The sequence below is a fragment of the Pteropus medius genome, unplaced genomic scaffold (assembly GCF_902729225.1).
Source record: "Pteropus medius unplaced genomic scaffold, Ma_sr-lr_union100, whole genome shotgun sequence".
NCBI classification, from domain to species: domain Eukaryota; kingdom Metazoa; phylum Chordata; class Mammalia; order Chiroptera; family Pteropodidae; genus Pteropus; species Pteropus medius.
Window position 1 is genome coordinate 6,886,994 of NW_024354500.1, and position 144,179 is coordinate 7,031,172.

The 144,179-nt window shown below is 36.9% G+C and overlaps 1 protein-coding gene and 1 long non-coding RNA gene across 6 annotated transcripts; both read left to right on the top strand.

Moving 5' to 3' along the window:
* The first annotated feature begins 8,349 nt into the window (after positions 1-8,349).
* MAP3K7 (mitogen-activated protein kinase kinase kinase 7) lies at positions 8,350-69,421 on the top strand. Of its 5 annotated transcripts, none has more exons than XM_039853289.1 (18): positions 8,353-8,638; positions 11,385-11,639; positions 19,737-19,847; positions 22,497-22,562; positions 23,049-23,094; positions 24,147-24,285; positions 31,372-31,496; positions 33,722-33,850; positions 35,604-35,734; positions 37,286-37,367; positions 39,148-39,278; positions 39,934-40,063; positions 42,707-42,787; positions 48,431-48,495; positions 59,106-59,211; positions 63,806-63,867; positions 64,535-64,650; positions 66,429-69,421. In XM_039853289.1, exons 5-18 carry the CDS (start codon positions 23,061-23,063, stop codon positions 66,607-66,609), a joined length of 1,512 nt encoding a protein of 503 aa, XP_039709223.1. In that variant the 5' UTR covers positions 8,353-8,638; positions 11,385-11,639; positions 19,737-19,847; positions 22,497-22,562; positions 23,049-23,060; the 3' UTR covers positions 66,610-69,421. The 5 variants fall into 5 exon arrangements, with proteins under 5 accessions (XP_039709220.1, XP_039709221.1, XP_039709219.1 ...); XM_039853290.1 differs by having other exon boundaries at positions 11,388-11,639; XM_039853285.1 differs by lacking the exon at positions 11,385-11,639 and having other exon boundaries at positions 8,352-8,638; positions 66,429-67,392.
* A 20,267-nt stretch (positions 69,422-89,688) lies between these two features.
* Positions 89,689-94,845, top strand: LOC120595003 (uncharacterized). Its single transcript, XR_005650755.1, has 3 exons — positions 89,689-89,698; positions 93,188-93,193; positions 94,603-94,845. It is a non-coding gene; the product is annotated as an uncharacterized LOC120595003 (long non-coding RNA).
* The last annotated feature ends 49,334 nt before the right edge of the window (positions 94,846-144,179 follow it).

The window sequence follows — 144,179 nt, forward strand, 5'->3', positions numbered from 1 at the left end:
TATCAGAATGGGTTTAATAATCCATACTAAAATTGTCTTCTGCACTTTAGTAGGAGATTCCATTAAGGAATAGTTGTCATGATTCACTTCCTGAATATCTTCTAATACTTCTAATATGTCTTCAAATATCTAAGCACCGAACACTAAATAATGATTTCCCAAACTTATCAAATGTGATAGAACAAGTGAATATTGAAGATCAAACTACAATACCATTTGGGGATGATTTTCCTATTTCCCTTAACGTTCTGAATGCCTCTGGGCATAACTGAAAGACCCTGTTACTTTTCCTATTCCACGTGTTAAAGTTTAAGGGTGTTACATAATTGAATTGATTAACAATTTTTACAAGATTAATTAGCATCCCAACAGAAATTTAACAGGACTTTTCATTAATACCTTAATCTCGATAGTACCAATTTTCCTCTTGGAACACTTTGAATTCCCAGAGATGGCTTCTAAATACAGATCCTCTATTTACTTAATGGAGCTTTGCGCCGCCACAAAGAGTAGCTCTGTGGGGTGCTGGGGAACTGAGAGGAGGACGTGAAATGGGCTGCTTACGAATAAGAATGCAAAGTAGGCCCTCTCAGCCTTGCAGGTTTCAAGCACTACATATTCCTTACCCTGATTGCAACTTAAGCAGAGTGGAGTGGTTTGTTTGTTGAAATAATGAATAGTAGATGGCATCCATTTTAGTGGAAAGTTTTAATTTGTGATTCCCTGAAGCTGTGTGAAATGAAATACCCTTATTTATTCCCATAAAAGAAGCCAAATTGCTTCTGGAATTTATTCTGAGAAAGACCATCTACGAACACTGATTTGACATATTAGTCTTTGAAATAAAATATTTAATGAATGTGCTTTTGTAGTGAAAAGCACTATTTCTATTAAGATCATTTATTTCTGAAATATGTTCTTAACTGTTTAAGTTTCTGCTTTTAAAAACTGATGCAGAGTACATCACGATATTTAAGCTTGCTTCAGAAATTCAGAAAATAAAAATCTGTACACTCTGATTTTACAACTATTTTTGTTAAAATATCAGTTATTTCTGATAGCAATCCTTAGTGCCACAATAACATCTTATTATTACATTTCAATGAACAAAATTCAAATGGATTAAATATCAGTGAGTAGTTAGAAAGAAGAACTAAAGTTCATCCTTACAAAACATAGAAAGAGAAGTGTCTATCTTAAAAATTAGTGATTTTAAAGTTAGAGTTGGATTTAAACTGACTGGGAGAAGAAAGCATTTTCAAAACTATCAAATACTTAAGAAAATTCCATGATAGATCATTGGCATGCTACTTCTGTATCAATTTAGCTACTTATTAAATCTTCCTTCAATGATATTATAGAAAATATTTGGTTAACCCATTTCTTATTCCTGAAATAAATTAAACAGCATTTACTTTAAAATGTAGATACTCACGTTATAGAAAAATCATTGTCTACTTCATTTCAGGTGCTGTTCTAAATCTTGAGAAGACAGTAGTGAACACAATGCTTATGATCTGTCCCAGGGGAACTAACATTCTATGGACAAGAGTAGAAAGATAGAAAATAAACAAGGCAGCAAGTAATTAAAGAAGATAATGTCAGATAGGTAGAGACCTAAGTAATAAGATAGAGATATCGATGGGAAATTTGGTAAATTGCAAATCAAAGTTGGGAACACCTGACCTGCAGACCACTAGTACATAGGAATGTAATCTAACACATGTAAAAATATGCCTCCTCTTAGTCTTTTATGGGGATCAGGGCAAGAGTATAAATGGAGGCTCACATATTATATGTCTAAATATTTATAATTTCTAACTCAAGATAACAAACTGGTAAAGGAAATGTATCCTATCCTCCTACCTTGACAATATTACCTTCACCAGGATATGGTGGTATGAGCAAAGCGAGCCTTCAGCTCCTGACCCATGCCCCTCTCCTCCTACTCTGGACTCAATTCTATACTGCAAGGAACCTTACACACCCACATTTGGACATCCCGACCTACCCATCTGAGCCCATTTCTGCCAAAGTGATATCCCTTGGCTAGCCTCATGACCCAAATCCAATGGACACTGTTCAGTTTTTCTCATATTTAACTTCTCGAGAGAATTCAACACTGAAACATCCTTTTATCTTGGTTTTCATGCATAATTTTTAGTTTTCCACAAATTTCTGCCTACTTGATAATTATTCTTAAAAGCCTCTCAGGTATCTCCAGTTCAACATGTCTAAAACTGATTTCTTTATTCTTTTCCCACCGACCTTGTTCCAGTTTTCTCAGTATCTGTAAATAGCACCCTTTCGATCTGTTTTACAAGTAAAAAATCTGGGAATTGTCTTTTAGATTGTCCTTTCCTTTATCTCCTTCTCTCAATCAGTAATCCCACCAATGCTATTCCCTCAGAATCTCGCAAATCTATTCATTTATCTATAAGCCCTATGGCCACTATCTAGCTCATACCACTGTTATTTCTTGTCTTCACTACTGCAACAGCTTCCTAACTTGGTATTTCTCAAAATTTTCATGTCATGGCACATGTAAAAAATTAGGATATTGTAAGAAACGCTGGGATCAACTGGAAAGAATTTGGAAGTATCTATTTAGGGCTTAGTAAAAAAAAACACCATTGCTTTCCCACACTATGCAATTACAAAAAAGAAATATGTAGTATTAATATTAAACATTGAATTTGTATACAGATCAAATATATTTTTCAAAATTTTAATAGGAATTTTTAAAAGCTTTCCTTTATAAATATAAATTTTTAATGTAAGATTTTACACTTGGAATTCCTGATCAAGGCTTTCAGGATAATCTTTTTCAAATTCTTGATAGTCATCATTAAAGAGAACTTTGTTCATTAAAGGAAATGAAAAAAAAATTCTTAAATATCTTTACAATCATTTAAAAGTCTACAACAGTTGATATCATATTAAAGACTCTAACAATTCTTCCTCTTCTTTAAATGGCAAATATGAAGTTCAAATTTCTTGTGATAATATAAATAAGTGGATTTTGAAACTAGTTGAATTTTTTCATGCCAAGTATTTAAAAAAACAATGATGAATACTTTATCAGCAGGACACATGGATAGCATTAATGTGGCTGCCTTGCAGCTAGCATGGTTGGACGGGGATAAGGAAGAACATTAGCTGCAAACAGACATATCAGCTATATATGTCAGAGTATGCCTTGAAGCTGCACCTACCAAAAGACTCTATTCAGCCTTAATAGACCTACTCTTACCAGCTACTCAAACCTTTCCAGCAACTTGATGGGCTGTGAAAGACCTAGGATGAAGATGTGTAGAGTAGAAAATATGGAATAAACTCAAGTATCAAAGAAATGCATGAATTTGGGGGGCTGCTATCCAGCAGTGTCACTGAATTGCTCAAGGGTTAGCTATCTTATGTATGACTGCAGTTTTAAAAACAATACAACAGGAAACTATTTCTGAACTTCTTGGAAAGAATATTTGATCAGGATGGGCTAGTTTGATTCGGGGACAGGGAGTAAAGATAGCACTTTCTAGGTATAGAGCTTAACCTGAATAGACTTATGAACATTTGTTGGTTGCATACCCAGCAAACATTCCCTGCTTTACTCCTCCTAAATTTTCATTTTTCTTCTGGTTAGCAGCTGTTCCTTCTCCAAGCCAATGCTTCAGTGAGTTCTGCATCAAAGCTAAACAAGATATTTGCAACCTCAAACCTCCTGTCCTCCATTCTTCACCCAAGGTACAGTCTCCAATGTCTTTTGAAAAAGAAAGATCCCTGATCTTCTGAGATGGCTAACAACCAAGAGATGCTCTCTGTCATTGTACTGGAAAGTCAATGACATATGAAAACATCATATGAAAAATGAAACTTCATTCTAAGTGGGGACGATATCACCTCCAAAGGGATAAAAATTGGAGAGGAAAAAAAATCTTACTTTTTATGTGTAAATCAGAAATATGCGCACAGTACATAAACTGTGGTACTGTGTATTAAAACTTTGGGGGCACAAAGAAATAGTCTCTTTTTCAAATTTATTTGATCATATTTTCATGTGTACAGTACATTGATTAGACATTTATATAGTTTATGAAATGATGCCCCTGATTACTCTATCTTCCTTCTGGCTCTACACATAGCCATGACATTACTGCTGACTACATTCCCTATGCTGTACTCCCCATCCCTGTGACCATCTCTCTATTAATTTGTACTTCTTTAACCCTTCATCCCTTTCTCCCAGTTCCCCAACTCCTTTCCTCTCTGACAGTCACCAGGTTGTCCTCTGTATTTGTGAGTCTATTGTTGATTAGTTTGTTCTTTTTGTTCCTTAGGTTCCACAGATAAGTGAAATTGTATGGTATTTATCTTACTCTTATTTCATTCAGCATAATAACCTCTAGGTCCATCCATGTCATTGCAAATGGTAGGATTTCATTTTAAGAAATAGTCTTATAAAACTCTTTCAGGGGGCAATAATAAGAAAAAAATGAGAAACACTGTTCTAGAGTAATGGCAAAAGGCAAAAGGCAATAATGAAAACTCATTATTGATGCTATCATTAATTGATGCTAACACCTGAAGACTGTTCTAGCTCTTGACTTTCCACTTAACTAAGCCAATAAATCCCTTTTATTGTTTAAGCCATTTTGTGTTGAATTACCTGTTACTTGTAACAAAAGTCATGCTAACTGATAAACTATGGAACTCTATTTGATGTATTATGTATCTGCGAATGCAATAGAACACTACTGAAGTAGAACCATTTTAGTCTGTTTCTTCTAAGCCTCCTGGAAAATAGATGCCAGATACCCTCATATCCAAAATGAGCCAAGTAAAATGAGAATCCCATTTAGAACATGCAAAGAGACGGTGGGAAATAAATATTGAAACTCTTTTTGGCTCTCATCTTCTGGATAGTGCAAAAGGGTTAAAAATGAAGACAATGTTGAAGGTTAGAGAGGAGTTATTAGGTAACTGACATGAGGGTGGGTGGAGAGAGTACTCAAACTGGGAGGGACTTCAAGGAGAATACTTAAATAGTTTGATACACATCTCTGGAAATTTGTGGAAACATGACAGATTGGAGACTGAAGTTGACATGAAATTGTGAGGCCCAAGCTTCCATCTTTAACTCATAAGAACTAAAGGGGATGCAAAGTCAAAATTGAGGTGAACTAAGGTGGGTTCGGCTCCCCACCCTCTTTCCTCCGTATTACAGTTGACCCTTGAACAACACGGGGTGCTAGTGGTACTGACTCACTACGCAATTGAAAATCCACACATAACGTTTGACTCCCCAAAATCTTAATTGCCATTGATATCCAGTATCCCTCACAAACACCAAAATCTGTTGATGCTCAAGATCCCTTTATAATATGGCATAGATCAATGTATAAAGTGGACCCACAGATTTCAAACCCATGATGTTCAGGGTCAGCTGTACTTAGGATTCTTTGATTACAAGTGACAAAAATACAACTTCAATCATAAATGAAAAATGGGAATTTACCAGCTCATATAATCAAGTCACAAAATGGGAGAGGTAGACTGGACCTTGGATGGAGACATGAACACTGCTAGGATTTTATTATCAGAACTTAGTGAAAAGGTGTTAAGCAGACCACCCTTCCCTCCGCCCCCTCCCAACCCCCCGCAAAAAAAAAAGTGGTCTGCAAGCAAATGACATGAATTGATTTTCAACTAGTATCAATGTCAGGAGCCCAAATCAGTGGATAAAATACAGAAGGAGAAGTATTGGGGTAGATATTCAAAATCATGTAGGAAATTCACTTTGAAAGGCATCAAACAAAAATAGGTATGTGTACATATGGTTAGATGGACTGATGGACAGATGTATGATAAAGCAAGCATAGTAAAACGTTAATGGTAGAATCTTGATGGTAAATATATGTTTTCACTGTGAAATTCTTTCAACTTTTCTGTTTGAAATTCTTTATAACAAAGTCTTGGGGAGAAAAAAATCAAGCACTATGGTTATTCTAGTGATTAGTCCCTCGTCAGCAGAATTCTAGTCCTAAAATGAAGATATAAAAAAACAGATCTTACATTCCAGGGAAAGGGAGGACTGGTAAACACTATTCATTCATCCAGAACATATAACAAATATTTCTTGATTTCCCACTTGGTAGCATCCACTGTATTAAGATCAAGGTGTTAAAGAGAAATCAGATACAATTGGTAGAGTGAGAGCACAAAGTTAAGTGGTGATCGTTCTAGTTTGATATTCGAGTAGAGAAACGACAGGTAAAATGGCTATCCCATTGACTTAATCTGCTTCAATTTGGTTATTAAGCATCATTTTACATGTGGAAATAAAGCCCTGATTTATCACTTGGACAACTAAGTAGATGATAGGATCCTTCATGGAAATAAAAAATGCACACTGAACAAATTAGTGGGGAGTGATAACTTTCAAATTTGCTTTTGGAATTTTGAAATGTAGGTGTGTTTATGTTACATCTAAATAGAAATGCCCAATAGGTCCAGAATTTAGGGAAAATTTGAGCACTGGGAAGAGATTGGAAGTCATCATCATAAAAGTGGTATAGGTAGTCATGATCCTGGGTAAAATCATCCAAAGGGTGTATAATAGGAAAAATTTTTTTTAATTCGTTTATCCATCCATCAAGTGCAAACTACAAATTAGAAATGACAGAATGTTTTCTGGGAGTTCCTAACTTGATTGCCATATTCAATAACCTGTTCACAGTCCCGAATGTGTTTAACTTAACTTCTGTACAGCATTTATTTGGTTGTCTACTCCTTAATTGGAAAGCTCTCCTCCAGTGATATTCAGATCACCATTTCTCTCACTATCTACCTCTCTGTTCCTTTTTGGTCTGGTACTGAGACTTAAAATTTGACATTCTCAGGGTTTCATCCTTGGTCCTTAAACTTTCATCTCTAACTCCAATTTTCCTAGTTAGGCATCAGGTCAAACTGACCAAATAAAGTTTAGCAGCTATTTTATAACTAAAAATCATGTTGATAGCACAACACGCGTACTACAAACTTCCGTGGAAATACATTGACCTAGGTTCTACTAGCTTGTGAGGATCATAATTATTTTTGACAAGGAGAAAATTCTGAGACGGTCTAAATTAAAGCGACCAGAGAGTAAGAGAAACAACTCTTCATTAATGGCTGCTAGCAAGCTAACAAGACTGCTCAAATTCCTGTTGGAACTTTAGATTAATTTCCAAGTGGCTATTTACGGATTATTTTACCCAGGCACCATCTAACTCCAGGACCCTCCGCTTGTTTACACGTGGACTTCCCTTACTGCCGTCCACCACCAATACACAGGAGCAAACATTTCTTTATGTGGACCTATCTCAGAGCTGGCTCCGCTTCACCTTCTCCCACCCCTTGGCCTATAGCTAATGTAAATTCTTTAGGATGACCTCTTTCTTCCCCCCTACTTGATGTATAAAAAACGCTCGCAAAATGCTGGGACGATGGACATACTGTCTTTCCTACCTAGCCATACTTCTGGTGGTTTAGACTTCATGCCCCAAGACCAGCCTTCTTTTTGGCTATTTTGGCTCAATAAAACCTTACTTAAAAAAAAAAAAAAAAGACTTTAATTACGGAAGTTAATCACTCTATATGTACTATTATACCTAACTTCAGATGAACACAACGAATTATGTCAAATTACAAGGATCTGCCTTACCTAATATTAACTGATGTTCCTGAGACTCGGCCTATATATTATTATTCAGGTTCGCTCCGTATTATTTTCTTTAGAATCTCTTACAGAGTCAGGGACTGGCTCAAAGTAACAGTAACAAAGGCTTTCCATATACCACATTGAAGGAAACATATTTTCCAAGGCTTCTTAAAGAAACAGTTCAGCTTAGCTTAGGGTGTGAAACTAAAAAGTAAGCTTCATCACAAAATCTCAGTCCAACACTACTCCGGCCGTCTGCAGGTCTCTGAGAGAAAAGGGATTGGGTCCCTAACATTGTTCACGAAGCGCAGTTGAAGCCATAGCTTTTATTTTTCCCGCTAGTTCCTAAAGAACCAACCGCTCTGAAATTCCGTCATGCTCCGCGCTACTTCCGTTTGCGCATTTTAATTACGTCAGAGCGTCAGGTCTCGCGGTATCATCTTATTGCTGCGGTCCTTTAACAAAGATCTCGCGAAATTTGTTCTACAGATCCACGCTAGCCTCTTACCCTCCCCCACCCCACCGTCAAAACTGTCCTCCTTTTTTCTGTCTGTTACAAAATTCTCCCCTCCCCTTCCTTGAGCTCGCAGCCCTCCTGTTTCCGATTTCAGGCCGGAACCGGAAGTCTAGTGGGCAGGGCCCGGCGGCGGAAAACGCAGCGGAGCTGGAGTGGGGACTCGGCTCTGGCCGCTCCCCCTGTCCACTCCAGGGATCGCGGTGGCTCCAGGCTGAAAGCCGGTCCGGAGACGGGTGGGCGCGGCCTCCCCCGGAGTGTCCGGGAGGCAACCTCCCCGGGCCCCCCGGGCTCCGCGAGGGATCATGTCTACAGCCTCCGCCGCTTCCTCCTCCTCTTCGTCTTCTGCCGGTGACATGATCGAAGCCCCCTCCCAAGTCCTCAACTTTGAAGAGATCGACTACAAGGAGATCGAAGTGGAAGAGGTGAGCGAGGCCCGGCACTCAGGCGCCGGCCCCTGCCGGTCCCGCCTGTGCCTGGTTCCGATTCTTAAGGCGCCTCTGCAGTCCCTTGATTTGTGGAGCCCCGCAGGGTTAACCAAGGAGCCTCACAGAGACGGAGTGTAGTAGGGACTCTTCGCGTTCAGCTGCTGGGGTAGCTCTCTTTTTTTTTCTCATTTCGGCACTCTTGAGTTTGGATTTGATACTCTGGTGTCTGGATTTGGGTCATCTCAAACAAGAGGATTAACTGGTGAGACATTGTGGTCCCCAGTTCTCTTATTTGTAAGTAAATTCATCCAAGACCGTGTCCGTTTTGGAGTTTCAGTTCACTAAGACGTGGTGTTCTTAAGGGCCAAGGATTGTACTATTATGTTCCACATTTGGCTCTGCCTGGCACGTAGTACTCAGTAAATGCTTGATAAATTAACAGCTTCGTGTCTAACAAAGTGTTTCCCGAAGAATCGAATAGTTTGTTTCGCCGATTCCATAGAGCAGTAATCGTATTGTTAAATGTTCTGCCTTCGGTTGGACTAATTCAGATGAATTTCAGCAGTAGTAATATAGACTGATCTACGATGAAAAATAGCATTCTGAAGAGATAACTAATGATTTCGGTGACAACTAGAATGTAACACCAGACTAGAAATCGCTGTTAGAAAATCTGAATCTATTCTTTATTCTGTAGTAATTTATTATAAGGAAGGTAATAATGTGCTTTTAGTACATTGATTCTTTTCAAATTTACAGAGTATATTGGTTCTAAGGACCATAACATTTAGAAAAGTAAGAACTGTGTATATATTTTTTAAAGATACACTTCGGAAAGTGTTAAAACTTAGATTGAAAATAGTACCTATCAGTTGCCATTTACTTATCAATTTTAGAATTTATTAAGTACTTTGCCTTATGCCACGAATGTACGTCCTATATTACAGACCCTCGGTTATCTCTACTTTAAAAATCCAAAATATTTTTAGGTAGTGGCAAGCCAAAGGTAGTGAGATAATTATCATTTAACAAATAAGTATTTTTCTATGCATGTTTTGGAAGACTAATTGATTACTTAATCTTTTTGTTATATCTCATAAAGTAACCTTACAGATCACTGGGAACAACCTTATTTTACAAAATAACGTTAGTGGGAGCACAAGGCCTTTGGAAATAGACGAATGACCGGGTTTATCAGCTGTGCCACTTAATAGCTGTGTAATTTGAAGTAAATTTTCTAACCCCTTTGAGCTTTAGTTTCCTTAACTGTAAAGTAGGGGTAATTTTTATTTCATTTTGTGTGTATAATAGATCCTATTAGGCAGTATATGCAAAACACCCAACACAGTGCCTGACACATTACTAGGAAACTTGAGTTCCAGAGAGGAACAGTGACCTGCTTTAAGGTCACATGGCTAAAAGAAGGACCTGTATTTTGAAAAGAGGGGGGAATTTTTTTTTGTCTATGTGTTTTTGTTTTTTCTATTGAGGCTATGATAAATTCCTTTTTCAGAGGGGGATAGTTGATCCAGCTTTCATGGCTAACATTCTTTCTTTTTTAAGAATAAAAATTCAGTGAGTCAGTATAAAAGAATTGCAGTTTTTAAATAAGCATTTACGTCTACTCTGGCAAACTGTCATACTTGTAGACTACAGATTGTTTTATAATAATAACTTGTACTTCATGGTCTACCAGATGGCTTTCACTGACTTACATCATTTGATCCTAACAACCTTAGTTTTTGCACACTGCTTTCTAAAGCATTTTGCATTCTTGAAAGAATGAAAGTTACAAAGGAGACATTTTTCATTTTTCAGCTCTTCCCCCAAAGCCATTTAGCTCCTAATTAGGTTTTTATATTTCCAAAGACCCTTCTTCAGTTTAAATAATATTTCAACCTTTCTTTGGTATATTTAGGACATTCCTGAGAATTAGATTTTTGTTTTTAAATGAAAATTTCTAATGTTAGGCAGTCATTTAGTTTTGTGGATTTCATTGTTTTTTAACACCCAGTTTGTTTGCATTTTAAAGATTGAATTTGGACCTTTCTCATTTTGAAGCCATTACATGATTTCCATCATATTCTTCCCTTGCATGTATTAAAACAGTGTTATATGATCCAGAGTGCCCATGGGCACTCTATTGCTCAACTTAGATTCTGCTTCTTGTTTAAAATCATGAACAAGGGAACAAAGAAAGGTGACCAGAAACAAAAAGTATTTATATCGTTTTTAATATTTTATATGTTACAAGGATATTACCTATAAATATAGAAAATCATATTCTATATTTATGAAATAACAGTGTAATTGTATTGGTATTATATCAATTCATTGAGAAACTATGTAAAAAAAATACTCCAACTACAAGTCAGATATGCAGTCATTTAGTAGATGCATATAGTTAAGGTATCACTTCTATTATTCTTCATAGTACTTACCAGTAACCAAAATTGTGTGTCCCCCAGCAAAATGAAAGGTTCCTTATTTACACTTGTAACTCCAATGCCTACCACCTAGAAGATTGTGAATATTTGTTGAATGAGTAAATGAAGTTATCACAGCATAATCAAGAGAATATATTGCCCTTCTGGTTCTATAATATCACATGTGATAAAACCAGAGGTTAAGCTCAATTAGTGATTTGGCTAAGGCAGCATTTATACTAGAAGTGAAATCTGATTCTCTTTCCAGATGTTGATTCTGTAACACTCCAGTATACCTAGTAAATACCTTTGTTTAGCAGGTTTAAAAGAAGCTGTAAAGCAGCAGTCCCCAACCTTTTTGGCACCAGGAACCTGTGAGAATCTTATGCCTGATGATCTGAGGTGGAGCTGAGGTGGTGATGTTAGCCCTGGGAATGAAGCTTGGTTCTCTCACCTGCCACTCACCTCCTGCTGTGCAGCCCAGTTCCTAACAGGCCAAGGAGCAGTACCAGTCCACGGCCCAGGGGTTGGGGACCCCTGCTGTAAAGGGTCAGGTGCTGTGTGTAAACCAGGTATTGTGGTCCTTTACTAAGATACAAAAAAGACCTTATTTGTCTTGGTTGCTTTTTAAAAGGGAGACTCACAGTGTTGACCTCAAGGATAGCATGTGAACAATGCACATATAATCATTGCAGTATATCTTTGTTCTTAAGTCTTATTATAGAGACACACAAAGGCTTTGTTTTAGAGAGAAATAGAGAAAGAACTTTGGCAGTGATGTATATTTTGTAGTTTTAGGTTATAAGTGTATGCGCAGCTGACAATAGAGAAAAACCTAATTTATAATTGCCTGAATTAAACTGAGTCTATAAATTTATTAGTATTAAAATGAATATCCAGAATTATTAATAAACTCTTCTATGTGAAATTTAGTGATCACTGGTTTCAGTAGATCAGAATTTTTTTATCACAGTGAAAGGGTAGCCACAGCAATAACTTTCATATTGTGCACGTGTAGCTTAAGAGATACAAACATATTTGAAAGAAAAGCCTATTAAATGGGTTGGATGTCTTATGGCAGGATTTAAAAGACTGCATGAAAAATTCAAAAGAAAGTTCGAATAATCAAAGCTTTACTTTTGTGTTATCAGGGCTGTCTTGTCAGCATATGGCAGTTCCACTCTGCCACAGCATATTAATAGATATCGAAGTTCTGAAATAGTTGGAGTCTCCAAGTTCTAACTAATAAATGTATGATCTATGCTTGTTCTGTCATGTTCCAAATTTCTAGCCAAAGCAATGGCAGTGTAGCCAGAGTCCATTCACATAGTCCACAGAACAGGGCCAAACCAAACTGAGAGCTATAGTCATTGAACTAAAAATAACATGAATTGAGGACAATTAAGAAGAATTATTTCATAGGAAATTAAAAGCGTAAAGGCATACATACTTTTCCATTTAGTTTAGTTTAGGGTTTTGTTTTGTTTTGTTTTGTTTTAATAACCTTGCTTAGATGAAGAAACAGAGTATTCCATCTTAGGGAAATTAGTTTTTAAGAGTTACTTTTTATACACACAAACACACCAAATTGTGGTTTTGATTTTTGTGCCTTTCAATGCCAATTACATGGATATATTCTACACACCATGTTTCATATTTTTATTATGCTTTTATTAAGAAATTAAATTTAAATCTGCTTTATATGAGATTAAAGTTCTAGACTTAAAACCAAAAGAACTAAATCATGGGGGGAAAGATGTACATTTTAGGGGAATTAACCTAAGAACATTTTAATTTAGAAAACATAACTTTAGAAGGAAATATTTCTAAATCGACTATCCCTTTAAAACCAAAGTCCTCTTTGCATTCCTCTGTTCTTCTATTTTTACAGATGAGAGATTGTGAAAAATATCTGAAATATTTATTTCTAGGTTCACCATTTTAGATGGATGTGTGTGATGGAGGAGATACTTGTAATTTGGATGTGTGCCCTTTTTTACACTCTTGGTGAAAATTGATCTTTGGAGAAAGCTGTCATTCAAAATAATTGTTAATGTGGCCAAGAAACTTATTTTATTCAGATAAAAATGCAATCCAAAAAGCATTTTTGATTTATGAACTAGAATTAGAAATTTGATAGTAAGTAAAAAGTGACTTCCTTTCAGTGTTTTGTAATTTGAATATTAAGTTTTTCACTGTTTACCTCAGTTGTCAGTGTGTGTCAATTTGCCTTCTGTGCCACCCGTTTCTACTGATTGATCTACAGTGTGTCAAGAGAAACTTTGGATTGCTCACAAGAATTCTTCTCCTTTCTTTCTGCCCAAGATTGCATCTCAATTTTCTGGAAAACATCCGTAAATAATATCAACAGCAGGGGAGAACTTTCTGGTGTGTGTAATAGCTTCCACCGAAGTATCATATCTCACAGTTAATTATATTTTTAATATAACCTAATACAGTCATTCTCTAACATTAGAATCACCTGAAGGGCTTATTAAAACAGAGGGCCATACCCTCAAACTCGGTAACTCTGGGTTGGAACCTGAGAATTTACATTTCTCACAAATTTCCGGGTGATGCTGATGCTTCTGACCCAGAAACCACACTTTAAGAGCCATTGGCATAATGCTTTTGTTGGTTTTATATCTGCTTTGTACTTGAAACTCTTTTCTTGGCTCCTTGTGACTTTCCTGGTTTGCGTGCTACCTTATGAACTGGTTCTTTCTCCCCTGGCTGTGTTCAAAATGAAGTACTTCAAAGCTCAGTTCTGGGACCCCAGTATTTACATATTGTTTTTTGGTGATCTCACCCAATTGATTGACTTGAAATACCACTTAAAAGCTGATGACTCTCCCAAGTTTTTATCTCCTTCCTGTCTTCTCTCTGACTCATGTTTCTACTTTCTTGATATCTCCACCTAGATTTCTAATAGGCATCTTAAACTTTGTATGACTAAAACAGACCTGTTAATTAAAAAAAAAAATCTGCTTGCTCCATTCTTTCTTATCCTTCATTAAACTGTTGCCTAATCTAGATGTTATCCTTTATTCATCTTTTTCCCTCTCCATCCATTCTGCCTGTGTGCAGACTGTCAACACGGTCTTTTGACTCTACGTGTAAACCATATCAGATTTGTCTGTTTTTCTTTACTATCATTTTTACTATTACTGGTCCTCACAGCTATTCCTTCTTGTTTGGGCTGCTATAATAGCCCTCCTGCCTGGTCTCTATATACTCTAGCTTCTCTACAGTCAATTCTTCACGTAAGAGTGAGAGTGATTTTTTTAGTGTAAAATCATATCACATCTTTCCTCCTTGAATCGCTCCAATTGACTTCCCATTGCACTTAGACTGAAATTCAAACTCCTTTTTATGGTGCAGATTGCCATTCAGGATCCAGACTCTGCCTGTCTTTCCAGCCTCATCTTGCTTCAGTCTTCACTTCTCCCATTATCCATCACCTACACTGAACACTATTTCTCTAGGTCATCACTACAATGTCATCTTTCTCAGGGAGGCCTTGCAGGACTACCCTGTTTAAAATTGGGTTGGGGGAGTGAATACACGTGTACATGCACACACATACACACAATTATGCTTTTTTCTTAGCACATTTATCATTTTCTAAAATATATCTTTTTCTTATATATCTTGTTTCCTCTTTGTCTTCCTCTATGAGAATATAAGCAGTTAAGAACAAGGAGTTGGGTTTGTTTATTCACTTCTATATCTTGAGCACCTAGGATCGCGACTAGCCTATAGATGGGGTTGAATATTATTGAATAGGGAATGAAGTGTGCCCCCGCCCCGCCCCAGCCTGCTTAGGGCCTTTACAACAGTTATTTCTTCTTTCGTTTGTTCCTTGTGTCATTCAAATATCAAGTTAGTAACCTCAGATAGCCTTCCTATACTATCTCAACTGAACTTTCCACTAGTCTCTTTATGATATCATCCTATTTCTTTATTTTCTACCTGGCATTTTTTTACAATCTGATATTTTTCGTATTTCTCTTTTTGGCTATTGACTGTCTTCATCTCCTCTCCCCTTAATTGAAAGCACGTTCCATATAGATCAGGAATTTTGTCTTATTTATTGCTATATCTCTGGTATCCCAACTGCTATATCTCTGAATGTAGCAGACATTCAAGAAATATTGGTTTAAGGAGTAAACAGATGAGGTTTATTGTTCTCTTGGCGTAAGCCTCATTTTTATCTCTTAAAAGCATGAGACCTTACCCCATTTCTCCCTGAGACCTTACCCCATTTCTCCCTGCTTGCCAACTAGGCCTTCCCCTATGGCTTTTATTGATCCTCTCAGACTCAGCTGAGCTCTGCATTCTCCCTGTATTTGAGATGTCTGCCATCTCGCATCCTCTAATATAGATTCCAACACTGTGCCCTACAACAACCTCCTTCCTACAATCAGGAGACTCTTTAATTTTCAATTACTGTGCTTTTCTCTTGGCAGGATTTTTCTGTATCACTTCCATGTCCTATTGGGGCCGAGAGAACCTGAGTAAAGGTCTCCCTCTGTATATCTTCCTTGCCACCCTTATTCCTTTGTAGCTTCCCTGTTGGCAAAGCGTATTCTTTGAGACTGCCTCCTTCTGGAGATTTCAGTGAGGAGTGGGGGGACACGTCCTTTCGTCCCTCTGATCCCTCCCTAAGCCTGTCCCAGAAGCGGAAGGGGTGGTTCTTTAGCCACCATCATGTACTCTTATAGTCAGCTGGTGTTTAAAAATTGTTTAAGTACTATTGTCATGTCTTGAATTTCTTCTCTACCTCACTTTCATCCTATGAAGGTACAGGGGTCAATTCTTTATATCTTTTTTCTTTTTACTCTTAATATCTCTTCATTTATGCCGTTTGAAAAAGTGAGAATTTTTTTTTTGATGCTACACTGTGGCGGTTTATGAGAAATATTTACTTGGGCATTTAGATGACCAGAATATTTTTCATATATATTTGGTCTTTGTCCAAGGTTATTTGTTCACAGCACCCCAAACCCTCTGAATTTCCTAAGTGATGAGAACAATAAGGATGTCTTCGTGTGTCTTTTGTTACGGTGATGCAGTTCCTTTTGGACCACTCCTGAAGATGGGGGCTGGTTGCCTGGAGAAACAATCATCTGATTAGAAGATTCATTTCCACCTCCCTGACTTCCAGGGAGTGTAGACGGGATAAAGGCTGAATCAATAGACAGTGATTTAATCCATGCTTGTGTAATGAAGCCTCTATAAACACCCAAAGGACAAGGTTTAGAGAGCTTCCAGATTTGTGAATACATGGAGATTGAAGGAGAGTGTTGCAGAAATTGGACATGGGAGCTTTGTGCCCTTTCTGCATACCTTGCCTATGCATCTTTTCCATCTGGCTGTTCCTGAGTTATATTCTTTTATAATAAACTGGAAATCTAATAAGTAAAATATTTGTCTGAGTTCTGCTCTAGCAAATTAATTGAACCCAAGGAGGGGGTCATTGGAACCTCTGAACTACAGGTAGTTAGTCAGAAGCACAGGTGACAATGTGGACCTGTGACTGGCAGCTGAAGTTGAGGTGGGGGGCATTCTTGTAGAATTGAGCCCTTAACATATGAGATCTGATGCTAACTCCAGGTAGGTAGTACCAGAACTGAGTTGAATCATAGGACACCCAGTTGGTATCTGAGAATTGCTTGATTGTGTGGAGTAATCTCCTCACATACATACATTGGAATTGGTGATCAGGGTCATTAGGTATACAGTTTAAATTTTTTAAACATTGACTATGTGCTTTTAACCTCATTCCTTTGAATTCAAAGCAGTTATTTTTCCTGCCATGTAATTCAGTTTATGTATACAACTCTGGGCATCTTGGACTTTTTTAATTATTATTTTTAGATTTATTGTTTCACAGTATGTGTAAAATAACTAATGGCCATAATGCGGAGGCTTCTTAAGGTTATGGGTTCTCATCTTACATGAATATGCCTGTTTCATATTTCAGTGTTCCAAAAAATTGCTTTATTAAGCATAAGAAAGTTTATCATGTCTTTATTTGCCCATATTTTGTTCCCATGGTTTTAAGATGAAAGCTCAGAGTCAGCCATCATCTCAGCACTAGGTGGCACTTGTGCATCATAATTAGCCATACAAACCTAAAACAGTTTTTGTGCCTGATACACCAATATGATGTTGGAGTCCTTGTGTGAACATTCCTAAGACTAGGAAAATGAAACAGGAGACCTACTAAGTACAAGTTGCTTTGATGTATTTGTAAATCCATGGTTGAAGAATATAGTAAATTATTTCATAGTCATTATTTCTTAGTAATATCAGTAAGTAGTCCAGTCTCCATTTATATCTTCTTACCCTAATGTTGCCATAAAGTTGAAATTTGTTTTAGGACCCGTTTGCTATTCACCATGGTTAATTGTGATAGAAATTAGTAGTGCATCTCCTTACACTGATTCATCCCCAACTCTAAGCACTTATTGTTCTTTTGTAGTATTTAAGGAAATGCCTGGTTTTGACTTATAAAACCCTGTAGATACTCGCTGAGGAAAATGTAAGCATCACCCTCTTACTGTTGAGAAAATGGAAGCTCAGGGATGTTAACCTGCCCAGCAATAATAGCTAATAGGTAGAAAGAACATATATTCAAACTCAAGTTCATTGGGTTCTAGAGCCTGGACGTGCTCCTTCCAGTATTGTAATAGTGCCAGGTTTAGCCAATGCCCAATTATGTTAAAGCAACTGGATGACAAGTGCAAATGACCCATGTTGATTTCTTTCTCTTATGAGAGATATGGAGGAGAGCAAGAGCCTAAACAGCAGAAGGACCCTGAGTACCCTGGGCTAGGGAAGGGAAAATGGAAAGTCACCAGAGATGTTGGCCTGCTTTTGCCTAGAGGCAGCCCAGGTTTCTTTAGGCCAATGATACACAGAGGCTGAATAGAGTGAATTGGTCATTACCTATTCTGGGCTTCAAATCCTGGACCATGTGATCTTGGGCAACTTGCAACCCTGTGACTTGGTTTACTTATTTTTAAAATTAAGGAAGATTATATATATTAATGCATGAAAACACATAGACTAGTACCTGGCAAATGGTAAACAATAAATCTTAACAATCTGGGTAGTTTTACACATTCAGCAACATGAGAAATGTCTATAATTACCTTAGCTACAGCTAGCTTTGTTATAGAAGAGTTTTGTGCCCTGAAATTTGTTCATGTAATTTTGTCTAAAGATTCCTTCTCCAAAGAAAAATATAACTGCCACTTTCTGAGACATAATACAGATACAGGTGTACAAATTAGAATCCCTAATGTTCTGGAGTTAGACTGCGGGGCATACCAAACTTGCTATTTACTATCTATATAGCCTTGGGCAAGTTAGTTTATTTCTTTACACTTAAGTGCTTCACCTGTAGAATGAGGACAGCATTAGTACCTGTCTCCTAGGGTTCTGTAAAATGTGCTAATGTATGTAAAGCACTTAGCTCAGTGCCTCCTACATAAGAAGTACATCATTAACTAGAGTGGTATAGAGAGGTAGATTTTTTGCTTAAAGGAAAGTACTTAAATCCATTGGAAGTTAAAATTTTGCAGTAGATGGTACTTAACTAAGGTCATTCACAATAAAATCTAAAGATTTTGTTCTAACAAGTCTCAAAACCTATTCTTTTGTTGTTTTTATATTATAGCAAATTTCAAATATTTATAAAAGTAGGCTAGCGGAGTGATAAACCCATGAGGCACCCACCATAAGTTAACTTCCACAATAATATAATACATGGCCAAGCTATATAATTTTTAAAAATAACTTTAATGAGAAATATTTTACATATCATAAAATTCACATATTTGAAGTGTTACAGTGATTTGTACAAATTACTGAGTTGTGCAGTCATCACCATAAATCACTTTCAAACATTTATCACCTTGGTAGGATTCCTCCTACCCATTTACAGTTTACCTCAGTTTCCACTCTTAGCCCCAGGCAAACCGTTAATCTACTTTCTATCTTCAGAATTCCCCTTTCTGGACATTCTGTGTAAGTGGAATCACACAATATGTGGTCCTGCATATCTAGCTTCTTTCACTTAGCATAGTATTTTCGAGGTTCATTTATGTTATAACATGTATCACCAGTTTGTTTCTTTTTCTTAACAAAATATATTTATTGTATTTTATATATCGCACCAGGTCTTGTCTGTCCTTCACAGTGGGCAGTCTTTTATCATCTATATTTATATCCTTTTTTCTTCATCCTCTACCCCTACTGAATTATTCAAAGCTATTTTTAATTTCATAAATATGCTAGCTTAAAACATTGATTATATGTTCCTGTTTTTTATTTTTTTCACACAATTTTCTATCTTTTCATTCATCTTGCCTGTTTGATTTGTTTCCTGTCTCTAAGAGTCTTTTGTTTGTTGTTTTGGTTTTACTTGAGATTGAAGAGGTGTCTAGACCATAAACTGTCAAAGATAGAAACAAGTGCATTTCATTTATCCTCACTTTAATGAAATTTCACGCTTGCGCAGTGGCACATCCAGATTGTGATGATCCCTAAAATCTTTAATAAGTCTTTCAGACTGGCTTCAGTGTTATATGTTGGGATGGATCTATTTGTTTTTTATTCTCATAGAGGTTTTCTTGGGGGTTTGTTTGTTTTTAACTCAGGTTGTTGGAAGAGGAGCCTTTGGAGTAGTTTGCAAAGCTAAGTGGAGAGCAAAAGATGTTGCAATTAAGCAAATAGAAAGTGAATCTGAGAGGAAAGCCTTTATCGTAGAGGTAAGTTGAGATGTCATTTCTGTTGTATAGTTTTTCACCTAAGATACTCTGTGAACTTAATTATGGAAAAAAAAAATTTCTCATCATTTCTCTATGCTTAAATATCAACAGTTTGGTTGAACCAAAGGTAATGCTTTTTTCATTCACACTCTTGATTCTGATTAAAAATTAGGGAAAAAGGAGACTTAACTACGTAAATTAATTCATCCCTGAATTAAAATACAATTTTATCATGTAATTCAAATCTAGCTCAAAGCATAGAATTTAAATTTTAAAATAGAAAAGAACTGCTGTCCTCTCCCATTATCTGAAATTAAGAAAGGAAATTTTATGCATTCATTTTGACTGGATATTTTTAGAAATTCAAATGAGATTATTTTAAGGGAAAATAATTTCAAATTTGGTTTTTCTCATTTAGCTTGAAAATTCACAACTGTTTTCTTACAGATTTGATGATGGAGAATTCAATAATCATGAGATTATTTTATTATCACTTATTTATTAATTTTGTGCTATTTTGTATATTGAATCACAGTATTTCATTAAATCAGTGGTTTTATCACTTTTTAACCTTATTGGCCAATGGATAAGTAGTCTTTATAAACCTTCTGGATTTATATCTGATTTTATTTAATTATAATTTCAAAATATACTTCATGATATTTTTAAATATATAACATGGAGAAATGAGAACTTGGTCGTGATGTTATGAAGTGGATTTTTGTAATTAGTTGAGTGAATTGGAAAATACTGATGAATAATTTCATGTCATTGCAAAGAAAGTTAATCTCTAGTAGAATGCTCCAGAAGTCTGGCCTCAGCCTTGCCTCATTCATAATTTTTGTTTATGGTCTAGATAAAGTCATTGATCAAATACCGTTGTATTGGCAGTTCACAAAAGTAGGTAAAAGCATAAGTGTTAAATGGTAGGAAACGAGGCAAGAAGGTTATAACAGCTTGGAGGGAAAAAAAAAAATCTTAAATCATGGTTATACATACAAGTAATTTAAATTGTCAAATGATTCTCCACCTATTTTTACCAGAAAAAACTTCAGTCCCCTACACCTCCCCCCACCAAGTTTTCTGCAACTACTTTGAGTTTATCCCTTGGTTCTGTTGGTGTTCCCCAATCCAGAGACTCTTTCTTATACCTTTTCTAAAGCATCAGCCGCTAATCTTTGAGATGATAAAGAGTCAGTCACTAAGCTGTTTCAGGTCAGAGAGGGAGAGGATGTTTGGGTCTAACTTTCAGCCAATCTCTCCACCCTTCTGTTAGCTGACTTGCATAGGTACCTAATACAACCACTGGTACCCTGTGTTTTGGAGGTTATGTGAGCTAAATCTTGGTGCTTCTCACTTTTTCTCATTTCTTTTAGGTCTGCCATGTCAGTTATTGCTAGTCATTTGTTTTCCAACTTCCAAAACTTTCAAGTTCTCTTCATCCTTCTGATTTAATGCCTTCAGAAAAATACTCTACCAACATGGTGGGATTTGGGGAAGGAGCTGGAATAAATGCTCGAATAATCTGATATCTGAAGCTTGGTGCTGAATCTTAACAAGATAAAATATGATAAATATATATTCATATATAATAAATGAATGTGTATAATAAATAGTGATATTAATTCTTCTACAAGGAATGAAAATTCATAAATGTTGGCTGTAGAAAAATACAGCCTTCTAGTTGCATAAAGTAAAATGGTTTACTTTGGTGAACTTCATATGAGCCAGCAGTATAATGTAGGTAATAAAGGAGAAGAAGAAGAGAGGGGAAAAGGCAGAAAAGAGAGGAGAAGGAAGAGAAGAAAGAGAGCAAAGAGCATTTAGGGGGCATACATTAATAGAAGTTTGAGGTAGAGCAAGAGAAATGAGTACAGCTGAACCCCTCACTGAACTCAGTATGAATCATTGAATCAGAGAAGATTAAAACTGGAAGTAGGAAGACTAGCTAGGAGAATTATTAAGGCAGTGGTGGTCAGAATGGAGACGGGAGATGGAGTGTAGGGAAGAGAGTACACGTATACAGAAAGAGTGCACATTGTAGGTCAGATAAACCAAAGTTCAAATCCTGGCTGTACTAATTTCTAGCTGTAGGTTATTCAGTGGTTTACTTAATCCTCAGCCTTATCTTAAAGTTCCCTTCATCTTTAAAATAGAAATAATAATACCCGCCTTGCAGAGTTGTGAGAATTATGCAATATCTATAAAGTGCTCCCTACGACCCAACATAGAGTAGGTAGACTATTCAACTATAACTATGAAGATGATGACGATGACCATGACATGGCTTCTTTTGGCTTCAGTAACTCAGCTCAGTGCCATCTCTGGGATGGTGTCCTAACATTTCATGGCAAAGTTAATTTCTTCTTATATGTACTTATCATGCCTTGTTCACAACTCTTGTTATGGCACTTTGTACATTCCTTTAATTATTTGTTTACATCTCCATTCTCAAACTAAACTGTGAGAGCTCTCAGGTAGAGATTCTGTGCCATTCTGAGCAGGCACTTATGATCACAGTGTTTGCTACATAGTAAGTAGTGATTCTTGAGTGATTAATGTTTTATACAACCCTAAGATTTTAATGATACTGTGAAATCAGATCCTTGAAAGTTTGCACTTTTTAAAAGAAACCTTAATTTGTTACAGCTTCGACAGTTATCCCGTGTGAACCATCCTAATATTGTGAAACTATATGGAGCCTGCTTGAATCCAGTAAGTTTATCACTTTTGCATTGTCACCTGTCTATAAGAAATGACATGGCAGATGTATGTAGGTGTGTAGTTTATGAAGTTATTTTGATGTTATATTATTTCTGAAAAAATTGTACTTATGTGTTTGTTTCTAGTCTGTTAGTGACACATTATTTTGAAGGAGTTGTCCTAGGTGTTCTTATCCAGTAACTTCATCTTATGAGGCTTATGCTATTTTGTGATAGCACCTACTCATTAACACTGGAGAAAGTCCCCGAAGATATATTATGTTTTCACATACATCTGTACTCTTAGACAGTGGGCCCCGTAGAAGACAAGGTCTTAGATCATAGATATCTCCCCTCACCCCCAGTGCCATTAACATAGTAGGGGCCAAAAGTATGATTTTTAATGCATTTATAAAATCAACAGTTGAACTAAGTTATTTTTCAAGTCCCCTAAGATGCTGTCACTCTGGTTAATTATTCTGGCATATGTTTCCTTTAGGTGTGTCTTGTGATGGAATATGCTGAAGGGGGCTCTTTATATAATGGTGAGTGTCATTAGACCTGTCTTTGTCTAGTAGAGTAAAACAATTGAAAAGCTTTTAATATAAACTGTAAGTTACTTAATGTTCCTCACAGTTTACCTTCAGAGTCCCAAAAGGAGATAATTAAAAAAAAAGAAATCTGCTAAAGATTAAAAATAAAAATATAAGGAAAATTTGGAATTCTGAGTATATCTGTCATTCTTTTAAATTGATGGTACTTTTCATAATGTTAAAAGTGTTTAAAGTAAAATTTGCTTTTTAAATAGATTTTATTATATCTTCTTACTTTAATTTTTTTCTTATGCCTCTTAACGTTGAGCCTCCTAATTGTAGAACTCTTTAACCATACTTCCATTTCATTCTACTTTGTTTTGCTTTCTTTTCAAAAATAAAATTGTGAAAACTCACTTCACAGAACACTTTAATTATAACGAGGAAAGAACACTGTGTGTCATTAACTGGTTACCTTTCCAGAGCAGAGCAATTTCACTCTAAGAAACATCAACCAGATATGTAAATGTATTGTCTCTTGTACCATTCATATAAAATAGTTGCATTTTATTTTTTAAATTAACATTATTTTATATAAACTTTAGTGCCCACGTGTTCATCGTTGTTAATGGGTACCTAATACTCCATTGTTTTGTTTGGATGAACTATTTCTATTCTTAGCTGTTATAGAAAACATAATGGTAAACAGCTTGACACACATTATTTCGTTCTGTACTACTCAGTATCTTATAGAGGTGTGCCATCATATTGCTTATAATTTATTTAATTGTGTGAAAGACTGCATTTGTTAATAAGAACAAGTGTGGTAAAGTATATTTTACTTGAATATATGTATAACATTAAATGTTAGGTACTTATATGTTAGTTATCCATTTGAAATTATTAGATATTTCCATCTTTTTTTTTTTAGAAAAAAATTCAAAGGACTGATGGGAGCATGTGTAAAAAATATCCAGTCAGATGTTCTGATAGTGCTTGCATTCACTTTGTGTCTTTTGTTATATGCAATAAAGTTCTTTTTAGTTTGTACCTTTCTTTTGCAGTGCTACATGGTGCTGAACCATTGCCATATTATACAGCTGCCCACGCTATGAGTTGGTGTTTACAGTGTTCCCAAGGAGTGGCTTATCTTCACAGCATGCAACCCAAAGCTCTAATTCACAGGGACCTGAAACCACCAAAGTAAGTTCTAGTAATGTGGTTGGTGTCTGTCTGTCTCTCCCACCCTCCCCTAGATCCCTAATTCAAGTTGATTGTTAAACATGAGTTTTTCTCTTTTCTCTTCTCTTTTGGCTGGCTCAAGAGTGTTTATTTTTAATCACTTTCTTCATTTAGTCATTTATCTAAGCTTGCATTTTATAATGTTTTCTTTAGTGGGTTTTTATTTTAGTTGAATTTTTAATTTTAATAACTCCTACCTTAGATGCACATTTTTAGCCTCTTATTTTGTGCCTACAGTACATATTGTTGGCTAGATAGTGCCACGAGAACAGAGATAAGCTCATCTTGTTCCATGCTTTATCCTTAATAGCTAGCACAATGTCCCCACATAGTAGACATTCTACAAAAATGTACTGAGTAGTTATTATTTACCTTTCAGAGGAAAGCAAAAGAGCATTTCTGTTATCTGGGTAGACAATGCAAATATTCTGGATTTCTTTATTTTGAAGATCCTGGAACTTTGAAAGAACTTCAGAATTCCCTAAATAAATAATACTATACAAGGCAAAAAAAAATTCTTTTTGTTGTATATGAGCTCAAAGAAAACATACATATGACATGTTTCTCTTTTCTCTCTAATTTTTTTTTCTTTATTCAACTGTTACAGAGTAAAAAAGTCCCCACATGTCCTTCCCCACAACCCCCATCACTGGCAACCACCTTAGTCCTCAGATAAGAGATTTCCCTTAGGAAATCAGTCTCAGGTATTCCGTTCTCTTTATACTGCTTTAAAGCATTAAAATGTCCCTTTGGGGAATAACTTGTCACCTTCATGTCTAATCTGATATACTCTACATAGGTTCCAACTCTTGGAATCACTGTTCTCACTACTGTACCTTATTTCTACTCCCAGGCTTAAACTGATTTCTCTTTCCCCAGGTCCCTGGTCACATAATGTTTAAGCACCAGCCTCATGACACTTTGGTTTTTTAACTTGACTGCTGAGGCTATTGTCTTAGCTACCTATCTTGGCTAGTGAAGAAGTCACTTAGTCTTTTATTTTTTTCCTGGTTACAGAGATTGAGTCCTCCTCCCCCCTGTATTAACACACAGTTGAATTATCAAAGCAAAATCATGAAAATCATAGTTCTTATCAAGCAACAAATTGACTAATGATTGAAAGGATACAGGCAAGTATCAGGCACAGACAAAGCATTCTTTTTCTGGAGGAGCCAGATTAAATAACATAAAGGAAAATACCTCACAAAAGGAAGTCATTTCAGTTTTCTAACATCTTTTATATTTTATAATTACATAATTTAAAAGACTCCATTCTCCCTTTAACCATGTCGCATAAATCCATAAATTTTAGGATCTAAATTTTATTTAACCGGTCTGTTTAGACAAACCAGGTATGTCCTACTGAAAATCATGTGTAGATAGGAATTCTCCTTTTGGTAATAAATACCATTAACATATTTATAAGAAGTCTGATCTAGGTTATTTGTTTCTATAGTGTTATAAATCATCTTTGGGGCACCCAAAATACAAATTGGGCTTTAGAAATAAAATTATTTTTTCAGAATCTACTGGGGGAATTAAAATTCTTTGGATTGGCTATGCTTTTATATACAATTGTATATACAAACAAACATGCTAAATCTTATCACTGGAAAACCTAGATTCTATGGTCAGGAAGAGTTCCTCAAAATAACATAAAGAAGGCATCTGATAATTTGGTGTTTTATATAGTATCAAATTGTGCTTGTGTCCTTATTTATCTTTTGCAAGTTCATTTGCATGTACTTCAGAAATAAAAATATGTTTTTGGCTCTAATTCAGTGAAAGTAGGCCTACAAAGATAATTTAGGTTCTAACTGCAGTGAGCCTTGAACGTCATGTTCAGAGCTGGTGAACTATTAAAGTCTTATGAATAAAGGAGTACTAATTGTAATAGTAATAAAGTCATTCAGAAGAATTATTGTGATATCTTGAGAGTACCAGGATGAAACATGGAAACCAGTTAAAATGTTCTTAACTTTGAGAAAGAGTGGTAAGGGTTTCAACAAGAACAGTGAAATGGGGGGAGAAATTGTTGAAGTCATTAAAAAGGTAAGTTATATTTAGTGTTCTTTCTACTTAAATTATCATTGAAATGTTTGTGGCATTATGGAGGTGCAAGTAGTTATCTGGCTTATCTTGATCATGTTGGACTAAAAGAAAACTAATTTTCTGAATAATCTCCAGTTAGAGTTTTAGCACAAAATTATATACAAAGAATTTATAAAATTTGTACTTATAATGAATTCCCGTGTACTGCTGTTAAATATTACTACAGTATGGTGATGCAAATTATATTACCCATCTTTTTTTCTGTTTGTCATAGAAAGGAAAACCTGAGTAAGTATAGTACTTGGTGATTATAATTGGGTTTTATCATACCTCGGAAAGTCAGAATCTTAATTTCAGAAAATTTTCTGGAAATCTTTTATTAGGTCATTTTTAACCATAATAGAGTTACATTCCTCCCCCATACCCATGTTCTGAATATAAAAATGATTTTAGATTTGAACATTTTAAAAGTATCTTCAAAATAAAGACATTTAAAATAAAGACCGATTTTTCTTCTATATTGGTTCATTTTATTTTCTTTAATTAAATTGTTATTTTTAAAATACTACATGTTCATGATAGTATAGAAAAATATAAAGTCTTTCCTGCCTCCCATTTTCATTCCTCAGAGGTAACCAATGTTTAGTTTTGTTTTTAATCATGCGTGGGTTATACTATACATAATGTTTTTTTGCTTACATAGACAACTTTTCATATCTGTCTGTCTATAGATAGATACTTATATCTTTATTTTTTATGGATAAATAATATTTTTATTACCTGTTAAGTAAAGTGGATACTTAAAATAGAAACTATTCTTGGCCTTATGAGCACTCTTAGACTTAGAAGACTTAATTTATAGAGCTGTTTTTAAAAAATACAATTGCTACTGAATCATTTAACATTTTGAGAGTCTGTAAAGTTTTTAATGCCCTAAATCAGTGCTTCTCAAACTTTCCCACCCTCCCAGAACAAAGTTATGATAGAATATAACCTCAGTAGGTCTGAGAGTAAGGATGAAGCCAAAAAAGCCTTCTTAAGGAAAGTTACGTACAAATTTTGCATTCAGCTTTATACATTATGCAATTTCTCTTAAAGTCAATGTTAGGATGTTAAAAGCACTTACAACTAAGTAAAAGTGATGGTGCAGGGAGATGTGCTAGCCTTAACGTGGGGCTCTTTTACTTATTCAGGCTCCTTGCCACTTATTTTAGCATACACTGCTATACTGGCAAGGTTTTATACCCTAGTTTGAGAAACACATATAGTTAAGCCATGATATGTATACATTTAAATTCTAACATCCTTTTTGTGTTCAAAGGGATTGTGTAGAAACGTGGTTTGGATTCTTATGCTCATGTGATAAGGATGTTGACACTCCAATAAGATGGCAAAACAGATAAACCAAAAAACCATTCTACACAAACACCCAGAGATATTGCTTATTACAACAGATATATCTTACAAAAAAATAAAGGAAAACATCAGGACAAAAGATGATGAGAATTGAACCCTAAATTTAGGAAGCAAGCATGGAAGCCAAAGGCTTTACCGTAGCCTCTGCCAGGATATAGAATGAAGAGCCCCAGGAGTAAATGGCTCATATGTAACTGGACACAGGTTCTTTGTTACACACTAGATGAGGTAGCAGAACTGAGACCTCTGCTTAAGAGTGGTATCTTTGAAGGGCACAGCTCAAAGAAAAGTAAGCTAGAGGAAAAAAAAAATCAGTTTTCTGACTACATAAACTTCTATTTCTTAACAGAGGGTCTCCCTTCATGCTATTGCGAATTTAAATTTGCCCTACTTACACAATCAAGAAAACCCCAACAAACAAGACAAGTTAAAAGTGCTTTGAGATTGGTAGTATTTGAGGGCACTAAGAGTGAGTGAAACTCCGTTTGAAAGTCATATGCTTTCAATCCATGCCTTTAGGATTATTCCAGATTAAGAATAATCAAATATGAAGCCACAGTAAAAATTACCACACCCATAAGATGCAAGGTACCACAAGTGAAAATCAGCAGAAATAACACAAAGCAGAATTAAGCCCTCAATTTTAAGACTCCAAATATTTGCAATTACCAGATATGGAGTATAAGATATATATGCTTAAATTATTTACAGAAATAAAATGTGCAAGGAATGAAAACTATTAAAATGGCTAAAAGAACTAAATAAAACATTTAGAAATAGTTAAAAATTTTAAATAGATATGAAATAGATGACAAGAGAATTAGTAAGCTGTAAGATACATCTGCAACTACCCAGAATGCAGTGCACACAAATAGATGAGAAAAATGATAGGTTAAGGAACATGTACAAAAGGAAAGGAAGGACTAACAGCATAATTAGAACTACAGTTGAAGTAAATAGAATAGAGAGAGACTTTTCAATTCAAGAGAGATTGGCCAAGAATTTTCTAGATAAAGGATATGAGTTCTTAGCAGGATAAATAAAAAGAAACCTACTCTGTGACACACCTAATGAGGCTACAGAAGAACAAAAACAAAGGAGAGATTTTTAAATTAGCTAAACAGAAAAGCTGTTACACAGGTTTCATAGTTAGACTGAAGTATACTTTCCAGCACCAGCAATGGAAGCTAGAAGACTAGAATCATAATTTCACAGAGCTGAGAAATAGCTAACTACAAAGAATTGTATGTCTGCCCTAAATTATTTTTGAGGGGGCTACAAATTAAAGACATTTTAAAACAAAACCTGAAAGAGTTCACTATAGTAGACCTTCATTAAAAGTATTTTGGGGGAAAAAATGATTACATAAGGCAAATATAAGATTCAAGAAAGAATGGCGAAACAAAATGAGCAAACATACATTAAACATTGGCTATACAAAACAATATCTTTTTTGCATGTAAGGGGAGATTGGTGGAGGAAATTCAAAAAAAAAGAATGATTTCTACTGGCTTGCAGAACAACTTACGTGCCTATAATCCTTTTAGGTAAACATTTTTAAATGTAAAATTAAGTTTAATAATAAGCTTATAAGAATTATCTTTTACTTCCACAGTCCTTTTTATAATTTCAGAATGCTTTATATATTTTATTTCCTGTAAGAGTAACAAGTTACATAGGGATATGAAAAACCCTAAACTATGAAAAACCCAAATCTATGAGTACTAAGGGAATCTTAGTACTTTGGCACATTAGTTGTTTTAACTCTAGTACAGTACAAGACTTATCACCATAAAAATTTATTTCTCACTCATGTGAAATTCAAAACAGATGACTTTCTATGTGATTATTTAAGGACCTAGTTAGGCTCCCTCCATCTTGTACTTTGGGGACCAGCAGATAAAATAAAGAGAATGGAGATCGTGTACAAGAGGTTTTTTGAGCCAGAACTAGAAGTGAGCCATGGGTCTCCTACCCACATACCAGTGGCCACAGCTCAATCTTAGCCACACCTACCTGCAAGATAGATTGGGAAATGTCTTACGCTCTAGAAGAAGAAGGGATGTGTTTGGTGAGCAGCTATCCAGTCCCAACCACGTCTACCTTTTGGTCACCCAAGATCTTATATTCTCTTAGGTAGAACTACTCACTGCCCTTTGCCAATTAAACACCGCAAAGGCTCTTCCAATAACCATCCAGCTCATGGTCTAGGATCTCTGGATGATGTGTAAGTGTTCTCCAACTGGTCTGGATGTGGCTCCTCCCAGTCTCTAGACAAATGAATTAAAAAGATAAGTTATCTGTCACCCTCCTCCTCCCCCTTCCAACACACACACAGACACACAGTGACAGAAAAGAAACAGGACAATCAGTAAGTTTCCAGCCTCCGATATCAGTTTTCATGCTGCCTACTACTAAGCCAATACCAAATATATTAGATTTTTGTTACAGCAGCACCCACTTTGATACTATTTTCGTATATTGGTTAGAGTGACACTGTTGTGATAGATAAGCTCTGAAATTTCATGTCTTAACAAAGTACTGGGTTTTTTTTGTTTCACTCATGAACTCTGAGGTGAATGTACCTGATTAGTTGGCAGTTTCTCACATGGTGGTTCAGAATCCCAGGCTCCTTATAGTTCATAATCCTCTGCATTTGGTGGCATATGGGGAAAAAAGGACTTCTAGGCCAGGCCTGGAAGTGAGTACATTGCTTCCACCCATATTCCATTGGCTAGAGTGGTCATATAGCCACATCTAACTACTCAGAAGGCTTGGAAATGTTGTCTTATATGCCCAGGAGGGAGAAGAAATGGGCTTAGTGAACAGCTAACCAGTCTTCTACATTAAGCTAAACTAAAGACACTCATTTCTGTTCACCATAAGGTTAATATGAATGTTAATATAAAAACTTTTAGATGATGATCCAGAGTTTGAAATCACAGCCTGTAATGTGTGTCCATATTAATGTGTATAGACGTGAAACAGAACTTTCATGAAACAATAGTTAATTTTACTATTTATAATGCATTTTGATATTTTATATTTTTTAAGGTGCTCTTATAGTCTACTGAATGCTCTTATAGTTTTGTGATCTTGGTTTCCAGATTTATGATCTAGATTTTATGATTTACATTTTATGACTGGGTTTCTACTGCAGCTTGAAAAACACTGGAAATTTAGGGGCAAGTGATTTATGAAGGTATTCATATTCATCTACTCACATTTCAGGACATTATAATGTTGACCTACTAGAAGTTTTTTAAACCCCATATTTTAATTTGGCCTAAAGAGAACTATAGTAGGAAAAATTATGGAGGTAGAGTTAGAGGCATCAAAGTGTGGGTCTAGCAGTCTTCCTAAGAGAAGTAGGTTAAGGTCAATTGATTTTTGCTATTTAATTAATGTTTAGAGGAATAGTTAATATTCCTCTGAACTATTAAGCTGTTATAATGACCAGATAACATTTCACAGAAATTGAATGGTGACATTTTGCTTAACCTTTTCTGTTTCCACAAATGTCTCTTTATTGTAGAATCAAATATTAATCTTACTCCCTTTGATTCTTTTTTTTAACAGCTTGCTGCTGGTCGCAGGGGGTACAGTTTTAAAAATCTGTGATTTTGGTACAGCCTGTGACATTCAGACACACATGACCAATAATAAGGGGAGTGCTGCTTGGATGGCACCTGAAGTTTTTGAAGGTAAAATGACAGAAGCATGATATGATTGATAATCTGCCTTATTACTCCATATAAACCCAATATGTGTTTATGACTTCATCTTGTTTTCATGGTTTTAGTTCTACATGTACATAATTACTAGATATATACTGAAGTGTAAGGAGTTATTACTAAATATAACCTTAGATCTTAAATCTCATAGCAAGATTTAAGTGGTCTAGCACCTTCTATGCAAGTTTAAGCATACGTACAGTTGATCTTCTTTCTCAGATTCTGTAATTACAAAATCACCTATTTGTAAACTTAAAACCAATATTCATGGTTATTCACAGACACATATAGAGCAGGAAAAAATTTTGAGTTGCCCAACACACGTTCCCAGCTGAGGTCGAACAAAGTAATGCTCTTCCTCGTTTTAGCTCTCAAACTGTGTTGTTTTTGTCATCTATTTAGCGCCACATTATTTTTCACTTTTTGTTTTTTATTGGTGATTTCACTGTTTAAAATGGCCACCAAGAGCAGAATTGAAGTGCTTTCTAGTGTTTCTAAGTATAAGAACGCTGTGATGTATCTTCCAAGAAAATACATGTGCTAGCTAATCTTCATTCAGGCATAAGTTCAATATTAATGAATGGCCATGAGTTCAATATTAACGAATCAACAATATATATTAAATAAGGTGTTTTAAACGGAAACACATCCTTTGGCAAAAATGAAGAGGCTTACAGGAAACCCTTTATTTCTCCTAGGAGCAAATGATTCAGGGTTCACTGATTCAATGTTCATAGCAACTATAGAACTAAATACCAGGAATAACCGGAATCAACTATGTTTTTGTGTTGGTTTCCTGGCAACTAAAAATTGATAGTCTGAAGTTTAAATGAGTATGCCTTAATGAGAATGAAAGTAGGCAAAAATATGGTACTAAGAACAACAAGTAAAGGATAAGCTTATGTTTACTTTCTTTTACATGTTCACATCTCACTCAAGTTCTGAAAGAGTGAGCCATAAATTTCATGCTAGGGTTTCTGTATAAAAACATCAAATTGTCTTTTAAATGAGAAAAGTTGAACTGAAGATGTTTGATTTGTATGTTAGGATGTATGAATGCCTGTAAAATTCAGTATGTTCAATAATCAGATTCTGATTAAAGGGGTTTTGTTTTTGTTTTTTATGAATTTGAAGTTTTTTGTTTGCTTTTAGCCACCCGAGAGAAAAATTTGCTATGTAACTGGTCACTTGAGTGGACCAGTTTTGCCATAAAATTCGATTTAAAAATTAGTGGACTAGCAAGGTTTAAATTAAATAATGCCTTCTTATTTTCAGGCTCATATACAGAATACATCTAATTGGCATTGTTTTAAAATTATTTAATACACCTTTCTATGAGTTAAAATAACAGTATTCCTGTGGAATAGAAAGCAAAAAGATTTGTTTATACAAAGGAACCCAGAAATAAGTTATTGTTAATAGTATAGAGTAACAAAGCTCAGACTATTAGGCTATGTAGATTTTTTTTTGTTTCTGAAAGGTGTCAACACCTATAGCCCAAATTAGATTGTAATGACGTCGTAATTTAATGCTTACAGTTCACTGCTAAGTACATGTGTAGTATATATATAAAGTACTTATGTAGTTGTCTTTATTGTGGATAGCTTGAGGTTTTGGGGGGGTGCTATTTATTGTGATGATTCACCACCAGTTTATAAATCCTACAAATTTTACTGCATAATTTGTTTACTATAAATTTGTTATCCATAACTTTCACTATTTACAATTTATTTTTAAGTTTGCAAATTAAGAACTTCATCTCACCAGATATTGAAAAGAAAATTTTACCACTAAATTAGAAGTTTCTTCTGCTTTGATAATAATTCTTTCCATCAAGAGAATGGGGGAAGAAAATTTAAGATTAAAACATTATAGAAGGGAATGTACATCATCTCAGAGAAAGTATAAGTCAAAATAAATAAAAGATAAGGCCTGTGACTCTTGATAAAAAAGTAGAAAAGGACCAACTTTCTAAAGCAGATTTTCTAGTTCGTTACTATTACTTAATTCATTTTTTAAAATATATCTGTTGCAAAGACTTAAGGAACTTCAGAAAGAGTTATTTCTCAGCTCTACATGTTGCATCATCTAGTTCATGTGCATCTAGTTTGATGTTCATTCTTAAAATTTATGAAAATAGTTTCTGTAAGTCATGTGGAAAAAATATCTTGAAATTATACTACCTTTTTTTCTAGGTAGCAATTACAGTGAAAAATGTGATGTCTTCAGCTGGGGTATTATCCTTTGGGAAGTGATAACACGTCGGAAACCCTTTGATGAGATTGGTGGCCCAGCTTTCCGTATCATGTGGGCTGTTCATAATGGTTTGTGAAAAGACATTTTTCTTTAATATATTTTACGTATTTCCTCTTTGGAAAATTGTTTCTCCCCTAAGGAAGACTATTTATCCCTAACATTAATATACAACTCTTTGGTACCACAATACTTTCCTGCCACATTTTGCTACCAACCCCAGAGTCAGGCAGGGCAAGGCTGGGAGTGGCCCTAGCCCGTGCACCAGGCTGAGGGGGTCTGCTGGCTCTACTGGTTAGGGAAAGACCATCAGTAGACAGCCAGAGCCAACTGCTTAGGTTGGCTCTCTCCAATAATTAGAGAAGCATTGGATTGGACTCTGTGGAGAAAATAAAATTTAAAAATAAAATAAATTAATTAAATTTCTCATGTGGTTAAGATAATTGGGGAACTGTAGCCTCTTCTTCTGGGGAAGCAAGGGTCTCACTGAGGTGAGAAAGCAAAGAATAGTAATAAGAGTGGTTACTTAAGCTGTTCAGAAAGGCGAAACACAAAGTGTTCTATATGCTCTTTCATCTTCTCATTCATCTTAATGAGGTGAGTACTGTTAATTGCCTCATTTTAGAGTTTTACAGATTAGGATACTGAGACCTAGAGAGGTTAAGTAACTTGCCCAAGGTCACAAGATTAGTTAAGTGATATTGCTGGAATTCAAATCCAGATCTTTTTGACTCCAGTGTCTATACTTTTTAGTTAAGTTGACTTAGGACATTAATGTCCTTGCATCCCTCCTCTTCCTTTTATACCATTAGTTAGGATGTTTCTAACCACCCCTCGTGTCAGAATACATCTTCATTAATCAAGTTACTTTATATTGGCTTTGGGAAAATAAACTGTTCATGAAGAGAAATTGCTTAACTTTCCTAACTTTTAATATCACTCTCTGTTATTTAATTTCTATCGCTTGATTATAATCATTCTGATTAATGGCATTTTAATACACTGCTCTACAAGTGATACAAACAGATCTGCCTAACTATTTAGGTCATTCATGGACCTGTCAAATAGTACCATCCTCTGAGTAATCTTAAGTTACCGGTTTTCTGTACTACTTTTCATTTACTTCCTTTATTGTCATTATAGAGAATGCTAGAGCATTGACCAAGACAGTTTTTTTTTTTCTCTCATCAGTCGTCAGTAAACAACTGAATGTCAGTAAAGTAAGGGATAAAGGAACTAGCATTAATTGATAAAATTACGAAGATTTCATTATATTCGAGGCCACCTCTGAGTTAGGGATCTTACTAATATTATTATAAACTTAGTAATAACACAAAAGTCATCAGTTTTCAGCTTATAAAATGATTGTTCCACAGCAGCCAAAAGGTCCACCTCTCACAAGAGTCATTTGGAAGTCAGTGAGTATAACATCATAGTTGATGATTTTTTAGGTATGGAAGATGATTTTTCAAACATTTGAAATTTTTGCAGTTAATCGAAAAATCTAGTTCAAATAGGATTGCCTCAGTTTTTTTCTTAATAACAAACAGATTAAGCCATTATTATTTGTTAAAAGAATGTTTATAACAAATGATTTTTAATTTTCAGTCTTACTATTACCATACTGTATTTAAAATTTTTAATTTAACTTTTCAAAAGGTGTAGCTTCAAGTTAACACCTAAAGGACAAAAAATTTTTTTGTACTTTTATCATTTAAGATACAAGGTGTATAAAATAAATACTGCTTAGAAATACATATAAAAAGCTTACAGCATTCTTTGAGTAAATACATTCCTTCTCCCCTCTCTAATTTTTAATTATAGGTACTCGACCACCATTGATCAAAAATTTACCTAAGCCCATTGAGAGCCTGATGACTCGATGTTGGTCTAAAGATCCTTCTCAACGCCCTTCAATGGAAGAAATTGTGAAAATAATGACTCACTTGATGCGGGTATAATCCTTTTTTTGAGGGGCTTTGGGTTTAGGGAAATATGATGTATACTGTTTTAATGGAGTTTTAAAGTAATGGGACATGATTGTTATTTTCTGCTTTGTACTTTTCTGTATTTTCCAAGTTAGAATGGGCATTTGTTACTCATATGATCAGAAGAAGACATGTCATTTTGAAAAAAAAAAGTCTAGTTCTTAATTATGGAAAAGTGGCTGGACTAGGGTTTTGGACTTGCTTTTTTTTTTTCAGTCTTAATTTCGTGGATAAATAAATGTATTTGTTTCTAGGCTTGCCTGTTGCCACATCTGTAATGTGAGAGAAGCCGAATTAGGTGATCACCGAAGCCTTTATAGGACTTAGGAATTTTATGACTCTTATACTTGCTAAACTAAATTTTAAATTTTCTTTAGTACAACTCTTCATCAAGCAGCCATTTATGTAGGACAATAGAGAGGTTGCACTCCTAGACACATTTATTTAAATGATTTATACCTTTTGGTTTTTCATTACATATTTTCTGCTTTTCATTTGCCATTAGAAAGTTAAACTCTCTTCTAGGATTTATAGGATTTTAAAATTTAGAACAAACAACTCTTTTAAAGGATTATCCAGATTTCCTAGTGCACTACCAAGACCTGTCCAGTGGTACTTTAACTTAAAAAAGTTAATTATTTACGAAAGTACCTGAATCTCAGAACAATTTGCTCTGTAGAAGAATCTTTCAATCTCCTTAAATATAGCTAAGTGATTTCCTAAATGACCAAGGATTTAGTTTGTTCATTCTATTGAAAATAGTTTAGGTAAATCATCTTGACCTAATCTGATTAAAGTTTACCATCATATTTGGGTACCAGCTGTATATAGAATCCCAGGCCATAAAGATTTCTTCATAAGAAAACAACTTAGTCTCTGTAGTCATATATCTTAAAACATGGGGGTATATGAATTGTTCAAATTGTAATTGTATTCAATATGTGCTTTAATTTGAAAAGAAAATTTTTTTCCCTAAATTCTTATTTTTGTCCAGCAATTATATCTCATACATTTCTAGTTCAGAGAGTAATATCCATAATTTATCTTTTATATTTAAAATATTAAATATTTCTGACAATTATTCTATGGCATACCAGTCTTAGTTGTCAGGCTAACAACCTTTTCAGCAGTTTGGTAGTTTACGTCACTACTATGAGAACATAAATATTTTTCTTATAATTACGAGGAATGATGCTATTATATTTCATATGTTCCTTTAGAGAAACATTTGCTGTTTTCTTCAAGACTATGTTGGTTCTGTGTAAAATACTTAGGTAATACATGGCATTGATCACACTTAAAATTCAGAAAAGTAGCACATTATTGTCATTTTTTTAAAATCAAAAAGTTAGTTATCTACAAATTCAGTATACACCATAGGGAAAATAAAGCAGCATCTTTACTACATTTAGACCCTATGACAGTGAAATAATTCAGATGTACTTGCCAAGTTAATTTTTACAGATTTTAGCTTATGTTAAAGAAATTTTAAATTGGATTTACTTTTATTATATATAGTACTTTCCAGGAGCAGATGAGCCATTACAATATCCTTGTCAGTATTCAGATGAAGGACAAAGCAACTCTGCTACCAGTACAGGTAAGTAGATTGGAAGAGTAATAACCTAATTTCTTAGTGTCTCTCCCATGAAATTATAATCAAGGAGCAATAAACGATGTCCCCATTTGCATTTTAATTTCATTTCATATAATTGACTGCAGTTTGAGTTTCCAGGTGCATCATTCTTCATAAAGCTACCCAAATTCAAGAGTTACTGAAACCTGCTTCCAAGTCTTGAAATTCTTGCAAAGTTACATGTAAAAGATTGGATATTGTACATTGAGTTACTCTGAATTTTAAAGTGAACTCTAAAATTCCATGTTTCGCTTCTATTACTTACTATCTTCAACCCTCTCCTCATTTTTATACTATGACCTTCAGTCCTTTGACCTTTTACCTTTTCGCTGACCTAGGTTCTTCCTTCCTCCCTCTTCTTAATTCCAGGCAGTTCTTATAATTCCATTGAGAATAATCCTTAGCCTTCTAGCCCTTGTCTCAAGCTTGCTTGGCTAAACCAGAAGCCTGATTAATTTGACACTCAGTTTACTCCTTGCCTATATCAGTATAGCTGAATGTGCCTAGAGGTGGCACATGTTTACTATCCTCAAATGCCTATTTAGTGCTGCTAGACATGTTTTAGTCCATCTCTCCTCTTCCAAATGACCTAACTTTATACTTTAGCCTCTCTTCTCAAACTTCAAACACCTCCTCCCCAATCTTCACTCTTAGCTGACCTTGTTTACTGTTTCTCTGAAAAAAAAGAGTAATCAGAAGATAGCTTCCATAAGCTCCTTCACTACATCTGCCCATCTACCTGTATCAGTATCTGTGCCCAACTACTCTACATTCTCTTTTGTTACTTGTGGCTAAACTATCCGTGCATCTAGCTAAAGGCAAGCCTATCTACTTGTGCATTAAATCCCATCTGCTCTTCCCAGCAGTTCTTCCCGCTATCTCTTGTATCATCCATTTTAGCCTTTCTATTAGGATCATTCCCAGAGCATTATAGTTTGTATTTGCATTCTCTAGCTTCTTTCTTCCCATTCTCTCTTGTGCCCACTCCATTCAGGCCTTTGTTATATCACTACTCCAGAATTGCTCTTGTCAAGGTCACCAGTTATCTTTACATTACTAATTCTAAATGCGTGTTTATCAATTCTCATCTTTTTTGACTATCAGTGGCATTTGACACAGTTTGCTAAAGCATTTTCTTCAGTTGGTCTCCAGGATACTATAATCTCCTGGGTTTTATATCTGTGGCTACTGTTCTGATGGTTTCCTATGCTGGTTATTTCTTGTTTTCTCAGCCTATAAGTGTTAGAGTGACCAGAGGTCAGTCGTTTGGCCTCTTCGCTGATCTAACTACACTGCTTTCCTTGATAATCTCTTCTAATCTCATATCTCTATATACTGTCTATTTGCTGATGTTTTGCTCCATTCCAGACCTGAACTCCACATACATCTCTACTTGCTTGATATCTAACAGGAACTTAAACTTATTTTTTAAACTAAGCTCCTGGTGCTCCCTTCAAACTCACTCTTCCTGTGGTCTTCCCCATCTTGATTAATAACCACTTTGTTCTACTAGCTCAAACTAAGAACCTTCAAATCATCTTTGACTATCAGAAGACTAAACATTTTGGTTCCCTTTTTGTGCTATTTTTATCTAAAAATGGTTTTTTGGGGGTATCCTCATTAGCTTGAAAAGTCTTATTACTATTCATGTCTTGCTAATTTAGAAAAGAATTTGTTACATATTATTGATTGAAGCATCTGTATTATTTCCAACCTCTACTCATAAATGTTTCTGCTTTCATAGGCTCATTCATGGACATCGCTTCTACAAATACAAGTAATAAAAGTGACACTAATATGGAACAAGTTCCTTCCACAAATGACACTATTAAACGCTTAGAATCAAAATTGCTGAAAAATCAGGCAAAGCAACAGGTTTGTTTTGTTACTCAAAGTAAACTGATGTGGTAACCTTACCAGTTGTCATAAATGAAATTAATTATTTGCTATCTTCCATTATACAAATCTCGAATCTTCTTCCTAAAACAGACAGATAAGCATAAGAGTAGAATGTAATGAGATTCTCCTACCATTTATTACCAAGCATATTGTTTTTCCTTCTTATGATTACTACCTTTGCCAGATGTTCAACTCCCTTCGTAAGGTGATCCCTGACTTTAATGGTTGATGGTTAATAATGTAAAATAGCTATCTTTTAGCTGTAACAACTAGTTAAAGAAATTGTCCTAAATTGTCCTAGATTTCATGTTGTTCAGATTTATTATATTTTTGCTGTTATTGGTTTAAAATTTTTTTAAGACATGATTTTATTTATCTTGTTTGAGGCTTTAGGTTAACTAATAATTGGAGCATTTAACTGCAAACTCCAGTGACTGCCCTTTTCTAAAGGCCAGTATCTCAGCTAGCTCTTACTTAGCCCTGTTGTTCGCTCTTCCTGAAAACTTCCCTTTTCTTTCAGAACCAAATAGAATCCATAACAGTACCAGTTGGCATCTTCCTCCTTCTAGGCTGCCCAGGATTTTAAATCTAAAGAGTTTCAGTAATTCAAATTGACCTGTAATTTTAACAGAGTGAATCTGGACGTTTAAGTGTGGGAGCTTCCCGTGGGAGCAGCGTAGAGAGCTTGCCCCCAACCTCCGAGGGCAAGAGGATGAGTGCTGACATGTCTGAAATAGAAGCCAGGATTGCTGCGACCACAGGTAAAAAGGAAATAAAAGTCTAAAGAAGAGTGTAAATGATAGTTTCAGTTATTTCAGGATTGGGAATATCGGGTGTTTTTTGTGTCTTAAAATTTTTTAAAGCAGGAAATGGGCTTACAGTATACTTTCTAAGCTTCTAGCAATAATTTATACATTTCTCTGAAATTCCAAATAAGGAAGATATGACTTGTAAAATTATTTAGGTTATAAAATATACCTTACTAATTACAGATTTAACAGATATAATTTGTTTAGCTCAAACGTGAGCTTAAAGCCTAAGTGAGAAATTGAAATTTTGCCAAAACCAGAATGTTTGAGAAATTTTTAAGTGATTCTACTAGAATTTTGTGCTGAACTCAATAGCAAAGAGCAAATATTTTGTTTTGAAAGTAGCAAAAAAATTGCTTCAGATCCACATATAATTTGGCCTTACTGTTGTGCTCCTCCTCCTGCCGCTGGAAAAAACAGCTAAGCTGTTTGTGGTTAATTCTTTTAACTATAAAATTAAAGATAATTTTAGTCTCTCTAGAAAAAGCTAATATTTAAATTTAATTTCGTCAGTTTTTAAAGTGATTAATTATTGGAAGGACTAGTCAGCACAAAAACAATTGTATGTCTTGTTACCTGAGTGAACTTCTAACCTTCTTTCTAATAACCAGGTTTCATTTCAGTAATGCTGGTTTAATTAGCTCACTTTCCAATTTTCACGGGGGTGGAGGGGAGCTGATTATAAAAGTAAATACATTTCTGTTGTGAAAAATGTGGAAATGTAAACAAACGAAACAAAGTCTTCCATAGTTGTCCCATCCAGAGATAAACACAACATTTTTGTGTATTTATCTCTAGTCTTTTAACTATATATGTGTATACATGTGTATTTCCATGTGTATTAGCATATGTATTTTTTAACTTAGCTAACCAGATTTTTTTTTTTAGGTCTTTTTTGTCATTCATTTGATTTTTTCCTAAAATAGAATATTCTCATTTTGTGTGGAGCTCTTTTTCAGAAAGAAGTTGTCCAGAGGACCACCATACTATACTTATCTTCAGCTAATCATGATCACTGATTTAATCAGCGTTAGAATCGGGTAGATATAACAAAATATCCAAAATAAGTGTCTTTAACACATAAACTTTATTTTTCATGCATAGAGAAATCTGGAGGTAGGCTCCATGATCATTAGGCAACTGGGCTCCTTCATCCCTCTGTGCCACAATCCGTTTGTGGCTTCCATCCTCAAGGTTACTTTGTACTCCAAATGAATATTATAATGTTAGTCATCACATACACAATCCAGAGAGCAGGAAGGAAGAATTAGAGGAAGGCCATAAAGGCACATGCCCAAGCTCTTTCAAGGAGCTTTCCCAAAAGTTTCCCAGAACAACTATTACATTAGCTATAGTAATATGGTCAGATGGCTACACATGACTCCAAGGAACAGAAAGATCTACGATCTTTTATCTGGGAACATTGCCATCTTGAGTAAAGTCAGGGCTTCGTTGCTAAGAAAGAAGGGAAGAATAGAGATTGGCAGGGCACTAGCAGTCTCTGCCACGCAGATGGGTCTTCAGAAACGATCAAGTTGAATGGAGGTCACCAGCTACTGACAAGCCTTCCTGGTCTCTGTGAGTCACAAGTACTTCTGTGGAGGGAGGGAGTCTCAGTGTAGTGTCAGGTGAACAGTGTCCACAGGGACATACCTTCACACTTTGGGGAACTTTTTCACTTCAAGGATCTCATTCAGGGTAGACCTGCCAAATAGTAAGTGCTACCCTAAAACAAGAAGTAGTGTGATAATAATATTATTATATCTGCTAGTGTCAATTTTCTAGTCAGGTACTAGTTTATAATTATTCTTTACAAAAGTGATGTTTCACTAGGTTAAAGATAACCACACACATTTAAATTACCCTATCCTTTTTCTGCCTAAACGTAGAACAGATGCTATCGAACATACATTGAATTTTACACAATTCAGATTTTTTAGTGAATTGTCTTAACTTTGAAAGGTTCATATTCTCCAGCCTTTCAACACTATTCATGTTTAGTGGGAATATACCCTAAATTTTGGAAACTACAATAAATATTCAGTTTACTAGAAGTATATGTAAATATTTATAATTATAAAAGCATACACATTTCATACTTTGATTCAATATTTATCATTTAATCACTGAATTTTACTTTACAGCACACTTCAAGAAACACCTAACTTGAACATATATTCCTGTGTTTGTGTAATTAAAACAGATATGGCAGCTTATTTCTTTTAACTCCTTTCTTCTTTCCCACTTTCATCCTAGTCCCCTATCGCATATCATAGGTTTCACTTAGGTAGATTGTTTTTGTGAATATGTTTGAATTTAGCTTCCTCATTATCCTGCAGCTTTGTTTGTCTCTGTCCCTTTTTTTTTCCTGCTAATTAAAGCTAGTATGTGAAGCATCTTGTATTGGTAGTTGTTTGCTCCTTAATCATGCCTTTTCTAAGCATGGATGAAAAGTTAGATAGTTCTGCATGCCATTCTGCATGAAGTGTTATTAACATAAGTATTTTGAAAATTATTCTGTTTTTGTAGTTAATTGTTTTCTGTGTTACTATTTGTGGTTGTTTGCATGTATACTGTATATATGTGTTTTTGCAGCCTCTTCCAAGCCTAAACGGGGCCACCGTAAAACTGCTTCATTTGGCAACATTCTGGATGTCCCTGAGATCGTCATATCAGGTATCATAGACCACCTCAGGTGGTCTAATAACTATGGTATCGGAATAATGATCCCTGGTACTTACAAAATGCTTCTTGCTCCAATTTTTTATAGGACATGACAATAGATACCTGGCATGTAGTAATTAGGGAGACAAATTGAAAAGTGAATGCATTTATCTACACTGAAGCAGGTTTGACAGGGTACCTCAGATCTCTCAAAATTAAAGAAAGAAAAGAAAATTTTTTCATAGAACGGAGAATGCCACCCCAAAATTCTACCAGTTCTTCCTCTTACCTTTTAAGTGAGCAGCTGAACTGAACCCAAACCTTTTTTGTATCTAACAGAAAGAAGAAACAACTATTTTAAAATATTTGTTGTCCTGTCTCCTTTTCTTTTTTAGTTACTGCTCTTGGGGCTTCTTCTAGGTGTTCTCTCCCAGCCTCTTTCTGTTGGTAGCAAGCAAAATATGAAGTTGAGAAGAAAGTTGCTAAATACCATTTTACCTTAACTTAGAAAACAGAAACAAAACTAAATAAAATTTGCTGTTTTGCATGGTATCTTGCCAAAGAATCATGGTCAATTCTAATTTGTGTATTATCAGGAGAATCTTCTCACAAATTACTTATTTTTATACCCGTCAACATGGAACTTCAGTATCTCAAATTGGTAAATTGCTTTATTTCTTAGTGATATCATAGATGAATCTAAATCATCATTTTTGATAGAAACTTAAATAGCATACATGACCTTCATTATTGGTTAATATATGTTATCAAAATTATCATTTATCCCTCCGCTTTAGGTTTTCCTTTACCTCTTCCCCCAAATTTTTGATAAGAAAATACACATACACATACCCATACACATTCATGGGTATGATTCAGGTGACTTCTCCAGCACTCTGTACTTTGCCTGTGATTGTGCTTTTAGCATACTGTTGGATTATAGTTGAATACCTAGTAGTTGTTTTCTCCTTTAGAAAACTGAAAAATGTGAGGATAGAGACAATGTCTTAGTCATTTATTATTGATTTTATCAGCAATATCTGGCTCCATGCCTCCTACATAGTGTTTAATAAATATGTGCCTGTTAAATGAACAAACTATTATTGAGGTCCAATGGCTAGGAACCAGGGTACATATAAAATCTATATAAATTATAAATATGTATAAAATGTAAATTATACAATTCCTAGGGGCCATTTTGTCTGTACAAAACTATTTTACGTTAGAGTAATTTTTATCCTAGTTATCAGAGTAGTTTACAACATCATCACTATTGCTATTCAGAGAATAGAGTTAACCTATTTGTGACATAGTAATTTTATTTATTGAGTCATGGGCTACTTTCAGAATTAACAAAGTACTTGAGATCATTTTACCTTCACACCGAAAGGTACTATGTTTAAGGGAATAGTATTCTGACTAAAAAAGTGGCAACATTTAAACATACATACTGCTGAGCTGTAATTACCTTAAATGTTTGAGGTAATCAGGAAAATTTAGGCAAATGGTAATATGATCTTAATCCAGGTCTTATAGGTAAGCATTAAGAACAAAACACATGCTCACATGTGTGTGCGTGTGTGTACACACACACACACACACATATACATACATACATACATACATACATACATACACACACAGTGGGGGATGATATAGCCAATACAGTACAAGATAATGAGGGAGAGAAAGAGGAGAAAGTAATAGTCTCAGTGGTTCTCAACCAGAGTTAATTTGCCTCACAGGGGACATTTGGAAACATTTTTGGTTGTCACAACCAGAAGGTGCTACTGGCCTATGTAAGCAGAAGCTGGGGTGCTCCTAAACATCATACAGTGTACCATACAGCCTCCCATAGCCAAGAGTATTCAGCCTAAAATATTAACAGTGCCAAGGCTAAGAAACCCCAGTTAGTTGCTGTGTGGCCCATAAAGTAGTTTAAAGAACATCATCTTAATTGATCTTCATAACAGTCTTATAAGTATGGTTATCAGATAAAATTACATATAGTCATTTTACAGATGCAGACCTTAAATCTGATGATATTGAGTGGTTTTCTCACTGCTAATCACATTCATTTTCTCCTTTTTTGTTTGAATCAGTGAAGATATAGTAATTTTGCCTTGCTTCTCCTTAAGGATCATATTAAAGAGAGCTCTTCATCCAGGAGTCCCTCTTTTAGGACACTGGGTCCTTATGAAGTCAGGAAACTTTAATTCTGCTGTTAATTGCCAGAGCAACATCGCTGTTCAAGTGGAAATAATATTCAGTAATACATTTTCATTCAACATTTTGTTGGTGTTAACCAATGTTACCCCAATAGACTTAATTTAAAAAAAAAAATGAAACTCAACCACCTTCTTACACTATATTACAAGAATTAAAAAAAAATTCTTGTTAGGTTTCCCACCCAAATGTTCAAACATTAACATAATTAGTTTCACTTTAATAAAAGAATGCAAGCACTGGAATTGAAATAATTGGACATAAAAGCCAAACATTAATTTGTTCTTGTATTTTAAAATTAAATATAAAAATATAACCCATGCTTTAGGAATATCTCGAATATCTTATATGAAGATTTTAATTATAAAGGAGAATTTTTTTCCCAAAATTTCTTAATACCTTCTAGAATTTTTTCTCAAAGTCAGTTTTCCACAAATTCGATGGTTTTACCAGGCATTTCTTGATATATTCAAACTGGTATTAATTAGCATCGGATCCCACTTGTAAGCATTTTTAAAACTATAGCTATATTTTTCACCAATTTATTAATCACTAGGGTCATGTGAAAATGGACCTTAGTATCTTAGTACTTCCTATAGATCAAACTACACAATTTCTTACACCTATTCTACATTCTTACACCTATTCTGACTCTGAAGAAGTATTAGTAAGGGAATATGAAATTTGTGGTAACCTAAATGAGAACACAGATTTTAAAATTACATACTCAATTTATCATGAAGCAGTAATGTAATACTGCAGTGTATAAAGTGCTATACAAATTTTTAAATCTTGTGTATTTTACACACTAAGAATAGTTTTCTCATAATTTTTAATATTTAAAACTTATGGATCTCAGAATTTTTAATATCTTAAAAATTAAGAGATATCTCCAAGAAAATATAGTGTTGACTGTTGCATGAAGAGAGTCTTCGGGAAGTTTGGAAAATAGAAAAATTAGAGTAGTTAAGGTAAGGAAAACTATGCAATTACTTAAACCAATAAAAAAAAAAAACTGAAGAAATGACTGAGACCTAAGCCAGTCTCTGGAGGGATTCTCATGTCATTTAAATACTAGCTCAGGATATCTTAAAACACTGCTTAAGAGAACAGCTTTTTCAAGAGATGGATTCTATTTTTGTGACATCGTAGAAACAGCTAAATTGACCTCTCAGCTGCTATTCCAACCACCCTTTTTTTGGAGGGGCGGAGGGTGAAGGGTAGGGTGGCCTAAGGATATAGAGTATTCCTTTTATTGCTCTTATTTACAAAAGTTATGTTTAAAAATATTATTTGTTCTCTATCATAAGTCACTAAAGTTCCAGATTTCGTTACAGAGTAGATGGAATACTAAGGACATCATTTTCAGATTTCAGATTCCTTGATCAGGCATCTTGATATCATATTGCCCTTCTTTTCTACTTTTTTCATTTATACTACCATGTGAAACATAGGTATGCACATATCAAAGAACCATGAAAAAATGTAAAATCAGTTTCTAAATTAGTATTTAGTTGCAAAAAATTCAGAATGAATCTAAATTTACTAAGAACACACTCAGTAATTTTCATTTGCAATAATAGGAGTTTGATTTTTTTACATTCATATTTCTAAATTGACCTAAAACTTAATATTGGAGCAACAAGTATTTGTTGATTGTGATCCTTTTTTGCTTTGTCTGAACTATTTGCCAGATGGTTTCTGCCATGGTTATGCTAATTAAAATGCATTGCTTTTTATTGCTTGCTTTGACTCATGCTCTAGCTTAAAGATTTCTCTTTTTATGGCATTTGTTAACTGTCAGCTTTTCTTTACCCTACTTACTTAAAAGCTTTGACTTCCCTTTCCTGTTACCCCCACCTAGATTTCAGTTTGTTTTTGTTATTGCATTGGTGATGTAACGATTTTTAAACATGTGCAGGGTGGTTCCCCAGTTTCACAAATGTTGCTTATCTGAAAAGAGAATTCCAGACACTTTTAAAAGCCTGTCTCATCTAAGCTAATTTTAGAATGATCGTGTTGAATGAAAATGCCTAAAATTGCTTATTAGTCATGGTGGTGTGGGGATCCTTTTTGTACTCAGGAAACAGGGATAATTAAAAGTTTTCACAGAAGTATCTTAGTGTGCCTAATTCAATAAATGTGCAGTTTGTTATGTTAGTTTGTAATCAAAAGTTGGAGCTTGAAATAAAATGAAATTTGAAGTAAATTTGAGTTACGATTATACAAAGAATTTTAAAACTTAGTTTGAAATAGAAAGGATCAGTGATGATATCTTACACTTTTGAGGATGGCTGTAAATTTGAGTTTTTGTATTTACTACACATTATTACATTAAACATTATTATAAGGTCCTTTTAGTTTATATGCAAAATAAAAGTGGGGTCACATGGATTAAGATGCCAAATTATATTACTCATTGGTTTAAAATAAGATACTTTGGGTTATGGAGATATAAATTTTAAGAATGAATTTCATCTGCTAATCAGGCTATAACTATTAGAGTATATCTTCTGAGGGCTGCCCAGTAGTTAAGAAATTACATAATATAGCTTTCAAAGTCTAAAGAATTTTGAGTATTGTGTCAGCTGTTACTCATAATATTTTGGTGTTTTTTAGACAGCTGATCTCTCTCTCCTCTAGGAGATACTGTTTGAACAGCCCTATTCCGAAATAAAAGTGCTGAGTGAAGCTGTTGCTTAATTCATTCTCTTTTGCTGAAAGCCCGATTTGTAGAATTCTTTCATAGACTGATTTATTAAATTAAATTATTAACAGAGTGCCTAAAGCCGGGTTAGCACAACAGCCTATTTAAACAAGCTGTATATTTGAGAAGAGAATGAGAATCATTCATCTCCAGTAGGAAATTTGAGTTGTTCACAACTAATAAATTACTTGATTCTGACAAAAACTAATGGAATTAAGTGTGACTGGGTTTCATATATTTAAGCCTAAGCATCCTTTTAGGCCCTGAAATGAATAAAGGCACTGCTGTTAAAGTCATTCATGCCTTACAACCTGCTAGCTGTCTTGCTGTAGAAGCTGTAACGTAAGGCGCTTGAAATAGATGCCATCATCAGCCCCATCCCCCAAGCATTCATCTATTTAAATACATGACAGAAGATGGTGGAAAAGAGTTCAGCAGCTATTCGTGTGGTAGGAGTGGTTATTGTGTTGGTACATACTTGGTTGTAGGCCGGCAACTTTTGAATTAAAACACTGCAGCTGTTTCTCTTCCTTTCCTTACATCTTTTTCTCTCACTCTTTTTTTTTTTATATATATATATATATAATCAACTTACTCTTTTTCTCACAGACATTTTGTGTAGATCCAAGGAGCAAGAAATTCCAACTTCCTCCTGTAGCAGTTACATCCTTATTGTCTGCTGAATAGATTTCAGTATTACACTTTTTTTTTATTTTTAAAAGGCAACGGACAGCCAAGACGTAGATCCATCCAAGACTTGACTGTTACTGGAACAGAACCTGGTCAGGTAAGACTTAACATTCGAAGTATCAGTCTTCGAAGGATAATAATGGGCAGAAATCAAGAATTAACCATTATATATATTATATTATATTTATTATATTATATTATATTATATTATATTATATTATATTATATTATATTATATTCACATAATATATACACAGTGCAAAAATTAGTTTTATGAGTTGACCTCAAATTGTGATAGAGAAGTTCATTGGCATTTGAACCTTAAGTACTAGAGAAAAAAGAAAGTCTAGATGCCATTATTAATTTAACTTGAAGGATAATTTATGAAAGCTTGATTGATTCAATAGTGCTTTGTGCATGTTATGTGGTTTTTATATATGCTGTAATAAGAAAGTACTCAGTTTTGTAATTTAAGTTTGTTTTTATCGTCCTCTAAAAAGAATCATTAACTATTTTCCCACTATTATGTCACTCCTCTAGGATCACATAAGACACTCACATACCTGAGGGACTCTTAACATCTTTTAATTTGTCATATTCGCTGGATTTATATTTTTATGAAATATCCTTAAGACTATTTACTAAGCAGATGGATAAACTCTAGAAAGGCCTCTATCCCAGTTATTAAGATTTTCATTCTTCATCTTTATGTTTCTGGATGGTCTTCTAAACTCCCCTTAACTCTTTATTACTACTTCTTTGTAGATGACCCAGACAGTGCTATAATTTAAGCCATTATTGACTAATACAGAATTTTAACCAACCAAGTATATAAAATTGCAGCTCAGTCATTGTTTTTTCCTGTCTTATTCAGATTGACACACTTGACCCACAAAATTTATATCATATTCTTAAAATAAATGAGAACTATGAAGTGTTTTTGTTATACGTTTCCAGTTGTGCAGAAATAAATTTTATGAGCACAGCATGCATCTGAAGTAATAAAACATTTTGGTCTATATTCATGTAAAATTATAGGATTATATATTATAAACAATGTGACATAATTTATTCTAAAATGTATTAGTATTTTTATTCTAGAAAGATGTTTTATTATCTTTGTAGTCCTTAAAAATTTGAAAGCCTATTTAGCTATCAACTAGCAAAAACCACTTGAGATATTTAAGTGATAGATATCCTTGATCTTTATTTATATGTGAAAATATTTTTATTTCGCATAGTGCCTATACATACGCTTATATACACATATATTCCATACACATTAATTTATTATATATTTTATGATAGTAAGTGACTGTAAATCTTGATTTCATTTATTTAATAGCAGCTTTTTCAAGATATCTGTTTATGAGACCCCAAAACTTTTGAATGAAGTTTCCCGCTTTTCTCCCCTTCAAATATTTAAAGTATTGATAGGGCGTTTAGTAACAGATTGTTTAATATCTGGTATTTGCTTCGATTCCTTAGAGGCTTGATGAGCTCAGCCTTTTTAACTCTGTTTACCATTGCCATTGATGTTCCAGTTATGAGAAACTCTAGCCAAGTGTTCTCCTGTTGACTGGGAATGAGAAGCTTGCCCTAAGACAATCCAGGAGCATCTGCTAGTGCGAGTACTTTTCTCTGTACTCTGATAAAGGCATTTCTATAATTCAGGACTGACCTCAGCATACCAAGTCTTACTTATTTCCTCACAATTTTTGTGTTACTTGAGATTATTATTATTAACCTTTTCATATACAGTACGTTCAGGTAGTAAACCACTGAACTGAGGCAGTCTGTGGTTGTAGGACAGTCATTTGCATGAATTGTCATGAACTTACTCCAAAAGATTTGGAGTGAAAGGGAGTTTGATATGGCAGTAAAATAATGTGCTAAAATAGGTGATACATAGCCACTATGTAACTAGTTTTTAAAATTGATTCACTCTTTCAATTATTCAAGTATTAGAAACTTAAAATGCCTAATATCCAGTTTGGGATGCAAATGACAAACAGGAATCCTAATATACTATGAAAACATTTTTCTCTGAAAATGTTATAATAATTGACCATTAAGTATTTTATATTACTCATGAAAATAATATTATTTGAAAAAGAAAAGTACGCACAATATGGACTTTCAATATTGAAAGTATAGTACTTTTTAAAGTCTGGCTAAGTCATGAGTAAACATATGTGTAGGGATTTTTTGTTTGTTCATTTGTTTTGGCCATGGAGATTGCTAAAGAATATGAAGAAGAAAAGAATTTGCCCACCTAGTATAATTATTATAGGAAGAGAGAGAACTTACTAATAAAGTTTTAACATTACATCTAATAGAGGAAAGTGAACTGACCAGAGTTTGTACTTTATTAAAATTAGTTCAAGACTGATTGATTGTTTTTATACTGCCATTTCTTTTGAGAGAAATATTGAATAAAGCAAGCTTCTTAATTAAAAATAGTTGCCAAAGTATTTGTATAAACTAACAATGTACTACTCACTTGGAAATTAATTAATTCAGGAAGCTTACTGAGCATACATAATGCATCTGGCCTCCTAGATACTTTGAAAAGATATGAAAAATTAAAAAGCAGCCCCTGATGTCCAAGAACTGATCTGCCGAGGAACTCAGCATCCTTAGAATGTAAACAGTTTCTCAGAACACCAGTAGAGGTTATGTCGAGCCCAAGATAAGATGAGACAAAATAAGACCATTTTATAATATTGTCTAAGCACAGACAAAAACAAGGTCACTGTGCTACCCGCAAAATGTCAGACATTACCCTCTCCTAGTTAATGTGAGTGACTACTGCTGCTTTACCAATTGCAGCTTTATCCTCACTCTGGTCTGCCCTGCCTGTAGAATTGCTCCTGTTCTCCGACAATAGCCAATCTAGAATGAACCCCACCTTCCTTGGGGCCTCCCCCAAATCACAAAGCAAAATCCCAAATCCTGTAATGAGCTCTTTCTAAAACCCTCTTACTGAGACACCCCACAATGTTCCATGGTGAGCATTCTGCTTCACTTCAACTAAAATTAAACCCAACTCATCCCACTATACATGTGTTCCTGGTGGGTTTTACCTGGGGGGCATTGACTACCAAAAAGGCCCAGTGCCCAAGGAGCTTATTTGGGCAGAACAGATTTATGCCCAGATCAGTTAAAGAACTATAGTAATAACAGGTGCCATTTATTTATTGTGTACCAAATTTGTGTCAGTCATGCCTTTAATATAAGTTATTTAATCTTAACCGTATAAATTTGGTATTGTTTATTTTCCTCACTTTGCGAATAGAGGGTTAGAGAAACCTAAGTCTCTTACCAGCCTGACACCATCAGTAATTGCTATTTGAATCCAGATCTGATTCCAAAGCACACAAACTCTACACTCCTTATCATTCCATCTTACATATAAATTTGAATAATTCATGCTAACATAATCCTAGATCTCTTCAATTTCAAGTGTTTTGCCTTCTGATAGTCTGCATTGTCATTAATTATTTAAATAGTTTTCAGTGATGATGAATTTTAGCTGTATCATTGTTGAGCAAAGCTAACCTACCTTAATAATTTCTACAGATCACTGCACAGATTTATTTTTTATACATCTGAGTGAGCCTTTCTGTGTTTCACTAAAATTATACATCCTCACATATGCCTATATACTCCCTCTGAAATTATATCCAATATCTGTTTTCACGATTTCTTTTAGAGGGAGCCTAAGCCAATGAAACTTACAACTTCAAAATGATGCAATTATGATTATTTAGAGAACGAGACATACTGTATTTTTATATGGAGTTTATAAACTGCTGTTACTAGTCAGATGTGTGACTTTGGGCAAGTTCCTTAATTTCCCAGAACTTCAGCTACTTTATCTGCCAGTGGGGACCATAACACCCACTCATAAGGGTTCATATAACGTGAAAGTACCTGACACACATGTTGTGTGCCTGCCTCCCCATAGTGTGCCTCCCAGAGTTCTTACCACTTCCTCGCTATCATAATAGTGAATTACTATCCAAAAGTAAAACAGAAATAGCACTTGGAAAGAAAGAAAATCTTTTGGCATTCTATTCTTTCTGTATCAGAAGTTTCTGTCAAGGATCATAGAAAGTATTTGCCTTAAAGGCCTTTTATCACATATCCAGAGATATATTATCATACATAGTTGTTATTTCAGGTATATCATTTATTATACTACTACTTTTGTCCATCCTCAGTCTGCACCTTCTTTAGTGTAAATAATAATCAAAGTTCCAAATCAGAAGCTTACATAATAATTGTAAATAATTCCTGGTTCATAGTATACCTTTCTATTGGAGAAATAAAAGACAATATAAGAATAATAAAATTCTAAAATTTCCTTGTAATGAACAATAGCAAAGCCAGAATTAGATTGAGCCTGTACCTTCAGATTAGAAAGAATGTTTTCAATACACCCCGTCATGTATAAATTTAATTGAATTATCTGTGACTGTTGTGATGAAGGAAATACCCTTGTAAACACACATTACCAACTGATACCAATTTTTTTAATATTTATAATCAGACGTTACTTCAGCAAGAATATTTAAATCAACATCTAATCTCCGTGTTTTATGCTTGTATAATTTTAGCAACTAAGATTTCTGAGAGTTTTAAATAGCTTTAAAATGTCAGTCTAAAAAGTAGCACTGGCCATAAATTCTTGCCTTATGAAAATATTTTCCCAGTCCTTCAGGTGAGACATAAAAAGAAGCAAAGCTTTATTTTTGACTATAAAATAACTCCCAATTTCTTTTTATAAGTATAGAGATAAAGTTCTGGTCCAAGTCCAATTCTCATTTGTGTCTACTGATGCTAATTTGCCTCTGCAGTTTAAATTTGGCTTAGTGTTCATTTGCTGCCTTAAATTGCTATGTGGCATTTCTGTATTCTTGTAACCACTTTCATATCTAATCCTTGTGGTAAGTCAAGTTTCTCTGTATCTCTTAAACTTTGCAGTTTATACAAACATAGAATAAAGTATTTGTACATGTCTTGAAGGAGCAACCAAAAGAGTTAATAGTTTGAGAGCGTTTATGGCCATCAGAATTTTGCCTTTTTTTTTTTTTAAATAGCTAATATAAAATAAGACTTTTTCCATAGTAGGTTGTAAGCAGTAACATAAACTTAACCCACAAACTAGATTTTTTTAAATTGTCAGATTTTACCTATTTCTCTTATTTATGACTGTTATTTTTCAAGTATTCAAAAAGTACAGTAAATGGCTTATTTTTTAAATATTTCTTTAGTTTTTTTATACAACCATGTTAACATATTATTCCTTGAAATATGAAGACTTATTTAGTTAATTTATGGATTAAAATGTAGCTCATTAGAGCTTATAGCTTTAAAGAAAGACTGGTTTTGAAACTTGACCTAAAAATTAGTCTTATTTCTTAGTTTTATAGCTATAGGAAATCTCAATTAGAACAAGTGAGTATGCACACGAAGTAATATCTAAGAGTTTCTTGGAAAATAGAAGGTGAAATAAAATAAATAAGTAGCAGAGGATTCTCTTGGGAAAGATATAAATTTAAAGAATACTGTAATGCCTAGGAGGTCCCAATAGGATTATTTGTTTTAATATGCCAAATGTTTCGTGGCTTTTTTTAACTCTACAAATTCTTATATTTTGTAAACTTAATTATTACTTGTACTGTCTTATTTAATTTCTCATAACTGATATTGAGTCTTACATATCACATTTATTTCTCCTCTTAAATTGTTAATGTAAAAATATTAATATAAAATTAAGTTGACTGTGAAACCCTCTTCTGCTAGCACTTTGAAGAAAAATTGTTCTTGTTTTACAATAGAAATTATAACTATGGTCAAATGAGTGTACTCTTTTTATATCACAAGACTCGCCTCCAGTCAAAGAGGTTAAAAGGACTCAGTAATGTCATAATATATGTACTTGTTTTACCAAGGCTAACAGCATGCTAAAAGTAAGAGTTACACATTTCATCACTGGTTCTCTTTAATGTGTGTTCTTATTCTTATATACAAAAGATAAATAAGCTTTAGCACCAGTCTTATTTCTAAGTGCCAACAGCTTATATTATTATCTTTATATTCAATGAGTATTTATTATGTGGTTATTGTATATTCAGCAGTTTTCTAAATCCTGGGGAGTATAATACAAAGTACATATGATCTCTGCCCTTAGGAGATTATAATGCTTTTGTGAAGTCACAAACTTTGAATGTAATATAAAGTATTTCTGGCTCAAGTTGAAGTTTATGAAGAAATGGAGTATAAATACAGACAAGATTCAGATAAAATGTCTTTTTGATAGGGTTTAGTCACCGAATATATTTTTATGAAAGAACTGTGATTTTGACCTAGAGAAGGAATTGTCAAGTGCTACAAGTCTACTCAAACCCTGAGTTGTACTATCTCCAAACCCTGACTTAACTATTGCTACTTCTTCTCATCCATAACTGATAGATAAGGAGCCTAAGATTCAGGCCGAGTTATTTGTTCAAGTTCACACAGCTGTAAATGGCAAAATTGAGATGTAAACTCAGATCTCTAAAGTATTAGACTAAATCATGTGAATTTGCTGATATTTGACTGTTTTTGACCTATAAAAATGGCAGTTTTATATAGTTCAGTTTCATACATGTTCTTTGCACTATACCTTTGAATGAGCATAGGATCAATATTAAAATCAGGGTGAAAAACAAGGGCAGAAGGAATTGTCAGAGGAGAGACAATCAGAATAGGTAAGGTAAACCTGCCAATAGAGGGTCAGGAATGCCAGGGTGAAAATTTCAGAACTGATCCAGTAACAACCAATAAGTGAACGTTTTGAGTTCTGCACACTGCTAGGCTCTCCTCATCCTCAAACACAAGTTCTGGCTTTGTATGCAAAACACTGGGATGTAACAAGAATAAGGACATAATATTGAAGGTAACCTGAGCTGGTCCTTACAGGATGGAGAGGAATTAGCAAGGAGGAGAGAAGAACAGAATGAGTATTGTGATACACAGGGCTCCTTTATAAGTGTGGCAGCTAGTCTGATACAGAGTTTTGAACTGTTTATGGTATAGAAAAGCTTTGAAATTTCTGAAGCAATTTCAATAGGTACCCTAGATGAAAGTAATATTACATCAGTTTTTCTTTTCTTTGAAATTCTTTTATGGTTTGATTAAGGAAATTGTAATAAAAGTGCCTTTCACAATTTAGTATCCTAAATCCATTGTATGTTTTCAAAGCTTAATATCAGAGAATTTTAGCCCTGGATGGAACACTAAGTCATCACATCCTTAACCCAGCCTCAAGCCCTCTCCAGATAAAGCGAGACTCCTTGAAGTAAACTAAATCAGACATTATACCATAATTAGAACTCACATCTGCTAATTTCTACTCAAGGTGGTTTATACTACTGTATTGATCTCATTTTTACAGTCTTTGAGTGTTTTTGTATTCACACATTGAAACTGGACATAAGATTCTTTATGAATTTATATATTTTTTATGTTTTACTTTATATAACTCCATATTTTTTGAGTCTCCTATTAGGTGTTTAGTAACACTTAAAAGATGATTTTAAAAAAATCTTTATGAAATCCATTTTAGCTTATATGTCCTTGAGAGTTTTTAGTACATGAAATATAAATACATAGACTAGAATACATGTACTACATAACATAAGCTATGAAAGCTGATAATAAAACGAACACTTATGAACACACCACCCTACTTAGGAAATGGAACATGATCAATTCCTGTGACTCCCTCTGTGTTTCCTCACCTATGGCCTCGTCATCCTCCCACCAGCCACAATGCATTTTTTATTGTATATCATGTTTCTAGACTTTTTATACCTTTTACCTGGTTAAGAAAGTCTCTTCTTAATGAAATTTAGGTTTTTAAATGTATGTTTCATAAATGGATGTTAAATTTTGTCCAGTGCTTATTATGCATCTGTTGAGATTTTTCTCCTTTAACCTGTTAAGGTGATGAATTAGATTAATAGAATTCTTAATGTCAAGTGATCTTTGCATCTGTGGGATAACCTCAACCTTTTAAATTATTTTTATTGCTTCTACACTGCCAGATTCTATTTGTTAATATAATTTTTAGGACTTTTGATTTTCGCATTTATTTTTGTAAATGAAATTAGCTAATAGTTTTTCTTGTCCATTAGTCAGGTTTTACTGCCTTCACAATATGAGTCAAGAAGTGTTTCTTGTTTTTATAGACTAATTTCTTGAAGATGGAAAATGTCATTTTATTAATTGTTTGGTAGAACTCATCTGTAAAACCCTCTGGGCTTGGTATTTCCTATAATGAATAGAAATTTTGGTAATTTATTAATTTTGGGGAGGAGGAATTTGTCTGTGTCACTCTAATAAGTTTTTTTCATTTACTAACCTCAAAATGTTTATAGTATGCTCATGTTTTTACTGTGTTTCTTTTGACAATCTTAAACCTTAGTTCTTTTTCTATCTATGTAAGTTAAATCCTTTGCTTGTAAATTATCATCGCTTCTGATTTTTTTCATATAAACATTTGGAATTAAATATTTTTCTCTAATTGCTTCTTTAGTTGTACCCCACTTTAGCATGATTCAAGTTAAAATTCAGTTTATATATTTGCTGATTTCCATTTTGCATCTGTTGAGGTTTTTCTCCTTTAACCTGTTAAGGTGATGAATTAGATTATTATTTTCTTTATTATTTTTTTATTATTATTATTAGATTATTATTTTCTTTGAGTTATTAGAAGTGTTTAAATGTCTAAACATAGGCGGTTTTTAAGGTTAATTTTGAATCAATACAAAAAGATAGTGTTTATATGATAATGAATTTTTTCTTAACTTTCTTGAGATTTGTTTTATAACTTAGTACATGATCAGTTTATATAAATGTTCCATGGGTACTTAATAAAATGTTAATTCTCCATTTTGGCATAAGATTCAATATCATAGATCAAGCTTGCTTTTTATGGAATTCAGGTTTTACTATGTACATGTTTTGATTTTTTGGACTGCTTTTATATATCATTTACAGAAGATTATTAAAACATCTCACTATGATTGTAAATATGTCCCTTTCTCCATATAGTTTTATTGCTTTATATGTTTGGAAGGTTTATATAGGTACAGCATATACATTTTTAATTGTTATATGCTGAATTGAATCACTTATATCTCTTTTCTCTAATAATTTATTTTTGCTCTAAAATATATTCTCTCTAGTATTAATATGGCTATATAACTTTATTTGGTATGGTTTTTGCCTGGTTATCATTTTTCTCTCTCTTCTATTTTCTCTATCTCCGTGGATTAGATATGTCTCTTACAAAAAGCATTAATCCAAGCCTGCCAGTTTAATTTTTTAAATATCTTAACTTGAGGGTGTAATCCATTTATATTTATTATGGTTACTGATAAATTTTTTCTCTTATTTTATGCTTTATTATTATTATTTTTTTTTTGCCTTCCTTTAGATTCAGTAAACATACTTCTCATTCCATTATCTTTCTGATTTGAGAGTTATTTATATTATTACTTTTAGTAATTACCTGTGATATTTTAACACTCATGCCCAACCTAAAGTTAATATCTTTACCCTCATTCTGTACAATATAAGGATTTTTTAATCTATATTCCTCTTGCTGATGCTATTGTTATTCAGATTTTAGTACCATCTTATTTCTTTGGTATTTCTATAAATTAGTCATTGTTTCCATATTTAATATTTTCAGTGTATAGATTCATACTTGTGTTTATTAATAATCCTGATTACAACTTGGCCCTTCCATCAGGGAAAAACTCTTCTTCTCCCTAAAGAACTTGCTTTAGAAATACTGATGAGAAGAGTCTGTGAATGGTGAAGTCAGTTTTTGCTCACCTGAAAATGCTTTCTGACCTCATTCTTTGCATTTTGTTGACTAAACAATTCTAAGTTGGCAGTTATTTTCTTTTAGCAGTTTGAAGGTATTCCACTTTCTTCTGGCTTTCCTTGTTGCTATTGAGAATCTAGCTGATATTCTTTTATAATCTATCTTTTCGCTCCGGCTGCTTTTTACCATGTTCTATTTATCTTTGTTTGCTAGAGTTTGATTATAATGCATCCCATATTTAACTCGGCATTGTAGGTTTTATCTTATATTTTTCTGCTTGGGATTTGCTATGTTTGGGATTTGTTGTGTCTCCCACCAGATTTTTCGTGGATTCACAGTGGATGCATTTTCTCTTCTCCATCCAGAGCCACTGTCAAGACAGACAAATTTACTTATTGTCTGCTTTTGTAAGGTAGATTTCGTTTCTTAGTTCACGCTTTCCCTAAGAGTAAAACCTTTCTTGGGTTTCAGCCTTAAGCATGGGGGTTCTCCAGCCTCACTCCTTTCCTGTAAGGGCCAAGACCTTATATCTGTTCCTCTGAGTACAGCAGGCGTTCAAAACAAAAGCTCTAGGCCATTTGTTTTCGACATGTGTATGTATATATGAGAAGGAGAGAGAGAGAGAGAAAATATGTGTGAGATCTTAGACAATTTACTTAGTTTCTTTTGCAAAGAGTGTTTTACTTAGTTTCTTTTGCAAAGACTTCTGCTAATAGAAATGGTATTCTGTCCTTTGCCTTATAACGGAAATTTTCTCCTGTCATTTTTTTTTTTTTTAAATAAAAACTACATTTTGTTTCTCCTGTCTCTTATTCCTATAGGCGAGCAGTAGGTCATCCAGTCCTAGCGTCAGAATGATCACTCCCTCAGGACCAACCTCAGAAAAGCCAGCTCGAAGTCATCCATGGACCCCTGATGATTCTACAGGTGACCAGTTTATTTTTTCATTAAATTACGAAGTTGAATTTGCCATGTTTATGTTCATTTTGTGTCATTAATCTTTACAAATGTGGGCATTTACAGTAGTTTAGATTTTCATATTAATAAAATCAAATATTTAGCAATAAACTTAAAAATGTCTTTTTGCATACTGAGACAAAGATCATTTGCCTTCTGCATTTTTCCCCTCAGATATTAAACATGTATTTTGGGAATGTTTTGTTTTGGGGTTTTCCCAAATAGGAAGATACTATGTGCTTGATACTTTAGTTTGTGATTATCCTATTATACTCTGTCCTGCTGGATGATAGTAGTAAAGTTGTTATCTTTTAAATATCTAAAATCAGCAGAATGGTAAAAATAATCATCTTCATCTCTTTCTTTTGTTTTAAAGATACAGGATATCATATACTTTAGTGAGAAAAAAATTTCCGACCATTGACTTTTTGAATCGTTTTTAACTGACAGGGAGACTTCATTTCAGTTATGTAAATGTTATGTTAAATAAATCTTTAAAAGTCTGTTAAGCATTATTAAGATGTCCTAACGTGAATAACTAACTGATCAAAATATTAGTATTAAAATCTAGTGATGGAATAGTTTTATTATAGGCAAGGAGAAAATTATATGCATAGTGGAATTTACTTTTCCTTAGCATTAAGAGAATACTGTGATAAGTACTCAGCAGTATGCTGCCATAAAGTTACTGTTTATATGTTGTTTGTCAGTGAAGGAACAGTGATCTCTTAGACCTTGGAAAATTATAAAATCAACAATGTTAGTGATAGTGGCAATTAAATTGAAATTAAAAATCAGCTTTCTGTGTTTACAAACTAAAATACTGCTTGTAAGTATTTATAGATATTTGGCATGGTTTAGTCAAATTCATAATTAAATTTAAAAAATTAACCCAAGTGGCTTCTCTTGTGTTATGAAAGATAGAACTATGTTTAGCCAGGGATGTACTCTCTAGTTTTAGTAAGTTTAAATTTAGTGGTAGCAAAAACTTTTCTAAGTTTCACCCCCTAGGACAGCCCAACTTAGGATTGTTTAGATCATTTACCACTACTCAAAACAGGCAGAATTCATCATGATGTGCTCCTCCTCAGAAGCAGACAGGGAAATATTTTTGACAGATTTGATCATTAATGGTCAGATAATGTCAGCTCTCCTTGGTTCCTAAACCCTCCAGTGAGAGAGTACTTGCCCTGACATTACAGCCTTTGCCTAAACCTGGTTTGGCAGGGCCTCCTGCCCTTGCCTGATCTAGACATACCAGTCAGCATGTGGCAGATTGTGAATTCATGAGAGTAAAATCAAAATTCTCTTATGTTCTTCTCACATAACTACTGTGTTTCCACTTCATGTGTTCTCCTACTCTTCCAACCCCCATCTCGTTTTTTCCTTTTCTGGGACCTAAAATACCACCAAATATTAATAGCTAGAAATCTATATGTAGGTTCAGGTTGCAATATCAACTAAATTTTTTCTTTGCCTTAAAATTATTGCAGATGTGTGGTTATCATCTTTAAATGATTTTGAATACAATTTTAGAAGTTGAGGTGCTGGTTTAAGTTTATAATTAATAAAATACAACTTTGCACTATTTCTTTTTTAAGTAATTTTATTTTTATTTATTTATTTTTTAGCATTTTTTTTTTTTTAATTTTTTCCCCCTCCCCTCTGGTAACCACTAGTCCATTGTCCATGTCCATGAGTCTCTGTTTGTTTGTCCTGTTCAGTTGTTGCTTTTAGGTTTCTTATTTCTAAGAAAAGTATTGATAATCAAGGTAATAGAAAAATTACAGGAAAGAGATAGGCGAAGCCTTCTTTTTTGTAGGCCCCATGACTCAGGAAAAATTTAGAAGTGCATACATAAGTAAAACCTAATTAATTTGATATTTTTTTTAATTTAAAAGTAGAGAAGTTTCTGTGTATTTTTCAGAGAAAAAGAGCATGATGATTTAATAATCCTCGCACATAATGAGCGCTCTTGGGTTTCTATGTATAATATAGTGGAAATAAAAAAAAAGACAAATGTAACCAAGAGCAGCTATTGAGAGATAACTACATCCAGTAAGGAAGCCACAGAGCAGGGGAAACCCACTGAAGATTTTCTCCTGTGCTTAGTACTTTGCAAAGATAGAAGTATAAGTCTTGGCCCATTGCTTGCAATCTCATCAGAGGCATAGTACTGACAAGTAAAAATTAACTCATCAAGTTGTATAGTAAACTACTAAATTTTAGTACAAGCTGAGTGTGTTAATAGTTAAGACAAAAATCCATTAGATAAGACCTGCATAGTCTGTAACTTTTTTTGTAAAATAGTGGGACTTGTCCTTTACTCATAAACAGAAAGAGGAGACAGTATTTCACATGAAGGGAACACAGAGAGTATAAGACTGTTATAAGTATGGTTTTTGATAGGCCAGAAAAGATATTTTTCTTAATTTAACTAATAAACAAATGTGAGTCTTTACATAGGGAAATGAAGTTAGATTTGATTAGCAATTGAAACATTAAAAAACAAACTCTCATGGAATATCCTTTCTGACTTGTAATCAATTATTACTGTTAGAGACTAAAAGCTAAATTTCAGTTTGAGTATAGTGAGAAAGTAAAATTTCACTTCTTGGTTTTTGCTGAAAAATGATATTCAATAAAGGACCTTAAGTTCCTGAACACATTGAAGGGCTTTAATTGTTTGAATAAATCCTTGGACTATTTTTCTACCCCAAAATACTGTGAAACATTGATATTGTACTTAATTCTAAAATATGTATCAGATACAGGATACCGATGTAATCGGATAGATCAAGTATCAAAGATTTAAGAAAGAGTAATTATGGAAATGTTAAATTGAAAAACTCTTTCAAGACACTTAATTTTTCCTGTAAAGTCAGAGGGGAATCATTTTTAATCAATTTTAATTTTGTAAAAAGTGGTGTTCCTTGAGAGCATAGTTTGAAACTACTGTTGGGGTGGGGAGAGGGTTGGTCAGAGAAATGACAAATTAACTGCATTTCTTCTTTAGCCATTTCAGGAAAACATGTTAGTATATGATTTTAGGGCAAATAAGCTCTACTAGGCAATATTTCCCCCACCCCCGCTTCTACCCCTGACCTATGGTTGTTACTGTTTCCCCTTAAGAATTGGGTCTCTGAAAGTGATGCATCTCCTCCCATAGGCTCGGGGTGTGCACCTGGGGTCTGGCAGCCCCGGGGTATGGTCCGCGACTCCATCTGGGGCACGAACCCAGGACTTTCTGTGTGTAAAGCAGACGTGCTAACCACTACACTATGAAGTCACCCCTCTACTAGGCAATACTTTGTTATTCTTTCTTTATGCACTCCAGTATTTAATAAATGTTAACTTTTTCAATCAGAAATACAAATTTGACTGTTTAAAAATGCCCTTCCTTCCTAATTCTCCATTTAGTATCAATAACAATAACAACAGCCATCACCACCATCTGTTGAGTGCTTACCATATGCCAGCATTACATGATATTTCTTATATGCATTATCTCATTTGGTCTGATTTAGCTTATTAGAATTTGGAATCATTTGCAATAGCTTACATTTTCAATAACTTTAACTAGAATATCAGTCAACTGTAAGTTAGTAGTTTACTGAACCATCAAACTGTCTTAAATTTTTATTGCATTGAATGCAGTGCTTTGTCATCCCAATGTCGCCTTAATCTGCACCACTCAAAATGTTACTTGTCAGAAAAGGGGCTAAACAGCAGTTCTCTTGTTTAGTTCATTTATTCTCTACTAACACTGGGAAAATGGCTACTTCTGAAAGAAAAGCTTATACTCACAGTTACGTACTTCTGGAACTGCTGTACATAAATGTTAATGTTGGGAAGAGACCATTTCATGCTTCTCATGCAAGTTGTTAGGGCAGTTTTACCTCTTTTGAAATAAAAACAAAAGCTGTCTGTTCAAATAGTTTCATGAAATTGGCCATTTGAATGAACTCATTTAACTGTTTGGGACATGACTAAGCCAGTTTTCATATGTGTAATATACTCCCATCAGTAACATCTCTCATTTTCTACAGCAGTTCTCATTAGGAGAGGTGGAATGGGGGCTCGCACTAGAATCTGTATAAATTGAAGATCATCCACTGGAAGAGAATGCGTTTCGTGCTTTCTCCCTTTTCCTATTAAGGAACACTAATGTTGCCAGAATTGACACAACCTTATAGTAAACTTAGTACAATCAAGGAATGGAAGAGATATAGGTTTGATGTGGTAGGGTCTGTGAAGACTTTTTATATTTAAAATATTTAAAATATAAAAAGTATTACTGTTTTTGTTTTTAATTATATAAGGACTTACAAGCTTTAATATTTAATTTATAGCCAACTTAAATTTGAAGTATGAGAGTATGGTTGCATTCTGATAATTGGATATCCTCTGTTTACCTTTAGAATTCAAAAATAGACTCTTTTCATTACCAGTTACTTTTATGTGTTCATAACTTTAGGAAAAAATGCTAATATTTTATGCATGCTTTCATGTTTTTTGTTTATATAATTTATGACAGAAAATAAAATACATGCTTGAATTCCAGATACCAATGGATCAGATAACTCCATCCCAATGGCTTATCTTACACTGGATCACCAACTACAGGTAAAAGAGTACTGTACTTTCTCAGTGAGTGTTTACTTTTTCCTTAGAAAAAGTTTGGAGAATTTATCTTTAAAACTGATGATTATGTCCCTATCTATTTATGTTCTTAGCCTCCTTAATCTTTATAAAATCAAGTTAAATGATTCAAATCACCAAATTTAAAATTGGCAAAATCATGTTCTTATATCCTAATGTCATCTTAAAATACTCTCATATCTTTAAGACTGACAAAAACAGCATTTTTGCTCTTTAACTTTAGTACAGTAAAATATAAAATTTGTATAAGCTCATTTCTAATAAATGTGATACATCATCATGTTCATAGTGACTGAAAATATAAGTAATATAATTCAGTGTCTCCTCATGAGTATGAGAGCTATGAACATCTTTTGGTATAATACCTGAAATGTAAAACCAGAGGCCAAGAAGATGCTAGTCATGGTTCTCTGTAACAACAAAAGTGTTAAAACAGCAAGTGTAAATTTAAGTTCTGAGTTAACTCTGACAAAAGGACACAGATTTTTTAGGGCATGGTTTAACACTTATTTTTAAAAGATCATTACTTTAGTGCTATAAAAATATATCACAGTCACTGTGTTAACTCTCATCTTAGCTAGATATTAAGATTTGATTTAATTATGTTTTAACACTTCTGATTTATTTTCAGCCTCTAGCACCATGTCCAAACTCCAAAGAATCTATGGCAGTGTTTGAACAGCATTGTAAAATGGCACAAGAATATATGAAAGTTCAAACTGAAATTGCATTGTTGTTACAAAGAAAGTAAGTTATCTTTTATGAATAAAAATTAAAACCCAATAGTATTTTGAGTTTAAAATACGTTAAGGTGCAGTATTGTTTGAACTCATGAAAACTTTATAATTTTTGTAATTAATTATTAAGCATATTTCCAACTTGGAGATTTTATATATATTTCTGTTTAAGTTTTAAGCCTCCTTTGGCTGTTTTTCATGCAAAACTCAACTCTTTTGACTATATCATATTATATTAGTACTAAAGAAAGTAAACTGGTGCTGCATTAACATGTTTCATGTTCTCACAGTTTTAAAGTTAAAAGCTGTTTTGATTTATTGTTATAAAGATTTGTTTCCTTGGGCATAGGTAAAATAATTGGATTTACTAATATTCAGTTGTGCTTAGAAACATGTTTGTAGATATATTCTTTCCAGGTATATGTTTAGGAGATTTACTTGTTAGAGAGCTTTATTTCACACTTCAAGTGTTTTTCTGGGGAGTTTTATGCTCACATTTTTCTGAGAGTTATAGAGACTGATTTTCTCTTTTTCTAAGAAATATAGTACAATTTTCATACTCTTTTATTTGCAATTCTTAAAAAAAATACTTTAGTTTTCTTAAGCATGACCCTCGGAAATTTTATACCTCTGAAGCTGATTTATGGTGGTGACTAAAATGAAGTGTTAAGGAAAAAATCATGGAAACTATATGTATACATGGTAATAGGATTCCCTCTTATTAATTTTAATCTAAATAAGTGAAAGTTTTGGTTTCCTGAAGTACTCTTTGGAAAGTTTTCTGTTTGTACTTCTAAAAAAAAATTGGGAAATCTTAGTTTCATCACAGTTTACTGATACAGTGATTTAAATGAATTCAACCTAGTATGTTAAAGGTAAGGCTAGATAGGAAATTGAGTCTGCAAATTGTGGAACTAATTAGGAAACTGCTGGCACTTTGTTTAAAAAAAAAAACACTTCTTTCACATATTTAACATACTTTTTTTCATACTTTAATCATTTGAAAGAGAAGTTTTGTGCTGGAAAAACCAAATGATTTGAGGGGGTGTGAAAACTGACTGTTTTAATCCATTTTAAATACTTAGTTTAAATGAGAAATGCTACTAGGAAATAATTTTGAGAACTTTTAATTATTTATTATACCCAGTAGTCTTGCTTTAGGAGGTAATACTTAATATCCCCCGAGTAAAAGGGACTTTTAAAAGTTTATCAGGCTATAAAAGACTCCAAGGGTCTTTCCTGAAAATGTTTTCAAAAGTGAGTAGTTTCAAAGTGGTACTTTGTGGTGCTATCACTGTTTTAAAATAGGAAAGAGATTTAAGTTGATAGCATCTATGGTAATCAGCTTGCAGATGTTCTGTCAGCTACCACTTTTCACTCTAGTTAGATAGGATTGTGACTTCAGAATGAGTGTTATAAGCACATGAGTATAAAAGTAGAAATGTGAATGGTGAAAACTTCGTATTATTTTCCTATAGTCAGATAAAGCCCCTCCCAGCCTTTTTTCTTCTTTCCTACATAAAAGGGATGCCAAATGAAATATTCTGAAACTTTGATTGTACCATTTTATCTGTTTTCACCAATTGTCTAAGTACAGTTACTTATTAAAAGAATTATGATATTTGTATGGTTACACTAGAAGAGTAGATTCCATTCCAGCCCATTATTATATTTGAGTAGTATAACTAAGATGCATAATAGTTCTAATTCATTGAGCTTCCAGCATTGGCTATTAAAGTATTAATTTTTCCATAATGTAGAGTATTTTATTATGGTATTTGTTTTTAGGCAAGAACTAGTTGCAGAACTGGACCAGGATGAAAAGGACCAGCAAAATACATCTCGTCTGGTACAGGAACATAAAAAGCTTTTAGATGAAAACAAAAGCCTTTCTACTTACTACCAGCAATGCAAAAAACAACTAGAGGTCATCAGAAGTCAGCAGCAAAAACGACAAGGCACTTCATGATTCTCTGGGACCCTTAATTTTAAAATATGCAAAGAAAGACTTTTTTTAAGGAAAAAAAAAAGCCCTTATAATGACAATTCATGAGTTTTAGCTTTTGGGCGTGTTCTGAATGCCAACTGCTTACATTTGCTGCATTTGTTTCTTCGTTTATTTTCCTTTTCTCATGGTGGACATGAAATTCAACTATCTCCTTGCATAACATAGGGGCATCTGTGACTTGAATAAGCAGCATTTCTCAACTTCCAAACAGATGCAGTGAACCATGGCTCTGTATGCATGCTCTTTGTGTGAAGGCTAGCCTAACAAAAACGGGGTATCAAACTAGCTGCTATGTGCAAACATCTTTTTTCCGAGGTGGAACCTCAAGAATGATTTTGTTCTTGTATCTCATCTCAAAAAATGAATTTTTGTTTCCAATAGATGCCATATACCAAGTTAAAGTCAGGGTATTATAAATCTAGAATAATTGGTGATGCATTATAGAAATGCAGAACCTTTAGAGATAGTGCAAAGTGAGAGCTTTGATGCCAGCATCCTCGGATCAGTACTGAACTTAGTTTCATTCATAAAATATTTAAAGGTAAGTGGCGGCTGCCGTATTTAATTAAAGAATATTTCATTAGACTAAAAATTAACTATGCTACATTAAACAAAGTGAAACCCTTTTTTTAAGGTATAAAGATTTCTCATTCTGTGATGGTATGTATGTGTGTTGAAACTGTAAAGCTTTTATAACTCTAACATTAATATCCTTAAATGAAATTAAAAGGTATATGAACACTACCCAACATAAACAATCATTCCTTCCTTCAATGATTATTGGATTTTTTTACTATATATTTGAAAAACTGAAGAGAAAAAATGGAAAATGGAAACAATTGCTCTGGCAAAAAGGCTTGGACTTAGATACTTTTTTAATACCAAATAATTTAAAAACCTGGCAAATCAGGAGATGTTAGTAAAGAAGTTAAAGAAATAATTATAAATTCATCAAGTATCCTATTTATTGATACTGGAATAATTGATTTTCCTTGCAAGCCCATTCTATTATGCCTGCTGCCTTTCAACACTTTTAAGGAAATTTCAATACTTATAAAGAAAAATTTATATTGTTAACAGTAACTTTGCTACCAACTTTGAAAATAAAAGTAATAATAAAACTTCGTTGAAATAATAGACTATAAGATCTATTTTTTCAATTGGTGTTAAAGTAAATCATATTTTGATACCAATACAAGGTGTCTTTTAAATAAGGATGTTGTCAACCTCATTTTTATAGCAGTAATGTTTTATGAAGAAAAATTAAAAGTGAAAGCATAATTGTGTTATTATTAAAATTATATCATGATTGTATTGTAGTTTTGTTCTATTTCAGATAAACAAGTTTGATCTAAGAAGTTATCAAAACTATTCTTAAAAATGCTAAAGCAGGTAACTTTATTTTGTTATTTTTTTCTTCCTCCCACTGAGTTTTATAATGTATTCTTTGTGTATACAAGCAATAAAGGTAAAGGACAGTTTGTACTAAACTGTGTCATTTTTAGCTTCCTCAAAATCTGTTTTTAAGTTTCCGATAAATAGCTACCCAGTAAATAACTATAGACTAAGGAAAAGCATAACTCCTCCATAGCATTGCTGCTTGTACGTGTGTCTGTCACTCCACCAAAAGGGACCTAGGCAGTGTTTAGAGAATTTTCTGATTATCACAGAGCATGAGATATCCAAGCATGGATGCTAAGATTTGACTCTTCCATTAGGATTTAGCATTGCAGATTTCAGATTTTATTTCTTATTCAGTAGTGTGTTTTTGCTGTACATTACATACTTAAAAGGAAATTTTTTTATTATTGTTACTATTACATGCAATCACTTCATAAAAGTATCCAAATAGGTAAATAGAAGAAAATAGTAGTTTTAAGTCATGGTGCCAAATGCAACAAAAAAGGCTTTTGCACACTCGCTTATTTGTTTACAGTAAGTTCATGGTGATTTTCAGTACTGTAGTTGTCCTGGACACTGAGTGCGGTTCAGCCTTACTTGGTTTTTAAGTAATTGTGTTGCCAAGCTCATACATTTTAAGTCCTGATTATCCTTAATGATTGAGAGAAAAGGATAGCAGGGATCATTAAAATCCACAGCCAGTTTCATCAGTGTCCTCACCCATCAAAACTTCAAACAGAGATGTTAACAAGGAGCCAAATTTTTTATTGATTTTGGTTTTACCATTTATTCTAACCCTCATTTTTTGAATGGGAATAACAAGTGGCTAAAAGGCCTCAGCCTAAGGAATTCATTAACAATCCCTGAACAAGCCATAGTTACTTTTTTTTGTTGCCTCCAGGGAAAGAAACAAAGCTTTTGTCTAATCTAGAGGAAGATACTCCTCAACAGTAAAAATACTTTTTTGAGTCAAATAAAAATTAGATAAGAATATTTACCTTATAGCAACACAGCATATTGAAGAGATTTGTTTAAAAGTTGTTTACAAATGTTTGACTATTTTTGCTGATATATTCTAGAGTATCGAATGTCTTTTTTTCTCCGAGTTTCTTTGATGTTCCTAGTTTCAGCTCCTGCCTGTAAACAGAAATCACAGGCCTTAGCTGTGAAACTTGTTTCTTTCTGTATGTGTGTGTGGTTTTCATCAGTCAACTCCTCTCTTCAATGGTAGGACGTTCTACTTCTACTTCTGTCATTTAGAACGTATTATGTAAAATGATGTACTACAGAGATCCTTGTGTATACTGTATAATTAAAGGAAGCTTTTTAGATTTATTTTTGTTTGTAATAAAATTCAGGTTGTTGTTCTAAACTTGTTCATAAAAGTGGTGAATGATTTCTCAGCAAATAGCTGTGAGGTGTTTTGCTCCAGCAGCATATTTACCTTATATAAAATTGAATAAAAACTGAAAAGTTAGTATTCCTATAATACTAACAGTGTTTATAATTATGATTTTTGAGATGCCTGGATGCCAGTTAACACATCATCTCCAATTGAAATTTTTGGTGAAATGGCTGCTCTTCACAATCTCAGTGAATTCTACTTTGTATGAAGTACAACATGGTGTACATCGCTAAATGACTCTTCTAATTAGAAAACTGATTTTTTGTAATGTATCTAAGTTACATTAAGTATTTCATTTATCAGCCTACTAGCCCCCAACCAACAAATATGCACACACATACATTCTTATAAACTGCTTTCATTTTAGTAAATCCATCCATTCATTCACTAACTCCTTTAACATATATTTATTGAGTGCCTACTATAAGCCAAGCAGCTGTGGTTAATGCCAAGTTGCATGTTCATTTCAGTCACATGGCAGTTAGATGGCATTCCCCTTTCATAGATGGCAAAACAGGCTCCTAAAGGTTAAGACTTGTGCCACAGGCTGTGTTTCTATCATCTGTTTTAAGCAGAATCTCAATGGAAGGGGACTCTGTAGCCACTATTAGTCTGTGATGTGAAGAAGAGCATACGAAAATTTTTAAATTGAATGGCAAATGAAGGGGAACATGAGAGAACATCGAACTTGCAGGCACAGGTGCTTTGTGACCACCCTATAGATAGCAACAAAGCCAACACTGAGACCTACATGTGTCTTTTAAACCCAAGTCTGTGCTCTAAACCCCTTCACCATACTGTAATTTAAAACGCTCACTGAGTTTTGAGGTGCTTTAGTTTTCGCATTCATTTATTAGATGGGTTAGGTGTCTTCATTCTTCCACCCCTCAACTGAAAGATGTACTAAAAATGGAAATACAAATAATGATATTGTGTGGCTTCATCTGGAAACATTTATCCTCCACTCTACAGAAAGTGAGGCTTAACCCAGGTTTTTCTCACTTGTTTTTTTGTTTGTAGTTTTGTTTTTGCCTCGTTTTTTCAGTCTCGTTTTTTAATTGGGATATAATTTTTATACAGTAAGCTGCATCCATTTAAAGTCTGCTAAAGTTTATTGCGTTTTGACATGTACACAATTGTAAACCCACCCAGCAACCAGGACATGGAACATTTCCATCATCCCCAAAAGTTCTCTCATGTCCCTTTGCTCCAAGTCCCAGACGCTAATCTGCTTTCTAGAATTTTACATAAATGAAACCATGCATGATATACTCTTTACTTTTTAAGCTTTTTTTCTTTCTTGAATATTTGTTTTACTGTTTTGAGAGGTATTTTTAATTATTTTTAGTAATACTTGAAAACCTTTCAGTATCAGTCTTTGAGGGAAAATCGAGTTTTAGAAAATTAAGAAGCTATGGATGTGTCCAGTGTGGCCTGTTTGATTGTGCAATGTTATCATCTTCCAAAACATTTAAGATCACTTTTAGTTTTTATGGAAATTGAATTCTTTGCTCACAAAATTCCTTGCATTTGTTTGTTAAAGTAAGCCCATTTATATCTATATTGCTTTTACTTGTTAGAAATGTGAGTGGATTTGTCAAGAAGCATATCAGTAGGTCTGTGGTAGTTTTCAGCAAGAATGATTGACTGGTTTAACTTTTTTTAAAAAATCAGCTTTTTATTTTTATTTAGAAATTCACCTGCTTTTTGCTTGCTTAAAATTCCACATGTGGGACTAAAAAAATTAATGCGTTTCCTCCCACCTTCTAAATTCTTCTAGTTGGGCAAATAATCAAATTAACAAAGACAGAGTAACAGGAGAAAATAAAATTTTAATACATATGCATGGGGAATTCAAATAAATATGAGAATTCTAAATACAGTGAGGCAACATTGAGGATATATGACATTTTTGGACAAAGGAGAAAGGCAGAAGATGGGGTATTAGATTTCATTAGTGCGAATGGGTGATTTACAGGTACTTGAAGAAGAGCAGAATATACATGGCAAGTAAATCTTACTAGGCTATTCAGAAGCAATGAGACACGGTGTAGGGAGTGGGGGGCCAACTAGCCAACAGCCCCCTGCCTGAAGCCCTCCCATTCACCATACTTAATTCAAATTAGGCTAAGACAACAGCCTAAGATTTCCATCCTGAAGCATGATTTTGTATCTGAATCTCTTGGTCAAGGAAGGGCTTGGGATGGGGCAAAGGTTCTTTTTGAGTCGTTTCTTAATAAACAGCTTAAAATTAATATCCCAAAAGGAGCTTCAGGGTGGCAAAACTTTAGTCCCCTTCATAGGAAATACTAGGTTATTACACCACAGAAAAATATTTAAAATGTTTTACATAACAAAGAGACAGTCTTAAAAGCATTTGACAAGGAATCTCATACAGATGCTGTTACTGGTCCTACCTGGTGTAGAGGTGCCCACAGAAATAAAGAAGATTGTGTTGGCAGATCATGTATTATGTACCGCCTCTTGCCAGGACCTGTACTCCTTTTCCATCTGTGATTAGTCACTGCTTTCAGTGTCTCATGCCCCTTGCCGTAAGGTCCCACCCAAACTAAGCTTCTGTTGAAATGACCTGCCCTTCATGTCAATTTTTTCAGTGAAGCTTTTCTGAGGAAAAAAAAAAAAGTTATTTAACTTTATCTGAGTTTAATGGTGCTTTCATGTTTTCAAGTAGTAAAATGCATTCTTTATCCTGTAATTTGATGGTCAGTGATATCTTATAGAGGCCATATGGCAGCAGGATGATTGCTTATGTTGTAGGATAGGGCAAATTCCTCTGAGTGGAGACTCAAGCCCTACGCCCGCTGAGAAAGGGTTCTTGACTCCACACGGGAAAAAATTCAAACGCGAGCCAGAGTGAGAGACCAAAAGTTTATTAGAAGAAAAATAATGCTCCACAGAGATGTAGTCTCCTCTCAAAGCCAGAGAATGAGACCCCAAGTGTCTGAGGAACTGGGTTTATATGTCTTCCTTTCCGAGTGTGGGTGTGCAGTGCTAAAGGCATAGGGAAGTAGTCCTTAGTAATCTCAGCAGGAATCATCTTACAGGTTTCCCATGGTCTGGCTGTATGCTGATCAGCCAGGTTCCTGTGTTGCAGAGCTTAGCAGGCTCTGAGTACAACCTGGTTTAGTATTTAGTGAATTTACATACTGTCGTTCTCACGCCTCTTTCCTACATTACTTCGAAAGCACCAGAAATTACTGAGCAAGAGCTGAATATCTCCTGAAAAGCAAAAGTAATTTACAAAATGCATTTCCTTTTCAGACCCTTTGCTTGTTTCTTTGTGGATACCTCTTTAGTTATTACAGGAATGACTACATTAATCATCTTTTGATTTACTACATTCAAATTAGAGACTGAAGAAACTGGAAAATGGGTATAGCTTTTTTTGTGGTTGAAGAAGCAATGGTAATATTCCCTTATCATATACCCTTTTGACTTTTAATCAGTTTCCTACAAAGATACTTAACTAAATATCCACCCAAAATGTGATGAGTGTATTACTTGCAAAAATAGATAATACTTTTTCCTTTTGTATGTGCCATGAGAATCTTTTACAGATGTTACTTCTTTGAGGATTAGAAAACATGTCTTTATTCTCCAAGCTGCATATGAAATTGAAGAATATCTGTGCTTGCAAAACATCTATTTCAGTACATTAGAGCTATTATACTGTTAGTTCAGTACTGAATAATAGTCCTACATTAAAATTCATATTAAAACACATGTCTGACTACAGAATTCTATCTTCCTATTCATGATTCTGTTTTATGTATAGGAGGCTCGAGGAAGTGGTACAAATTTCCTTGGCCTAAGCTGAAGTTTTCTTCCCCTTTCAATTCCTTTTTTCATCCACATCAGAAAATCCCTTAGTCTCACTGCTCCAGACCATGTACACTGTCTCCCTATGCTTATTAGGACATAAGTTTGGCTGCTGCCCAAAATAATGGCTTAAACAAGATAGCAGTTCTTTTTCATAGTAAACGTCTAAAATAATATGATAATTCTGCTCATCTGCATCCCAGCTAAAGAGGAGAGGGAAAGGGCAAGGTGTGGGTTACTTAGGCTCACAACCATTTAAAATAGGGAGGAGGCATGAGAGCTAATGTTATAAATCAAGTTGTATTCAGAGCCTGCAATGTGCTACTGCCAGACCACAAGAAACCTATGGAACAAAGGAAGATTCCTGCTGGGATTACTAACAAACCATTTACCCATACTGTGGAAGGGAAAACAGCCTTTAAGTCCTACCCTACACAAACCCAACCATTCATTCCCTAGGCCAAAAACGTGGGAACCTATGGAACAAAGGCCGGGGCCTGCCAGCAGGCTTTCTCCTTACCTACCCAAACCTTTCACACTGTATACCCTTATCTTTCACACTGTATTCCCATACCATCAAAGGAAAATAGGTAAACAAAGTAATTCAGAGAAACTAAATGATACATAAACTGAATTCCCTGGATACTTGGGGTCTGTCTGTCTTTCAGTCTGTCTTTTTTCTCCCAGTCTTCTCTCTGTCTCTCTGTCCTCCTCTGCTCTCACTCTTTGTCTTTGACAGGAGACCACGTCTCTGTCTGTGGAGCATTATTCCTTCTCTAATAAACTTTGTGTCTAACTGTGGCATGTGTTTGAATTCTTTCCTGCTCTCCATCAAGAACCTTCCATCTCTAGGTGCAGGACTTGAATCTCCACTTGGGGAGATCTACCCTGTGCTGCATCACATGTACCATGGCCTATCACATGGCCACCCTACCTGCAGGGAGACTGAGAAATGCTGTGTGATGGGCAGCCATGTGCTTAACTAAGAAGTAGGAAGGAAACTAGCCCACTGCCCCCTCCACTTCCTCTGTCTCCTCTCTTAATAGTTAAAATGGAAATTGGAAAAGCTGACCTCACAAGAGCGTAGAGGTAATTGCATTTTCATTAGTGTCGAAACCTGACTAAAACGGTGTACAATGCTTAAAGATTTCCTGTGTTTATAATTGATGCGGTTTAGAAAAATAAAACTTCAAAATGTGAAGTTGGAGCACTTTATTTGGAACACTAATTGGGAAACTGACTTGAAGTATTTTAGATATTCAGTAACAGACAATACACTTTAGAAAAATTTTCAGTTATATCCTGAATAAATGAATGAATGAATGAAAAGAAACTGGTAGAACAACCCATTATGATGAGAAAACAAAGAAAAAATAGCCGTAAAAGGAAAAGATGTTTAACAAACTTAGAGATACTATTAGTAAGAAACAAAGGAACTAGCATTGACTAGAATATACTGTTTCATGCATTTCTAAAATGTTAACCCTTGCCTTAAAAATAAACTGAAGGCCAGAGATGTTTGAAAATTTGCCCAGCTAGTAAACGATGGACTCTAGTTCAATCCCAGGTCTTCGAAGCCTCAGGCCTACAAATAATCTCAATTAGTTTAGAATTTGTAATGTATTTTCTTGTAGACTTAATAGAGAAGAGCTAGGTTCCTAAGCCTATTCAGAAAGTCTGTTTGGCCTTTAATGGAAATGAAATAATGCCATTGAATGGAACAATTCCATCAGAGACAGAACAGAAAAATGAAGTGGTTGAGATCTTCGGGTGTTGACATTGTAGTGATTTTTCCCATTTAAAACTTCTTTCCCTTTTTCTTGTGTTCTGCACAGTAAAAATAAAAACCAGGAGGGGAGATCACCTTACACATCACTCTAACTGTATTTCTTGGCAGGAACCCAAGGCCTTTAGCCTTGGGCACAACAATTGGAGCCTTTGCTTTAATTAATCCTCCAAGGACAGGAACTTTGCCTCTCACCACCGGCCCCAACCTGGACCCCTGCAAGTAGGGGCGGACCTGAGGGGAAGGGATTCCAAAGGTTCTCCCGCAGCGATATAAGTTCTCCAACTTTGTTCTTTATTAAAATGGTTTCAGCAATTTCCATATAAATTTTAGTATCGACTTGTTAATTACTACAAAAAAAAAAAACCAGCTTATTGGGATTTCGATTGGGATTGCCTAGAATTTATAATATACCAAGTCGGGGAGAATTAGCATCTTAATGTCATTTCCAATCCATTATGTAGTAATTTTCTGATTTTCTCCATTTATTTAGATGTTTTCTAATCTCGGCAATGTTTTGTGGTTTTTAGTGTATAGATCTTGGACATGTTTTATTTATTTCAAAGTAGTATGGTAGCGTCTATTAAAAGTAAAATCATAATCTTAGAATATTCCCACTTTAAGGAATCTACAGGATTAAGAGCATCTTATATAAGGACATATACTAAGAAGTTACTCGAAACACTGCATAATGGCCAAAAAAGAATTTTTTAATAAAAAACCCTAAACAACAAAAATGCCTATCAGTAGGGAAAAGATAAAATTAATTATGATAAATTAGTGTTTTAAAGGAATGAATTAGGTTTATATATGTTGATCTGAATTAATGTCTGACCTATTGCTACATAAAAAGAACAGGTATATAATGCTATTTTGGTCAAAAATTTAAAAAGCAAAACTGAAAACCTGTGTGTAACATGACATGCATATAAATACAGTGGGGAAGGAGACTTAACGGTGGCTATCCCCAAAAGGGTAGATGGTGGTGGAGAAATTATTACCTTCTTTATATATTTCTGAATTGTTTGGCAAGTTTAATAAGAATGGATAACTGTAATTTATAAATCTAAACAAGTTTGAAGAGGAGGAGGCAGAGATGGAGAGAGGACAGTGAGTGATTATATATTAAAAGGAGTGATGGCCTGTGGGGACAAGAGTTGCTGTTAGAGGGTGGGAATTAAGGTGATTTGTATTTTCTAAAAGATACTGAACGTATGAATTTCTTGGTTTACAAAAACATGATTTCCATTTTAGAAATAATTTTTAATTATAATACTTTTACAAGTAGTTGTATCAGATGAATAGGGCTTCGTAAAATGCACTTACAGGCATTTATATAGCATATATAATGGAACAAACCTTGATGTAGGCCTGCAAAGAAAATTGTTTTTAGATAATAGAAAATATTCTTTTGTTTTTGGTTGATCTGTGATTCCCACATTCTGTAAATACTGTGACAAAGACTCTAATAAGGGAAGAGGAGAGTGAGGAAGGGAGGGAAAACACAAGAGCACAGCATAATGAATTGGTCTATAACCATTGAGAAGAGGACAAATTGCAACTAGCAGTTTTTCAGAGTACTTATAGACCCACATATATGTGAATCATAAATCTCTCTGCACCCCAATAAGGTTTTTGATCTGAAGCACACATTGACAACTTCCGAAAGTTATGCTTACCTCCCTTGAAGGAAAGAAACGGAGGCAAGTTTGTAAATCAATGAGGAACAAATCCCAATGTCTGCCTCTCCCTGAGACACTCAGTTTATAGAGTTGCGAGCAGGCTCATGAACAGAATACACACGTGGACCGAAAACTTGCATAAACAAAGCACCTTTGTGCCTAAGAATTGAGACACTGAAACCAGGAACCAAAGGAGCTCTCATCAAACAAAGGGTTCTCTTCATGCTCACATACCCTCACACCCTCACTAGCGGAGAAATAGCCTTTAACTTTGCTTACTCCTTCCTTTAAAGTGGAAATTTTCCTGCTGTGCTCCTGTTCAGGTCCTGCCAGTCGATGATACTTGTCAACCACTTGAGGAGATGACAAAAGAAAGTACTGCATACCTTAGCTTTAAAACTACTTTAGCTTATTCTCACATTTAGGAGGCATCAGGTGAGTCAACTGTTCCCAATATTAGCTATGCCAACTGTCACAAACTACATACTGCTACCTTTAATGTCTATCTTAAAATTAACAGAAATAATGTGCTCTTTGGGCACATCTATAAATCAAAAAATACAGGAAATCTGCCTTTATTTTTCTTCCTTGCTTAAACAAGCTATTACCTGAACCAGTTTTGCTGTTTAAATATTGCTATAATTGTTCCTTAGAACTTCATTTAGTATCTGAACAACCTGCCATTCCTCCTAAATAACAACCTGTCACTGTGATGAATACGGAGGTGGTTGGTCCTAATGCAAAAGCAGGCTGTGTTTCAGCATCCTGTTCCACGGATGAGCAAGAGACAGGTTCATTAAAGTGAAACGGTAAAATTTTCCCCCACTCAGACACAGTGCTTTGGTTAGTTGAGGGGGAAATGTCTTATTTTACACTTAAAAATAGCCAAATGGGACTTAAGTGTATTAAATATTTGTTACTTAAAAGATTTCTTTTACCTTTGTTCCAAATTCTCTCATTCTGCTGGCTGTAGGATTGGGGCATTTTATTATCCATGAAAACATGACCTTTCATCTCATAGGACTGTTATCAACACACTGATTTCAAGAACACATTGATATGCTCGTTAATTTTTTTTTTTTTTTTGGCGAATAGCTATTTTTTTTAGTGATTTTTTTTAATACATAAAGAAAATGAAAAAACAGGAAGAAGAAAAGAATCAATGATGGGAACAAGGTCAGTCTATTCACTGACATGACAATCTTCAGTTTTTATTATTTGTAATTCTAAGGTAGGTATGCCAACTCTGGATGTAATGGTAACAAGTACATGTCTGCTTTTTCTTACATCAGCTTTCATGAAATTGCTCCTTGATGCAGGGGAGGGAGCTGCAGTCATCAAATGAGCTTTGCTTTCGAGCCTGAAACCAGGAGGTTTATAGCACTTCCTGGAGAAAAAAGACCTGGGAAACAGGTTCTGGTCCTGGCTGAATGCCACCTTGTTGTTGGGAGACTCCCCTCAGAGAATCAGGAGGCCTGGCCCCGGTTTCCTCATTGAGTAAACACAGGGATGGCCTAGATCCAGTTCTCAATGCCTGCGATCTCAGTATTGTTCATGTTACCTTCCTCATCTCCACTAGGGCTAATTCATTTCTGCTGTCACATATACTTCAGGTGTTGATGATGAGAAGAATGAATCAAAATGTTGGAAGGAAAATAGAACAATATGTGTGTATTGATTCCTCCAGTAAAATAGTAAGTCCTCTCACAGTAACAACAATGTTAACAAATTCTTCACGGTCCTTTAAAAAAAAATGTTAACCTTGATTAGGAATCGGTAAATGTCCTGTAAGCAAATGTCAAAATCAAACTTCATAGAAGACCTCTAAGACTGTAGGGAGAGTCCTGGATTTGGACCAAATTATTGCTGCTCTGCCCAAAGGATGCATTTGAAAGACAAGTGTAATAGAGTCTCCGATAAAATGCAGGGCAGCATTCCCGAATACAGCATATGACCCATTGTAAGTCTTGCTGTATTAAACCTGAGGGACACTGAGAGAATCACCTGCCTCCAAACATAAGTGGAAATTGAACTTATCACTCTAATCACCATAAATTGTAGTGATTATTTGTGTAAACTCATAAATGTACACGTAAATGAGTCACTTACAGAATATCCTTTCAGTTATTAACTTGGCATAAATACTAATCCCTGAAGAATAAGTTGAACACTAATCACTTTGAGCGTTCAAAGACCTTTTGTAATCCCAAATTTCATATTTACATATGGTAATTTCCCCAGTGGTAGCTGAGTAGGGCTGATCATCACTATGTAAGCAATAACGTATGACAAGACATGCTGTAACAAGGAATAGGGGTTTCATCTCTTCTCCTAACCCCTCCCCTTCCTTCATTCCTGACCTGAGCTTAATTAAAACTCCTCAGACTTGACTCTGTTTGGCAAGAGGGCAAAACGAGCCCTGAAATGCTGATGCCTCCTTCACTTCTACCTGCTGGGTCAGCGCTTTGAGGATAATGATCATGTAGCAAGCACATCCACAGTGGCCCTGCCACAGGTCCGGGACAGCAGAAAGCCTCCGAGCAAAAAAGCAGAGTACACCTCAGCAAATATTGCAGCAATTCACCTGACTTTTAAAATGCATCTCGAAGACAAACTTTAATTTTTTAAGGTAATACATGTTGTCAATGTAAGAAACATCCAAACCTGTAGAGAATTTTTATGAAAGTTTATTTAAACCAAACTACTTCTTTTTGAGATAAATGGCATAAATGCTTGCTAAACTAAAGATTAAGTTGATCGAGTCAAAAAGTAGCAATGGCTTAATCATGTAGGTTTTGCTTAGCTAAAGAAAAAAATCATCCCCAAAAAGCGTTCTCCATTTCTAAGTATTTCTAATGCTGTCCCAGACCATCCTAGATTTTTGCTTTTTCTTATTAATTAAGTCTTTAGCTGATCTGGAAATTAAGTTAAAGGTATATTGTCAGGGAATGTTCATTTTCCTTTCTTTTGGTTGGAGATTTTCAAACAGTCCAGGCATTCGAGAGAATATTTTTTTAGTTTGGACAATGAGAAGGCACCATGACAACCAGACCAAGGTTCCTAAGATTATTGTGATTTCCAAAAAGTGTGTTTTGCTGTCAGGAGTATTGCTGGAGCACACTTCCCACGCGACGGTTTTCCCAGGTCAGATGTCGCTTGGCCTGCCCTCACTGTGCACATAAAGCAGCAGGTGGAGTTGTGGATACAAGAGGTCCTGGCGGCTGTACTGTGCACAGCTCCTCCTGTCTGTTTCCCCTTCTTCATTCAGAAGGTATTTGTTGCTGCTGCAAATGCCAGCCACTGTGCTGAGTGTACTACAAGTACTAACGACTTTGGCGTTCGCAAAAACTTTCTGAGGTAGGTACCGTTATTATAAATGAGGGGAGGTAACATCGTTTGTTTAAGGTTACCCAGCTAGTGCCTAGCAGAGGTGGGATTCAGTGCAGCTGGGATCATAACATTATGCTGAGGTCTGAGCACCACTTGGGGATATAATTGGTGGATGTCTGGAGAAAAAGATCCTGAGAAGCACTGATAAAACAGATAAAATGGATAAGATCCTAAGAAACACTGCAATGGATATATATTAAAAATCAGATCCTCAAGAGAATAAGAAATTGACAAGCACTTGCAACGTAAGGATTAGATGTCCATTAGAAGTATATTGTCTTTATTTTAAAATCAGTTATTTCTGAACTGATAGTCTTCAGATTAAAGAACTAAAAATGTCGTGAAAAGGGAAGAAAAATATCCTGCTAAAAAAGGATGCCAACATTTTCCATTTTGTGCTCTTTATGAACAAAAACAATGATGAGATGCTTCTTCACCACTGAGAAGTCTGGAGAACCAAAATGTGATTAGTATTTTATAAGGATGGAGATAGTCCGAAAAGTGGGAAGACGCAAGCATTTTGACAAGGGACAGTGGGAGAGCAGGAATGAACATCTTCGAGAAAAAAAAGAAATGTTTACTGAGAACTCAGGGGGAAACCTTAAGGAGAGCCACCTTGAGTTCTGACTCATTTCTTGAGAAAAAATTTATTCATCTACCCTGGTGCATGGCACTGGGACATCAGGACAAATGAGTTCATGCTTAAGGTATTCTGAAGTTAATGGAAAAAACCAAGGAGGCAAAACAGGCAATGACCATTCATTGTGATATGAGCCATCATAGAATTAAGTTAGGGTGCTGGAGGAAGCCCTATAGTAACCTGGAGCCAGGACAACATCTGGAAAGAATTGATGCCTTAGCTGAATGCTGAAGGTTGAAGAAAAGTTGGCCAGGCAGAAATTACAGGAAAACATTTCAGAAGGAAGCTTCTGAAACAAAAGCCTGAAGCAAAAGTGTTTGCAGTACCTCTTGAGTACTGAGGGCCCTTCCTGTGGCTGTAGCAGAAGGTATAAGGTAGGCAGGTGAGAGACAAGCCAGAGGAACTGGGAAGGGACAAGGTCATGATACTTCCGTGTGTCTAGAGGGATGTGGACTAAATGGACAGCCCCAGGGAGACTTAGTCCTAGTCACTGTCATGCACTGCGTCCTTCCTGCATCCCCGCTCTGCTCTTGTTCCCCTGCAGTCCATTCCCATGGAGAGCAAGAGTGGTTGTACTGTGACTGTCCCTGACTTAAAACCTTTCAGTAGACTTCCCATGGTAGTTAGAGTGAGATCTGAGGCACTACATGTCTACAAATGCTTATCTTCTCTGGCCACTGCCTTCCCCTCCAGTTCTATCTATACTCCCTCTTCCTGCCAAAGGCATGTTCTCCCAGCTAACTTGCTCAGCCTTTAGGTCTCAGCTTAAACAGTGCTTCCTCAGGAATCCTTCCTTGATCCCAATCCAAAACAGGCTTCTTTGGTATGCGTTCTTTTTTTTTTTTTTTTTTTAGGTAAAATTCACTTACATGTGGAATCGAAAATAGTCAAACTCATAGAAACAGAGAGCAGGACGGTGGGCCTTGTTGTGGGGGCGGGGTGCAGGAAGAGAATATGGAGAGCTATTGGTCAAAGAATATAAGTTTTCAGATATAAGTTGAGTAAATTCTGGAGATCTAACGTACAGCATGGCAACTATGGTTAACCGCACTGTGTTGTGTACTTGAAATTTCCTAAGAGGGTAGATTTTAAGAGTTCTCACCACAAAAACGAAGAAAAAAGAAAAGAGAAAATGATAATTATATGAGGTGATGGATATGTTAATTAGTTTGATTGTGGTGATCATTTCTCAATATATACCTATGTCAAAACATCAAGTTGTACACCTTAAGCATATACAATTTTTATTTTTTAACTATACCTCATAAAAAAGTGGGAGGGAAAGCTGGGAGCCTGAGACTTGTATAATTGTGTTTTGCTTAATGTGCTTTCCTTTAGCAATTGCAGAAACTTTCACATTTTCCGATTGGAAAATTCCAAGTACTGTTTTCTTTGTGGCAAAATACATATAACATAAAAATTTACCATTTTAACTACTTTTAAATGTTCAATTCAGTAGCATTAAGTACATTCACAGTGTTATACAACCTTGCCACATTCGCCTCCAGAACCTTTCATCATTCCAATGTAAATATTATTTTTAAATATTAATATTTTGCCTACGAAATCTGTTCAAAAGTTAGAGGTTACATATTGATTAGCAATTAGCTTGGGAAAAAAAGAAAATCAATAGAATGGTTTCCCGCCCCCCTCCCCAATAAAATCGGATGAAATGGCTGAATCCTCTATATAGAAAAAGTACTTTTGAGGTATTTTCTTGTTTATAAACTAATTTAAATGTCATTTGTTTGAGGGTCCAGAGAAATTAAAAACCACATAAATTTTGTGCATATCAGTCACACAGGTCAATAAAAGAACCCCAAACCTTCTATTCCAACAATCAGTAAATGAAGCTTTATAAATATAGATGCTACGAGAAAAATTAAAATGATTAGCCTCCTATAATTTGGTCACTTGTTTTATTTGCACCTGTTTGAACTACAATTGCTTTTACAGCAAATGTATAATTAACTCCATGTGTCCATGTCGCAATCTCATAGATAAGTCTTGATATCCATTAGCAATAGAAGACATTTTTGACAACAGTTTCTATTTCTTCTCCAGCTGACCTCACAGGGCATCTCCAAGCAGCTTTGCTTGGGTGCTGGGCTCCACTGCCTGGGTTCAGTACAAAGGCTGGCCTGGGCCACACAGATCACACAATCACCCAGGGGGCACAACCATGCCAGCCCACTTTAGTACCTGACGAGAGTGCCCAGCGGGCCCAATCAGACAGATTATAATCGACTTTATATTGTTTTATTTCACTTCCTCCATTTGATAGACAGAATCACCAAATTCAAAAGATTACTGGGCAGCAAAGGTAAATGAAGCAAATGGCTAATATCAGACACCATTTCAAAAGCAACTCCCTGGATAAGCCTTTAATAGAATTTCTCAGTTTATAACTCTGAAGATATAGAAGGCAAGTTACCATGGAAACAAATAGTCTCTTTAAAGAGAGACAGGCTCCTCTCCTAGTCTGAGGTCTTTCCAGAAGAGAGGAGGGGGAGGTGGGAAAAGGCAGGCCAAGGATCTGTGACTAGAACAGTGAAAGGAAATTTTCTTCTCATAATTAAAATTTTACCAATGATATTTGCTTAAGGGTTGGCTCAAGACTATTTCATTTTGGGGGCTGTACGATTTAAAAATGCCTCAAGTCATATTTTGAGATATTTAAGCAAAATTACATTTTATTAATAATTTCTATAAATTTTTTTCTTTATTCAATTAGTGACACATGCTGGTGACAAATGAAACCCTCCAGTATATGACACAGAAGACAAAGAGGACTCACTTTTCCTGGTCTTCTATCCCCAACACACACCCTCTGAGATAACATTCTCTTGGCTGTTTTTCTCTGCCTCTGCCTTTGTGGGGGGTGTGTGTGTGTGTGTGTGTGTGTGTGTGTGTGTGTGTGTGTATTTAAAAGGATATGTACAAATAAAAATAAGTAAGTAAACAAACACAAATAAACCAATTAAAAAATGGGCAAAGGACTTAAATAGCTATTTCTCCAAAGATATACAAATGACCAGTAAACACATGAAAAGATGGTCAATGTCACTAATCATTAGGGAGATGCAAATCAAAATGAGATATTACAATGAGATACCACTTCACACCCACTAGATGGCTATTATCCAAATAAATAAAATAACAAATATTGTTGAAGATATGGAACAATTGGAATCTTTATGCACTGCTGGTGGGAATGTATAATGGTGCATCCATTACAGAAAACAGTATGGTATTTTCTCAAAAAATTGAAAACCGTTATCATATGATCTAGCAATATCACTTCTGGGTATAAACCCAAAAGAATTGGAAACATTTATTTGCACACCTGTAAGGCAACATTTATGACAGCTAAAAAGTGGAAGCAAACCAAGTGTTCATTGACAAATGAATGGATAGACAAAGTGTGGTATATACATACAATAGAATATTATTCAGCTTTAAAAAAGACTGATACCTGCTCCAGTCTGTCTGGTTGAACCTGTAAGACACGCTAAGTGATCTAAGCCAGTCATAAGAGGACACATCTTGTATGATTCCACTTGCACAGGTACCTAGAGCAGTCACATTCATAGAGACAAAGTAGAAGCATGGTTGCTAGGGGCCGAGGGGAGGTGGGAGTGGAAAGTTAGTGTTAATAGGTACAGAGTTTCAGTTTGAGAAGACGGAATAAGTGCTGGAGCCTGATGGTGGTGGTGATTGTACAACAATGTGAATGTACTTTAATGGCATAGACCTGCACACTTAAAAACGGTTAAATGGTAAATTGTATGTTATGTATATTTTGACACAATTAAAACATTTTTAGTTAAATGCATAAAGACTGAAGTTGGAATCATCTGGAGGTTTCTTCACTTACATGAGCAGCAGTGGATGTTGGGTCCTCCCTTGGGCTATCGACCATAACAGCTACACGTGGGCTCTCTACACGGGCTGCACCTTTGAACTTCCTCATAGCACACGGCTGAATTAAAAAGGCATCCCAGGAGAGCAGAGCAGAAGCCTATGGCATTTTTACAATCTAGCCTCAAAAGTCACATTGTGCCTTTCCCCTGTACTCAGTTGTTTGAGGCTGTTAACAAAGGTCTGTCCAGGTTCAAGGGGAAGAGCTCAATGGGAGGAGCATTAAGGTCCTTGGTTAGAGGAGCATGTGGCTGGGGCGATGCTGTGGCCATGTTGGAAAATGCAATGTGCCATAACAATCATTGTTTCGCTTTTAGTTGACATCCCTTAAAGTCAGTAAAGATATAGTTCTTCAAATTTTCTTAAGTCTTTATAACTACAAAATTACTTTAAATTCCAAAAGTAACAAATTCCAAAGGTAAGTAAGTTCCAAAAGTAACAGTAACAAAACTTAGAAAACAAAAGAAAGATCTATCCACAATCCCCCTCTTTCAGCCAATCACAGAAATTATTTTTAGCTTTTAACTCCATAATTTCCACATAATATACATAGGATTTTGTGTCGTTATTTCCCCTTACCATGTAAGCCCCAAATTCACATCTCAACACTGTTGTCTTATTTACTTTTCTTGTATAGACAAAACAAAAATAAGAGTAGGGTACACCATGAGATAAAGACTCAGCTCGAAGTGTTGGCTTAGCCTAACCCTACCTAAAACTCATTAGGGAAAATCACATCAAGGTTTCAAGTCCTCTAACTTATTTCTTGATGAACATAAAGCAGAGACTACATAAAGAGTTTGGAAAAGTAATGGCATGAGTGCATTGTGCCTATTGCCACCACAGTTGTGTCAGGGGCAAAACAGGTGACTAACCTGGGCCTGAATGCCAAACAGTGGACTTTCACTCACTTTTCTGCTACAAAAGCTTGGCTTTGGAGTTTCAACAAAACACATGGATCTAGTATTTTAAAGATCAACGAAGCTCGTGTATCCCAACCACTATTCTAAACCATTGCTGTTTTCACTGGCCTGCTGTGAAATGAGAAAAATAATGATAATGTGGCGAGTTTTTCATAAAGCTGAATGTATTCAATTACACTGGGCTTTATCCTGAAGTCATTCCTTTTTTTTTTTGATGTCAACATTTATTTTCCTTTTTGACATAATTTTGACCATAGATTTTCGTAGCATTCCTAATTAGCAAAATAAAAAGATTGCAAATCTAAACTTAGCCATCCTTAAACTTAGTTTCAACAGTTTTACTAATCTGTGACATCCCAAAATCTAGGAAACACTGATCCAGTCCAAACTGCCTCCTTATGAAGGGCCTTTGGGTTTGATATTTAATGTTTATTCAAAAGGGATCACATTCGGAGGTAGGAAAAAAAAAAAAACTGCTTGATATGAGAGGAGGATCCAAAGCTTCGAATTCTGCATGTGATAGTCCAGTTGTGTGAAATTGAGCGAGTCCTTTATGCTCACAGTCATCAACCCTTAGCCATCAAACCCAGTCAGTAATAGCTGCTTTCTCCTCTGCAAGGCTAGGAGGGGCAAAAGGCTTAACTGTCCAAAGTGCAAGGTACTGTTTAAGAGCTGAGTGTCCTGTTGTGCTGATCCTCAGAGTTTTCCCTCACAAAGGCTGCTTGGCAGGTCCTGTAATAGCTGATGGAAAAAAAATAAGGTGGGATACTCTAACATACCAAGTATTTCCCTGGGAGTTCCTAATTTCAATAAGAATATTCTCTAAATAAAATTCCACTGCAGAATTTTTTTAAAAAACAAACTGCCATCTAATTTCCCTTTGATCTGTTTTTCCACTTCGATTGCAAAGGTTTTACAGAATTTTTCCCAAATGCTCTGAGTCTGCAGTAATTTTATTTTACTCTGATTAAACTTTAAAGAACAAAACACCAAGCCATCAGAACAAGCTAAGCTTTTTTATACTTTACTTATGCAATTAGCATTTTTAGGGCATCTACAATATGTCAGACATTGTGCTGGGTGTTGGAGATACAAAGATGAATAAATACATCTTAGTCCCTGCCCTTGCTGGGTTCATTGTTTCCAGGACATGATAAAGCCATAAACAGAACATTGTAATGCATTGTGGTAACAATAGAAATATCATCGCACAGCATTTTATATAGGGCCTTGTGGGAGCAAAATAGCAACTCTGGTTGAGCTGACGCTTTAAATGAAACTTAAAAGATGACTAAAATTTAGCCAAATGAGGGCATGAAGGACATCCCAGGCAGAAGAAACAACATAAGCTCAGGTCCAGGGATGGGGAATGGCATGGCCTCAGGTGTGTGTGTCTCTGTGTATGCGAGCTATATGTCCGTATATATGCACATGTATGCATCTGGTGTGTATGCCTTTCTGTGTCTGATTGTGTTTCCATAATAGGAAAGGGCTGGAGTAAATACAATCTGGGAGGCTCTACTGCATAGCCTGGGGACAAGCAAGTTAACCTGAAGCAAGGATCTTGGGGAAACAGATTCAAAGGTTTGCTTTAGACAACCTAAAAAAAAAAAAAATACTGACTCCTACACAGATAAATTTGACTTTAATGCATGTTTTGAACACTTACATGTTGGAGGCTCTGCAGACTCCAGTGCTGATCCCTGCAAAGAAGAACCCACGTTTTGCAGAGATGAGCTGCAGGGCCTTTGTCCTCTAGTGGCCCAAATCTAGGACTTCTCAAGCCTTCATATCCATATATGAATCACTGGAGATCTTGTTATGCTCTTGTTATGCAGATTCTGATTCAGTGGCCCAGGATTCTAAATTTCTAACAAGCTTCCAGGTGATGCCAATGCTGTTGGTCCCTGGAGCACAGATCTGATACACTGTTGGCCCTAGTGTATTAGGTACCCAAGGGTAGGTAGGGTCTTTTGATATCCGAATCCAAAAGCAAGCGATGTCAGCTATGAATGAAGGAAGCACTAGGCCAGGACGAAGCAGGTCGAGAGAAGTTGGCATCTAAAGGAGACCTAGTAACGAACTGGACTATCGTTATAGCCTGGCTCTATTGATCCTGAAGGAGAGCTGCCTCCAGGTAGGCCAGCCAGGGATCCAACAGGGTCCTCATGGTCTTGTCACATGCAGTTTGCAGAGGTAGGCAGACTGGTTGGTGGACATCTTAAAGCCTTCTTGGATAGATTTGTGGCAGAAATGGAGTGTTTATCTGAGAGAAAAAGAGCACTAAATGGGAAGGACTATCATATGACACAGTGTCTTGAACATAGTAAGCAAGCAATGATTGATAGCTGCTAACTATTATTATCGTGGGGTGCCATTTCTGGGCATTGCTAGAGAACCAGCCAGCGATATACTAAGAACATTCTCAGGCATAATTCAATACGAAATATTTCGAGGAAACCAAGTGTGTCCAGCCAGGTGACCCAGCAAACCATTTGTAGCTTCATGATGTTTTATGGAAGAGCATTCACCTCACAATAATTTGTATCACTAATGTTCAGATGTCGGGATGCTGTTTGCTTGTGGTCATTGCTTATGACCACTTCTTTCTCCTCATTGGGCTGTTATAACCCAAAACATGTGTTTCTAGATGCCAGAGGCCTTCAGAAAGAGTCTCAGACTGGAGTTGAAAGACTCACTTTGCTTCTCACTGACACTCTCTGTCTCCTCACCTGTAAAATGGAGATAATGACACCTGTGCTGCCCACCTCAGGGTCAAAAGAGATGATGTACGTGAAAGGTAAAAATTGCCAAGTCCTGCACACCTAGTAGCCATGATATTACTCTGCAGATGTTTTGCCATTCTATTCTAATTTGGGAACTAATTTTTAATTAAAATTTTACTATTATACCCTCCGCGTTTCCTCTAAACTGCCTCAGATCCTTTGAGAAATCAGGTAGCGTTTAGTTACGTCCATCTATCCACTCATCAAAAAGTCTACATGGAACCTAAAAGCAAAATTACACAAATAGATCTAAATCTACCTATATGTGTGTGTATAGATATATAGGTATATAATTTCTCCTCTATAGTAAAATCAAATGACTACTTTCTAAAGCAGGTGGGACATTTGCGCAATTAGTTTAAAGGATTATTATTTACAAACAGAAATAGCTTGGAGCAGATGACGAGAAATCATTTCTCACTGCAACTCAAATGGAGAAGCCGTCTAATTCTTGGAAATTTAGACATTCTTCTAGTAATTTAGCACAAAAATGAGCTTGGCTCAATCTGCTCTTCGCATTTTGGTAATTTAAAAGGACATACGGAATTTTATTTTAATGGTAATTGCAAACTCATGCAGAAAATGCAAATGCACATTTCGTGATTAGCTTACAGCATAAACTATGGCTTCTATTAATGTATTCCAATTTGTAATTCTTTTCACAGTATGAGATTTGAAAGCTGTGATTAAAATTAATTAGGTTAAGTAAAGTTTATCCCCCCTGAGCACTGCTATTGGGAAAAAGCAAGAGGAAAATTCAAACTACATCTGGCTCTGCAGGAAGCTGTGTCTTCACACAAAGTCTGCTGACTTCTTTTCTCTCCACAGAGGTTGCATGCTGCTTATTTGGCATATCTCAAGCACCATGTATCTCCTCAAGGAGCTAATTGAACCATTAAGCTATTCTTTGCTGGCTCACAAAACCGCACAGGCTGTGACTACATCATCTTCAAATAAGGATGTTAGGTAGATCCATCAATTGTTTAAACACAATAAATCTTGAGGGAAAAACACACGCATCTGGTAAGCCGAGGTAATGGTGGCCACCCAGAATCCAGTACCGTAACTGCTATGAGAGAGGTACCAAGTGAGGGAACAGTATCATCTGCACAGAGCTCTCTGCTTTGCACATAATTATCTTGAATATTACCTCACTTGATCTCAACAATGCTAACAAGGAATCCTAACCGTTGTCCCATTTCACAGATGAGGGTACTGATGTTAAGCGAGGTGCCCAGGATCAAAAAGTGCTGGAGATTAGACCCAGCTCTTCTGAGTTCCCATAGTGCACTCCTCCTATGGCTGCGCTCTATGGCTTCTCAGAATATAACGGAACAAAGCTTTTAACTTATGCCTGGTCTATGTTTTTTCGTAATGGGTTGAAATTCTTTACCAAGTCTTATACAACATGAACAAAGGCAAAGGTTAACAGCTCCCAAGTGGCGTTGTGCATCCCAGTATGCAGAGCATAAATTCGGAGGGCTAAGATAAGAGAGCAAAAAGCTGGCACAAGCACACCCCATCTCTTATTAAAGCTCCTGGTTAGAATTCTCCAGTCTTCCCTAACTGTCCCTCTGCTTGACACTGAGCAACCTGTGCTACCCATAGCTCCTCTTGTTTCCTTTGGCACAATGGAGTCTCAGTCCTGGTTTGGACACGGATGACACATGCCCTGCCTCTAGGGTTGCATGACCCAGACCCTGAATCGCGATGGACCCTCATCTTCTGTGGCTCATTGTACCTGGCTCTCCACACTACCTGACCTGGCTTCTTCCAGAGAGGACTAAGTGGTCTCCACACTACCTGACCTGGCTTCTTCCAGAGAGGACTAAGTGGTCCTATCTGTTAACTCGTGATGACGTATATTAATATGCCATTGAGAAACCTCTTCCCATCATTTTAAATGGCACCTCCTCGAGTGTAGTGAAGAAAGGAGTAGCTAAAAGTGATAGATTGTCAATCTATCACTATAATACATCTCTCAAATATTATGTCTCGAAGACTCAGTGCATTGTGGGATAAAACTAGGCTTTCATTGTTGCTGAATCTTGAAGAAAACCACCCACAGAGGACAAGGTCACGTGAGCATTGTCTGATCCTTAAGGAAACTGATTCAAGGGAACAATACCACATTCCAAAACCAAGTCATCTCCAGAAATAAAGAATATTTTTCAAAAAATTTGGCAGTTAAATGAAAGATCAACTTTTTACATGCTGGTTAAATTAAAAAGAACAAACAGCATGTGCTTAGAAGTTGGAGAACACAGTTTGAGGGGGGTGCCCTCCAGGCTAGGGGCAGAGTCGACTCCATGTTAAAGAGTGGGAATTTGTTCTCAGACCTTTCCCGACAGCACACTAAAAGCGTCCATTTTGCATCTCATAGAACCATAGAAGTTAGACGTAAGGGGAATGAATCTTGGTGTGTATTTTCTCCAGCTCTTCCATTTCACAGCAAGAAAATCAAAGTTCGGAGTTTCACATAGACTCTGAACAGGGACTCCTGGCTCTGCCCTGCTTTCCACTAATCTGACAAACTAATTCTGCCTAATGCAAACCCCTCGCAGCACAGGCAACACTCAGATGTGGGAGAAAACTTTCAGCAAGCTCCAGATGCTGCTATTTGGGTCCCGCATGCCCATGTCCCAGTCAGCAGAGCTGGACTGACTTGGAGAAGGAGGTAGAGGTTACTGGCTCTGAGATCAGAGATCACATTTTCATTACTTTCTAGAACTGGCAACTCTGGACAGATTACTTAACCTCACTAAGCTTTAGTTTCCTTTTTGAATAATAGAATCAATTCATAGTGCTTTTGTGAGAAACAAAAGCAACCATGAGCCTTTTAGGTATTCCATAAATGTTAACAAATTTTATACTAATATTACTATCAAAGGTTGACTATTCTGAACTTGTTCAATTAGGCAGGGACTTTAGAAAGAAGCTGACTATACTTCTGATGAGATATGTGGTCTCGAGGGCATTACTTTAACCTTTCCTTTCCTCAGCTTCTTTATGCAATGGAGCACTCACTTGTCTTTCAGGATGTAAATGAATCAGTAATGCTTGTATCCAATAGATGCTGGAGAGCTGCTCATCTCTACATCAGCAAATCATGACACGAGTCCTCTCAGGAGAACCAAAAGATCCTATAACACCGGGCAAGGAAGCTAGTGACTTCTCTGTCTGGGGATCTCCATCATGCATAGCCATGCCTTTCTGGGACACCCCTGAGGAAGATGTAATTTGGGAGAGGAATCGTGGTTCCTTCTCACTCCTTGACTCCCTTCCTGGCAGATGTCTCCCTCCATCACTGAGTTTAAGTAAGGGCTTCAGGAGAGAGTCTCCCTTGTGTGTCCAGCTTCCCTTATCTAATGCCAGCTAACGAGAAACAACCTCCCTATGCCCAAACTACAGCTCTTACAGCCAGAGAAAGGGTCCAGGCCCACCCCAGACCTGTGGACCTCCAAAAGGGGCTGCACCCACTCTAGGGCATAGGAACGATGATATATTGTATGTTAATTTCTCATTCTTTTAGGATATCTATGTTTGTGAATGATATAGTAATATAGTTGTGCAGATATATACTTAAATATTCATAGTGAGGTGTATGTTTAAAATGATTTTTTGGATAAGGGTGCATAATTAAGCAAGTTTGGAGATCTCTACCCTAGGCATCAGCTGGGGATACGGGACACACAATGAGCTGCAGCCATCCCCACGAAGAGCCAGGGGGCTGAGCTTAGGGGAGCATGAACAGGTTTGCAGCATCTCAGTTCCTGAGAGAATTTCAGAGACCAGAGAGGGACTGAACTGGCAGGAAATTGTTCTGAAGATGCATCTACCCAGGTCACTCAGGAAAGCCCACAGCCGGGGCTGAGGCTGCGAGAGGAAAGCAGAGCCTTTGGTCTCTGAGGGGGGACCCATCGTTAAGGTGAATTCAGTATGTATTGTCTTGTCGCTTCACCTCAGGGTGTGTGTTGTCTTCTGCACAAAGTTTTATCCTGGTAAACGGAGGGGCAGGGACAGGGGCTGTAAATGACAGGGGTTACCCTTGCTTCTCTTTATTAACTCCATGAGCATGTTCTGAGCTGGATCTTTCCTATTTTGGTGGTGGTGGGGGAGGCGTGGTTGTTTAGTTTTTGTTTTCTATTTTCTGTACTACCAAGGGAGAGGGATTGTCTACTTCCTGGCGAAAAAGATAAGGTTGACTGATTGGTTTTACTGAAGGGAGGTGTGGGCATCAGGGCATAGAGAGGCAGAATCCAGGTGAAGCAGGGCAGCAGGATGTTAGAAAGGAACGGACACCATACAGTTCACAAAGGGGCTTCACCTTAAACCTCACAGCCACTTAAACTCTGAGTATTGTTAACTTCCATTTTTCTAAGAGAAAATGGAAGGTTTAAGCCATTTTCCAAAGTTGTCTAGTGAGCTAGTGACTCAACTGAGCCTTTAGACTCCTGGGCTGCTGCTTTGGTCCCTATATTGGCTCTCACAACCTTTTCAGTGCTTTGGGGGGGGGAATTAAATCAGTAATTTAGCTTGCGAAGCTGTGAATAAAATGTCCATCTTATAAAATTTCCTTAAGAAAGATGTTGGTTCTTGGTGATAACTACACAGGCGGATCTGACTGCGGGGTCCAGAATCCTTCCCAGATGGAGGCTTGCTTTTTGTAACCACTAGGTGGCAGTAAAAGCACAGCCTTTCAGGGACCCCTTATTATTGACTAATAATGCAGGGCAGTGTGACAAGCGAGAGGGTTCCTAAGTAGGCTCGGGTTAGTCATTCCACAACTCCAGCGTTGTAGTATCGGTTTCAGGGTGTTCGGTTATCTGGAGTTTTCTCTGTGCTCTCCAACCCGCACTAGAAGCTGCACAGTTTTGCTGGGGAGATACCTGCTTTGGGACCTTTTACTGAATAAGTATAGTGAATGAAGGAAAAGCTTAACTGACTCCCTGACCTTTGTAATTGCCACCCCTAAGAGTCGTAAGCAGGGCTGCTGGGATCCTAGAAGGATACAATCCAGGTGTCCTGCACTGTGCTGCAGGACCAAATCCTCAGGCTGCGTAACTATCCAGTCACTTTCAGTGTTGTGACCAGCTACAAAGGAAGCACTGTCAAAAAGAAATCAGAGACTCAGAGGTGGCAATTTGCTGGAATCAGTTTTTTCCCAAAACATGGTGTGTGTCATTCTCATTGCAAAGAAGGGCGGTATTTTTTTTTCCAAAGAAGGGCATATTTTGGGGTGACCCAGGGTGCCTGCCTTAGAAAGGAGCACCCTGCACCCAACTTAATTCTGTTATTAATATTAGTTAATGCGTATTGAGCACATAGGAAGCACTGTATAATGAATGCACTTAATATAGATAATCTAATTTAATCTCACAATGACTATAAGAAGTGTAGGTTATTATCCCAATCTTCAAATGAGGAACTGGGGATTAGAGAGGTGAAGGGATTTGCCCAAGCCCTAGAATTCGGGTGAAGGTCTCTCTGATTGAAAGCCTGTAATTTGTCTCACTATTTAGTGTTTAGCACATTCTTTTAACAGTCTCACTTCCCTCCCCCTCCCCGTCACAGAAAGGGAAAGTGCAAATAAGGTAAATAGGTTCTATTGCAGAATTCTTTGGTGGGTTAGAGCAAGATGCCGAGATGGATGGCCTGGGCTGGCATCACCTTTACCCAGTAGGCCGGGACCAGCTGCAGTTCCCATAGGCCCGGCTCAGCAGAGGTTCAGCTAGATTGGTCCATCCCAAAGGCCAGGGAGGCTTAGCAATGATCAGGTTTGATCCTGACAAACAGGGGGAGACAGATGGGGAGGTAGGTAACTCAACAACAATGCAGCCATCATGTGTGCAGATACTCCCTGTGCTCATATAGACACACACTTCTTAGAGAGTTTTATCAAATCCAGTTTGATTGAATGGCAATCACTGCTTCTCCTTTGTACCTTTGGACAGAAGCCCTACCTAGGTCTTAGGGTTAATTTGGAGATAAAATAATGCAGGCCCAAAGGTCTTGATTTCACTCAGGGAACACAGCTGGAATTGCAAATCTTCCTCTAGGATGACTTTTTCATTGGTCAATATCGACATGAGAACAAGACTGCCCAGAAAGCTCAGAAGGCTAAATGAATATTATCCCCAGTACCTACCACCCCAGTCTTAATCAGTGGTAGAAGAACAGTCTCAAAACTATTTGTCTCCATTGGCCATTTAAATTTAATAGTAAAAGACTGGTTAATGATCACAATGCATCATAAAACCTTCAGAAGGAAAGGAGAATGTTTTGTGGACCATTTGGTTTTTTGTGTGTGTGGCAGTTTTTAAGGTTTAGTTTTTAAAATCAGTACTTTTTAATGGAAACAACTTGACCAAAAATCTGCCACAGCATTTTGAGACCCCATTAAAACAAAGTTTAATGAGAAAAGGAAAAAAAACTGGATTATAACTGTGTTCGCCCATTTTGCTGTGTGTTATAGAATCAAAGAGTCCTTGGGATGGCTGCAGGTGTTCACAAGCCCGTACCTGGATTGGACCATGGAACGCATGGCTTTCATAAAGATACATTTATTAGACTTAGAAGACAATCCTAATTTTGAGATTCTGTCCTTCCTATTTATGGTTAAAATATTTCTCTTAGAAAGCAGTAGAAGTTGGTTTATATCTTAATTAGGTTCCCCCAGCAAAATAAAAACTTGACAAACCTACAGGGCACTCCCTCTCCTTTTTCTTTTTCAAAAATTTTACAGATTTAAACCTGGGAACCCCAGCTTTGGGTGGTCCTCAAACTTGGTTCACCTGCTCACATTGAGTGTTTTATATACTGCCATCTAGTGGTCAGCTCAGCTCACACTCGCGCTCACTCCTCTGAGAACATTCATGGTAGGCTTGTGAACACTCGGGTGTGTCTGTGCTGTGTATTTAGTAGTATTATTGACCAAGTATTGTGTGTGTACTCAATTAGGTGCTGACAAGCAGAGATGTGTTAGCATGGAAAAATGCAGGTTTTGAAAACTGTGCAGAAATATTCGGGGTGAACAAACCTCCTACTCCAAACCCATGTGGGCAGAATTGAAAGCAGGTGCGTGGGATTAACACTCTGTATTTTTTCCAACATCCACCACCAAAAGGTCAGCAGTACAGAAACGTTCATGCTCAGGAATGCTATCAACTAATAGGACATGAGCAGCTGTAGTGGAAAAGCTTTCAGGGCTAAACTTGAACCAAATGTGTTTCCAATTTAACTCACCCTTGAACAACAGAGGCATCCCTTCAAACTGAGAGGACTTATCAACCAACCTTTCAAAAATGAGAAAATATACATTTCTGCAAGAGCCTCGTGTCCTTGATGCAGGGAGAAGGGGAGAGGACTGACGGGGATTCGCAAATTCCAGACAGTCCTCACCTTTTGAGTGACCTATGTGTGGACATGGCCTGTCCATCAGCTGCTAGTATATCCCACCTCTGTGCCCTGTGGCTGCTGTCCCTCAACCTCCCACCGACCTCCTCCTCCAAGCCAACTGACCATGCACTAGGCAAAGTGGACTCTGTTTCTGACTGCGGGGGACAAAGGGGATACAAAAAGCCCCAGGTCTAGAGTAGACAGAGGAGACTGATGGTCGGCCCTTAGAAAGCCAGCATCTGCAACAGCCTTGGAACTCAGAAGGCCTTGTGTGAAAGGAACTTAAACCATGCGGTGCTTGTTCTGTAACTCACCTGCGTCGTCCTGAATTTAGTCAGGGAAATTCAGGTTCTAGACACTGGTGCACAAGCAGGCAATTTATAACTTGCTAATGGGTCGTATTCTGAAAGGTCACATGTGTATTGGCACTATTTGAAATTTGAAACCTAAGAGTAACAAACAAATAGGACAAACAAACAGAGACTCATGGACGTGGACAATGGACTAGTGGTTATCAGAGGGTGGGAGGAGGGGAGAGGTAGATGGGGTAAAGGGGGTCAAATATGTGGTGACAGAAACAAATCTAACTACAGCGCAATATAAATATGCCTTACTATTGATTGTACACCTGATGGTAACCAATGTTAACATAATAAAAATAAATAAATAAATGAAATTTGAAATATATTTACACATAAAACCAGTAAGTGCATAAGTCCCCAGCCTGGCTCAGGAAACCCATTTAACCCCTTCGGTGTTTCTAAGCTGTACTTCAATTTCCTCTGAGACACCTGAGCTTTCCCTGAGCGAGACACATGGTGGGAATGGGAAAGTTCTTCAGAGACGCAATCACTGACTTAATAATTCTCGATCGACATTCAGTGCATCAGAATAGTATCTAGGGAGAAAAATGAGTAGAAATAAAGAAAGAAATGCAAGTACAATTTGCCAAAGGAATGTGTTCGAAGAATTCTTAAAGAAGACAGCAGCCAATAGTTACTTCCTTTAAGAAACTGCAAGGTACAAAACAGAAACGATAAGGTGCCCCTGGGCTCTGGACCCCCAGGGCTGGCTTTTGCTCCTTTCACTTTTCTCCTTGACTGTTGGCCTGTCAGGCTGTGTTTCTCCAAGACAGCCCTACACCCCTGGGGTCTGGCTCATAGTAGGTTCTCAATAAGCATCTGATAAACCGAACTGCCAAGAACAGGTATAATCTATTTCTTCCATTTATTCTATACATATTAATCATGTACGTGCTATCACATAGGTGTGTGCTAAGTGCTGGGATCAACAGTGAGCAAGGGCAATTGGGTCCCTGCTTTTATAGCCGGTTGGGCAGGCTGAATAATCGGCCTACCAAGATGTCCATGTCCTAATCCCCAGAATCTCCGTGTTGTTATTTTACATAGCAAAAAGGGACTTTGTAGATGTGATGAAGATGAGGATCTTGAGATGGGAGATTATCCTGGGTTATCTAGGTGGGCCCCATGTAATCACAAAGGTTCTCATTAGAGGAGAGTGATGTAGAACTGCAAGCCTTTAGAATTTGGAAAAGGCAGGAAACATTCTCCCTGGAAGCCTCCAGGAAGCACATAGCCCTGATGAGACCCTAATTTTAGCCCAGTAAAACTGAATTCAGACTTTGGACCGACAGAACTGTCAGATGATAAATTTGCATTGTGCTTAAAGCCACTCGGTTTATGGCAATCTGTCACAGCAGCAATAGGAAATAAATACAAGTTGAATATAGCTGTAACTTATTAAACATTTTGCATAATGTTCAACAGACATTAAAAAACTAATCTCAATAAATTGTTATAATAGATGAAGTATGGAGTGTTGATTAGCTCATTCACCTTATTATCTCTTCATAGACTGGCTTAATAATTCATTCTTCTCTTGCCAATCAAGACTAACTGTCTACGGCTGTACCTTTCTGGGGTAGTGAAATTCATTTTGTAGTTTCCAATGATCAGGCCCTGAGGCTTCAAAGACTTGTAACAACATTTGGGTGATGAATCCCTCCCTATAATGACAATTTAGGAGAAACACTGTTCCTTAATTGACAATCAAGTTCAACTTGGTTTTTCGTCATGGGCACCCTTAAAAAAGAGAGATCTCATTTGCATCCATTTCTCCAATGGGGAAACTGAGGCACCCATTGGCTCAACTTTGCATTGACATCCCAGAGCAATAATATGAGCTCAGCTTTTTTGACACCTAAACCAAGGGTGTCAGCTTGTCCTTTGCTCATTGTTTCCCAAGGCTAGGGAAAGAGGAATTAAACACATAATAGAAGGGAGATAGTTCGCTAAGAGGGAATAAGAAGAATTCTGGAGAAAAACTAATAGTCAGAACCTATGGAATAAGAGAGCTTCCAGTTTTTAAATAAAAACTTGGGGGAAATTTTGACAATTGGATGAGTTTCATTTTGAAACTCATTTAACCTGAAAAGTCAAAACGAAACTCCAGAGGTGTGAACCCACAGCAATCAAAATATAAACAAGTTTTCACAAGCCAGTTGCAAAGCTAAACATAAATTTTTCAGCTAGACCCACTCACCTCCAAATTCATGACTATTTAGAACTGTTTCAAACATTGTTTTAAAAAAAAGAATTTAAATCAAAAGAAAAATAGTTTTGTGTGGGAGGTAGAGTAAAGCTGGGTGTGTGAGTGTGTGTGTGTGCGCGTGTGCGTGTGTAGGATATTTCTTTATTTTGGCCTCCCCAAACCGTGGAGATGTGTTTAAATACCACTTGTGGTCACTGGTAATATTTTCTAATTGTGGTCAAAAGAAGCTGACTAAAGGTTTGTGCATTTGCTTCAGGAGTAAACTGACAAACTCAAGTGCCTTAGTGTACAAGCCTTTAGTCATTTTGCTTCTGACCTGGTTCGCTGATACGTTTGTGTGGATCTCTCTGCATTCTGACATAATGAAGAACAAAATTAAATTAGAAAACGGAAGTACTCTGGCTTCAGCAAGAAACACTGCTTACAGCCCTTTCCTTTTTCTGCTTATCCCACCTCCTCTGTGCCCAGGAGGGAGAGAGAGTGGGGGACGGACTAAGGAGGCAGCTGGAATCACATGTGGCCTGAGGGTTACCCCGGAAAGATGGCCTCTTGGGTTCTTCTGCGTGTGGTGAGAGCTTTGAACCAGGACGTTTGAACTGCTGAGCAATTTCTTATTAAGACATGAACACTGGAGTGTCAGCTGGAACTTCAGGCTTTTATTTGTGGTAGGCTGTTTTCCTGCCACTGTTGCTGTGGTTTACCGTCTACCTGAGTGTTCAAAACTGCTTTGCTGAATCCAGTGACTTTGCTCCAGATTGGTACCTCTCCCTTACCCCACTAGTCTTGGCCCTCTTGGCAACACGTGTCCTGCTGTGTGTCTCCTCCCAGGCCTTGCTTCATTCCCATCCCAAGCAGAATCACCTAGAGAATCGGCATCAACATGATCAGACCTTTAACATAGTGTGTATTTCCAGGAACAGCAATTTGGGGAAAACTAAGATAGATCTCTAGATCGCTGTGCAAAAGATGATTTCCCAAAATGGACAACAAAAATCGATCATAAAGCCATGCAGTCCAAGAAAGGAATTGTCAAATTAAAAGCCTTAGAATTTTGTGAACCATGCCAAGGAATTTATGCTAAGGAAACAATCGTGAATATGTAAAAAAAGTTTCAAAAATAAAACCTCAAGGATGTTTATTAAGAGCTTAACAAAAAATGGGGAGAAAATTTAAATAGGTTATTGATTGAATCAATGGGTTATTGATTGAATAAATTATGTTAGTCATATTATTGCCATAATCAATAGCTAGCACTTATTGAATGCTTACTAAGTCCTAGGTATTGTGCTAATTGCTTATGTGAATTATCACATCTAATTTTTAAAACACCCAAGAAACTCACACTTGGAGAGGTAAAATTCCCCATCCATGAACATAATGCTAGTATAGTGAGATAAATAATGTCACCCCAAAACGCATGTACTCCCAGAACCTTAGAATGTGACCTTATTTCAAGATGGGATCTTTGAGGAGGTAATTAAGAATCTCAAAATGAAATCATCCTGGATTCATCAGTGACAGGTACCCTTACATGAGATAGGAGAAAGCTATCTGAGACACACAGGGATACAGGGCAGAAGTCTACATGCAGATGGAGGCAGAGATAGGAGTGAAACATCTACTAGCCGAGGAAGGCCAAGGGTTGCGAGCAGCCACCTGAGGCTAGGGGAGAAAGGCATAGAACGGATTCTTCCTCAGAGCTCCAGAAGGAACTGAACCTTCCAACACTTTGATATCAGACTTCTGGCCTCTGAACTACGAGAGAATACATTTCTGTTGCTTTAAGCCACCCAGTTTGTGGTAATTTGTTATGGCAGCTACAGGAAATGAACACAGATAGTAAGCTGCACACACAGGATTTGAACCCAGGCCAACTCCAGAACCTGAGCGTTCTTATTGTACTACGTGGCCTCTAACAGCAGGACTCGAAATTGTACGTATATTGTCACATTTGTGTAAAAAACGTGAATATATGCATAGAAAAGAACTGGAAGAATATACAACAAAATGTTTATTTCTGGGTAGTAAGAATCCAGATGGATTTTAATTTCCTGCTTTTTGTTTATCTGCTTTTTTCTTTTTCAGCATTGAAGTGCGACAGTTTTCACAGGAAGATACACACTGAGGTATGGAGTAGTAAAAGGGCATCGTGCTGCAGCTTATTCTCAAATGATTCTGACAAAAAAACTAATAAATATGTATATACACTAAGAGAAAATGTGGAGAAATGTCTATGTTTGGAGAATCTGGGTAAAGGGTACATGAGAATTCTTTGTACTATTCTTGCAGATTTTTAGAAATGCTGAAATTATTACAAAATTTAACAGTTACCCACCTCCCTCCAAAAAAGAGTCCTAACATGGAAGAGATCCAAAGTTGAAACAGAACAAGTTTATAAACATAAATGCCAAGACATTGCCAACTAGTTAGCGTATTTCAAATCAGAAGAATTTGAGGAAGAAAAACGAATATTTGCATGATGGCAAAGATGACTGTCGAGAAGAAAAAAATGCAGAGAGAGAGATAGAAAGAGAGAGACAGAGAAAGAGGTGATAGAAGGGAGTAATGGCAACACAAGTCTCTGCTGAATGACCATTTAGGGCCAGGGCAGGCCACGCGCCTAACACAGCTCTCCAGTGTCAGTTTTTGTACATACCTGAGTGATTTAGGGCCGGACCTGGACAAGAGATCATCAGAATGTGAAGAGGGTTCGCCTGAGCTGCAGGAAAAGAGTAAGCACCCCCTGTCCCCACATCATCTTTACAGTCCCCTCAAGTTCTGATGGTAGCTTTGAGTCACTGGTTTCTCATTCTGCAGAGTGTGGTTGTTAATGATAACTATACAGATTATGTTTTTAAAATAATATGGATAGACGAGCTAGGCAAGGGCTTCATGGTCTTTTGGAAATGTAAAATTATTAACAGGACACTTGACATTTTTATTTTAGTAGGACAGAAAATCTAATTTCTTGTCAGTTTTAAACCTCGCTTCCAACCAACGTGTCTAGTTTACCATCTGGGCAAATACATGGAACAGTGTGTCCATAATTTGGACTTATCTGAAGGGAAAGAAAGTCAGATTGCTAAATGGCATTATTTCAGATAGTCCATTTCTCTATCGCTAATTTCTACAAAAATCTGTGACCATTACAAAAAACAACCTAATGTTATTGGCATCATTTTACGTGTGGACAAGATATTGTGCAACTGAGCTAGTTCTCATCCATTTGAAGGAACTGCATGTTCCTTTCATTCCGAGGCTGGTGTGAATCGGCCTTGCTTAGGACTGGCCCCACCCTCACCCTCAAACAGCATAGATAAATATGTGGTTTGGCAAAAGCGCATTTACTATATTATGTGCACTTAATTGAGTCAAAGAATAATAGGTCCATTTTTATTCCATTCTCATGTTGTTTCACGTTCAGCATTCCTTCATCACAAAGGTTTGCTAATTGTTCCAGTTTTCAGTGCCAAGTAATTTGTGCCTAGTAATTCCATTAATGGTTGCATTTCTAGATTCCTACAAAGCCATTCTACATCCTAATGGCTTTGAGGGTACTGCTTCTGAGTAGACATTTGGAGGGAAAGAAACCCACAAAGAGTGGTGGATAGAGGCAGCGCTCCGTCCTGCCGTCATTTGTGCGTATTCTGAATGTCCCTGGAGGTATGGAGTAGCACGATGATGTATTGGCTGGCCAGGATGCCACCCACGAACTATTCAAATAGAATTAACAGCCAGTAGGAGGGTGTTTGGGTAGGAGGTTTGTTGTGTGTATATATACTTTTTCCTAATATATTTAAAACAAGTTTGAAGTGCAAATGGAAAGATTTCTTTTTTAGCCTTTCCTTTGTGAAAAGAAAAGCAGCTTCTTGGTAAGATGCCAGACCACCAGCCTCACCTCTACTTTAAGCTCTTTGAATCCTTTCCTACCACTTTTATTAACATTTTCTGCTTTGAGCCATCATCGTGGTGTCCAAAGAATGTGTCCCTTTGAGCCCTAACCCTTCCTTTTAAAGTGAAATTTCCTCCCAAAGCCGGGTCTGGCCATGGCATTTTAGATTTTTGTTTTTATTTTTGGAGTAACAGCAATAGTGCTTACAAACTCATGCATAAAGGATGGCCTCGTGATGATAATGAACTCTGAATCTAAGAGCAATTTTAAATCATTTAGATCAGTCAACCTTGACAGATAAGTATCCGAGGAACTGGTGACATTGACTAAGACACTCGCATCCATCCTGGACCACGTCTCACCATCTTGAGAGGATGAATTGAAGCCAGCTACTGGCCTAATGATAAAGTTAAAGCTTTCCTTGTGGAAATGATACTAAAGCAGGGCTTTCCTTGTCAAAAATGGTAATGCTTTCATGAATTTGGTTCATATTTGAATCAGTGCACTAAACCTACATTATATTCTCGGGTCTACTGGCTCATCTTATAAAGGAGGTAGGAACCAGGTTCTTGCAAGTCTTTGTATAGTAACAGTGCACAAGGATTATGTATATTGTGTCTGATGAATTCTAATTTTTCCATTTCCAGCAGAAATCTAGAGTCAGATGATTTTCCTGAAGGTTTACACACTGAGTTCGCAATACTTTGGGCAAATGTCTCTCACAGGGTTACTGGTTACTTAGGGATCTCAGGTAGTAGGGACTCCTGAACCTGCAGTCAGCGAAAAGATCACCAGATGAGCAAAAGTGCCTTGGTTTTAGGCTTCTGCGTGTATGAAAATCGCCCAACAGAGGGATGCTTAAAACTGTGGGCTCTGGAAGGCCGACTTAAGTATGCATTCTGTAGCCCAGAAAAATTTGCATTTTTAACAAATACTCTGGGTAATTCTGATGCAAGTAGTTTGCAATGAGAAACACTCTCTTAACAGCTCTGATGGAGAGTATTTAGACATGTGCCTTAATAATAGTTTTTTGGTTTTCAGATTTTCCACTCAAAATCCTGTTATTTCAAATATTTTTCCTAATAAAAAATATTTAGGACATGAAAAGATACTCAATATCATTAGTCAGTAGGAAAATGCAATTAAAAATTGCAGCGAGGTACTACTACGCACCTATTAGAATGGCTATAATCAAAAAGACTGACAATACCAAACGTAGACAGAGGATGTGGAGAAACTGGAACTGTCATGTATTGCTGATAGGAATGTAAAATTGTAAAACCACTTTGGAAACAGTTTGATGGATTCTTAAAAAGTTAAACAGAAACTTACCACGTGATCCAGTAATTCTCCTAGGTGTGTACCCAAGAGAAATGTAAACATATGTCCACACAAAGACTTGCACATGCACGTTCATAGCAGCTTTATTCAAAATCACCCTAAACAGGAAACAACCCAAGTGTCCACCTACTGGTGAATGAATACACAAAATGTGATGTTGCTATACAATGAAATATTACCCAATATTAAAAAAAAAAAAAAGAATGAGTTACTGACATGTGGTACAACATGAATGAACCTTAAAAACATGTAAAATGAAATAAGCCAGGCACAAAAGACTGCAGATGGGAAGATTCTATTTAGATAAAATTTCTAGAAAAGGAAAGTCTATGGAGATAGAAAACATATCGGTAGTTGCTTGAGGCTGAGAGCAGGATTGACTACGAACGGACGAAAAGGAGATAGAAATGTTCTAAAACTGGACTGGAGAAATGATTGCAGAACTGTACGAAGTTAATTTAAAAAGTCATTGAACTATAGTTATAAGGAATACATTTTAGAGTACATAAATTATATATTAAAAAGGAGTTTAAACAATAGGTGCTCAAAAATGGCAACTGCATGGTACATGAGCCAATGAATCAATCGATTAAAAAACATTTCCAAGTATATAGGAGTATGTGCCACCACGGACTCACTGCCCCCCTCCCAGCCAGTGGATGTCATGGGTCACAGGGGAAATCAGAAGTGGAAAGGAGGGAGAATCACACTGGGTGGGAGCAACCCAGTGACTTTCCTTTGCCATATATATAGGAGCTGGTGTTTAAAAAAACATATATCTACATGTAATTAGGTGCCTTCCATACTTTGTCAACCACAGCCTAATGTCAGTCCCATTAGTAGGTGGCTTTTCCTTTTCAGCTCCCTCTGAGTCACAGTTTCAGCTTCAGCCCTCATGAACTTATCCCCAAGTTGCCAGTTGCTCTCAGCTTTTCTCAGCCTTAACCATCGCTGGACTCTCTCCCTTTAGGCTAATAGACTATTCTGGCCTTTCAGCTCTCTTAACAGGCAGAAAGGACTGTCCATTGTTCCTTCTGCTCATCTGCTTTCTTTTCCGTGTGGTAGGAGAAGAAAAAAGATTTTCAGTCACATCATATGTCTCTGTGTCAGCAATTCAATTGTTCCCTTAGCAACCATTGCTTTTACTGCCGGATTTCCAATATACCCTGCCTTCTCAAAGAGCTTAGAGTCACAAAATATCTTGGTTCATGCCGGGAGTGGTTTTCTAAAAAGGCCAATATCTCTTCTAGAGCAAACTATTTTTAAAACAACATTCAAACAAGACACATTCTGGTAAACAAAGGCGATGATGGGGACAGCGCGGAGGAGATGGTGCCTCTTGGGGTCATCTGGCTTTCACTGAGAGATGGAGTATGTGCCGCCACGGACTCACTGCCCCGCTCCCAGCCAGTGGATGTCATGGGTCACAGGGGAAATCAGAAGTGGAGAGGAAGGAGAATCACACTGGGTGGGAGCAACCCAGTGACTTTCCTTTGCCAATGGAAGGATCGAGGCCTTAATTTTGCTTTACAGGCATTCTGGGTTTACCATTTTCACATCTTCCTCTTTATGGGAGCAGACTGTCCTCAATGTATTTCTACATCCAGGTGAAAACTGAGACCAAGGGATAGCTCAAAAGTGTGGTTTCCTTTATTATTCCATCCATTATTTATTTCCCAAGAGGATTTATCTTTTCTTTTTCCCACTTCAAAAAACTACACATTTCCTATGTTGGCCAGTGTGAGAAGCAAGGTTGTCTCAGACAATGCAGATCCTGTGAACGTTCCTTCAAGAAAATATTTCCCAAACACATTGAGGAGGACTTGGAGTTTGTGATAATTCTATTTCACAGGTCCATCTATAGAAGTAAAATCGCTCAGTGACAACTTGTTAGTTTCTTTTTTAATTAATAGGAATAAAGAGGCATTTTATCATTATTTGAGAACACAGTGGCTTTTCAGCATTTCAGAAGACCACCTGTCCTGTAAACAGTTGATACCAAATATCTTCAATGAACCTCTGGTGAATCCTGTGTGCACAGGGTGTTGGATATATTAGTTACAAGATTTTGGTAGCTGAGACTTTGTTATTTAAACTTTTGTCTCAACTTTTCTATTAAATCCCTTCTGTTCCTAATTTAGGTAGGTTTTCCTTGCAATTCGCCCAAATTAGGGTAACTTCTTAAATATAAATTATTTTTTTTAAACTATTAACACGAGCTATTGACCCAGTGAGCTTGTAAAAAAGGAGGAAATCCTCTGGCGTATTTAACACGCTCGGAGGAGGGAGATTCATGATCTGGGAACACATGCTTCTGCCACCGCAGCTGCTAAGAATCTCAGCTTTGTGTCATGGATGTCCCCAAACCAATCGGTCAAGGTGTTTTGAGATGTTGGTTGTATTTAAAGCCAATCTTCTCCCTTAGGGTTTCCCCAAATATTTGATTACCGAGAATGAAAAACTTGAAGCCCACGTTAAAGTTTTGAGTCCACTCAGAAGTCCTTGAGGATAAAATTTGCAGGCGATTTATCACAACTAGCCTAAGGGTAAACACCACTACCGCTTCCCCACACACAGAAAGATGAAGATCCATTTCCTTTTCAGTTCAGTAAAGGTAAAAAGAGTCATAACAATTTGCGTTTGCCTTGGAGGAATCAAAAACATTTTGTTTTATTATGACAAAAGAAGAATAAAGGTCTTCTTAATTCCCCTATTCTTAGTAAGAACTGTCACTTTGCGACTCATGCGAGCAAACGTGCTTCGATCTAATCAGCTGTCGCTGAGCTGCTGAAGAAAGGGGGTTTTCTCTTTAACACCTCTGGGCATCAATTTCCTCATCTGCAAAGAGAGGGAGACAGGATGAATGTCCTTCAAGTCCCCTCCATGGCTATAGTCTATTTTTACACCTACTTTCTTCCAGTAGTGGGCTGTGTAATTCCATGGGTTTCAGCGTGTCTGCCCCAGCTTCCCGGACCTTCTCCGGGGGCGCCTTCTTTCTCTGGGAACCTAGCAGCTCTCATATACACTGTTCATACATTCTGGTTCACAAGAGCCTTTCCTCTCACCGCCATCAAAGTCTGGGTCGGAGGTGGCGAAGGAAAAAGGGACAACACATACACAGACACATAGCTGGAAATATATACATATATAAAAACGCGTGTTCTAGGAAAGAGTCAAAGGACTGAGGTAGCCCAGAACTTAGTGCTCTGAGTCTTCACAAGGTTACTGCCCTTGGCAGGAAGTGACCCCGTCAACATCCTGCTCAGTCTCGTGGGGCCCCTCATACATCCTGTTCCTGGCTGATGAGGCCTGCCTGCCACAGCCTTGCTTTCTAGGCTGGATGACCAACTGGGGATCTCCTAACTGCAATTTCTATATCAAGTTATAAAGCAGATTACCTCAGAAATTGGCATTCGCCCATCCCTATCTCACACACGCACCCTCCCTAGCCCCTTAACAAGAATTACATGTTAACAACCTGTACGTCCAGTGGAAATTTATCCCTTGTTAAAGTCTGGTAGAAGAAGCTAAAGCTACTATACTATCAAAGCTGCCTGATCATGTTACAGATGACTCTATTAATCCTAGGTTTTTGACATTCATTCAGGAAACCAGTAATAGAAATCTCCCCATGCTCTTGTCTCTAATTTTGTCATCCACCCCTTTTCCTAGCCCACCCAGCATAGGTTGAAGCCAAGATGATTCCCATGATAGAGGGAAGCTTCAAGGCTGTGCCTTGGAGTTACATTTTAAAGGAATGAATGGATGATTGCTTGGTGTGTAACTGATTGCTGTATTACCAAGGTAACCTGATGTTCATTGTAGAAAATGAGTTTCTGGGCTATGGGAAGGGAGGTGTGCCAAGACAGTAAAGGTAGGAATAGAAAAGGGGGAGGTGGGGACAATCAAAATACGAAAGAGATAGGAAGACCATCCTTATGAATGTGTATAAATTTGTGTATACATGTGTATGTTAAGTTATATTAAAAGATTTGGAAAATGTAGAATAGTTCCAGGAAAAAAAAGTAAAATTTACAACTTTACTTCTCAGCACACTTACTAACCCTTTGGTGTGTATCATTCATCTTGTTAGTTTTTTACGTAAATGGAATCCAAGGTTTCAGTTTTGTAAACTGTTCTCTTTCAAGTTAATCATATTTACCACAGACCATTTTCACATCTAGTGGCTGAGGGCACGAGGCAGGAATGAGCTCCTTATGTCACTCCAGTAACCATCAGAGTGATCTGTTATTTCTTTTATGACTTATGATGTAGCATTTGGTTTGGACCTGGGTTCAGTGATGGACTCCTTCAGTTCTCAGACCCATAGAATTATAGTCCATTAGAGCTGGAAGGGACCAAGAGTGATCTCAGAAGTCAAACCCTTCACTTTGCAGAGGAGCAAACTGAGGTCTGAATCAAAACCAAATACAGCATTTAAGCCTCCTGGTCTATCTTCCCCATGCCATGTCCACAAGCATGAAGAATCTTCCTTTTTGGCAAACACCTCTCGAGAGGACTCAAGGTGGAAAAAGTATGCAGGCTTGCCAGGACTTCCTTTAATGGAGGTCGCTCAGACACACTTAGCAGGAGAGGCTATGGCTGGGGGTGCATAAGGGCGGGCTGAGGGCTGGACAGAAGATAGCAAATCAACTGCTCCCACACAGCCCAGAGAAGATATCTTGCTGTTCCAGGGAATGGGATCTTCGGTGCTGGAGGCACAGCTCTGTCTTCTAGATACAGAATTGGACCACTTCTCATCACTTCCTGCCACCCTGTTCAGAGCCACCTTCTCTCTCCTGGATTATTGCAATAGCTCCTTACTGAGATTTCTGCTTCCACCTGCCCACTACAACCCACATACTGATCTTCTACAAGAGCCAGAGGGATCCTTTTAAAATGTAAAACTCTGCTCAAAACCCAGGTGGCTTTTAATGGTACTCAGGATAAAGCCAAAGTTCTTACAATGCACAGGGCTCTTCCCTCCCCACCTTTTTGCCTCTCTGTCCTCCTACTTTTCTCTCTGCTTACTGGGCTCCTGTCACATTGACCTCCTTGATCGTTCTCAAACTTGGTTCAGAGCCGTTGCACTTGTTCCTGTTATCTGCCTGGAATGCTCTTCCCCACACACAGTCGTGCACTTCCGGTTTGATTCTCATTCGCTTTGGGTTTTGGCTCAAACATCACATGGCAGGGGGCGGGGGGCTTTCTCTGAGAATTTTAAGTGGGGGCTCTACTTAGAATTTTAAATGTTTTCCTTCTAGAAATCCCTGCTCCCTCTTTGCTGATTTAACTTTCTCTAGTCCTTATCACTATGTGACATACCATATAGTCCACTTATTTTTCGTTGTCTATCTCCCTCCACTAGAATGGAAGCTCTAAGAAGCCTGGGATTTTTGTCTGTATAATTAGTCAAGGTCTTTTTGTTGCAAGTCATAGAAACCAATTGCAGCTAGCTTAATGGGAAGGGGCAGCAATTTATTATAAGGACTCAAGACCCATGGGCAGGAGAGAAGCCTGGTCCCTTCTTAAGAAGAGATTGGGACCCAGAGAGAAAGCTCCTATTCTCCTGTTTACCTATCCCTGTAAATCTGCTTCTTCTTTCTCTCTGTACAAACTGGCCTTTCCTGTTTCTCTAGACCACATATCTGACCACAGCTCCCATTCATGTAGTCAACTACTATTTACTGGATATAATATGTACCAGGAACTGATGTAGGTGCTCAGGTGGCATCAGTGAACAAAGCAGAGCCCTGCCTTCACGGAGTTTACATTCTGGTAGTAGAAACAGCTTACAGACCTAATCTCATCTAACACGCTACACATACTGTAGCGAGTTAGTTGAGAAGAAAGTAGAGAAAGAAAAGATGAGTAGAGAGAGAGGGCTGGAGGATCTGAAGCATGTGGTGGGGCAGGCAAGATGCCATTTTAAACATGCATTAGAACGGACCCCAATGAGACCGTATGCCGTGAGGAAAGATTTCCAATCACCACAGAGAGGGACTCATAAATCCACTTCTAAATCCTCAAAGGAGAAATCTAACTGGTCCAGCTTAGCCCACGTGTCCACTCTGGTCCAACCAACTATTACTAGGAAAGGCAGGGTCAACAAGCATGGTCTCAGAAGCCCACTCCAGTGGATGATAAGGGAAGATGAAGGTCATTCCCAGAGAAAAAGAAATTATCTTGAACTGGAAAGACATCTCCAAATATATCTGCCACCAGAAGGATTTAGGGATTCTCTGTTTGTGCCACTGGAGGACCTGTGTTGACTTTACAGTTTGAAAAAAGAAAATTTCCAATCTAATTAAGTCATTCAGGTGACCTCACCTGTTGGAGGTCTGTGGTAAACCAATTCCTCATCCTGCCACATTGATGGGAAGGCGTTGTGCTGCTGACTTCCTGCTGATTGCCCAAGACAAGACAGAGATGGTGATATCACAAAGAAACTTGCTGAATGCGAGTTGACTCAGAATATAATGTACCACATCCCCAACAGTCAAGTTTGTTTATGCCTCTTGGGGAAGGGATGCCCATTTTTTAGGATAAGCAGACTCGTTTTTCATCTCTACCCTAAGGATGTTCTCCTTTAAAAAAGCAAAAAGTCACAAACAATTAAAGGAGTGAAAGGGAGTAAGATATGAGACATTTGGGATGATATAATGGTAGAAGTCATGAGATTTGGGTTATTTCCTTCTGAGAGAGACAAAAATAGAAATGGAAAATTTGATAAACTCCAAGTCATCTGCTGCTTTGCAAGAAAAGCCTAGTAGAATTTTAAGCTTGGAGGGCCAGCTCAGAGGACCTTCCTCAGATGTTTATAGACTCATCTGAATTGTTAGTCTTTGAAAAGGAGACAAGTCATATTTATAAATTTATGAATTTAGAAACCTCAGGGCCCCATTATTAGAACCAAGTAATGTAGGAATCCTCTGTAGTCGAAAAGCGAAATGTAGTTCATCTATGACTGTGAGGTCTCAGCAGAGCTTGAGGTGAATCTTTGAATATAGAGATTCGCCACCATGCTCCCCACCCCACCAGCATCTGTGGGAACTGGGGCCTGAAAATGTGGGACTCCTTGCTGACAGATGAAGATGCCACAGGTAAGGTAGTGAGATGACAGAACCAAAGAATTTTCCTTGTTTGCCATGGTCAAAAGAAGTGTGCATTTGTGGCTCTCAGTCCCTGGAGGCCTTTTATGGGTGCTGACAGTCTAAGCCACCCAAGCCTGAGGAAGAAGTGGGTTACCTGAAAGAAAGTCCTAATTCTGGCTTGTACCAATCCAAAGGCGCCAGAGGCTATTGGGACCTGCCTTGGTAGATGGGAGAGATATTGTCCCTGGGTCACCTTTGATCCTCTGCCTTCTCTGAGTAGCAACTAATGCACAGTCACAAGCTAAACTGAGTCAAAAACAAGAAAAATGTTTTCTGATTTGCCTTTGAGTCTCAAGAGGATGCTAAGCACTGACTAGCCTGCAAATACAGGCTCATATTATGCTTACCTGGGTCCCAAGGTTTGAAATAGATCCCACCTGGTCTTCTCCCACGCCCACCTTGCCTCTGATGGTTGAAGGGGCCCGGCCACATAACAGGGACCTCAGAAGCATTTTAAAGAATCGTAAGGCTTGTTTTGGGAATAGAGGTTAGTTTCTAAAGCTTGTAAACCCAGCTTTATAAACCCAGTAGGGAAACATCCCCATGGGTTTTCTAGAGCAGAAGGAAAGCCTCACGAGTCCAGCTGGCTCCTCTTTTTACGGAAAGTTCCATCTAAGGAGCTGCCAGAGGTCAGTTTCTCTGCTGCACGTTTGCACATCTCCTGTGAGTCAGACTTCAACAAGGAAGTCCCCTCTGCCTGTGTGGGCATCCACTCCCCATTCACTTTTACAGAGCACCACTGCCCAGTTGTGGTCTTCCCCAGGAATCAAGGCTTGACCTTGCTGCTGTAAAATCTATTTCTGTGCAAGAAGTAACACAACCAAAGCATTTCCCCTTTTCAAATTGCATGCTCACGTATTTCCCAGCAACCTTGCTGAATTCCTGGAGAGATGGCAACAGGAAGCTGCTGAGCAGAGAGTCCGGCTATGGGAGAGGGAGTACAGGGAGAAGGTGCGCATCTGGGCCCAGTACAGAGCTCCTGGTGACCTGGCTGCCCTGGCCCAGGTACGAACATCACTTGGGGGATGTCTTTACTATCAAGATGACTTTTTTTTCTCTTGAACGACTTCAAGAAGTTGTAATGAGGCGGCAAGCCCGCTCTGGAAAGAATGTGTAGTGATTATGAAAATCTGTTTTTCTTCACGTGCATGGATCATGCAAGGCTATTTTTGATTCAGGGGTAGAGGGAGTGCCTGTGTTGAGAAGGAGCGTTAAGTTTTAGACTCCATCACTTCCTAGCATGTGGCCTTGGGGCAATCTACTTTACCCATTCTGAGCCTCAGAGAGGCCGTTTCCTTACCTGTGAAATAGGGACAGTGATTTTTCACCTTGCAGGGAGGATTATTGCAACTGGATTGGTGGCAAGGTAGAAAAGTTAGCTCCCACAAAGCACGACGCACAGTAAGCAGTCAATAAATGATAGTTGCAATGCTATTGCCATTTGTAATAAAAATAATGATAGTAAAGGTAACAAAAATTGAATGATTCAGAGTAGTGTTTTAAGACACTTGCCCTGATGGGAAGTTAATGAATTAGGCATATGGGTATATAAAATATGGCAGTCAGAGTTAGCTGGCTCTTCTTAACTCTCTTTCTTCTTTGTTCCTTCATCATGGAGGAAAGAAAAGCAAATAGTCACTTTTCCAACTTAATTGGAGCAAAAGTTTGCTGTAAAACACAGTTCTGGCCAAAGAAATGTGAGCAATGTACTTCTTTCCTGATAAAGACATGGTGAGTGTCACTCTTCCTTTCCTACCTCTTGCTTTGGATGTGGACATGATGCCTGGAGCAGAGGCAGCTATGTTGTAGCTATGAAGCAATAATTATGTGGTAAAGATGTCCGAAGAGAAGAAGAAAAAGGCTTTAGGTTCTTGTTAGCATTAGTGAGCTGCTACATCAGCCCTGGGCTACCTACTTTCAGACTTTTTAGTTTTTAAGAAAAATACCCTTCTATTTGTTTAAATGACTCAGATGTTGCTTACTGCTGAAAACATTCTTATCTGATAAACAGCTTTATGATAAGCTTCTGAAATACTTTGCTGACCTAGCAGGAAAATCCAGTCACTTTGACTTCCTAATCAATCTCTGAGGAGCATAATCTGTGTAGGCATTAAGTAATCCTAAATATTTTAATAAAAATGAGTACATGGCTATTAATGTATAATATACACACATGTATTTATTTATACAATAGCTTGTGAGACCTGGGAGATTTGCTTTAGATAAAATTCTCGACCTTTCAAGTATGCAGGTACAGCATAATCACAGCGGAACTCTTTAAATACGCCCACGCCTGGGTTCCGGCCCTGGAGATTCTGGCTCTGTACACCTCAGATGAGGTCAGGGCACCACAATGTTTTAAAGCTGCACAGGTCCCTGTGAGGCACCGGGCCAAGTGAGAACTATACTAGAGCCTTTCTTATCAGGGACCTAAACCTAATGAATTCTGCCTCCTTGGTACTGACGCCTCCCAGAATCAGGCTGGAAAGGTAAAATAGCCTACAGGCAGCATGGCATAGCTCTGCTATTTTAATTCAACAGAATTATTCCAAACAATTACAAAAAAATATGCAATCCTTTACTGTAAGTTACACAAGCTTCCTCTTTAAGTTTGCATAGCACTAAGTCTGGGTAAACGAGCATTAAACCTGAGTAGAGACCGTTAATAGCTGAACTCTGCGTTATGCCCTCATTTGAATAACTTGGATGGCCATGATAGAAACTCAGTAAGATAGTACGGGGCTCACCAGCTAAGCCCAACATATTCAGACTAGAGCTCTTCTGAAGAGAAGGCAGCCAGTTAACTCCTTATCTTTCGAAATATCACCCTAATGTGATGGAAAGTGCCCACATGGTAAGATCAGAAACACTCACATTGCTGACCCAACATGTTTACTTTGAATTTGTAACTTTTCATGTTATCTGTAGTTTCTATGTCAGGATATATTTTTGTTTATAATATCCTGTATAGGTTTTGTATAAATCAATATGCATAAGGTCTCAAAGGGTTTTTTTGTTGTTGTTGTTTTGTGGGGTTTTTTTCTTTTTTTTTAGCCAATAGCAAAATATTCTTTTTATGGGTCAAATCTATTGTCTTGTCAATTAAGCTTCTAGTATACTTGGTTGCAGTTATTGCTAAATAGTCTTAGGTTTATATATAGAATACTGGGTTAATTTCTTTATCAACCTACATTTGAGAGATAATGGTTGGGGTTTACATTATATCTGTTGATATAATCTACAGCAGCTCATCCTCATATTGCATTTTTAGTTTTCACCAGTAATAATAATGGTATGGCATTAGTGAACCCTAAATGTATCCCAGATACTGCTATATTCCTTATGTGAATCATTTTATTTAATTCTCACTATAACCCAATGTGGAAGGGCACTGTTATCATGACCATTTTACAGATAAACTGAGTAAACTGAGTCTAGGAAGTTAAATTACTTGTCTGAAGTCAACAAAACCCATAGCTGGTAGAGCCAAGCTTTGAACCTAAGTAATTTTTATCCCAAAGTCCACCCTCTTAACCAGCATGCTATATTAGTATCATTTATCATCTATACTTATCAACTGTATTCTTCTTTGGGGCACATTGTAAGAACCTTTAAAATTATTTTATTATGGATCACCATCAACAAACTCTTCAGTCATATTCTGCTATAGTATCACCTTCAAAATCTTTTAAAAACAGACATGGTCATGGGTCTGAGTTATCCTTTGTTCCCGTGGCTGTGCTTGTTGTTGAGTCACTTCCACAGATGCTGGCGTGATGGAATGAGCATGAATTTTGGAGTCCGATGCTTTGCTTATGTGGCCCAGGATGGACATTCAATCTCTTTAAGCTACAGCTTTCACATCTATAAAAGAGAGGTAGGTATTCATGCTACCTTCTTGTTTCTCAGGGTTATGTTGATTGCTAATCAAGTTAGCACATGTGAGAAATGCTCTGAGAATTATGCTATTATTTTACAACTTTCTTTTTAACACAGATTTCCTGACTAGTTTCACTCTAATTCATGGCCACAAATCTCTAATTGGCCCCCAGCACTGCCTGGTCAGCCCTACCACACTCTCCACATCTATTACATACCCATTCGTCAAAGTGACCATTTCACATCTCTCTTAACGCCAACCCCACCCCAGTTTTAGCTATGCCCTTGCCTCACACTTCCCCAAGAATACCGAAGCACCCCAAAAGGCCTCCTTTATCACATCATCATCATGACTACAACCCTATGTCCTCAATGGCTTCTTTCCTATCACCAAGGATTGGACGTCCCACATCCCACCCTCCAGAGACAAACTACCCTCCAGCTCCCATCTCTCCCTGTTTGTCTCGAGGACTTTGTTTCTTTGACTATTCCTTCTCTTCAACATCAACCATCCACTCTCTACCAGAGAGTGACCTTGTATCTCCCATATTAAAAAAACAGAAAGGGGAGAAAATCTCCCTTGACCCCATATTCCCACACAGCTACCACACTATTTCTTGGCTCTCCTTCACAGTGAAACTTCCTGAAATAGCTGCTTATTGTCACTGCCTCCACGTCTTCATCTCATATGCTTTCTTCAGCTCACTTCTGCTGGGTTCCTGTTCCACTGCACTTCATGTTGCAGAATCCATTGTGCATTTCCTGCCCTCATCGTACTCAACTTCTCAGTAAAAGTCAACAGAGTTTCCCACTCCCTCCTTTTAAAACACTTTCTTCTCCTGACTATTAACACACTCTCCTGGTTATGCTCCCTACTTGCTCTGGTTTCCCAGAGCTGGTTTCCTCTTACCCAGCTCTTTCACCACAATAAATGGAAAAAAGGAGAGCTCTTCCCTACAGTTGAATTCCAAATAATAAATATAAAAGGAGTGATGGATTTAGAAATTCATCAGTGGATACTAAACATAGTAAAAGTAAAATTTTGATGATCAATGAGATATTTATATTGTCTCAAAGAAACTCCTCTTAAATTAGTTACCATCTACAAAGGGAGAAATAGTAACTTTACAGAGGAGAGACCTGGGGAACATAACCCTAACCAGGTGATCAAAGCGAGCATCACCAGTACTGGGACAAACCAAATCACATGCTTCTTGATGTCATGCACTGAGATGGACATAGGAATATCTCTGTGATAGTCCTGCCAAAGATGCATGACCTGAATGTAATGAGGGAAAATTAGACAACCCAAATTGCGACATTGTACAAAATAACTGGCCTGTGATCTTTAAAAACATCAAGATCAAGAATGACAAAAAAATGATTCGGGCTGTTCCAGATTAAAAGAGACTAAAAACACATGACAAAATGCATGCAATACTTGATCCTATATTGGATATGGGATCTGGGGAAAAGTAACTAGAAAGTACATTATTGGGACAATTGATGAAATTTCAATATGGACTATAGATTAGAATAACAGTGGTATATAAATACTAAATTTTCTATTCTTTGGTAAGAGTACTGCAATTATATAAGATAATTTTTTTGTTGTTAAAAAATACAGTTTTGAGGTATTTAGTGTTAAAGGAATATAATATCTCTACTTTATTTTCAAGTGGTTTGAGGAAATATGCATGTATACTTATAAGGATATAGACAGAGATAATGGCAAAAAACGTAAGCAACTGGTAACTTTGGGTAACAGTTTATAGGAGCTCTTTATACTATTTTTGTGACGTTTAAGTTTGAAATCATATCAAAAAATGTTTTGCACATATGATCCTGTCATTTTCCTTTTTAACACCCTTCCAATAGCTTCGAAACATATTTATAATAAAATTCAAATCCTTTCCATGCTTCCATAGCCCTCTCTGATCTGGCCTCTGACCACATCTCAGATCTCACACCCTATCATTCTTTCTCACTTAAACTGCTTGAACCAGGCTGGGCATCTTTCTGTTCCCGACACATGCCAAGCTCATTGTCATCTTAAAGCCTGGAAACTTTCTCTACCTGGAATGTTCTTCCCCTCAACTTTGAGTACTTGGCTCTTCCTTGACATTCAGATATTGACTTCAAGGTCACCTTGTCATGGAGGCCTTCCCTGACCACTGTCAGTCTCTCTCATTCCATCGAATATAAATTCTAGGCAGAGCACTTATCACTCCATGTTTTTCTTATTTATTTGTTTGTTTATTATCTTATGCCTTCGCTGGAAAGCCCATAAGAGCAGGTATTTTGTCATATTCACAGCTGTATCTTACGTGCCAGAAATAATGCTGGCTCAATAATATTTGTTGAATGAAGCTGGATGTTTGTTACATAGTCTGATAATGCTGTATATTACTTGCATATTGAAGTAAGTCTGCTGGTAATAGAGAGACTCTCCCTCTCACCAGTTACGAGTACTCTTTCCTATATAACTCCAGGGTCTTCTGTCCAGGGGATCATTCTGGTTATATTCAGAACAATAGATATTTTGTTTCAGTTCCTTTTTCCTAGGGAGCCAAATCTCATTAAGTCCCTTCCCCATAAGGACTCTTGGCGGCCAAGGCAATTACTAAGGGGACAATGGGCATTATGTGTGCCTATACTTCCCAGGACCGATGCCTGCATCTCATAACTGGCGGGGCCTCCAGACGTAGTGATTATTTTTATCCCCATTGCTTTGACACTGCTGATGAAATATCTTCAGATGCCAATTCCTAAGAGCCATACAATAGCAATAGTTGTCATAAGTTGGGGACTGGGAGAGATGTTCGATCTTTCTGTCTTCTGCCAACTCTGAGTGGGCCCTCAGATTTGCTATTTGAGTTTTCTGTGGCAGCTGCTTCTCTTTGAATTTAGAGAGTGGCTCTTTCAACTCCGAATGAAGCATGGGGCCTGCAGAATCAGACACCCAGGGCCCTTCCTGCTGATAACCAATCACAATTTCCTTTATAAGTCACATTCATGAGCACCGGAGAAACTCTAAGGACAACGTGTTGTAAAAGAGACACTTGATGTGATGCATTAAATTCATATCTGTCGTCACCTTTCATTCACTCCAGGAGGCCTGTCAATAGGATTGTCTTGCAAAATTGTCCCCAAATGCTCAGGAATATTGTGTCTCCCTGTTAACCCACATAAAAAAAGCTAGCCGTGCTAGGGAGAGTGGGACAAATGTGTGTTGACATAAAATACGAGTTCCTCCCGCTGCCTGCGATCCCTGAGAGGTCGACGCTGCTCGCTGCAGATTCGCGGAACAGATGTGCACGGTGAGAGGAAGCTGCTCAGAGGCACCAGCGGGCAGATGGATTCATTACACCACCTAATGAAAAGCAGTGATTCGCTGTGGCCTGAGGGAAGGCAGGTTAGAGCCATAAAGAAGATACAAGCATTTGGGCACATGTGCATGCAGAGATGTGCAAATGGGGAAAATGATAGAATGGTCCAGGTGAGAAGATGCTTGCGCTTCTCTCGAAACTGCCAAAAGAGCTCCGCCTGCGTCGAGTTCACGTCTGCACCACTGCTGCACCAAAGGAGCGTGACCAACAGCTCATACTACTACGACCAGTAGTAATCATTGCAAATTAAACAAACCCACGTTGAAACAATGGATGGAAATAGGCTGAAGTGGGTTTAGAAAAGCACAGCGTGGAGGTATCTTGCTTTCTTTTAATTACCAGCTGATGACCTTGGGCATTTTAATTAATCTCCTGAGCCTCAACTTACTCATCTATAAAATGGAGGCGATGATGGTACCCATCTCATGTGGTAAATTGGAGGCTTAAATATTAACATACATATAAAAACCCTTAGCGTCATGCCTGGTATAGAGTAAGTCTTCATTAAATGTTAGCTAGCTTGATATTTTCACTTTATCACTAGGCACCTAAATAATCTCGGTTGCATCCTTGCCGCTTTATTAAAATTCAGATCTTTTCCGTGACCTACGTAGCCCTGAATGAACTGGTCCCTACCTGCCTCAGATCTCACTCCATATCGCTCTTTCTTACCTACTCTGTTTGAACCACATCAAAAGTCTTTTTGTCCCTAAAACACACCAGCTCAATCTCATCTTAGGGTCTTTCTGTAGATCGAAAAACAGAATCAATTGCCATATTTATATGCTCAGCAAAAAATGTTACGATCAATATAATGAAGACTGAATTCCACACGGGATTCAAGAGAATATATAGATGAAAGGAAATAAACATGTTTAGTGTAACCCACTATGGATCTTGATATCTGTAAGTGGGAAATCTGTTCTATAAAGTTGACAGACCAAGCATGAGGCTTAGGATCCCTTAGACATAAAGAAAATGACATTCAGATAGTCAGCTCGTTAGCTCCATTTTGCCAATGAGAAAACTGAGTTTTAGAGAGGTTAATCTTGCCAGAAACAGCTCATAACTAGTGGAGCTGGGTTTTGAACCCAGACCTGACTTCAAGAGCTCTTCTCTTTAACCATGATCCTCTACTGGCATAGAGGTTTTTAACATGGGTTCTCCCGTTAGTTTTGCGGGGGGCTATTACCTATTCCACCCATGGAAAGAGCTTTCTAAACAGGAAGGACCATTCAGAATGCCTTTACTGAATGGACTGTACTTATCCTGCACACATTGATCTAACACAACTTGCCTCCCCAGAAAAATGTCTTAGTGGACCAGCCTGGCCCACTTCTGCCCCCACATGTCCCTCTTCTCACCTGGCACTGGATCTGCTTTCCAAAACCCAAACTCCCCTGACCTTTAGCAGCCACAGGGCCTAGGGCCTAACAGTCCATCCAGAGTCCCTTCCTCTACCTGTTCTCTATATACCTGTGGTACACTCTCTTTACCAAAGATCTCCTAGTAGCCACGATTTTCCTTGCTACGTAAAGAAGAGTTCTTGGCATCCCTGGGAGCTTGTTAGAAATGTTGAATCTCAAGGCAGAACCTTTGAATCTGAATCTGAATTTTAACAAGATCCTCAGATGCTCCATAGCCCATTAAGACTTAAGAAACACTGGTCTTGCCCATTTCTGGACAAAGCCTCCACTAATTCCTAAGGTAATAAATTTATCTCATTGTATCTGTCACTCTAATTTTCCAGCTCCTGCACAATCTGAGCATCTGCCTCCGAAAGCAAATCAGCAATTTTTTTTTTTTTTTTTGCTGTTCCACCTGGCCTCTGCTGCTTCCTCCATAAGCCCAATCTTTCAATCCAGAGGCAATTAGTTAGATTTTATGAACAAGAGCAAAATAGAGATGAGAGACTATCCTTTACAACATTTAGGATTGTTATTCACATGTCAGTTGACATGAGTCTCAGTCAAAGCGTATTGTTATTATTGAATAATATGCCATAGATAGATATGACTGTCTAAGGAGCATGGCGATTTTCATGTAGGAAATAGACACAGCAAGCAGGGAGTTAGATCATAAGCTTCTCTTGCCTAGTTCTGATGTTCTCTTGCCCATGATGCTTATTTTATCCAGCCCTTGAAGTTCAATAGCTAATAGAATGAAATATTTAAAAATAAAGTTAAAATGACTTATACTTGCATAAAGACATTTCCAGGAAGATTAAATGTATTGTTCACAGCTTAATTTCTTAACCCTGGATGTGTACATGATCTAGAAATAGTATTAGTAATAATAATAACAATAGCAATCCTAGGATTGAAGTCACGATGCGTTTATAAATATTATTGCCAGATATTAAGAGCCAGGTATTATTTTTCATTTTTACCTTCCAGAAAACTAAATCCAATCAATATGGTGATCATGACTGAACCTCAGTAACAGCTCAACCAGTCAGACTACTACCTCCTCTCCCCTAACACATGCAGTGATATTAAAGTCAGGTTCACGATGGCTAAATAGGCTAAAAATAAGAATCACTTCAGTCAAATGCAACCACATCAGAGAGTTCGCACTGAAAAAGTCACTTTCAGAAAAGGAATGTACTGAAAGGTCAGATGGAAATTTCCCCTTTCCCACCCCTAAGTATATAAATAAGTGCCTCTGCCATTGGGGCCAGGCGCTTCAAGAAGGTGGCTGTGGGCAAGAGTGATCACTCCTCTGATCTATAGAAACTGTTTTAAGAAGAAACACGAAAATAAGAGCAAGAATTCAGGGAGATGGGAGTTAGGAAATACCATCTGAGGTCAAGTGTAGAAGACATAATTTATTTCCTATGTAAACCTCAAGTCAACTTTCTAAAGCAGGAAAAAAAGGGGTGGGAGGTGCTTGAACTGACTCTCTGGCCCTATGTGATTTTTCTGTTCTCTTTGTTTACAATATCTATCCAAGTTAACCTCTCAGCGCTGAGAAAAAGTGATGAGAAAAATTAGACAATATCTTCTTTAACACAGCCACTAATAATCAGAAAGTTCACATTTTCCTAATGCTCATTCACTTTTCTTTGGCAATTTGACTCTGTTAATAAAGCTCAGGCAATAAAATCGTACTTTGAAGTAAATATTAAACTAGATCAACCCACTAGTGGGCAGCCATTCCTTCCTAGGAAATGAAGTGAATAATTAGAAAAATGGAGAAACATTTTCCACCGTCCTTGCTTCCTGCTTTCCCTCCTTTCTTTCTGTTTAATTTCCTCACACAAAGTACTTTTTAGGATGCTAGTTCTTAATGAGGAGCCTTATCTCTTGCCCTGAAATAAGTGATCAGGTGAAAGGAGTTCTCTGCTTTAATTCTGCCTCTTGGAATGTTGCTTTTGTCTCCTTCTCTTTTTCTATTCTCTCTTTCAAAGGAGCTGACTGAACATCTCAGATTTGTTATGTTAATATAGAGCAATAAGAATATATGTTTGAATTGTTTTATTCTGAGTGAAAATCCTATCCAATAAAAGTGTTTAAATGGACATATATCTATAATTTCACTTTAAAAGCATTAAACATAAGATTAACCCGAATGAGTTCTATGGGGGAAAAAAGCATCAGCTTATTCATAGTAGTCTATCTCATTTCTTATTCCAGCTGAACATTCATTGCCTTCCCCCATCTTCCTCCTCAATTTTTCCATCTCCTCGGGATGTATATTAACTCTGAATGTGTGAGAAAACAGACTTAGGTACTTATTTTTGTAACTTTACACTAACCCAAAAATGCAACTTATAGCATTTACAAGGAGCCCTCCGTGTTCCAACCAATTGTAGCTCTTCCGCTCTAAGTACTAGCGCCAGATGTTATATTTCTCATGAGCCTTTGATTAACACAGCACCAATGCCCCAAAGAGAAACTGAAAAAGCAGCAAAGATATCAAACTTGCTTTTTCTCAGCACTGACTTCATGCTGGTCTAGCAGTAAAGAACAGATAGAAATTCTACGGAGAAATTGGCTATCAACACATGGCTAGTTCTTTGAGACTGATCTGAATTTTCCACTTGAGGGCTTTTAAGCACTCTGAGTATCATGCAATACCGCAAAGCATTCTGTGCAGTGGCCTGTGCTCTTAAAGAAGACTGGCCTTGAGGAGCTGGAGGTCTGTGAGGTCCATGGCTGTGTCTGGAAGAACCTTGTCTGAGGTCTGTCAGGAAAGAAACTGGAAACAGCTTAAAGAACGTCAAGAATTCCTCTTGCTGTTTCAGAAAAAGGAAATGTTAGAATCCAGCACCTCTCCAGTATGGGGCTAGAAAGTCCTAACCATAGACACCAAAGCATGTACAAGGTAATCTGACCATTCCGAACAAGTTTCGGTGAATTCAGACTTCAGCACTGCTTCCTCCATAGTTCGATCTGAAATTATTTTTCATTTAATTCCATTTTTCAAAGAAGAGGAGTCTGGGATTTGAAAATTTTACCCTTCGAGCTCTATATTAAAACGAAGCCACGTGTTTTACTAAAATACATATAATCAAGACCATTCAAAGCTCGAGCTTCATATCTTATTATAACCTGCATTTGCTTGTCTACCTGTTTCTGTGCCCAAGCACTTAGTGCCTATTACAAAGCACAGATGAAGAATAGGATGCTTGCCTAAGGATAGAGAGGAAAGGGACCACAGCCCAAGGCCGAGGAAACATATAATGTGAAGAAAAAGAAAACAATCTTAAAGCATTTGATTATACTCAATGGACAGTCCTTATTTTTAGCACAAGGTTCTAAAATAATAATTAATCCTATATAGCGTCAGTTCAATAACAGCAACCCCTCCATCTATAATAAATCAGATCAATTGTCTTCCTGAACTCAGCACCATTGCTTGCTGTTTTTCTCTATTACATGCTCTCTCATCCCACTTTGCTTCATCCTTTTTTTCTGTTCCAAGGCCGAAACTATTATTACACTAAACTTGAATGATTGTGCTAATGCTCAAGTTTGTCTGCCTGCTTCCAGTCCTTCACTTTATCCAATTCACCCTACATTCCATCATTGAGCTATTTTTCTAAAACTCCATTTTTTCATCATGTTAGCTCCATGGATAAGAACAGCAACGGCTTCCTATTATCCATGCTCATCAATCTAGTGTTCAAGAGTCCTCTTCCATCTGGCTCTGAGTGTCCCTATGGCACCATTCCCCACCATCCCTTTGAAGCAACAACATCCCTTCGATCTTCCATAAGGATGTTTCTCTATTATAAATCTGCCGACTTAAGATTCTGAGTGGTCACCTCTGTGGGGAAGACAGGGAAGAGGACACCCATATGACCCAAAAGGGGCCGAGCTGGTGCCTGAAGCTGGGGAAGAGCAGCCACTCCTCGGGCTTAAGACCCATCAGATGTCTTTGCTCGCAAATGAGGTGAAAGTAGAGATACCTGCATTTGAGACTGGGAGCAGGAATTCTGTGGGTTGTTCCATTTGAGTAGAGCTTGGAAACCGAGCCTCCTGTTGGCTAGGGCAGGGACCATGCTTGAAGCACATGGTTCCATTGCCCACAGGCTCCAGAGATGGCAAGTCTGATGTTAGCTCAGCTGCCAACAAGTCAGATGTTAGTTCAGAATCATGGAGACAGAGACCAGCATCACCACCTGAACAAACTGTGAGTGAATACATTTCAGGTAAACTTTACAGATGTAACTCATGTGCCATGACCTTTGGGAAGCTGTCTCTGACCTTATGTTCTGTCTGTACAACATTCACTGAGCTCCCTTAGCATCCTACAGTTATCTAAAGCATAGCTCTTAGCTCGTGGAAGACAGTTATCTGCTTTCTCACCTGTTTCCTCCACTTCTATGAGAGCTCATCGTATAATACCTGGTGTGTGGAGCAGCTCTATAAATGAAGCCAAGCAGTTCTGAAAGAAAAGCCAGGGAAAGAGTATGGTGGATTGGAAGCTTTTCTGACGAGCAAGACTTCGTCTTATACATCGTTCCTCTGCGGAGCCCAGCTCTGGACCACACACAGAGAAGGCAGTTGCTGAGTAAGTCAGCGACAATAAGCAAAAGCCATTTTTCATATTCTAGTGTCCCTTTCATTTCTTTCTCAGATTAAATGTGAAAGTCCACTCCTGTTCCTACTATAACTCTAAGGGCTGTATTTTCAAAACTTATGGTTAAACATGCCAATCAAATTTACATGTGTATAGCTTTAGTGCAACTATCTGAGTGTGTAGATTGGCATATTTGAACATTCCATATCGTGGTGCACATGACTTTGGAGCATTTGAAGGACTTCTGTGACTTGATTTCCAGGTGAGGCTACAGCAGCACCACAGCAGCGCTCCTGATTAGAGGTATCGGTAGCGTGAGACAGGGGGTTACAGTTAACTTTTTGTGTATAGTTTCTCTCTGATGCACATGTAGTCTCATTTAGAGCACAGCTTAGACTGCAGGTTGGGGAAATCTGGCCTGTAGGGTCTGACTTCAAAAATGAAAAAAAAAGAGAACTCCAATTTCTGGTTTCCATTTTGGCCTTAGCTAGCTCCTATTGTGCTCCATATGGCAGGACATATGTTTCTTGCTGCATAAATTTAAAACATCTGAAAATAATATTTTCCTGATTGAGCAGCCATTAGGGATGAGGCAGCATTTTCTGAGCAAAAACTTGAGTCGGTGGTGAACCTAAGAGGCAGCATCACAAGGACCAGGGCCACCACTCACTGTGGCTCATCTCAAATCCAAGAATAACCTACAAGTTCATGGGGCGGGAAGCAGAGCATCGTCAGCTAACACCCCCGGCCCTCCCCGCAGGCCCACAGGTGCATTGCCCTGCCTAGAGTATAAGATTCAAAATAAAAAAGAACAAACTACTTATATTATTCAAAAAAAAGTATTGAAATAGACATATTTTAATAGGTTAATTTTTGCGATCTTATCTGTGTTTTTTATAAGATAGTTTTGAGGTCCTGGAGGGTCTTGTGTACATTGTAGGGGTAAAGGCAGAGAGCCTTCACATAAATTACCCTGGGTTGGCCTGTATCAGGCCTGGCTGGAGCTTGAGCAACAGCTCAGATGAAGAAGTGTTACAATTTTGCTGATGGTATGGTCACATGAGTCCCTGAGAACCAGAAAAGGGAGTTGGTTGGCAAGGAGATGGAAGGCCTTGGGTAGGAGATGTTTGAAGACTTTTGGGTTATGAAAGGGTAAAATGCAAAGAGAACTCTGGTAAAGCCCAAAACAGTTCAATTAACAATGGACCCCGAGCCAGGGTGGCTGAAGCAGCATCCCATGACAGGCCCTGGTGGGTGAGGGGAGCTGCTCTTGGAATTTTTCATTCAAAGAATCTGCAAAATCAGCATACAGCCACCTTGAAAAGCAGTTTTCTATGGCCATGCCACCATAAATGTGCTCGATCTCATCTGATCTCAGAAGCTAAGCAGGGTTGGGCCTGGTTAGTACTTGGATCGGAGACCACCTAGGAAGATCCAGTACCTGTAGGCATTGTTGTTAGAGAGAGAGAGAGAGGAGAGTAGGAGAGAGAGAGAGATATAGGAGAGAGAGAGATATATATTGTTGTTGTTGTTGTTGTTACATGTTGTTAAGAAAGTTGTTGTTGTTGTTGTTAAAAGAGAAAGAAAAGAGAGAGAGAAAGAAAGAAAGAGAGAAAAGACATATGTTGTTGTTGAAAAAGAAAAGAGAGAGCAGTTGTTATATGTTGTTATATGTTGTTGTTAAAAGAGACAGTGCAGGTTAAGAAAGAAAGAGTAGAAAGAAAGAAAAGAAAGAAAGAGAAAGAAAGAGGAAAGAAAAGAAAGAGATATAGAGAAAGAGAGAGAGAAAGGAAGGAAGGAAGGAAGGAAGGAATAAATAAAAGGAAGGGAAGGAAGGAAGGGAAGGAAGGAAGGAAGAAGGAAGGAAGGAAGGAAGGAATAGAAGAAGGAAGGAAGGAAGAAAGCAGTTTCAAGCCAAGAGAGCTGCCCAGGATCCAAACCGGAAGAAAGAAAGAGAGAAGGAAGGAGGGAGGAAAGGAGGGAGGGAGGGAGGGGAGTGATACAGGGAAAGCCTGGAAGGAAGGTCAACATTCAAACCTGCTTCAGGTAGCAAAGCCAGAGCACTGTGTCCTCTTTCATCTGAAGTGTCGCCTGACACTTCATATCCCCCTCCTGTACTTTAGTTTTCCTAAGATACCGTATATTTTTCTTACTTATCTTGTTTTCTTCCTCCCTGACTAGAACATTAACTCCTTGAAGATAGGGAATAGTATTTATTTTGTGCACTGTGTCATGCCCTCTAAAATGAAGTGTCAGAAAAATTGCTCTCATTCCAGATCGACTCTCATGCCCTTGGGCTGATGATAAAGTTATAATCAATCAGGTGCAGAAGAGGTGGTAGAAGAGTAAGCAGGGAACTTCTAAAAACCTGGACTTGTGAGGAGAGGCTTCTGTCCCCAAAGGAGGCAGTGACATACAGCTCCCACAACAGCTCCAACACTCAGTGCCTTTTGGCCAAATCCAGACTAAACGCTGCACTCACTCATATTCTATCATTCAATTCTCACAGCAACCCTATGAGGCAAGAGCTATTTTCAACTTTATGTTTTATCTAAGATAACTGAGTAGCAAAGGGATAAAGAATTAAGTTGAGTCATATGAAATTGTCACTTTTATGCATAAAAAATTATCAAATGTTGGCAATATCATATGGTTTAAATGAATGTATGCCCAAGACAATAAACTTCTTAGGTGGGGAAATGCAGATGTAAATGCACATCTGTCCATCTGACTCCAGAGCACGAGTTCAGGACAAAGCCATTCCTGGAGAAAGGACACCACAAGGAAGCCATGTCATTAGATCTCGTTAGAATATTCATACGACGAGGCCTAGGAGAGAGAAGAGAGGATTGGAAATAATTGCCTGTGTGAGCTATAGCCATATGGTCTTCCTAAAATACTTCAATTTTAAAATGAAGACTCCTTATTCAGCCTTAAAATGGAATGAAATTATGACACATGCTACAATAGGGATGAACCTTGAAGACATTATGCTAAATGAAGTAAGCCAGACATAAAAGGACAAACAGTGTATGATTCCACTTACATGAAGAACTTAGAATAGTCAAATTCATACAGACAGAAAGTAGAACGGTGGTTGCCAGGGGCTCGGGAGGAGAGAGAGGATGGGGAGTTTAGTGTTTAATGGTACAGATTTTCAGTTTGAGAAGATGAAAATGTTCTGGAGATGGATGGTAGTGACGGTTATACAGCAATGTGAATGTACCGAATTCCACTGAATTGTACATTTAAAAGTGGTAAAATGGTAAATTTTATGTTGTTTTTATTTCACCATAATGGAAAACAAAAGCAAAAACAGAATACCCAAGGCAGCTTTTGCTTCAGTTTGGACCTGTTTGGTTATAAGTATAGTTGGATATTTCAATGCTAAAAGACAAAGACTATTATTTCAAATCTATACCTTTATGACATAAAGCATACGTGTGCATACAAATATTTTTGTGTGTACTATATGCAAATACTACTACTACTACCAATGAAGATAGCTAACATTTAGTGAGCACCTACCTCATTCCCGACTCTGACTAAATGTTGTACATATATTAACACATTCAAAATTCACAAGAGCCCTACAAAACAGGTCTGTTTGTTTCACATGCTTCCCCCTATAATGCATATACATGTTAGAGTACAGTCACCTTTTTTTTTTTCCTAATATGTGGAGATTTCCTGGAGAGCGCTAAGAACAAAAGACTATATAATGAAAACTGATTAGAAACAGAGGCTTGGAACAACCAGATTCAGGTCCTCAATAATTTTTTTGTTAAGTGAATAACCACATGACCCAAGAAGAGTTCTTCAGATTTTTTTATTATATTCCTTAATGTTCGTGTCACCAGAGCTTTAAATAAGATGAAGTGAAAGAAAAAAAGTTACATTAAAAATTTCTGCCAAAATGAATTCTGATATTTTTACTAAATAGAAATGTGACTAAATATAGCCTACAAAGCTGGCTATATTTAGAAATGGCTTTTTTTGTTTGTTTTACCAAATGTATAGTTTCATAAGAAGGTCTCAGCCTTTTCAGATGAAGGAAATTTTATGCATTGGTTTTATGTAGTCTCACTGTTGGTAATCTCTGGCTACTCTCAGGCCAAGCTTATTCGAAGCAGGAGTCTCTATAGTTTGACCACAGGATATTTTGAGTTCCTTCTGATGTGATTGGAACTGGGTATAAGATAGTCAGCTAACTGTTCATCTAACTGTCGCATCTACTGTACAGAAGGGAAGGGGGTTGATTGAAGCCCGCCGTCACAATCCTCCTGGAAAAGGTGTGATGTCTGTCAGTTCTTCAAGAGTTAAGCAGCATATCTTGCACTTTCAAAGCCCATTGTTTTGCAAGAAGTCTTAGGTGAAAACAATGAGACAAAAGAATGCTGTGTAAAAGACAATGACATCCATTCAAATGCCTCTCATTATACTCTCCTATTTTGCAGAGCCCTGTATCCAGAATTATCCTGTTCTATTAACTAGTCTGGTATAGTTTCAAAAAAATACTTTTTTTTCTCCTTAAATGTGGAGTTGGGGGTCGGGGGGTGGGGATGGAGAAAAAATTAAAGCAGAAAGGCATCTCTTTCAATTCATTCAGTCCCAGCTTTCACTGGTTGGAGAAACTGTTTCTAGTCTCAGTCCCTTTCAGCTTTTTATGAGAAGAATGCAAAGCTTCCCAGAAGCTCAGATTCCCAAGTGCAAGCAAGCCTGAGGTTTACAATAACTCACTTCCCTACAAATAAAATAGCTCCCACAATAGGAAACAAAGGGAAATGTATGTCTTCCTTCCTTCCTTCCTTCCTTCCTTCCTTCCTTCCTTCTTCCTTCCTTCCTTCCTTCCTTTATTCCTTCCTTCCTTTGTATTATTCCTTTCTTCCTTCCTTCCTTCCTTCCTTTCTCTTCCTTTCTTTCTTTCCCTTTCTTTATTACTTGTCACACATGATTCGTTACAAAAATCCTGGAACTTGAGGAAGAAAATAGTTTATTAGGTCTCTGGTCCATTCCATTTCCATCTCCTTCAACACATTCCTCAGAGATTAATTCCATCAGATCTTAAATATGGTGAAGGAAGTCATGCCCACCACTTCCCAAGGAGCCAAGCCCACAATTTATGAGATTTTGTGGTCAGGACATTTAGACTTTCAGTCTGTGGTTCAAGCTTATTGCAATTCAAGTTCACAGAACTCCGAGTGTGAGGAAAACAGATGGCAGGAAGTCGGGATCTCTGGGCAGAGCTGACAGTGAGAGGAGAGGCCTGTATAAAGACTGGTCAATCACTGAGCTGGGGGTCCTGGGTGGGAGAGAGAAGAGTGATGTTTCAAGATTAGTTCTGTATAATTATAGTCAATTCTTTGGGCACCTAGCATGTTCTCACTACATCCTTACAACATTCCAGTGTGGTTAATGCTATAATTCTTAATTTTAATATGAAGTTTTGGTACGGAAAGCTTAAATGACTTGTCTAAGACCACAGAAATAAAAGTTGGCCAAGCCAAAATTTACACTTGAGATCAGCCTGACTATAGAGCTCAAGTTCTGTTATATTATGATTTCCTTCTTAATTGTGAATCTCTATTAAAATTTTACCTTAATGATAAAAAAAAAAAAAGGAAGGAGTGAGATCAGGGTCCTGGGCACAGTCTTTGGGATGCACCTGCCAGAGGTGGCCCATCACACTGAGGAACTCTGAATGTTATAGGGAGGGGGGGGTGGTCATTTCCTCCTCCGGTAGTTGCATCTTTTCACTTAAACAGTTAAAAGCTTTTATTTATCTACATAATCACTGTGTCCCTGGTTTCACCAACCTTTGAAAATAAGAGAAGTCATATTTACAATTAGGCCTGAATTACAAGGGATTTAAACCCCCATTGTCTCTATTAAGAATTCCAGTCTTTTCCAGAGTAGCTCTCTCTAAATATTCCAGAACTTGTCCAGAGCTGCTTTCATGTGTTTATGAACTAGTCTTCATTATCGTCCTCTTGCAGTGGTCATGGAAACCCCAACAGAGATGTCTATACCTGATTTCCCAATCACTGGCTTACTCTGGCAGCCTGCTCTGCCAGCTTTCCATTGACAGGAAGCCAGGTCCACCCATGCTGAGCTCCTGGCTGAACGCCTCAGCAGTCCTGCATAAGGCTATGACCAAGGCATGTGTCCACAGACCGTCACGCCTTGCTGGCACCACTGACCCACCTCCGCCAGCAGAGTCATCCACTTTCATCAGTAGATCTTTAACAATTGTCCCAGGCTAGCACGGTTCCTGATGGTAAGAGTGTAGCTGCTCCTTCCTGTTAGTCTCCAGGGAAGGCCCACAGCACCATTGCTTGGGCCCCAGACATCACAGCATTTCGATCAAATATCACAGCTCTTTCAATTGCCATGTTTTCACCTATTTCCCCAGAGCTTACCATGGCAACAGGTCTCTGTCTCAACAGAGTTGTTACTATCTTTCCTTAAATCAGGACTTCCCAGCAAAGATGCAGATGCTGTACTGAGTCCAGCTCACCTCTTTAGACCCCTCCTCCCAGTGGTGAGCTTCTTACAAGAAGCCCTAATTGTCTTCTCCCTCAAACTTTGATCTGGGACATCATAGGCCAGTCATAGTTTTGTCTCTGTTTCTCCTTTGCGAAGCCAGGAGGTAGGCCCCTTCATTGTATGTAAATTCATGGTGCAACAGGGTTATATAAAGCCTCAAATACGAATGGCTACATTGTGGGAGAGATAATATTTTTTAGTATCTGAGCTCCAGACACTGAGTTTGGCCATATTATCCTGGTGTAGAAACAAACTGAATCATATTCTCTTTGTGCCCAATCAGACTATGGTTATCGAATGTTTATGATTATTCATTCATTAATTTATTTATTTAACATTTATTAATCACTTATTATGGACCTGGCACTGTGCTAGGCTGTGGAAACACAATGATGAATAAAACAGGGTCCCTTAACTCAAAAAGAAGTCTATGAGAAATGACAGATACATAAATCACTTAACAATATAATGTTGTCTGTAATAAGACTATTCTATGCTATAGAGAGCAGAAGATTCCTTCTGTTTGGCAGAATCAGAGATCGTAGAGTCAGTTTTTCAGAGTAGAAGATATTTAGGCTGGGTGTTGAAGAGTAAACAGGAGTACCTTGGGAAGGGAAGTGTAAGGAATTCCAGAAAGAAAAAGTTGGTAATGAGCATTGGCCCAGAGGCATGGAAGCTCATTGTCTATTTAGGTAAGCATTGGAATTAGGTGTGGTTGGACACATAGGCAAAAGAGAGACTGGAACAGCAGGAAATGAAGCTGGTCAAATACATCGGAATAGCTCATAAAGAGCTTAGTAAATACCCTTCTAAAAACCTGTGATTTTGTTCAATTCAGAAAACATTTATTAGTCACTCGAGGTATTTGGCATTCTTTTGGGCACTAGCGTGGAAAGATGACTAAAGCATGGCCCCTATTCTTTAGGGGGTTAAAGCACTTGGGGAGACAAACTCATAGGGATAATTTCAATACGTTGCTAGGATAGGGATAAATACAGGATGCTCTGGGGCACACAGACTACAGGGAGAAGGAGCGGAGGCATTTCTGGAGTAAGATTCCAGGAAGCATTACTGCTGCAGTTTAATCTTGAGGGATAAGTGGGTACACCTCAGCAACAAACAGGGAGAAAAAGCTTTTCAGGCAGATGAAAGAAACACACTGAGCAAAGGCATTGCGACATCAAACAGCATCATTTATTGTTTTTATTTACTTTGGAGGAAAAGATGTTAATGAAGCAACTCAGTACAGCTGAAATTTGAAGCGAAAGCCTGGAAGTGGCAGGAGGTAAGGATGGGAAGATCGGTAAGAGCTAGGACACTGAAGACCTGATATGCCGGGAAAAGACTTTTAGACTTTGGTTTGTAGGAAATATAGAGAGCTATGGAAAAGTCTCACGTGGGAGAGTGATGTGATCAATTTTGCATTTTAGACCCCCTCCGGTGGCAGTGCAGGGCATGACAAATCTGGAAGCAAGGAGATGAAGCTATTGCAACAGCCAGACAAGAGATGCTGAAGCCTTAAAGGAAGGGGATGGAGTGGGAGATGACTTGATTGTTTGCATAGATATCTTCTATTGAGTTAATTTCTAAATGACACTGTTATGCTAAATGTGACGCTTTAGGTCCATATCTACTGTTAGTTCCTATCCTTCCTTCTAGTTCCTAAACAGAAAGAAAATTACAGCTTTAAGAATAAGTCTAGAACTATGTTCGTAGCAGCATTATTCACAATAGCCAAAGGTAGAAGCAACCCAAGTGTTCATCAACAGACGAAGGGATAAACAAAGTGTGGTACATATATACAGTGGAATATTATTTAGCCTTAAAAAGTAAGAGAATCCTGATACATGCTACAATACAGATGAACCTTGGAGACAAGGTTCATCTGTATGCTAAGTGAACACGTCAGACATAAAAGGACAAACAGTGTATGATTCCATTTATATGAGACACCCAGACAGAAAGTAGAATGGTGCTGCAGGAGAGAATGGGGAATTAAGTTTTTAATGGATACAGAGTTTGAGATCAGAGAGATGAAAGTTTTCTGGAGATGGATGGAGGTGATGATTGCACAACAATGTGCATGTACTTAATACCACTGAATCGTATACATAAAAATGATTAAAACGTTCAATTTTATGTTATGTATATTTTAGCATAATTTAGAAAAGAACAATTGAAAGAAGATAAAGCTATGCATATTGATGGTAAGAATTAATGTTTTTCAAATGAAGAATTCAGAGGTAGATCTGTAGGAACGAAGTTCATAGAAATGAAGAAATGTAAGAGGTAGAATGATATGTGATTGAGTAATCCAATCTATGGAAAAAACTTTCAAAACCAATATTGATACACCTTGAAATGTGAGATTTAGGAACTCTTAAATATGATCCTGCACCAGCTCTTAAAAAAAGGTCTAGACCGGTCTACCCCTGTTTTTATAAATAAAGTTTTATTGGGACCCCCAGCACATGCACTCGTGTTATGGATGGTGGATGGCTGCTTCTGTTCTCCTACAGCAGAGTTGAATAGTTGCCACAGAGACCATCTGACCTGCAAAGTCCAAAATATTTACTATCGGCCCTCTATAGGAAAAGTTTGCAGAACCTTGTTCTAGACATTTGAATATGGACTGTATTTTAGGTAATAGCATTGTGCCAATGTGACAATTGTGGTTATTGGTGAGAACGCTCTCGTTCTGAGAAAAGGAGTGCTCAAGGTTTATAGGGGAACATTCAAGTGGTGGATAATAGATAGACAGCCAGACAAAGATAGATGAAATGTGGCAAAATGGTAACAGCCAATCTTGCTGAAGGGTAGAAAGGTAAGCTATTATTCTTGCAACTTTTCTAAAGTATCTAGTTTGTCAAAATAGGAGGGGAAAAAAAAGAATGAATCTACCTTTTTAGAGATCAATTCCTTCTGTCCTTCTCTGCAGCTTCTTGGACACTGGTGATTTTATGAATTTATATGATTGCAGATTAGACAAAAGTGTTCAAATGAGGAATAAGATTATGCCTTCTCTATCCTGTAAACACCGTACGACAAGTCACAACCCATTAGCTCCTGGATTCTTTCTGGAGTTAACGTTTTTTCCTTTGGAATAATTGTGTTTTGGACTCTCCACATGCTCAAGAAGTAATGCCAGCAAATCCTTTTGTGGGTGGCTATAAAAATAGCAAGTAAGTGGCACAATTTCCCTACTTGTAGTTCTATAGTCACACAGAAATGGAATGTTTCTTCTTGTGTTCCACTTGCCACTATAAGTCTCTACTTATCCCAGTGTTGGACCTGGTTTCTCTTTGCTATTTTTTTTTAAGATCTAAGAATTGACCCCACGGCTCACAAGCCAATTAGAGATACACAACATGTACTCAAGAAGAGATACTTGAGAACAATTATCAAGGAACAGTTTCTACTCTGTCTTAACAATTCCACACTTTGAAATATATCTTAAAGAAATTCTCAACACAAGTTATAAAGTTACATGCACAAAGATTTTCTTTGCAGTTGGTGGTAGGAAATCGAAGGTAATCTGAAAATCAAATGGGAGTAAATAGGTAAAATGTGGTAAATGCCCACCAGGAGTGCTTTGCATCCTTAAGAAGCACACAATAGCTATGTGCATAGTAACATGTGCATAGCAAAAAACAGTGCTTTGAAATAAATGCGAGAAACAGAGTGATAGATAATAGCACAATAGCGTTTATGGAGATTAGAAGTGCATGCGCACTAAACACTGGTACGCATTTTACAAGAACACTTAAAGCTAAGTAATACAGATTAGATACTTTAGAATGGTTGTCAGTGGAAAGGAGGACTGGGCTAGAAGAAAATAAATGATTGAATTAAACATTTAGAAATTCTTAAAAGAGAGAAAGACCTCGCAGCACCAATAATGACATTCAGGGAAAATAAAAAATAACTTATAAGAAGAGCCAAATAGCAACACACATATATATGTAGTGAGTGATAAAGCCAAGAAGTAATCGGAGGGGCTGTTTATTAGGAAAATCTTCCTGAAAAAGGTGACTTTTAGGCACTGTGCTTCACTCTCACTCAATATCACCCATCTCCCACTAATACTTACATTAATCCCACAAAATAGCTATGGTCAACACATAAACTAATAATACTTAATGATAACACTAATCATATTTTGAACATCCAAAATACAGTGCCAAAATACAATCCGAAATAATTTATATGCATTAATTAATTTAACCCCCACAAAACTTTTATGTGGTAAAGATTATTATCATCCTATTTTGCAGATGGGAAAACTGAGGTTTATAAAGATTAATTAATTTGTCCAAGATGACATAACTAGAATGTGGCAAAACAAGATTGATATCCAGTCTTATTTGACTCCAAAGGCTGTGCTCTTAACATTTTTCTGGTGATGACACATGGCACACACTCAAAAAATGCCATGACACATGGCAGACACATACCACAAATGCTTGTTTAACGCCAAACCAAGGAAGGCAATATTACTTCCAGAGCTTCCTTCCAAATTTGAAGCCACACAAGTGGCAGCTGAAACAAATTTCTATTAATTAACATGCTTGTTATGCCAGGTAGCCCCAGCTCTGGATCTATCTAGGTTTATTTGTTCATTGAACAAATTTCAATTTGATCAAGAATCTACCATATACCAGGCACTATTCTAAGTGATGAGGATACCACAATGAACAATTCAGGCAAAGTTCCTGCTTTCATGGAGTTATATTTTAGTGCAAGGGGACTGAAAATTGACACAAAAATGAACAAGAAAAGTTTCTGACAACTGCTCGGAAATGAACAGTTAGTGATAAAGTCCTATAAAACAGGGCAAAGTGATGGGACATATCTTGGGGGCTGCTTAAATTGGCTAGTCAGGGAGAAACTCTGAGGGGGTGACAGTTATGCTGAGATTTAAATGACAATAATCAACCATGAGACGATGAGGAAAAAGAGTATGTCAGATGAGGGATTAGGTGATGCAAAGTCCTGTTCCAGGAGCAGAGAGGAAGCTGATGTGGCTGAGGGATGGTGAGGGCAAGGGAGTGACAAAGATGAGACTGGAAGGAAAGGCAGGGCTTAGGTTATGATGCACTTTGAAGGCTCGAGTAAGGAGCTTCGATTTCATTCTAATTGTGATGAGAAGCCATCAAAGATTTTGATCTTAAATTTTTCAAAAACCATTCTGTTCTGGATGGAGAGTAGATTGTAGAATCAAGAATGGATCAGAAGACCAGTTAGAAGGCTTGGTAAGAAACCCAATCAGGCTTCTAGTTCTGGCTATAAAAGAGTAGCTGATGCTGTACTTATTCTCCTATCATAAAGAACTATAAACCCTGGACAAATATATAAAACAACTCTTTTTAGACGTGTCTGACAGTCACCATGATTTTCTCCCAAAGAGTATTTTTCAAACTGGTGCACAGTAACTGAACCCAAGTAGCAAACAGTGGTAGCCTCACTGGGTAGAGAAAACAAGATGGAATTTGAGAGGTAGGGTACTGGAAACGACAGGATCTCTTACACAGAAAAAAAAAGCCCTCAAAATTTGGGTAATGAGTCCTTATGTTCTTGGTTACTTCTTATGGCGGTTAATTTTATATGGCAACTTGGCTAGCCCAATGTACTCAGATATTTAGTCAAACAACAGTGTAGATATCATTGTGAAGTTTTTTAAAGATGAGATTAACATTTAAATCCATAGACTTTGAGGAAAGCAAATTACCCTCAATAATGTGGGTGAGCCTTAACTAATTAGGTGATGGCCTTAAGAGAAAAAGACTGAGAAAGAGAAGATTCTTCCTCCAGACTACCTTCAGACTTGAGCTGCAACATCAACTCTTCCCTGGGTCTCCAGCCTGCTGGCTTGCTCTGTAGATTTTGGACTCGCCAGTCCCCACAATTGTGTGTCAACTCTTTAAAATCTCTCTCTCTGTCTCTATCTCTCCCATGGGCACACGCATGCACATGTGCACACACACACACACACACACACACACCCTGTTGGTTCTATTTCACTGGACAACTCTAACTAAAACACTTCTTAAGCTGTCCATGCTCTGGGTGACAGATATGTAGTACATCTAGAAGTCAACTGGTCCAATTAGAGCAGAAAGATGGAAGGAACTATTAAGGATTTTTCACATAAAGAATGGAAATAAGAGATTATTCAAATGGTTTAACCATATGGAAGCTATAGGAAGTTGTAAGGAAACTAATCCATAAAATTCAAAGAAAATGAAGCAAATGAAAAATTGAGGCAATTATTATCTCTAAATAAAAGAATGTAACTTTCTGCAATAAACAATAGTTGCATAGTCATAAAATGAAAACGCTAAATGTGGATTTTACTAACAATTATAATACAAATATATGAGGGAGGTGGCAGGGTAAAGAGGCTATATGAAAGCTAAAATTGTCATCTACTATAGTAAGTCAAAAGATAATTAAATATCAAGAGGTAACAATATCCACATATTTTTTAAAGAAAATATACAGGTAAATATCATTTGACTATTTAAACTACACACATGCATTGCTTTGTTAAAACAAAACATCAATAGATGAATGGACAAAAAAGAGATAGTACACATATACAATGGAATATCATTTAGCCATAAAAAAGAAATCTTGCCATCTGCAGCAACATGGATAGACCTAGAGCAGCGGTCCCCAATCTTTTTGGCACCAGAGACTGGTACTAGTATGAGAATCTAATGCCAGATGATCTGAAGTGGAGCTGAGGTGGTGATGTTAGTGCTGGGGAGTGGCTGTAAATACAGATGAAGCTTTGCTCACTGGCCTGCCGCTTCACCTTCTGTTGTGCGGCCCGGTTCCTAACAGGCTACAGACCAGTACCAGTCCACGGGCCAGGGATCAGGAATCCCTGACTTAAAGGATATTGTAGTGAGTGGAGTAAGTGAGACCAAGAAAGACAGATGACATATGATTTCACTTACATGTGGAATCTAAAGAACAGAATAAACGAACAAACAAAAAAGAAACAAACTCATAGACAGAAAACATTTTGATGGTTGCCAGATGGGAGAGAGGTGTGTGTGTGGGGGGAGGGGTGAAAAAGAGGAAGAGATTAAGAAGTACAAATTGGTAGTTACAAAATAGTCATGGAGATGTAAAGTATAGCATAAGGAATATAGTCAATCATATTGTAATAACTATGTATGGTATCAGATGGGTACTAAATTTATCAAGATGATCAATTCGTAAATTATATAAATGTCTAATCACCATGTGGTACACCTTAAACTAATACAATATTGTACGCCAACTATAACTGAAAAAACATTTAAAAAACAAAACAAAACACAACAAAGCTACCTACCATTCACTAAACCAGGAGGGACCTTGAAAGGTATAGGAAGATATGACAAATGAGTGAGGCTTTTTTCAATTTATTCACAGCCTTGAAGGCATCAGAGAAACTTCTCCTTCCTCCAAATATTATATCCCAAAATTTCAAAGGATTTATTGTCCATTCAATAGGTAATAAAAAAACTCGAGTCCAATAATCCTAATTTTAAGAGAAGTTGGAAAAACTTCTGTAAAGTCATAAAGCACATTTGCTTGCTATTTGGATATTTACCAAAAAAAAGAAAGTAGTGTGTTCACAAGAAACCACATTTAAAGAATTCTTAACTAATTCAAATCACTAACTGCCAACGGGGGTAAATTCACCAATGACAGATGAAGGTCAGCAAATGCAGGTAGGGAGATTAAATGATGCTGATGTGAGATACAGAACTGGCTGTATATTAAGAATGACTGCTAAGATGTCGGATTACTTTAGAAATGAAAAAAAAAAGGAGACTAAAATAAAAACTCAACTTCATTTTTTTAAAAGAAGCATGTACAAAAACATGACATGATGGAGGAAATTGCCCATGTTTTGTGACAATTATAAGAAGCCGAATAAGCCTGGTATGCATCAGATACTGACACTGATACATCACCTGCCCTGAACTAACCTACACCAGGGGAATAGCTATAAATTTTGCTAGTACCAAAACTATTTTCCTGATTCTTCTGACTCCAACCTCACGATCATTGTTTTCTATAGTCATATTCAATTATAGCACCTGATTTAAGGAGATTCTAGAAAATTGAAGAAAGAGTCCAAGATACTGGCAGTTTGGTAAAAATTCCCTAAGAGAAAAACTAAAAGAGCTTGATCTATTATGTCAGAAGATAAGATAACATAAAGATTTTTCCTTCAGCTTGTGTCCAGTCCGACAAACAGACATAGACACATGATCCATCAACATGAAACCAGAGGCCACTAATTTTTAAATTGTCTATCTACTAATTTCCCAGACTAGGTTCCCAATGGCTTCCTAATAAATTAGTCCTAATGAAATCAAACAAATTCTAAAAGGAACCAGAGTTCTCTCTCCTAGGATTATCTCTAGGTCTCAAAAGACAGTTGACAGAGCAAAATAATAAGGTTACTTTCAAGATTTAATCTATGGCAACCAGCTCCAGTATTATTAGTGTTCAAATATTACATTTCCCTGAACAAATAGTGTGTACTTTCTTGCCAGTGACTTGGTACTAAACTCCATCGAATTTAGCAATGCAAACATTACTTTGAGCTAGAAAGGGTATTTCTGTATTTTCTCATCTTCACTTTTATAATAGAACTTAAAATATCAGGACTCTGCCTCTAGGAAAAGACAATGTAGTTTCATAGAAATTTAAATTTAAAATTTTATGTATTATAGGCACCACTCATAAAACTATATATGAATTTTAGGACTTAAATTTGACATAAACATTTATCAAAGGAGGAGGAGAGAGAAAAGAAGAAAAAAAGAAACAAATAAGGCCATGAGTATGGAAGCTTGAATTAGGATCTTAGTGGTAGAAATTAAAATTGAAAACATTCAGTATATGTTTTGGAAGTAGATGAATAATAATGGGGAGTGTAAGAGATGCTGGCAAAAAAGAAGAGGCAAGGATGATTTTTGCTTTCAGCTCAAGTGACTGGGGAGATGGGGTGCCATTTACTGGGATGTAGACTAGGGCACAGGTGTGAGCATGGACCCATTTTAACTGTGGACATTTTGATTTTGAGATGCCTAGTACATTTCCTAACAAAGATGTCAGGTAGGATGTTAGAAACAAGAATCTGACATTTCTAGGTGAGGTCAGAGCCACAGGTGCAGATTTGGAAATTACAGGCATATTGACAATCTTTATAGCCACAGGTCCCAGTGAAATCGTCTAGGGACAGAGTGTAAATATAAGAGAACTGGGGTTGTGGATGTATCACAGTTAAGAGGTTTTGCAAAAATGAGGCAGCAAATGAAACTAAAGAGGCGTTACTAGAGGAGAGAGACACAAGAGTACGAGCCATGTCACAGAAACTGAGAAAAGAAACTGACACGTGCTGCTAAAAGATGGGGAAAATGAGAAAAGAAAATGACCTCTTGCTTTGGCTATGTGAAGGTCAGTAGGTCACCGGGGACCTTGACCAGACCTTGACATGAATCAGCGGAGCAGTGGGGACAAAAGCCTGAATGAAAGGTGTGGAAGTGAAAATTTCTTTTGAGAAGTTTTGCTGTGAAAAAAAATCAGAAATGTTGTGGTAGTGAGAGGAGACAGTTAGGCCGAAAGATTTGCTCTGTTATTGCTGTTGTTTTTACTTTTTACTGTGAAACTTTCATGCTTAACACGTGCGACACCATAGAGTAATACTATGTACCTCATGAACTCATTACTCAGTTTCGACAATTATCATTTTTTTGCTTATTGTATCTATTGCCCTATTTTAAAAATGAAAAATTAATATATAATTTTGCACCTGAAATTAATATAATATTGTACATCAATTGTAATTAGAAAATAAATTAATTTTTAAAAAATTTCCAGACAAAAATTAAGATATAATTTATATAGTAAGATTCATTCTTTTGGTGTACAGTCCTATATATTTGTGTACATACATTCAGCCATATAACCATCACCAAAATCAACAAACAGAACACTTCTACCACCCCCAAATTTTCCCTCAGGCCCCTTGATAATCATCTCCTCCTCTAACCCACAGCCCCTGGCAACCCCTGGTCTGTTTCCTGTCACTACCTTTGCCTTTCAAGAATGTCATATAAAAGGAATCACAGAGTATACAAACTGTCTGGATTTTTTTACTAAGTATAATGCATTTAAAATTCATCTATGTTGTTGCATGTATTAGTAGATTGTTCTTTTTTATTGCTGAGTAGTATTCTACCATATTGATGTACCACAGTTCGTTTATCCTTTCAACAGTTGAAAGACATTTGGTTTGTTGTCAATTTGGGGCCATTATGAGTGAAGTCTCTATAAATATTTATGTACAGTTTTTGCTGTGAATATTGTTTTCATTTCTCTTGGTTAATATGTAGGAATAGGATTTGGGGGTCTTATGGCAAGTATATGTTTAAATTTATAAAAACCTACCAAATTATTTTCCAAAGTGGCTTACCATCTTATAATCCCACCTGTAATGTATGCGAGTTCTGGTATTCGGCTGCTTTACCAGCTGTTTAAAAAAATTTTTGACTCATTTTAATATATGTGCAGAGGTATCATATTGTGACTTTAATTTGCATTTCATAACTAATGATGTTGAGAATATTTTCAAGTGCTTCCTCCACTTCCTCTGCACCTATACATTTTTTTTGGTGAAGTATCTGTTCAAAGCTTTTGTCCATCATTTATTTGGTTGATTGTTTTCTTATTACCAAGTTTTGAGGGTTTTCTTTTACTGCATTCTGGACACAAGTCATTTGACAGATATATGTTTTGCAAATAATTTCTCCTTATATGTGGCTTATCTTTTCATTCTCTTAACGGTGTCTTTTGTAGAGAAGTTTTTAATTCTGATGAAATGTAATTTATTAATATTACTTTAGTTGCCTATCCCAAGGTCATAAAGATTTGTTTCTATGTTTTCTTTTAGGGATTTTACAGTTTCAGGTCTTACATTTAGATCTCAGATCCATTTTTGGTTAATTTTTGCATAAGGTATGTGGTATGGGTCAACGTTATTAGTATTATTTTGCATATGATGTTCAATGGTTTCAGCACAATTTTTGAAAAAATTATTCTTTCTCTGTTAAATTGTTTTAGTGCCTTCATAAAAAATCAGTTGACTGTATAGTGTTTATTTCTAGTTTCCCTACTATTGCATTGACCTATGTACCTACACTTCCACCAATATGACATTCTTCTTCATTGCTGCAACTTTATACCAAGTTTTAAAATAAGAAAGCATGGATCCTCTCTGTTTTTTTAAAATTATTTTAGCAATTCTAGTTCCTTGGTCTTTCCATATGAATTTTAGAATCAGTTTATCAAATTCTAGAGGAAAAAAAAGTCTGCAGATTTTGATAGGGATTGAATTGAATCTCTAGCAACCCTATGACCTACGCTTGCGAACTTCTGAGTGATAAAGAGGGTGAGTCAATGAGCTTTAGCTTTTCTGTGATTTTTTCGGAGATAAAATCATGTCCTGTATGCTGCCAGGTCAATAGGAGGCATAAAGGACTTGAGCTTTATGTTCACATGCAGAAGGCAATCTTCCTGGTGAAAAACTATGCTAAAGTTGCTTTTGTCTTACTGTCCAGTGTTGCCCAGGATCACCATTTGGAAAAGAAAACTGTTTAAATCATTCCTGGATGAGAACATAATAGTTACTGGGAGAGAACAAAGTAGATACATTGCTCAAAAAGAAGAGGAAGGAATAAAGACATAGGAAAACTAAGAGTCCAGTAATGTAGTAAGTAAAAATATGTAGGAGAATTTAAATGGAAAAAAAATGACAGAGAAAATAGACAAAACCATTGAAACCAATTCAGTTTGACAAGAAGAAAGAGCAGTAAAGGAAACAAGAAAAGAAAAAAAATACAATGCATTATATGGTTTTTATTGCTCTGCTTTATTTGAAGATTTCCTGCCAAAATATTAAAAACATGCAATCATGAATTACATGCTGTATATAAAATTAAATAAAATATACACAGACTTCAAATAAACAGTCATTATATTTTACTTATAATCAATAATGCCTCATGATAGAGGCATCTGGAACATCATATTTAAACATTTCTTGAAAGCAATAAACAAGGAATGTTCTTTGACATGTAGAACAGATATTAGTGTATTACTCACATAAGCATATGACTTTAACTTTCCACTTTATTTTATTTCTGGGGCATTTTCAAGTACTGTCCTTAATGTATCTCTCACGTGATGATAGCTGTTTGAGAATTAATTATAAGAAATTAGAGGGAGTAGATGATATGGAGTGATGCCTATTTTTAGCTCCACAACCCTAAAACTACACATCTGATATTTAAAAATGAGAATCAAATACAATTCTCTTGGATTCCTGCCTCAGCAACTGCCTCGCATGTGATCATTTTGGCCACAGCTCTGCTCTCAGCAAGTCTTTACATGACAGTCTTTTCCTCCTGTTTTCAAGCATCATTTACTCCCCCAGTCTCTCTGGACCCCTCTAGGCATATTGTGGTCCGGCCCTTACCTCATGGCCCTATAATTATGTTGTGTGTGCGGGAAGCAGGATGGAAAGGATGGCATCTGTAGACATGTCTGCCAGCAGATGAGTGAAAATGTGCCTTCACTTGCCTTATGCACTGCAAATATCTCTGACAGAAAAGAAAAAAAAATACGAGTATACATATATATGACCTCTGCCATGCTGTCAGTGTGATCTGCTCTGCAGGTATGAGCTCCCTCACTGGCTAGTATTTGTAAGTGGAACTCATCTCTCTGAAATCTAAGTGAAATGCACCTATTTTCCTCCTTTCTCCAATTTTCAAGATTATCCGGAAATTTTCAGCTGTTTCTATTTATTTGTATATCTTTCTTCTGTATTTTATCATTTTAAAGTTTCCCCTAATTACCAGGCAATGGCTCAACATAATATTGCTGTAGCTCAAACAGTCACTTTTAGCAAGAAGATGTTGTCACATTAATGATCCTGTGACTTTTAAGAATGAGGAATATATAAACGCCAACTGTTTCCATTAGAAAGAATGATTCCTCTCACTATAAAGAAAAATACAATGTTCACATATCAAGTGTCAAGTAATGAAAACCCCATTCTAAGCTTGGAGAGAAACTGCCCTGCATTTGTTGTTATAATGTCCGAAGTTATCCATTGAATTTATCCATAAAATTCTCTGTGACTGCAGTGACCTAACCAGCATGATTTCTGAAAACAAACTGTTTTCATATGACAGATTTAGCTGACGTGTGCAGGCCATCTTCCTGCGAAAAAGACCTAGAAGTACTACACAAAATAAAGCAAAAATGATTTATTTAATGCATAGTTGAGTTCAAACTACAGAAAAGAATGTTTCCAGGGACTGAGAAAGAAGCAGGCACCAAAACCTACAGTGGCAAGAATTGACATGTAGGAGACCACACAGCCAGAGGACCCAGGCATGGCCTTTGGGGATTCTGAAATGTGACTGGGCCCTACTGGAAACTGGGGTCTGACCATGCAGCTACAAGCTGGGTAGTACCAGATTC

Excerpts from the sequence above, each read along its gene's own strand:
- MAP3K7 (XM_039853285.1), top strand. The coding sequence starts at position 8,519 with ATGTCTACAGCCTCCGCCGCTTCCTCCTCCTCTTCGTCTTCTGCCGGT. Across the intron at positions 23,095-24,146 it reads AGGGGGCTCTTTATATAATG|TGCTACATGGTGCTGAACCA; the intron begins GTGAGTGTCATT and ends TTTCTTTTGCAG. Across the intron at positions 42,788-48,430 it reads CCCTGAGATCGTCATATCAG|GCAACGGACAGCCAAGACGT; the intron begins GTATCATAGACC and ends TATTTTTAAAAG.